We start from the raw sequence: 144179 nt of genomic DNA, 5'->3' as shown, positions 1-144179 counted from the left end.
TCACAAATGCAATGTGGCGTCCAGTCCAGTGGAATGGTGCCAACGAGATGATGACTGACATATAGACATGGGTGATGCTGACCGGGAAAGAAGGGTATCGCGTCGACATCGACCGTAGATGAAAATGTCCAGCCAATCACTGAAATGATTCGCACTAATATCGGGTTTTCCGACGGTGCAGACATTCATGTATTGGTTCACGATCGATTCCGTGCCCAAGGAGAGGATGTTTAGTAAACGTTCCGACCGTTGTTTACAGAGAGTGATTGTATTGACAAATAGTGTGATGCTGGCATTTATCAAATGCTTCAAATGGCTCTGAGCACTATGAGACTTAACATCTGAGGTCATCAGTTCCCTAGACTTAGAACTACTTAAACCTAACTCACCTAAGGACAGCACACACATCCATTCGAACCTGCGACCGTAGCGGCAGTGCGGTTCCGGACTGAAGCGCCTAGAACCGTTCGGCCACAACGGTCGGCTGGCATTTATCACGAAAAGCTCCAAGCGACTGCAAAAATTCGCAGGTGACTTCTGTATAAAAGAAGGGTAATAGAACAGACTCGCAAAATTAGAGACCACAAATAATCAACTTTCGCCATTCCATTACCACAATGCCCTTTGCTACTTGAAGTCACATCGCTTGGCTGCAGAGTTCTTGAATAAATTCTCGAAAAAAAAAAAAAATTCTAACACCGTCCGAACAGGTCCTGAGGGCCCCATGGCACCGACCGGCTGCCGTGTCATCCTCAGACCGTAGGCTTCACCGGATGCAGATACGGAGGGACATGTGGTCAACACATCGCTCTCCTGACCGTTGTCAGTTTTCGTGACCAGTGTCGCTACGTCCCAATCAAGTAGCTCCTCAGTTGGCCTCACAAGGGCTGAGTGCACCTCGCTTGCCAACAGCACTCGGGAGACCCGGACTGTGACCCACACAAGTGCTAACCAAGCTCGACATTGCTCAACTTCGGTGCTGTGACGAGAGCTGGTGTCAGTACTGCTGCAAGGCCGTTGGCTGAATACACTCTCAGTTCGAATATAATAAGAAGGAAAAACTTCACGAACCAGCACGGCTTAAGAAAGCATCACTCATGTTAAACTCAGTATGCCCTTTTCTCACATCATATGTTACGCACTACGGATGAAAGGCAATAGGCAGATTTTATATTCCTAGATTTCCGAAAACCATTTGACACTGTGCACCACTGCAGACCATTAACGAAGGTTGTTGTTGTTGTTGTGCTCTTCAGTCCTGAGACTGGTTTGATGCAGCTCTCCCTGCTACCCTATCCTCTGCAAGCTTCTTCATCTCCCAGTAACTACTGCAACCTACATCCTTCTGAATATGCTTAGTGTATTCATCTCTTGGTCTCCCTCTACGATTTTTACCCTCCACGCTGCCCTCAAATACTAAATTGGTGATCCCTTGATGCCTCAGAACATGTCCTACCAACCGATCCCTTCTTCTGGTCAAGTTGTGCCACAAACGTATCTTCTATTCAATACTTCCTCATTAGTTTTGTGATCAACCCATCTAATCTTCAGCATTCTTCTGTAGCACCACATTTCGAAAGCTTCTATTCTCTTCTTGTCCAAACTATTTATCGTCCATGTTTCACTTCTATACATGACTACACTCCATTTCAGAAATGACTTCCTGACACTTAAATCTATACTCGATGTTAACAAATTTCTCTCCTTCAGAAACGCTTTCCTTGCCATTGCCAGTCTACATTTTATATCCTCTCTACTTCGACCATCATCAGTTATTTTGCTCCCCAAATAGCAAAACTCCTTTACTGCTTTAAGTGTCTCATTTCCTAATCTAATTCCCTCAGCATCACCCGACTTAATTCAACTACATTCCCTTATCCTCGTTTTGCTTTTGTTGATGGTCATCTTATATCCTCTTTTCAAGACACTGTCCATTCCATTCAACTGCTCTTCCAAGTCCTTTGCTGTCTCTGACAGAATTACAATGTCATCGGCGAACCTCAAAGTTTTATTTCTTCTCCACGGATTTTAATACCTACTCCGAATTTTTCTTTTGTTCCCTTTACTGCTTGCTCAATATACAGATTCAATAACATCGGGGAGAGGCTACAACCCTGTTTCACTCCCTTCCCAACCACTGGTTCCCTTTCGTGTCCCTCGACTCTTATAACTGCCATCTGGTTTCTGTACAAATTGTAAATAGCCTTTCGCTCCCTGTATTTTCCCCTGCCACCTTAAGAATTTGAAAGAGAGTATGCCAGTCAACATTATCAAAAGCTTTCTCTAAGTCTACAAATGCTAGAAACGTAGGTTTGTCTTTCCTTAATCTTTCTTCTAAGATAAGTCGTAAGGTCAGTATTGCCTCACGTGTTCCAGTGTTTCTACGGAATCCAAACTGATCTTCCCCGAGGTCGGCTTACACTAGTTTTTCGTCTGTAAAGAATTTTCGTGTTAGTATTTTGCAGCTGTGGCTTATTAAACTGATTGTTCGGTAATTTTCACATCTGTCAACACCTGCTTTCTTTGGGATTGGAATTATTGTATTCTTCTGAGGGTATTTCGCCTGTTTCATACATCTTGCTCACCAGATGGTAGAGTTTTGACAGGACTGGCTCTCCCAAGGCCGTCAGTAGTTCCAATGGAATGTTGTCTACTCCGGGGGCCTTGTTCCGACTCAGGTCTTTCAGTGCTCTGTCAAACTCTTCTCGCAGGATCATATCTCCCATTCCATCTTCATCTACATCCTCTCCCATTTCCATAATATTGTCCTCAAGTACATCGCCCTTGTATAGACCCTCTATATACTCCTTCCACCTTTCTCCTTTCCCTTCTTTGCTTAGAACTGGTTTTCCATTTGAGCTCTTGATGCTCATACAAGTGGTTCTCTTATCTCCAAAGGTCTCTTTAATTTTCCTGTAGCAGTATGTATCTTACCCCTAGTGAGATAAGCCTCTACATCCTTACATTTGTCCTCTAGCCATCCCTGCTTAGCCATTTTGCACTTCCTGTCGATCTCATTTTTGAGACGTTTGTATTCCTTTTTGCCTGCTTCATTTACTGCATTTTTATATTTTATCCTTTCATCAATTAAATTCAATATTTCTTCTGTTACCCAAGGATTTCTACTAGCCCTTATCTTTTTACCTATTTGATCCTCTGCTGCCTTCACTACTTCATCCCATTCTTCTTCTACTGTATTTATTTCCCCCATTCCTGTCAATTGTTCCCTTATGTTCTCCCTGAAACTCTGTACAGCCTCTGGTTCTTTCAGTTTATCCAGGTCCCATCTCCTTAAATTCCCACCTTTTTGCAGTTTCTTCAGTTTTAATCTACAGGTCATAACCAATAGATTGTGGTCAGAGTCCACATCTGCCCCTGGAAATGTCTTACAATTTAAAACCTGGTTCCTAAATCTCTGTCTTACCATTATATAATCTATCTGATACCTTTTAGTATTTCCAGGGTTCTTCCATGTATACAATCTTCTTTCATGATTCTTAAACCAAGTGTTAGCTATGATTATGTTGTGGTCTGTGCAAAATTCTACCAGGCGGCTTTGTCTTTCATTTCTTAGCCCCAATCCATATTCACCTACTACGTTTCCTTCTCTCCCTTTTCCTACACTCGAATTCCAGTCACCCATGACTCTTAAATTTTCGTCTCCCTTCACCATCTAAATAATTTCTTTTATTCCATCATACATTTCATCAATTTCTTCGTCATCTGCAGAGATAGTTGGCACATAAACTTGTACTACTGTAGTAGGTGTGGGCTTCGTATCTGTCTTGGCCACAACAATGCGTTTGCTGTGCTGTTTGTAGTAGCTTACCCGCATTCCTATTTTCCTATTCATTATTAAACCTACTCCTGCGTTACCCCTATTTGATTTTGTGTTTATAAACCTGTAGTCACCTGACCAGAAGTCTTGTTCCTCCTGCCACCGAACTTCACTAATTCCCACTATATCTAACTTTAACCTATCCATTTCCCTTTTTAAATTTTCTAACCTACCTGCCCGATTAAGGGATCCGACATTCCGCGCTCCGATCCGTAGAACGCCAGTTTTCTTTCTCCTGATAACGACATCCTCTTGAGTAGTCCCCGCTCGGAGATCCGAATGGGGGACTATTTTACCTCCGGAATATTTTACCCAAGAGGACGCCATCATCATTTAATCATACAGTAAAGCTGCATGTCCTCGGGAAAAATGACGGCTGTAGTTTCCCCTTGCTTTCAGCCGTTCGCAGTACCAGCACAGCAAGGCCGTTTTGGTTATTGTTACAAGGCCAGATCAGTCAATCATCCAGACTGTTGCCCCTGCAACTACTGAAAAGGCTGCTGCCCCTCTTCAGGAACCACACGTTTGTCTGGCCTCTCAACAGATACCCCTCCGTTGTGGTTGTACCTACGGTACGGCTATCTGTATCGCTGAGGCCCGCAAGTCTCCCCATCAACGGCAAGGCCCATGGTTCATGGGGGGGATTAACGAAGGTATGAGCATATGATTTAAAGAATAGGTTCCTAGATACGTGAGTGGCTCGAACACGGCTTAAGTAACATAACCCTGTACGTTGTCGAGGACAGCGAATGTTCATCCGAAACAAGGGTATCGTCAAAAGTGCCCCCAGGGAAGTGTGATAGGACTGCTATTATTCTCTCTACACATTAATGATCTGAAGGACAAGATGAGCAGTAATCTGCGGCTGTTCACTGATGATGCTGTGTTGTACAGAAGACGTCGTCGGTGAGTGGCTGTAGGAGGATACAAGATGACTTAGACAAAATTTCCACTTAGTGTGATGAATGGCGGTTAGCTCTCAATATAGAAAATTGAAAGTTAACGCAGATAGTAGGAAAAACAAACCCACAAAGTTCAAAGCCAGTCTAAGTAGTGTACTGCTTGACACAAATGTGTGTGTTTCAGTGGTGTCTGCTCTGTCGGACAGACGTAACAAACACCACTGAAACCTACACATTTCTGTAAAGCACGACTGCTCGTTGACTATTATTAGGTGCGAATGCACTAATATCGTCCGAACTCCATATGGGAATCAATAACTTGCGAGTAGGGGTTAATGGACGAGGGGGAAGGTGCATTGTGGCCTAGGATGAGTTGGAAATTTGAGTCGGACAGGGACCGTGTCCGGAAAGCCGAAGCGGTTAAGGGGGGGGGGGGGGAAGGGGGGACGTACGTGAAATTGGAATGCTTTGAAAAAACATTCTGAAGTACGAAGTTTTGAACACAGTGTAACTAAATTAGACAGAGTTGTTAAGAAATTTTATATGCCTACACACATACGTTTTCATGCTTGTTGACGTTACTCGTTTTTAGTTATAAACAACTGAAACTTTGTTAAACATCGTGAGTACAAACGTTCCTTTTTTCTGAAAATTTTATCAGAAATAAATTAAGGCACATTTTACAAAGTCTGACATGCAGGGTGAAGCGAAATTCGCGCACTCGGGCTTCGCAGCAGTGAGTGCATCTGGCAGAAAAAGGACGTTAAAGAGTGGCAATCTGGCAAAACTGTAACGAAATCTATGGTAACTAGCTTCTTCGGCGGATGTTAGTTGTGCTGCACAGTTGGTGCAGAGGATGCAGGAGGTCGAGGGTTCGATCCTGGGTTGGGTGCTTTTTTTTTGCCAATTTCATCCTGATATTTCATACTGTAATATACGCCGTTTCTTACGTCACATGTATCCTAAATTTACAACATTTTGTAGCTCTGAATGTAACCAATACGTGGTTAGACAAATAAGAAATAGACAGTTGAAGAAATGGCCTGTCATAGGACAGAAGAACTACAAAAACAATATCAATTTCGAGATGCTAAGGATGCACCTGTTCCATGTAATACGCATTACCCCTCCGACAGATATTTTTCTACATGATTGATACCGACATCGCTAATTGTGAAATGTTCTGTTTCGAATTACACTATGCCCCTAACGGTAATAGACGTGATGTTTCCACAGTCCCGTCAATAGAATAATAATAATAATAATAATAATAATAATAATAATAATGGATTGAAATACATGCTAAACAGCAAGTGGTTACCAGAATCAGTGTTGAAAGGCATGGGACCATGGTGATAACACATACATATAGTAACCGAGTTTGGACATTATTCACAGAGAAGATCGGTAGTCCTATTGGCAACGTAAGGCCCTAACGAAATATGTGGACCTGAACGAGACAATAATAATAGTTACTACTAATCTCTGGGACCATGGGAAGACGATACAATGAAAACAGGTTTCGAATCTAGTGGATGAGGTAATCATGAAATTCCATGACATGTTTTTTGCATGTTTCAAAGATGACCAATCCTCCATTTCTACGATTGTAGTATGTAAGTGCAAATGTTTTCTAGAAGACCCACTGCAATCGCTGTTGACGATTAAAATGCGAGGTACCGTACCACCTGCACTACATTTACCAAAATTAATGAAAAACGTAGGCCTCAACCCAGGATCGAACCATCGACCTGTTGCATGCAAACCCAAAACTCTAGCCACTGCACTAACTGTACAGCACGGAAACAGTGTGCTGACAGAGGTAGGTACATGTGGTTACAGTGTTGCCAGATTGCCTCTCTTTAACGTCCTTTTTATGCCGGATGTACTCGCCGGACGAAATTTTGTGACAGATATTTTTTTATCGCTGGCATGTGAGGAGTCGCACTGCGAAGCCCGAGTGCGCGAATTTCGCTTCACCCTGTATAATTATTACAAATATATGTGCAACAGAATTTTGATATCTTCTTTAGCTGGATTTCTACAGCTGTTCAGATATCCGTGTCTAAACGCAGCAAATTTTAGGGATTTTTCCTTACATAAATGCTTTACTATAATATTAAATGAAAATTCCTTCCACAGAATGTTTCACTATACTGTTCACTAGCTGCATTTCAAATTCAAGTACTTTAACGTCAGTCGTTTGTGACGTTTCGAAAATTTAGGCTCTGGGAAACCTGAGTCAAGGATTTGACCGTGTTTGCATTAGGCCTTACGCTAACTGAGTGAACAAGTGCAAACCTTACGTACTCTCTCTTCACCCTCGGTCTTTTCCTTACTTGTCTTCTTAGGTTAACGTGATTTGCTGCAGCAGTTCTCCTGTTACCGATTTCCTTCTTTATCGACACGTGAAGGCTCCTGATCAAATCATATCTTCTGTAGAGTTCGTAGTCTGCCAAGATTAGCACAGTTAAAAGCTAAGCGACCATCATACGCTGCAATTGCAATATTTGTGGAAACAAATATTGTCTTGGGACATAGTTTCTTTATCACCGTATCAGAGACTTGTAACTTTCATTAGGATTTTGAGGTTTACGATACACCGGGTTATCCAGAAGTTCTGGATCTGCTAAGCACCTAAATATTCTCAACATCGTGACTGCATAAAACCGGAAGAAAACACTGCGGTAGTAAATACTATAAGTACAGAACAAGAAAGGGGCGTGGCTCTGTGCAAACCTCTGCCAGTTATTGATTTTATCACACTTAGGAGTGGAAATTTGCAGTTTCAATACCGTTTAGTAAACGAAGAGCCAATAAAAAAATTGACAGTTTTGTTCGCATTCAGGTACGTTCCCTCTTAAGGCAGTCAGTTACAATAACATGAAAATCTGGGTTCGATTCCCGGTCCGGCACTAATTATCAAATTTCGCCATTGTATTACCCTTACGTTTCTTGCTTCAGTCTCTATTTCATATACTGCTTGATATAGTCATGTCAGTTAAATATCTAGGCGCGACGTTGTAAAGCGATATGAGAATAAACGATCATGTATGGACTGCATTAGGGAAGGAGAATGGTCGACTTCAATTTATTGCGAGAATTTTAGAAAAGTGAGATTCATCTGTAAAGAGGAGCACATATAGGACACTAGAGAGATCCACTCTTTCGTACTGCTCAAGTGTCTGGGATACGCACCAGTTTGGATTACAGGAAGACATCGAAACAATTCACGGTTGGGCTGCTAGATTTGCTACCGGTAGGATCGAGCAACATGCAAATAATATGGAGGTGCTTCGGAAACTCAAATGGGATTCCCTGGAGATTTTTTTTCCTTTATTGAATTTCAATTCCCCCCCGAAGGGGGCGGGCTGGCAGCAGCTTAGTACGCTGCTCTACAGCCTACAGATTTTTTAAAAACGCAAGAAGAAAAGAAACAAGAAAAACAGGCGATAAAACGGTGGCTTAAAGTGTAAAATGGCGGAAAATTGTGGAAAGCTAAAACAGAAAGCAAAGGGGTTGGCAATGTTAAACACAAACAGGTATCAGACAAGTAACATAGCAGACACACAATTAGAAAACATGGCGACAGTCTGGTTTCTGTTCGCAAGAGATACAAAAATCACACCCAGTAACAGTATGATTGCCGTTCGCAACACTTCCCAAAAGACACACAACACGGAACACTCACTGTAAAACACTCACTGTAAAACAATGCATGAAAATGTCTGCACAAAGATGACACTCCCTAGCCAAGGGCAGATGGGGGGTGGGGGACCTGGAGGAGGGGGAAAACAAGGAGGGAGGAGAGGAGAAAACGAAAAGGGGGGGGAACCAAAGGAGGGAGAGGACTCATAAGGGGGGAGAGGGGCAGGGCAGACGCGAGAGGGAATGGGAAAAGGCAGAGGAGGGAAATGCAAAAGGACTTAGGGGAGTGAAGGGGGGCAGAGAGAAGGGAGGTGGGGAAAAAAAAGGATGGAAGGGGGGAGAGGGAGCCGGGAAAAAGGACAAAGGAAAGGAGGGTGAGTGAGGATCAGAGTTTAGGAGGGATAAATGGAGGGAGAGAGGGCATCATCTGGGAGGGGGAGTTGATGGAAGCCACCTTGGGAAATGAGATGAAGGGTGTAGAGATGGAGGGTAGGGGAGACACAACACTGAAGACGTAGCAGGAGGCGGGGATGGGAGAGGAGAGGAGCAACCAGGGGGTGAGGGGGATCAAGGCGGCGGGAGGTGTAGAGTATGCGGATATGTTTGAGGAATAGGAGCAGATGGGGGAAAGGAATGAGGTCATAGAGGATCCACATGGGGGACGGGAGGCATATACGGAAGGCGAGGTGGAGTGCATGACGCTCAAGGATCTGGAGGGACTTATAGAGTTTGGGGGGGGGGGAGGCAGATATCCAGGCGGGACTGGCATAACAGAGGATGGGACGGATTAAGGATTTGTAGGTGTGGAGGATGGTAGAGGGGTGCAACCCCCATGTCAGGCCAGAGAGGAGTTTGAGGAGTCGGAGGCGGTTGTGGGCTTTGGATTGGAAGGAGCGGAGATGAGGGATCCAGGTGAGGTGGCGGTCAATGGTGAGGCCAAGGTAGGTGAAGGTGGGGGAGAGGCGGACAGGACGGGCGCAGACGGTAAGGTAGAAATCCAGGAGCCGGAAGGAGCGAGTGGTACGACCTATGATGATTGCTTGGGTCTTGGAAGGATTGATTTTCAGGAGCCACTGGTTACACCATGCGGCAAAAAGGTCAAGGTGATTCTGGAGAAAGCGTTTGGACCGTTGGAGGGTAGGAGCGAGGGCGAGGAATGCGGTGTCGTCGGCATATTGCAAGAGGTGTACTGGAGGGGGGTTCCCTGGAGGGAAGGCGACTTTCTTTATGAGAAACACCACTGAGAAAATTTTGAGAAGAGGTATTTAAGCAGAACGCTGCTATTACCAGCGACGTATGATTGCCGTAAGGACCCCGAAGAAATTAGGAGTCATACGGAGGCAGTAGACAATCGTTTTTTCCCTCGCTCTGTTTGCGAGTATAATAGGAAAGAAAATAACTGTTAGTGGTACAGGGTACCCTCTGCCATGCAACTTACGTTGGCTGCGAAGTAAGTATGTAGATGTAGAGAAGTGTAGTGTAGCACGTTCAGAATAGTGTTTAACTTCTTTTTTTTTCCTTCGTATAATTCCGTTAGCGATTTTATGTACTGCTGTCCCTCTTTCTCTACGGGTATTTCTAACTACGCCAAGAAGCGAGCGTTGTAACGTGCTCATGGTATTCTCGTACCAGACTTGTGTGCCTCGGAGACGCTGAACAGAGGAAAGTACGTACGGGAGTAGGTATTTCACGCGGTATGCTGAGCATGCCAGTGTTCCTGGTTTCTCGCTGCATTCCTCGGCCTGAGATGTGGCCTGTTATCCCCGTTCCCAACAACGGGAGAGACTCTCGGGTTTCACTGTGCATTGCCAGCCAGCCAGCCTGCCGGCATTGCCGGCTGCTTGTAATGGCGGCAGGGAACGAGAGCTGCGCGTGCCCTGCTGTTGCTGTCACCAGCGACACGCAGTGGGAAAGCGCGCGGCCAGAGCATTACAGATTCGTCAGGGCACACATCGCGCGCCTCTCGTGGCACAGTTCGAACCCCGTATGACGCAGGCGCAGAGCGATCACGTAACGGCTCTTCCGCACAGTATCCGTTTCCATACTTTTCTTGATAGTTAGTTAGTTAGTTTTATGTTCCACTGATCAATTATCAAGATAAATCGTAATGACATGCAACAAGTCGTTTTACATTCCATTACAGATTAATTTGTGAATGTGGCTAAACGCTGGAATTTGATAAGTACATTCTTTTTTAGTATACAAATGTGAGTCAGTAATTGTTGCCTTTTATGTATTATAATAATAGAAATTCTTCTGCAGAATATGAGTTATGAAGGACAAAGTTTGTTTACTATCTGTCAGACATTTCATGTCCGTGGGTAAATCGTGAAAAATTTTTGTTCCAACATTGTGCACCCATTTTGTGCTAAGTGGAGTAACGACCGTCATTTTTCCTTTAGTACTGTAATTATGTATTGTAATTATCTACATCAATGTTCCCTTTGAACTGCAGTGGATTATTTACAACAAACTTCATGATGGGATAAATGTACTGTGAAGTAGCACTCATAATGCCCAGCCCTTTAAAAAGATTTCTACAGGATGATCGTGGGTGAAAAACACATATTATTGTTATAGCACGTTTTTGAACAACTAAATTTTTTTTTCTTTGCTAACGATGATTTACCCTAGAAGGTTATTCCGTATGACATTACTGAAAGAAGAAAATATGCTAAGTATGTCAGCTTACAGATTTGTCTCAACCAAGATTTGCCATGAATCTGAGTGAAAATATGGCTGAAATAAGTTGTTTTAACAGTTAGTTCTAGGGGACTGATGACACAGCAGTTAAGTCCCATAGTCCTCAGAGCCATTTTTTAAACAGTTCCAATATGTGGTTCTTACAGTTTAAATTCTCACCTGAGACTTTCGAAGTTTCCAACCTTTTCATTATTTTTTCACCAAGCGTTTTAAAGTTTCCGCACCTTTTATTGTTTCTTTACCACGCGTTCTTCACCATGTGTTACTAGATGTGCAGAACAAAAATAATATCTCTTTAAAATTGAGGGTGAAACCATTCGCAGAAAAACAGTCAATGACACTTTTAAGAACACTGTTTACCATTTCTTCTACGTGTACGCCTGCATTCCTGCATTCATTACAATAGTAGTCTCATCTGTAAAAGAACTAATCCTGTCTGTTCAATTTTCCCCCACTGGGGGGGATGGGGGGCCAAAAATTTGGCAGCGATGGTGAGTCAATTGGACTTGCCATGAGCAACAAATTTTTCTGTAATCTATTTAGTTAACTAAGTCTACAGTCACAGAATATATACACTATTGATAAGTGCAGAGCATAATAAAAAATGAAATAGAGTGCACAAGCACTGAGTTCAGATCATGACAAAATGTATACGCAGTGAGTACAAAATATATTATCAAATGACACAAAGTGCACACACATTATAAAAGTCTTTAGCATATTTGGGACAACTAATCATATTAACAAATGGAATGAAGTGCACACGCACTGTATAAGTCTTTAGCATTTTTTTTCTACAAGAACTAAATAAATAAAGTGCACACGCACTGAGTACAAAATATATTAACAAATGACATAAAGTGCACACGCACTGTAAAACTCTTTAGCATATTTGGGACAACTAATCATATTAATAAATGAAATGAAGTGCACACGCACTGTATAAGTCTTTAGCATATTTAGGACAACTGATCTTATTAACAAATGAAATGAAGTGCACACGCACTGTATATGTCTTTATCATTTTACAAAAATTTAAACGCACTGTATAAGTCTTTACCATTTTACAAGAACTAGGAAAGGAATAGGAAGGATTGCATCATGGTTGTAGCACAGTAGGTTGCCCGTAGCTGCACTGAAAGTCCATATCTTTCTACAGAAGCACAACACCAAGTGAGACAATCGGAACTTCTCTTCCCTGAAGTATTAATCAGTGTAGCCAAGACACTGACATGTTGTATTAATATTCAATGTTATCATTTTTGTAGTACATTAGGTACACCAAACAGTAGGACCATAATAACATCTCCATCGTTCAAGGTGGTGGACAGCATGATATGTCAACACCACATTCTTGTAGAATCCATACTCTTTCACCAACGTAGAGTTAGTGCAAAAACCACATATAGTGCTCCATGATCATGAGGATGGACAGGACAAACGGATATTGCAGTAATTTCTGGTAATTAGGTCAGAAGGTGAAGGACATTAAGTCTTATGCTAGTCATAATTGAGAATTACATTAGTGTATCAACCGATTTTAATAATTATTGGCACTCATTGGTTAGTTACTAAACATTTCTGTACTATGTATGGAGTATTACGGAGCAGTATTCATAAGTCATCTTATTACAGTAATTATTACAGAATATTATTCATAAGTCATCTAATTACAGTAAATAGTGGCATTCATTTGCCAGTTACAAACCATTTTTATGCATTATTCAGAAGTCATCATTCAAAGCAAAAGTTAACTAATGGCATAGCATTTATGCATAAGTCATCATATTACAGTAAACACTGGCAGTCATTGGTCAGTTACTAAACATGTAGCAAGTATTGAGTATTACAAAACACTATTCACAACTCATCTGATTGCAGTAATTATTGGCACTCATTGGCGAGTTACAAAGTATCCATATAGTTTTACAAAACGTTATTCAGTATTATTCAGAAGTCATCATTCAAAACAAGAGTTAATTATTGGCATAGCATTTATGCATTATTACAAAACATCATTCAGTATTACTCAGAACTCATCATTCAAGTGACATAGGACATATTTAAAATGTAACATACTGTAACTATTACTCAAGGTCTGTGGTCCAATAATACATAGATCTAATGGATTCAATACATCTGAGAAATTTGCATTATTTTTAGGACTAGAAATACACTCCTGGAAATGGAAAAAAGAACACATTGACACCGGTGTGTCAGACCCACCATACTTGCTCCGGACACTGCGAGAGGGCTGTACAAGCAATGATCACACGCACGGCACAGCGGACACACCAGGAACCGCGGTGTTGGCCGTCGAATGGCACTAGCTGCGCAGCATTTGTGCACCGCCGCCGTCAGTGTCAGCCAGTTTGCCGTGGCATACGGAGCTCCATCGCAGTCTTTAACACTGGTAGCATGCCGCGACAGCGTGGACGTGAACCGTATGTGTAGTTGACGGACTTTGAGCGAGGGCGTATAGTGGGCATGCGGGAGGCCGGGTGGACGTACCGCCGAATTGCTCAACACGTGGGGCGTGAGGTCTCCACAGTACATCGATGTTGTCGCCAGTGGTCGGCGGAAGGTGCACGTGCCCGTCGACCTGGGACCGGACCGCAGCGACGCACGGATGCACGCCAAGACCGTAGGATCCTACGCAGTGCCGTAGGGGACCGCACCGCCACTTCCCAGCAAATTAGGGACACTGTTGCTCCTGGGGTATCGGCGAGGACCATTCGCAACCGTCTCCATGAAGCTGGGATACGGTCCCGCACACCGTTAGGCCGTCTTCCGCTCACGCCCCAACATCGTGCAGCCCGCCTCCAGTGGTGTCGCGACAGGCGTGAATGGAGGGACGAATGGAGACGTGTCGTCTTCAGCGATGAGAGTCGCTTCTGCCTTGGTGCCAATGATGGTCGTATGCGTGTTTGGCGCCGTGCAGGTGAGCGCCACAATCAGGACTGCATACGACCGAGGCACACAGGGCCAACACCCGGCATCATGGTGTGGGGAGCGATCTCCTACACTGGCCGTACACCACTGGTGATCGTCGAGGGGACACTGAATAGTGCACGGTACATCCAAACCGTCATCGAACCCATCGTTCTACCATTCCTAGACCTGCAAGGGAACTTGCTGTTCCAACAGGACAATGCACGTCCGCATGTATCCCGTGCCACCCAACGTGCTCTAGAAGGTGTAAGTCAACTACCCTGGCCAGCAAGATCTCCGGATCTGTCCCCCATTGAGCATGTTTGGGACTGGATGAAGCGTCGTCTCACGCGGTCTGCACGTCCAGCACGAACGCTGGTCCAACTGAGGCGCCAGGTGGAAATGGCATGGCAAGCCGTTCCACAGGACTACATCCAGCATCTCTACGATCGTCTCCATGGGAGAATAGCAGCCTGCATTGCTGCGAAAGGTGGATATACACTGTACTAGTGCCGACATTGTGCTTGCTCTGTTGCCTGTGTCTATGTGCCTGTGGTTCTGTCAGTGTGATCATGTGATGTATCTGACCCCAGGAATGTGTCAATAAAGTTTCCCCTTCCTGGGACAATGAATTCACGGTGTTCTTATTTCAATTTTCAGGAGTGTATATCTTAAACTGGTAGCATTGTTTGGTTGTATACTGGTAATAGTTGGGACTGGTAATACTTTTTTTTTTGTCTTAGCAATGTACTGCGTTGGGATCGATAACTGCTGGGGCATGAAAATATATGCTTTTGACTTATTGCTGGAAATTAGGGTTAATAACGTCATTCATCATGAGTCAGCTGTAGCAAGGTTATGAAACAAGTAGAGTATATGTGATCACATTCATGAATAATACACACAAATTGATAAAAATGCAAGTAATACAACAGGTTTAATGACTAACTGCTTATAGCACATTAATTTCATGAATAGCTTCTGCTGGAAAAAATACAAAATAGATTATTGAGCTGAAAGAAGAAACGCATATTATGCCGAAAAGTAGTTAACTTGGAATTAGCAGGTAATGAAACGTGTACTCAATATGTATGTACTCTAGCTGTCTTTTCCAAAACATTCAGTCATTATACCAAGCGACATAATACATACTGTCAAAAGGAACTGCAACAAATACTTAAATAACTACATAGCATTTCTTAAGTAATAGTAAATATATAAACTTCATCATTACTCTCATCTGCAAAGAAAAACTTCATTATTCGTATTACTATAACTTCTTCACTATCATCACCTACAAAGAAAAACTTCATTACCATATTCTTCATATAACTATTCATCATCATTTATTATCATCTGCAAAAAAGGACACTTCATTATTCATTATTCATATTTCCATTTATTTCATACGTCTATTCATACTATAGAGTTTCTTATTTTTAGCATATTTCATCACTAAAACTAAGATGTGTAGTTCTGTCTGACAGCCTGCGTCAATTGCCTCGTATTCTGAAAGAAAAGTAATTAGTCAAGACTGCTATCATACGATGTGTATAGTATATTCTGGTTAATGCTTGTTAATTCTGATCCATTTACTCTTCATGACAAGATATTGCATTTTCTTTCGTTCATTCCGATGGTAAAATTTGCATTTCAGAGTAAACCACTGTGGTTTGTTTAATTTATTTCTTGTACACGTTATTGCTTTCTGAAAATGATGAATAAGGATTAATATCTTACATTTAAATCACATACCCATTAAATAAAAACTTGTTTCTAGTGATACAACTAAGCATACAGCATAGCATGACAGGAAACGTATTATGTCAAAAATATGGAGAGTGTTCAGGTGCAAAAAATGTACACACAGTCTCCTAATGCAGTAGCAAAAAATGTAGAATAGTCAAGATATTGAGATATAAGGAAAAATGTCAAAGTCGTCTGGTGTTTGTTATATCTTAAAGATTTCGTAATACATACAGACAAAACAGAAAAACAATCATACATACACGAAAAAATGGAAAATGTGCACGGTCTGATATATAACGACGAGAAAAGCGACCTGCTAACCTTACCTTGCCGGGCACTTGCCAGGAAAAAATATGATAATCATCAGTAAGTGTTCATACAAATATAATTGCATCATTGGTCATACAAAAATCAGGAAATGGCATTACAGTGTGATAAATCATAAAGTATATTCATTTAATAAAGGGTTTAATGGAGACAGGGTGATTGCCTTTACTTTTTCTGGTTCTCAAAGTTTCGACGTGTACTACATTGGGGTGAGGAATGCTGCGAATTCGATATGGACCTGCATGTAGAAGCTCAAATTTACTACACCTATTCTTTCCTCTGTTGGATAAATAATGTGTGCGTACTAATATCTTCTCTCCAATGTGAAAGTCACGGCGTGTACAAACCTGTTTTTGCTGTCTTCTCCATCGCTCTGCGGCACGTTTGATGTTGTTCAGCGCAATGTCAATTATTTCATGGTGACGTAGTCGACGAGATGTAGGAAAAGATACTAATTCTTTAATTTTGTTAGGTGGTTCAACATTTTTCAATATAATAGTCGGAGATAGCATAGTGGATTCATTTGCTATGGAGTTAATTACATCCTGGAATGAGAGTATGTGTGCGTCCCAGTCAATATGTTTTTTATGGCAGTATATTCTACATAGTTTGCCAACATCCTTCATCAGTCGTTCACAAGGGTTCGAAGAAGCGTGATACTTGGATATATAGATCGGAGAAATGTTTCTAGCTCGTAACACGCGTGTCCATATCGCAGATCGAAATTGTGGTCCATTGTCAGAAATTACTTTCAATACATGCCCTACATGAAATAAAAAATCTTCTACAAATGCATTCAAAATAGTTTTAGCAGTAGCTTTGCGTAACGGAGTGAAGGTAACAAATTTCAAAGTGAGTTCAACAGAGACAAAGATGTAACAAAAACCTCTATTAGTTTTGGGAATTGGACCAAAAATGTCTACAGTGGCCATGTGTCTCAGTTTAACGGGTACAATGGGATGTAACGGAGTAATATGTGAAGTCGTGCCTGATTTAGCTTTCTGGCAGATTTTACATGACGCTAAAACTCGTCGAATACGTTTCTCCATGTTGGCAAAATAACAGTTCTGTCTCAGTATAAGAAAACATTTTCTGGCTCCGCAATGTGCGTAACTTAAATGAGTAAACCAAATTAATTTGTTAACAGGCTCGTCAGGAATGCATAGTAACCAATTGTTGCTGTCAGGGTGAGAGCGGCGAAACAGAATATTATTGCGTACAGTGTAATGGTTTCTGATGGTAACATTATTCCTATCTTGCCAAAGGTGTTTAATTTCTTTCCACACGTTGTCTTTGCTCTGCTCTTGTACTATGTCTCGTAATGACGATGAAATAAGTTTTCAAATGCGAATTGTTAATTATATACATGACGCTAGAATTTGCTTGGCAGAAGTTGGTTGCGATGTCTTGCTGATTTTTGCTGAGAGAACGGGACAGTGCGTCTGCTACAACATTTTGTGTACCGGGAATGTGAACAATTGTAAAACTAAATTCCTGTAAATAAAGTTTCCATATGCTTAACCTGTCGTGTGTAAATTTAGCTGAAAGTAAAAACTGTATAGCTCTATGATCTGTGTAAACGGTAGTATGTCTTCCATAAAGAAAGTGCCTAAATCTCGTAAATGCCCATACAACACACAATGTTTTAAGTTCTGTAACAGAATAATTGCGTTCAGCAGGTGACAGAATGCGACTTGCAAAGGCGATGTTTTTAATTCCTCTAGTACCGCCTTCTTCAATTTCCTGAAAAATGGGTACGCCTAAAGCTGTGTTAGAACTGTCGGTCGCAATGGAAAAATTTCTAGTAAGATCTGGGTGTGATAAAAGTGGTGCATTCAACAAAGCATGTTTCAGATTAGCAAATACAGACTGTGCTTGGCTATCCCAGGACCAAATAGCGTTTTTGCCCGTCAATTGGCACAATCTAGAGGTGTCTAAAGCAGAGTAATGAATAAATTTACGGAAAAAGGTAATTAAACCCAGAAAGCTGCGTAGTTGTTTCTTCGTCGTTGGAACAGTAATGTCACGTAAAGCTTGAAGTTTTCCGGGTCAGGCGCAATGCCTTCTGCTGAAATTACATGTCCAAGAAATTTTATGGAAGTTTTGGCAAAGTGCGATTTGTTAAGATTAACTGTGAGTCCTTGTGCACGAAAAGTTTGCAACAGTTTTTCCAGAATCAAATTATGTTCAGACCAGTTAGCTTCTGCGATAACGATGTTGTCTACATACGTTGTGATTCTGTCTATCATGCAAAAGTGTGTATCGGATGTCGTCAAAACTAATAAGATTTTCGTCAACAAGATTCTGTGTGTCAAAAGTATGGCTTACGTTGCTGGAAGATGCAACCAGTACTGTATCTAGTCAAATTCTTTCTGACGTGCTATTATTTGCGGGGGGATGCTGTGGCATTTCAACTATTTGTACTGTTCTGTTATTTCTTCCTTACGTATTACGTTCGGGATGATACCAACTGTCTGGTTCATTCATGACAATCTGTTGCGGATGATTCTGCTGCTGGTAAGACCGAATGTTACGCTGAAAACTGTGCTCATTACTTTTACGTCTGTCATAATAGTCATTGCTATACGGCGCGTTGCGATAGGAATTGAAATGATGAGTCGTCTGTACGTAGTGATTTCCTTGTTGCTGTGCGTTACTATTTGGCGGAGCCGACGCTATACGTGTAGGCGGCGAAACATTAATGCTTGGTTGACCTTGCACGTTACATTGTTCGTTAGGTATGCTAACCGACTGGTTTTGTTGTTGTTGTGGGAAAAACCTCTATTGTTACCAAAATTTGTTTCCAGTTGCTGATAATTTTGTTTGTTGTTGTTGTTGTTGTGGTCTTCAGTCCTGAGACTGGTTTGATGCAGCTCTCCATGCTACTCTATCCTGTGCAAGCTTCTTCATCTCCCAGTATCTACTGCAACCTACATCCTTCTGAATCTGCTTAGTGTATTCATCTCTTGGTCTCCCTCTACGATTTTTACCCTCCACACTGTCCTCCAATGCTAAATTTGTGATCCCTTGATGCCTCAAAACATGTCCTACTAACCGATCCCTTCTTCTAGTCAAGTTGTGCCACAAACTTCTCTTCTCCCCAATCCTATTCAATACCTCATCATTAGTTACGTGATCTACCCACCTTATCTTCAGCATTCTTCTGTAGCACCACATTTCGAAAGCTTTTATTCTCTTCTTGTCCAAACAAGTTATCGTCCATGTTTCACTTCCACCTTCACTACTTCATCCCTCAGAGCTACTCCATACAAATACTTTCAGAAACGACTTCCTGACACTTAAGTCTATACTCGATGTTAACAAATTCGTCTTCTTGAGAAACGCTTTCCTTGCCATTGCCAGTCTACATTTTATATCCTCTCTACTTCGACCATCATCAGTTATTTTACTCCCTAAATAGCAAAACACCTTTACTACTTTAAGGGTCTCATTTCCTAATCTAATTCCCTCAGCATCACCCGACTTAATTTGACTACATTCCATTATCCTCGTTTTGCTTTTGTTGATGTTCATCTTATATCCTCCTTTCAAGACACTGCCCATTCCGTTCAACTGCTCTTCCAAGTCCTTTGCTGTCTCTGACAGAATTACAATGTCATCGGCGAACCTCAAAGTTTTTACTTCTTCTCCATGAATTTTAATACCTACTCCGAATTTTTCTTTTGTTTCCTTTACTGCTTGCTCAATATACAGATTGAATAACATCGGGGAGAGGCTACAACCCTGTCTTACTACTTTCCCAACCACTGCTTCCCTTTCATGCCCCTCGACTCTTATAACTGCCATCTGGTTTCTGTACAAACTGTAAATAGCCTTTCACTCCCTGTATTTTACCCCTGCCACCTTCAGAATTTGAAAGAGAGTATTCCAGTTAACATTGTCAAAAGCTTTCTCTAAGTCTACAAATGCTAGAAATGTAGGTTTGCCTTTCCTTAATCTTTCTTCTAAGATAAGTCGTAAGGTCAGTATTGCCTCATGTGTTCCAACATTTCTACGGAATCCAAACTGATCTTCCCCGAGGTCGGCTTCTACCAGTTATTCCATTCGTCTGTAAGGAATTCGCGTTAGTATTTTGCAGCTGTGACTTATTAAACTGATAGTTCGGTAATCTTCACATCTGTCAACACCTGCTTTCTTTGGGATTGGAATTATTATATTCTTCTTGAAGTCTGAGGGTATTTCGCCTGTCTCATACATCGTGCTCACCAGATGGTAGAGTTTTGTCATGACTGGCTCTCCCGAGGCCATCAGTAGTTCAAATGGAATGTTGTCTACTCCCAGGGCCTTGCTTCGACTCAGGTCTTTCAGTGCTCTGTCAAACTCTTCAAGCAGTATCTTATCTCCCATTTCGTCTTGATCTACATCCTCTTCCATTTCCATAATATTGTCCTCAAGTACATCGCCGTTATAGAGACCCTCTATATACTCCTTCCACCTTTCTGCCTTCCTTTCTTTGCTTAGAACTGGGTTGCCATCTGAGCTCTTGATATTCATACAAGTGGTTCTCTTCTCTCCAAAGGTCTCTTTAATTTTCCTGTAGGCAGTATCTATCTTACCCCTAGTGAGACAAGCCTCTACATCCTTACATTTGTCCTCTAGCCATCCCTGCTTAGCCATTTTGCACCTCCTGTCGATCTCATTTTTGAGACGTTTGTATTCCTTTTTGCCTGCTTCATTTACTGCATTTTTATATTTTCTCCTTTCATCAATTAAATTCAATATTTCTTCTGTTACCCAAGGATTTCTATTAGCCCTCGTCTTTTTACCTACTTGATCCTCTGCTGCCTTCACTACTTCATCCCTCAGAGCTACCCATTCTTCTTCTACTGTATTTCTTTCCCCCATTCCTGTCAATTGTTTCCTTATGCTCTCCCTGAAACTCTCTACAACCTCTGGTTCTTTCAGTTTATCCAGGTCCCATCTCCTTAAATTCCCACCTTTTTGCAGTTTCTTCAGTTTCAATCTGCAGTTCATAACCAATAGATTGTGGTCAGAATCCACATCTGCCCCAGGAAATGTCTTACAATTTAAAACCTGGTTCCTAAATCTCTGTCTTACCATTATATAATCTATCTGATACCTTTTAGTATCTCCAGGGTTCTTCCATGTATACAACCTTCTTTCATGATTCTTGAACCAAGTGTTGGCTATGATTAAGTTATGCTCCGTGCAAAATTCTACAAGGCGGCTTCCTCTTTCATTCCTTCCCCCCAATCCATATTCACCTACTATGTTTCGTTCTCTCCCTTTTCCTACTGACGAATTCCAGTCACCCATGACTATTAAATTTTCATCTCCCTTCACTACCTGAATAATTTCTTTTATCTCGTCATACATTTCATCTATTTCTTCATCAACTGCAGAGGTAGTTGGCATATAAACTTGTACTACTGTAGTAGGCATGGGCTTTGTGTCTATCTTGGCCACAATAATGCGTTCACTATGCTGTTTGTAGTAGCTAACCCGCACTCCTATTTTTTTATTCATTATTATACATACTCCTGCATTACCCCTATTTTATTTTGTATTTATAACCCTGTAATCACCTGACCAAAAGTCTTGTTCCTCCTGCCACCGAACTTCACTAATTCCCACTATATCTAACTTTAACCTATCCATTTCCCTTTTTAAATTTTCTAACCTACCTGCCCGATTAAGGGATCTGACATTCCACGCTCCGATCCGTAGAACGCCAGTATTCTTTCTCCTGATAACAACGTCCTCCTGAATAGTCCCCGCCCGGAGATCCGAATGGGGGACTATTTTACCTCCGCAATATTTTACCCAAGAGGACGCCATCATCATTTAATCATACAGTAGAGCTGCATGTCCTCGGGAAAAATTACGGCTGTAGTTTCCCCTTGCTTTCAGCCGTTCGCAGTACCAGCACAGCAAGGCCGTTTTGGTTAATGTTACAAGGCCGGATCAGTCAATCATCGAGACTGTTGCCCCTGCAACTACTGAAAAGGCTGCTGCCCCTCTTCAGGAACCACATGTTTGTCTGGCCTCTCAACAGATACCCCTCCGCTGTGGTTGCACCTATGGTACGGCCATCTGTATCGCTGAGGCACGCAAGCCGCCCCACCAACGGCAAGCTCCATGGTTCATGGGGGGGGGGGGGATAATTTTGTCGATACTAATAATTAAAATTTTGTGTGTTATTAAAGTTCTGGTGGTTGTCATTCCTGGAGCGTATAATGATAACTGTCACTTTCAGGTAAAACTTGTCGTATCAGGTTTCTTTACTAATTCCTAATTATAGATAGATCGATAGTTGAAGAGTTGTTTTGATATATGTAAAGTACGGTAAAAGAGAAGACAGCAGTGCAGAAAACTAAAGATGAAATTCCACTACTACGGCTCGGGGTCCTGTGCACGCTATGGCACATATTCATCGAAGTGTAATGAATCCCCTGAGGTCTCTTACATGCTGCAAATAAATTTAAGTTTCTGCGTTACAGGCAATGCCGGTAAAAATTCAAAAGAAAATTGTTGTATCCAGATCAAGGGGTGTATCTGTGTTCTGTCATTCTTAAATACCTTAAATTTTCTCATGGATAGAAAGTGTTAGTGACCAAAATTGTCGTCTCTGAGGGTCTGGGCACGTTCAGGATTGCATGGGAATCTATTTGTCTGTGTCTGTTCGGAATCTAAGTCACATACTCTCTCTGTAAATTAACTAAATTATACTGGCTGTGTGAGTCTGACAAATGTTCGGAAATTGGCGTATCCTGTGATGTGTTAAAGGCTGAAATATTTTTCATCTCCGTCAATTCGTGCTGTAAAGATGACAATTTTCTACGTAATGAATTATTGGACGAACCTATCTCACTGATCGTCTGCTGTAAAATTTGGAATTCGGGTGTTTGATTAAGCGAAACTGGTGACGTATCGTCTGATTTGGTGTCATTATTATTTTCGGTAACATCAATACGACTGGCCAATTCATCATATTTTTCAATCAGTGCTTTTACCTGATCATCGTTTTCAGTATCACAAAGCATTAATTTGTTTTTGTATTTTACGTGTGGTTTTGTTCAATTTCTTAACGTCTGCTTTGGTGGCATCGGGATCCTGTATTAGTTCCAACTTTTCAAGTCTGTTGGTCATTGTCTGAAAGTCTAATGTGTGTGTGTCTGTTTTTGTTTTAAGATCGGAGATTTCATCATGCAATTCAGTGTTCAACTGTTTGATAGTATTAATTTCGTCTGATACTGTAGCAATATTGTTGTCTACGTATGTTTCTGCTTTCGTAAACAACTTTCGCTTATCTTCCTGTCTCTGTGCAGTAATTGTTTCCATGACTTGTTTCTTTACTTCTGTTCCTGTACAAATTTACGGTAACGCGTTCCACTGTTTTGTAGGTGGTGATTAAAACGTTCGTCAATTTGGCTGTTCTGTTGATCAAATTTCGGTCTACATTCGCATCCAGTGTGCGTGAAAGTTCTGATGACATTAATTTAAACTCGTCGCGTAACTGTGTTGCGTTTTCAGAACATTGTTCAGCGACTGCACTAATTTCATCTCTAAGTAATTTAGTTGTGGCTGCATGCGTATTACTTAATTCTTGTGCCACAGATCTAATTTCTTCACTATTGTTCCTAGCACAAGCCTTAATTGCCTCACGTAATTGTTCTTTAGTATCATGACATTGCGCGGCAACGGCTGTAATCTGTTCACTAAGTTATTTATTCTGCTCATTAAGTTGTTTGGAATTGCTGTCTAGTTTTTCATTAAGTTGTTTATTCGATTCATTAAAGTTATCTTGTTTTTCATTAAGTTGTTTGTTCGATTGATTAATTCGTTTGAAATTGTCGTCTTGTTCTTTTTTGAATTGTAGTAATAATGCTACAACTTGATCCATGCCAAAATTAGCGACTCTATTTTCTATGCTGTGTGTTGGTGTATCTGCATTTGTCGCGTTTTGTATAACCATTTGGTCTTTCTCTAATTCTTGAAAAGGTTTGCCAATCGGACGTGCACTGTTGGTCACAACATCGGAATCAAATAAATCTGACGTATTCTGACTACATTGTTAATCTTCGTGAGAAAAATTTATCTGTTCACAATTCAAATTTTGCAAACCGGGTGTGTCAAACTGGGCAGCGTTCATTGTATCGGAACGTGCCGCGTCATCAGTTGTTAAATTTACTGTGGACATAATTGAATTTGTTTGCCCATCATTATGATTCAACTCAATACTAGTGATCGGCAAACTCTGATTATCTGTAATTAGACGATTATCACTATTACACTGAGTGTCGCAAGTATTATGGGTAAAATTATTCGAGTCGGCTATTTCACTCATTGCACAACGCGATGTACTGTTAACAGTTTTTCGCGGCATTTTTCACAAATCAAAATTAACCACAAAATGAAACAAAGACGAAGCAAAAATGGAACAAACACAATTACAACAAAGAGCAATAAATTGCCGATGATCTGTGAAAGAAAGAGTGACACATTAGTAAATGCGTTGCGCCAGATGCAAACTACATTTAAGTAAATAAGAGCAGATATATAACCGACTACTTCTCAGAAATTCGCAAAGAAAATACGATCCTGACCGGTTGTCGCCACGTGTAACCTCCCCACAAAATTCCTTCACATTTAGTGTAACCTCAAAACAGAAAAAATCCTAAACTTCTCAACAGTAAAAATTATAATTATGTCATTCACATTCATTATAACGTCTCAACAAAAAAATAAATTCTGTAACCTGGTAATAATACGGTGTAACTAACCTCTCAATTAAATTGTCGCTCACTTATAACTTTTCAATAATTGACTGTGAATTTAACCTGGTAAATTTTGGACGTCAGCAGTGCTGCGTCATGGCCCTGAAAGATCATTCTGAATAAAAAAGAAAAATTCTTACCTCAATGAAGTCGCCGGATAACGCATATATATCTGCTCTTACAATAAATTTTTCTGGCACAGCCCTGTGCAATGCTGGCCGATAGATTTCTCATTTATGAAAGGAAACAACTGATTTTTCTTTTGCAATAATCGGGATGATCATGGATTGGAGAAATTAGTAAATTCTTTAAATTGAAACGAATGCTTGTTAAGTTACTTTTTATGACTAAGATTATTATTAGGAGATTTTTAAAACATTTACATGGGACTTGAGATAACAATACTACATATGCGCGAGGATGCTTTTTTACCTTATACAATAATGCTCAGGCTCCGGCATCGCTGCACCACGACCGGCCCAGCCAACGCGATACACCCGACCAGACTAGACCAGACTGCTCGCTAGCAACTACTTACTCCTACAGCTACAAAGTTCCTACTGCAGTCAACACTGCTCTCTGGTCTGAGATTCTCATACACCTTACATATCGCAGGCAGCGCGTGAGCAATACATCGAAATTACATCTGCTAGGACCTCTTACAGTAGAAAAAATGAGCATAGCTAGAAACTTAATAACAAAACTGATGATCATGAAATATACCAAGTTAAGGAACTGTGCTACCTTAGAGGCAAAATAACTCTTGACGAGCGAAGCACGAGAGACATATTAAGCAGACAATTACAGGCGAAGAGGGTATTCCTACCCATCAGAAGTCTGCTAGTATCAAACACAGGCCTTATCTTGAGGAAGACGTTTCTGAGGAGTGCGTTTGGAGCACAGCACTGTATGATAGTCAATCGTGGACAGTAGGAAAACCGGAACAGCAGAGAATCGAAGCGTCTGAGATGTAGTGCCACAGAAGAATGTTGAAAATTAGGTGTACCGCTACGATGCAAGGAATGAGGAGGTTTTCCGCAGAATTGGCGAAGAAAGGGACATGTGGAAAACACTGACAGGAGGAATGACCAGGGTGGTAGGATACGTGTTAAGACTTGCATGGCACCAGAAAGAACAGTAGAGGGGATAAGCTGTAGGGGAAATGAGACTGAAATACCTCCATCAAATAATTGAGGTTGTACGGTGCAAGAGCTTATGTGAGGTGAATACGTTGGGGCAGGAGAGAAACTCGCTGGCCGAATCAAACCAGTTAGAAGAATACAGCTTGACAATTGCGTAATTGCCGAAATTGACCAATAGTGGAAAACAATTGTTACAGGCGACTCTGAATGTGTGGTCATTCCATTTAAAATCTGCACATAAAGAAACGGAATTATTGGAGCCTGTTGGCTCTTGCCACCCTCGACTCCTTCGTTAGACACCACTGTCCAGCTGTTTTATGAATCCAAAGACTGCTATGAAGCCATTACTGCCGAGCATGTGCACGCTCTCTAAACCGACTTACCCGCTGAAAAAAATCTGAAGATTAAGTCAGTTTCTACTCCCACACATGTTATTGTACTCCAAAACTTTTCCAGAGCTTTCCGTCGAGCTGACAGGATCATTCACTCCCGACTGGATACTTCAAATATTACCCCTACCTCACAGGACCCAGTTCTTTCCTCTGGGACCCGCGAGAGAAGTTGTCCGACTATTTTGCAAGTTCACAGCCTGAGACGCAGCAGTGACGTGTTACTTCGCTGTCTATGTTCACTTACGAAGGAAGTCTTATGTAATCCCTTTGCAGGGGTAGGGCAAAATATGCTTGAGCATAAATTCATATTCTATTCAAGCCAGCAGGTTGCGATATTATATTTGATCACGAACGGCACCTGTGCAGTGTCCTCAATAGGTTGCAAGTGTCAGTCGGGGTCAGAACACTGTACTGTGTAATTATGGGCGGATTATGTCGGAGGGAAGTGAACTTTAACGTGGGCATATTGTTGGCGTTAGTATGGTGCAAGCTCCCGTAAACAACCGAGTGTTAGGTGTTTCAAGAGGCACCGATCGAAAATTGATACCGCATACGGGGAAAATGGGAAAACATCATCCGCTAAGTCACAATTCTGATAAAAGAGTGTGCTGAATGATCGTGACAGACGGTCATTGAAGAGGATTGTGACAGAAAGACAATTGCATGAATCACTGCAGAGCTGAATGTCACACTTGCGAACACAAAACAACGCCAAGGGGGTTGCAGGGCGAGTTGGAAATCCAAAACCATTCATTAGTGATACAAACAGCAAAACGTGGTACCGAAGGCATAAAAGCCGGGCTATGTGGAACTGGGAGAAAGTCATTTGATCTTGTAAGTCTTGTTTCACATTTTTTCGATCTTCTGAGAGAGTTTACATCCAAAGAGCGAAATATGGCAGGGTTCAAAATGGCTCTAAGCACTATGGGACTTAACATCGGAGGTCATCAGTCCCGTAGACTTAGAACTACTTAAACCTAACTAACCTAAGGATGTCACACACATCCATGCCTGAGACAGGATTCGAACCTGCAAGCGTAGCAGCAGCGCGGTTCCGGACTGAAGCGCCTAGAACCGCTTGGCCACACCGGCCGGCATATGGCAGAGTTCAAATGGTTCAAATGGCTCTGAGCACTATGGGACTTAACTTCTGATGTCATCAGTCCCCTAGACTTGGAACTACTTGAACATAACTAACCTAGGGACGACACACACATCTATGCCCGAGGCAGGATTGGAACCTGCGACCGTAGAGGTCGCGCGGTTCCAGACTGTAGCACCTAGAACCGCTCGGCCACTCTGGCCGGTGCATATGGCAGGGCTTTGGTGATGACTTGAGCAGCCGTATCCTGGTAGTCCATGGACCACCTGATTACTGTGCAATGTCGCACTAATGCCAAGACTTATGTGACAATTTTGGCTAAATGTAGAATGTTTATTCCGTAATGCTGACGTTGTGTTAGAAGACGACAGGGCCGTGGTTGAGATAGCTCGCATGTCGAGGATTAGTTTCGCGAGCACAACGATGAATTTTCGCATCTGCCATCGCCATCACAGTCAACAAATGTTAATGTCACTGAGCATGCGCGGTCTACTTTGGAGCGGAAGCTGCGTGATCGCTGACCACCTGCATCCCCGTTACCTAAACTAGCGACTATTCTGCAGGAAGAATGGTTCAAGACTTCCTTACGTTACCTACGTCACAAACAATTCTGTAGGAAGAATGGTACAAGATTCCCAGAAAAGCCATACATGACCTGTATTTAGCCATCTCGAGTCGAATGGAAGCTGTTTTGTAAGCCAACTGGTTTTCTACGCTGTATTAGGCATGGTAATTTCTTGTGTCTCCAGAGTTCCCGTATTTTTGTCCACGTCGGGGAGAAGCCTAGCTTATAGTAGAATGGATCGTAAACATGCGGCTGCAATACTGCAATTCATTGTTGACATCAGTAGCGAAATCTGACCTTGGGTTTGTGTGTTATGTGTTTTTTAAGCAAGCGGAGCAGCAGAATTCGGGGAGATGTGCGGCACCCATTTTTGGGCGTTGACACTCAAGGTGATGCGGAACGGTCGCAGCAGACGCGAGGCTGGTAAAGTGGACAGAAACTGGCTCCCAGAGGGGGACAAAATGTTCTACTGTGGTGTCGTAGAAATACTTACGTCAAAACAAAACAGTAAACGCATTTTCAGGGAGAGACACCTCTTGGGAAGAACAGAATTGCGAGCGGTGCTCCTAGTGTGTATACCTGTGGCCACTCGTTGACACTAATGAAAGTAGTTTGATCATTAACAAAACTGGCGTATCTCACGTCACAGGTGAGGGAAACTTTACAGGCAGGGCATATCGTGACAGGGTCTGAATTAGAACTGACGACGTAGCTGGACGCGGCGCAACCTCAGTGGCTCAGTAAGCTTTATTACCGCTACCTCGGAGATGCTCATGCACCCGCTAGAACACCACATTCAGACTCATTTAAATCTTGGTAATCTTCCACTGTAACCAATCTAACAACTGCGCCATACCGCTGTTGTCTTGTATAGGCGTTGCCGAAAGCAACGCTGTATTCTGCCTGTTTACATATCTGTGTATTTGAGTACGCATGCCTGTACCAGTTTCTTTGGCGCTTCAGTGTATGTACCGCATATTATTCGACGCGCCCTTTCCTACGTCTAGTTCACGTGGGTAACGTTCCCACCGTGGGTACAGCTGACGGGGAACGCTCTTCCAAGGGGTTGCTGACAGCAGGACGCCTTGGCGTACCATCCTGCCACCCAATAAGAAAGCTGGATGTCGTCACGTGAGAGACGCTGAGCTGGCCGGCTAGAGGTCTTCAGGACATATGGTCGCTGTCTCGCCTACCAGTTCTCCTCAGAGCTAGAGGTGTTTGCTAGCTGCTCTCCTACGGCACCCTTTCATTGGGTGCGGCAGCCTCCAAATGCCGTCATTCACCTCTCTTGTTGTGTCCCTTTGTAATAGAGCTTGGAGCAATGAACTTCTTACGTGGCCGTGAAGTTCTTGTTATTTTTGACGTCTCCACTGAAGAATTCGGTAATTCGCCGGCCGCTGTAGCCGAGCGGTTCTAGGCGCTTCAGTCCGGAACCGCACTGCTGCTACTGTCGCAGGTTCGAATCGAACGTCGGGCATGGATGTGTGTGATGTCCTTAGGTTAGCTAGGTTTAAGTTGTTCTAAGTCTAGGGGACTGATGACCTCAGATGTTAAGTCTCATAGTGCTTAGAGCCATTTCGAATTCGGTAATTCGCTGTAACTAGACAGCCACCGCAGTTGGTCCAGAAGATATCGTCGTTGTCCAGCAACAATGGTAACTTCCCCGTTATTAGCAAATCCTTGCAACCTTACGAGAAATGTCAGCATAATCTGGTAGCAGAACTGACTCCTGTTTAGAGTGTAGCGAAGGTTTGCCCTCCACAGCTGTCCGTGGCAATTTTATCATTCTGCTCTCCATCAGAAACCATGTGTCTACTGTGTTCTAGACGGGAGCATACTAACGAGTGCACGCTCTCAAATGTGTCGACATATTGCAGCAGAGCCACATCCCGTGAATTCTCGGCAGCAACAACGCTTTGACAGCGGTGACTGGTAGAACATTTTGCGGTGGTCCCCTAGTGAGAACTGACATAGAGGTGCTCCACTTCTCGTTTGGAAGTCGACCAGCAAATAGCCGACCTAATTTCTGGTTGTGCAAACAATCTACTCGGAGAAAGGAATGTGTTGATGCTTCTTAACATCCGCTAACATCCGAAGTTATTTTTTCACAAAATATTGCAGATCTACTGTGTACCGATGGTAAAACTGTCGTCCGATGGAGATGGGAACTGAAAATTAAAGAGAACGCACGTAATCGGCTCCAGGTAAAAAGAGAATGTAGGGCCATTAGTCCCGGTAATATGCAGAGTGTTCATTAAAACTATCAGGAACTCATAGGAAAAAAAGTATTGCTAAACAGCACGACGACAGCTGCAGGATCTCGACCATTTTCGGTTGAAACAATACAGAATTTGTTGTGGGATGTCGTGGAATTTTCCCACTTCAGCCCTTATACAATGAAAAGCCAAATAAACCGGTTCACCTGCCTTGATATCGTGTAGGACCCCCGCGAGCACGCAGTAGTGCGGCAACACGATGTGCCCTGGACACGACTAATGTCTGAAGCGAACTGGCATCATGAATCCTACAGGGTTGTCCATAAAAAAATAAGAGTAAGAGGGGCGGAGATCTATTCTGAACAGTACGTTGCAAGGCATTACAGATATGCTCAATAATGCTCATTTCTGGGGAGTTCGCTCGCCATCGGAAGTGTTTAAACTCAGAAGAGAGCTCCTAGAGACACTCTATAGCAGTTCTGGACATGTGGGGTGTCACATTTTCCTGTTGAAATTGCCCAAGTCCGTCGGAATGCACAGTGGACATGAATGGGTGTAGGTGATCAGACAAGATGCTTACGTACCTGTTACCTTTCAGACTAGACGTATCAGGGATTCCATATCACATCAAATACACCCACTTCGCACCATTACAGAGCCTCCCTGTGACATGTAGTGTCCATGGATTCATGAGGTTGTTTCTATACCCGTACACGTCCATCCACTCGATACAATTTGAAACGAGGCTCGTCCAACCAGGCAACATGTTTCCACTCACCAACAATCCAATGTCGGTACTGACCGGCCCAGACGAGGCGCAAAGCTTTGTGTCATGCGCCGTATTCTGCCTGTTTATGTATCTTTGTATTTGAATACACATACCTATACCAGTTTCTTTGGCTCTTCAGTATAGTTTCATGAAGTTCATATGGGTGGCGGCGCTAATCTTCAAAATAGTGTCTGTAAAGGAGAAGCATTCCAACTAGAGAGCTGCCACTGAGTTTCTTTTGGTGGAAAACCAGAGTGGCGCAGATATACATAGGTGCTTGCAGAATGTCTACAGGAAGGTAGTAGAGAACAAAGACATGGTAAGTCATTAGCTGAGACATCTGTCATCGTCGCAACAAGGTCACGCAAATCTAGGTGATCTGCCAGCTACACACAACTGTGACTCCTGTAATGTTGGAACGTGTGGATGCTCCCATTCGAGGTGATCGACAGGTCACATTCAAACACCTAGCTGCATAATTGGACATAGCTGTGGGTAGTACTGAGGTTACTGATGCTGCAAGACGTTGGCCTCGACGGCGACCAACGAGTTATAGTGGCAACTTCTGCCACCGAAAGTAACAGCAACACCCAATGTAGTGGGAAGAGGTAGAAAACATCATATTAAGACTCAGCCGAGCTTTCCAAGTGATTTATTGTTTCCAACTACAGTGCCGTGTTCCCCTCAGTCTGCGTCACTGGGTCCTGCAATGCTGAGGACACCACTTCACTGTCTGCGACACGGCTTGGTGCAGAATGGCTGCCTCAGCAACCTGTGCACACACTGTGTGTCCGCCTTGGACGCCAGCAGAGTTACGGCATCATCTGGATTCCGGCAGTCAACTCAGTGATCTGAGTCCCTGCTGACTCAGTGCTGCTCGGTGTCAGCTGAAGGTGGCCAGCTGCATGCTTCTCGCTGGCGTGGTTGAGATCGCGGCGACAACAAGTGCCTGCGATCCAGCGTCCGAATCTGCGGCCCTCGCCTCAGGATGCCTCAGACGCTTGTTGGATGCCAGGATGACTGCCTGCAGTAGCGAGCTGTGGAGTGGCACGCCGCTGGCCGGCTATGGACCTCGCATCGGCCTCAGAGGGTCGAACCAGCGACCTGACGTGGACTGGAACACTGGCGCCCCATGTGCTGCTGTGTGTAGCTGGGAGTGTTACACACCCCACCATCCCAGAGATCTGCCACACTTGAATGAATCTCAATAGAAGACCACACCTATTTATATGTGGTTGTGTGCCTCTGCTTTGCCATATGCACCGCCGGCCAGGATAGCCAAGCGGTTCTAGGCAGTATAGTCTGGAACCGCGCGACCGCTATGGTCGCAGGTTCGAATCCTGCCTCGGGCATGGATGTGTGTGATGTCCTTAGATTAGTTATGTTTAAGTAGTTCTACGTTCTAGGGGACTGATGACCTCAGAAGTTAAGTCCTATAGTGCTTAGAGCCATTTGAACCATACACACCACTTCGTATCAAGTACTCATAACACGCTAGGTTGGCGATTGCGTCTCTTCTGCCTGTGATTTGTGACATGCAAAACCACTACATGTACTCTTTCAGCAATTTGACGGCCCTGGGGCCTCTATTCTACTTCGCAACTGTTGGTATGCGTAACTCACTGCAATCCGGCCTGCACCTGGTTGTAACTTGTGCTCAGAATATTGAACAGAACTAACTTCCCCTATCCTAAACGGTGGTGCCGCTACAGAGTGATACCATGCGGGCATACAGGCTGCCCCAGTAAGGTGGCATAGGGCTTTGACATTGTACAGAGAATTATGTTGAAAAATAGGGATTTTTACCCCAAAGACTTAGGAAGAATGTGATGTAATGGAATCCTGGATTAAATTGGAATCCCATATAAAACTAACCTGCTTTCAGGAAAACAAGTGTTGCATTACTTATTGAAAAATCGCTATTTTTATCTTACATGTTTAAAGTGAAATACTTAAAACATCAACTTATTTGTAAAGTAATCAGACGTTCTAGCTGTTGTGAGCGTGGGGTTGATCTGCTATTCTGTTATTCTGTGCAACGGATTAATCTGAGATGTACCCTTTACCCTGTGGCTCCTGCAAGATGCAATTTCCACCCCCACACTACTACAGAAGTCAGACAGACGCTCATAACGTTCTAAAGAGAAATGCCTGAGAAACTTTCAGTAATATATATCTTCTGGAGTCGTCCACTGTAAGGACATGACACAGAAATTCACAAAATTTCTTACGTAACCGGTTGGGATACTTGGGTACTGGAGTAGTGCTAGTTAGTGTAAGAAAAAACATGAAACTAACGAAAATTATTATTTATTCTGCAAAAATTCTGAGAAATCACAATGGCACTTTTAGTTATGAATTGAACAAGTTATATCCTGGTTCTTTTCAGAATGTGAAGTTACCTCTCAAGGATAGGATTCGCTAATGAAATTTCAATACAAAGTTTAAGATTGTTATTGACTTGGCAGAATGGCTGAGAGGTGCGAGTATTCAACTTGAATAATTATCCTTTAGAATGTTGCTAGGTACAGTTGAGGCTGTCGCGTGTGAAATGCAGTGAAGTGTACTGTTGTGGAGGAAATATGGGGCTCGCAATAGCTGTAGCGCACAATACTGTAAGCTGTGATGACTGCTGTCTGCGCCGCTCGCTGCTGACAAATAAGATAACTCTCGTTCTATCTGGATTGACCTTCGCCAATCAAACTCTCCCTACGCCTTCATGAAGTGAAGGATTCCTATTCGCCCCTAGTCTAACTATTGGCATGGTACACCAGTCAGATAACCAGTCCACCGCGATGCCACTCAAAAATTCGCTTGCAGGCGTTTAACTATAACTCTGTCCATTCACACTGCACAATAAGTGTGTCTGACAACACAGTGAACAATGCTTAATCGCAAGGACTCAATATAGAGTCGCACTTCGATTCACTCTCAACAGAGGTGCTCTCCCAGTGAAGTACTGAGGAGAGACTTGTTCCTCACTCCAAGAGCGACAACAGAGTGGCGCCTCTCCACGGCAGATGTGAAGGTCTCTTCCATTACTCTTTCAGCTCAAGGCATCAGAAATATCATCTGCCAATCAGCATTGCTCTTCTAAAACGGGAGAATCACGTTTCGTTTAAGGCGACCAATCCGGAAATCTGTAGTATCGGCGTTTGGCGTTTGCTGTCTCTCTGTGAAAATCTCTGAAACTGTGTAAAGGATGCGTAGGTTGGACACTCCCACAGAATGTAGTGGAATTTACTTTCAAGTCGAACATGGGGTCGTTCCCCCTTTCACTCGGGCACACGCTGTCTGGTCCACGGGAGGCCGAGTTTCACTCGTCCTCTGAAGGGACCGGCCTCCCGGTGTGTGGTCTGCCTCTCTCGAACTAAAAGTTCCTGTGACCGTCGTCTCTGGAGTGTATGTGTGTACGCCAGCCTCGAGTATTCCAATCCCGGGGCGCACTTGTTATTTTCATATCGTTTACATGAAATCATGCAACATTGCTAGTTCTGCAAGGTTCACAGGAGAGCTTCTGTAAAGTTTGGAAGGTAGGAGACAAGGTACTGGCAGAAGTAAAGCTGCGAGGACGGCGCGTGAGTCGTGCTTGGGTAGCTCAGTTGGTAGAGCACTTGCCCGCTAAAGTCAAAGGTCCGCAGTGCGGCTCTCGCAGCCGAGCGAAGCAGACGTGCGGTGTGTGCTTTCCGCTGTCAGAGAGATCCCGCGCGCCTTGTTTACTTTCTTCGGCCGACACTAACGTGACGCCGTAGCGCTACAAGACCATGGCAAACCAATACAGAAGATCAACCTTGAAATTCACATTTCGGAACGACTTTACCCGACCAAAGGCGCTCGAAGTCGAACGCTTTTTAAGAGAGGAAGCCAAGATCCCGGCTGCCGACATTGTCGGCATTCACTTTTCGATCGTCAGTAGCACGGTCTATGTAAAGCTCATAAACGAAACTACATGCGACAAGGTGCTTCGTGAGATGAAACAAGAACTCCGCTTCTGCCACGCAGATGGCAATGTTGGCAACGTCGAGGTCGGCCATGCCGCAATGGGACTGCGGACTATCCGCATATTCGAACTTCCATTTGAACTCCCGGCGGCAGAAGTTGTAGCGGCGCTCCGCCCCTACGGCACGGTACACGAACACGTGGCTGAAAAATGGACCCAGTTTAAGACGTATCCAGTACTCAATGGAGTACGCCAAGTGCGCATATCTTTACTCTTACCCTCCCAGTGCACAAAGGAGGGCTGGGATTGGTCAACGCCAGGGCGAGAGCAGCTGCCCTTTACATGAGCAACATGAGGAAACGATGGAAAAGTCAATATACCTCTCTCACGGGTCATTTACTACAGGTTCTGATGCCAGCCTCTAACGTCCCGCCGGTGTCGGTTGCGCACGTCGCACCACAGCTCTCCCATGTGTCGACCTTCATTCTTGATTACAGCTATGTCAGCTCGAACCTCTCCGCCACACGTCCACCAAAGGCGAAAGATTTTTATACCAACCTTCTGCGGGCTGTTCACCATAACGTGTTGGAAAACAAGTACCCTACGGTTCACTGGCCAAGGGTCTGGAGAACGATACACCACCACTTTCTGTCATCCACGGTGCGTTCGAAGTGGTATCAGATCGCCAACAAAAAATATGCCACACGCCAGTGACTTCACACTATTGGACTGGCAGACTCCCCTTATTGCCCAGATTGTCACCTTTTGGATACCGATGAACATCGTTTTACTTGCGCATCATCGTCCGGAGTTTGGCGACTAACACAGAAGATATTGGCTTGTTACCTCCTGGTCACACCTGATATGATTGACCCGCAGACCCTATTCTGTCCCGATGAAACTTACTTTCCGGCTGCAAAATATCATGCGCTTACATGGTTCAAAGGACTTACCGTCGCCTACATCTTTAGCGACGGAGAGAAAGAGCAGCTTGATTACTGGTGGTTCCTACAAAATGCTCACAATGCCCTCGAACGCACACCGAAATACCGTACGCTCTTCGCAAATTATTTACACAGCGTTTTCGTTAACTCCCCACTCAACTGGGGAGTGCCAGGCTGTGGTTAATGTGCTGTGACGCATCACACTAACGGTTCAACGTTCTGCCTTGTCAGCCATGACCAAAGGAAGAGACACGCTGCTGCAAGGATACTGTTTTCCTTGAGGCACTAGCGAAGCAGAATGCCTCCGTTGCAGATGCCCTTCAAAGGCGATATTGGAGATTTCAGATAACGATGGCGAGGCTCCAAGTGGAACCAGTTACATTATTGAAGAACCTTCTAGTTAGAATTACATCAGTGGTTTATATTTTTATTTTTTGATTACTCTTTTATGCCACCTTTGTTGTTGGAACACTTACTTGTAACACTTAGTTACTAGAATTCTCATTTGTACAAGCTCCCTAAATGTAATCATATATATATAAAAAAAAGTGGCAACGGCTAGCCCTAACCTTGATTTCCCATACTTCCCCTGGTCTATAGGCAGCTCTCTGGGGTGGGTTTACTCAGGAGCCAACGCCTGAAGTGGATCAGATTTTTTTGTTATAGGATGACAAGTGGCGGTGGCACTTAGGTATTTTTTATTATTTTTTTTATTTATTTTTTTAGTTCCATTTTCCTAAGGGGCTTTTTAAGGGAAAAAAGTGGTCCAAAAAGGGGGTAGCGTCTAAAAAAACGGGGTAGCGTCTAAAAAAATAAAAAACAAAAAAGAAAAAAGGGGTAGCGTAAAAAAGAGCTAACGTCTAAAAAATATAAAACAGAAATAAAACAAACATAAAAAATAAAAAAAATAAAAAAAGGTCCCGAGTTCGAGTCTCGGTCCAGCACACAGTTTTAATCTGCCAGGAAGTTTCATATCAGGGCACACTCCGCTGTAGAGTGAAAATTTCATTCTAAAAACATTGACTTTATCTTATCGAGTTCAGGTTCGAAAGAAGCGTCTTGATGTGTGGAATATGATTGTGAGGGCGGAATATGTAAGCAATGAAGGTCAGGAGACCACGACGTCCTACACTATTATACACAATGGAGTTACATAATTTAAAAAAAAGAGGGGGGCTGGGATTTGCTGGTTAGGTCTTAGTTAAAGAACTCGCTGGATTTAGCAATGGATATACTGCAGGTCATAAAACGAGCTATACGGAATGGAGCACCGGTTATGGATTTCTGCTTTGCCACGGTTTCATAGCGCTGAGTGTTGACACTACACAACGCTCTCGAAGCGTGGAGGTGTCTCGGCACGTGATTACGCCTTGTCTTTCCCACTGCGAAATACTGCGACGCCCCTCGTTGTGCTATCTGACAGGCATTTCTCCCGGGGAAAACCCGCCTTTAATTAAGTGTGTGTGAAACGCCGGACGTGAATGACAAGGCGGCGCCCCAAATGGAATAATTTGTTAGGCACTCGCCGCGGCTCTGATTGCGGACGGGCTTCCGCGCCACGGGCAGCGGGTCATTACGTGGGCCGCGCCACAAAGGCGCGCGTCACGCCACAAAGGCGGCCGTCGCGCTCGTGCCGGCATTCACGGCCGCGTCCAGCCGCTAAGCAGAGCGCGGGCGGCCGTGACTGCGCGCTTCTGGAGCCGCGCGCAGGCGCCCCGCGCCTTAATCACGCACAACACACGCGGCTCGCTCATGACACGCGATACTCCACGAACGGCGACCTTCTTCCGTCGCACCTCTAAAGGCTTAAGTAGGTGTTCTACTTGTCCGTATGAAGCAGTCGCTGTTTAACTCAGACTAGGGACCAACGACCTCGTGTGGATTCGCCGACACTGGAACTGTATTTACACAACGTCATTAATGAGGTTTCGATTACTTCAACTTAGACCCTGAAGGTGGTTTCATACGTTCGCGCGAATTAATTTGACACCTCTGCAGAAGGAACAGTCACCTCACAATACTATCTGCTGGTAACTTGCGCACTTCGAGAGTTGTCCTTGCTGTCTCGGCCACTGCGAGCCAAACTTCACGCGAGCCCAATGTGTGGGCTGAGGTTCGGCCTTCCCTTGCTTTCCTCGGTCTTTCTCGGAACTTCTTGGTACAGCGCGATATTTCATTTAGCACTGCAGTGACCTCTTGCCAATTTATTCGACACCTGCACAGTAACGAATTTGCGTCATAAGGGCTGCAGAATTTCATTAAAACTATTTTAAACTGAAGAGCTAAGGAAACGTACACCTGCCTACCATCTGCGTCAATGCACAAGTGCTGCAACATGACGTGGCATGGACTCCACTAACATCTGAAGTAGTGCTGGAGGAGAATGACACCATGAATCCTCCAGGGCTGTCCATAAATATGCAGGAGTACGAGGGGGTCGAGATATCTTCTGAACAGTACGTTGCAAGGCATCCCAGATATGATCAATAATGTTCATGTGTGGAGAGTTTGGTGGCCACCGAAGGTGTTTAAACTCTAAAGCGTGATTCTGGAGCCAGTCTGTGGCACTTCAGGAAGTGTAGGGTGTCGCATTGTCCTACTGGAACTGTCCAAGTTTGTCGGAATGCACAATGGACATGAATGGATACAAGTAATCAGAAAGGATGCTTACGAACGTGTCACCTGTCAGAGTCGTATCTAGACGTATCAGGGGTCCCATATCACTCCAACTGCACACGCCACACACCATTACACAGCCTCCACCAGCTTGAACAGTCCCCTGCCGACATGCAGGTTCCATAGATTCATGAGGTTGTCTCCATACCCGTACACGTCCATCCACTCGATACAATTTGAAACGAGACTCGTCCAACCATGCAGCGTGTTTCCAGTCATCAACAGTCCAATGTTGGTGATGACAGGCACAGGCAAGGCGTCAAGCATCGTGTTGTACAGTCATTAAGGGTACAAGAGTGGGCCTTCGGAGGCATATTGATGATGTTTTGTTGAATGATTTGCATGCTGACACTTGTTGATGGCCCAGCATCGACATCTGCAGCAGTCTGATGAAGGGTTGCGCTTCTGTCACGTTAAATGATTCTCTTCAAGCGTCGTTGGTCCCGTTCTTGCAGGATCTTTTTTGGGGGGCAGCGATGTCGGAGATTTGATGTTTTATCGGATTCCTGATATTGAGGATACACGCTCGTGCGCCGACTATGACATCACGTTCAAACCTACTTAAATCCTGATTACCTGCCACTGTAGCAGCAGTAACCGATCTAATAACTGCGACCAACACTTGTTGTCTTATTTAGGCGTTGCCAACGGCAACGCCGTATTCTGACTGTTTACGTACTCTGTATTTGAATAGAATGTCTATGCCAGTTGTTTCTTTGGCTGCAGGGTCGGCTATGGCGCGCCGAACCAACTTCACGCGAGCCCAATGCAGGGGCTGAGACTCGGCCCATTTCGGCTTTGCTCGGTCCTTCTCGGAAGTACTTGGTAGAGCGCGACATTTCATTCAGCACTGCGGAGGCACGATATTGATCAATTCGGCAGAGTCTAGTGTCAATGCTGTTTAACCTTGTTCGTGATATAAAGAAATTTCACTGATCCAGTGGCTGCTTTCACAAAAAGAGGCCATCTGTCATTGCAAGTATTAAAAATGAATTAGGATGAGAGAATTGAAGGATGAGAATTACCCGCCAGGATAGCCGAGAGCGCTAACCCGCTGCTTCCTGGACTCGGTTAGGCGCGCCGGCCCCGGATCGAATCCGCCCAGCGGATTAACGACGATGGCCGGTTTGCTGGCCAGCCTGGATGTGGTTTTTAGGCGGTTTTCCACATCCTACTTGGTGAATACCGGGCTGGTCCCCACGTCCCGCCTCAGTTACACCACTCGCAGACATTTGAAACACATTCACACTACTTCACGATTTGCACTAGACACAGACAGCTAGGGTACACCAATTCCGTCCTGGGGGGTATGGGGTGGTGGCAGGAAGGGCATCCAGCCACTCCTTAAAATTAACCATGCCAAATCCGTAATTAACCCTGCCAACCCTGCGCACAATGCGAGATACAGGCTGTAGCAAAGAATAGAAGGATGAGAATTATCAATGTGTATTATGAAGTGAAGGTAAATGGATCCAGAGACCAATGTAACGATTCTAACCCAGGTTTCCTGTTCACCAGTAATATGCACTAACCACTACGCCACCCTCTCGCAGTGGCTTTACACAACTACACGGAATACCCTAGCAAGAGTACCTTTTCAGTCAACATTACGCCTTAGCCCAATTTGGTATGCCCCCTTTACTCGAACTTCATTCAGTGCTGAAATTCTATTCCAATATGGCTAGAGAGCCTCTGCTATGCTGTTCGAGTTTAGAAGGAATACCAACTGGGCTGAGGCACGAATGGAAATCTGGACTGAGCAGGGACACATGTTAGTGTAGCTCCATGTAGAGGTGCAAAGCCACTCTCCCAGAGTGGTGTAGTGGTTAGTATATCTGCCTGGTGAGCAAGAGACTAGGTTCGAATCCCAGTCTCCATACAAATTTTCATTCGTGATTCAATCTGCAAGCATAAATCATATATTATGCAGTTGCTAATTGATGAGTACCGTAAATGTCCTACGGAAATACAGCACACCACAATGTAGAAACATTTATTTGAAGATGAAGAAGCAAAAAATTACGTTGACTGACAGACAATATTCATTGTTCTGTATATCAAGGATCAATTTGTACTATATTTGCAGGTATGGAGAACTTTATGAAACTGGTGTTACGGACACTAAATTTTCTGAAGTCGCACATATTATTGCAATATCAGTTGCAACAAAATGGCTCTGAGCACTATGGGACTCAACATCTGAGGTCATCAGTCCCATAGAACTTAGAACTACTTAAACCTAACTAACCTAAGGACATCACACACATCCATGCCCGAAGTAGAATTAGAACCTGCGACCGTAGCAGTCACGTGGTTCCGGACTGTAGTACCTAGAACCGCACGGCCACCGCGGCCGGCTCAGTTGCAACAGTTTTCGATAAAACTGAACGAAGAGTGTGGAGACTTTACTACTGGAACTCACATTGTATGAGCCAAAGTAAGCGTTGGACGATTTTTTGATTTAAAATTCGCTATTGTTTAATTTATGAAGGGAAAAGGGAAGTAGGAACGAAAATGGGACAACATCCGAAATGGATTGCTGACCTCACATTTTAAGTTGGCTTGACTTCAGACTACCCACATTAAGAAGCAAAAAGTTGTGAAATACTTTATCTCTGATTCTATGGCAATGCATTTAAAAAGTTAATAGGCTGATAAAAAACACTGTCCGTTTCCCTAAGTTCCCCGTAAAAGAAAACACGAGTCTTCAAGACTTCATTGCAACCTTGAAAAAATGACAAGCTTAGTTTTGTAAAAATTTTGAGGACACTGCCAATCTTACATCTGTTTCCGAGCAGCTTCCGAGACATATGTGTGTCAAAGACTAGTTTCGATTATGAAACTAACATAAGTTGACTACATGACAACCTGGGTGCGAAAAGCTGTGAAATTGTCTGTGTTTGCTCTGCTGACAGTTTCTAGCAGATAAAAACTATATCACGTTTTCAGCCCACAACAAATAATTAAATAATAATTGTTTGAGATACATGTTGTTGAGAAACACGAAGTATAAAACCAAGTTGTTTGTGGAGCTACTGCATTATCATTTAAATGCGGTGAACTGGCTGTGTCCCCCTCTTCCTTCTCCCCAGACTCTGACAGGATGTTGTGTTGGTGACGAAAGTGTGCAGCTAGGTGAGGGGGCTGTGGCACCCGTGCCAGCACACAAACACAGCTCACATGCCAATATCTTGGCTGCCCCTGTGACACAGCCGTCTTCACACACTGTAGGTGCAGCGATAGTACTTCATAGCCAGACATATGGGATTATATGAAAATTTTTTTAATTTATGCTGGAAGAGGCAAAAACTCGATTAAAAACTGTGCCTAAAAGGTTTACAGGAGCCGATAGCTATTCCTATCACACAATGCATATAATAAAGAAGGGGCCGGAAAACAAATTACAGGTATTTCTCAAGGCTTTACTATTTCTGAAGGATACGAAGGAGAAGAAAATTTCATTGTGAGGTAATATTCGCGACCAAGTTACCAGGGGACTTGCCCATATCATCCACGTGATTCAAGTGCTCTTTTGACATTTCTTTATCTTACGTTGTAAGTGTCGCAGTAGGTGGCTTTGTCCGCTATACTGTCCTTTCAACCATTTCTTGTTTTTCGTGATTTGCTCCTAGCAGTGCGTAGATGGACTTTTTTCTTTGGCTGATCTTTTGTTTATGTGACTTTTTCTTTTTATGTACTCTAGTAACTACTATCGTCTTCGAACGACTACATTTCTCGAATTAATGGTAGTACTAACACAACCTATTATCATTAGCGTTTGCAGACTCGCTAGCTGTAGCTTCCACTTTACGGAGAACATATGTCTGAACATAGACCTCATCTCTCGGAGCACACCTCTCCTATTACCGTCGTCCCCTTCCCTATCAAGCTGTCTGCACAGGAGCTGATCAAGTTAATTTGTCGCAGTTTCCGATAGTGTGATGGCGCGCGTGCCTGTTTGTGTGTGTGTGTGTGTGTGTGTGTGTGTGTGTGTGGATGAGAAGTCTTTTTTTTGGGGGTGGGGGGTGTGGGTTGGGGGGTTGTTAGACTTCTGACTGTTTTGACGTGGGCAGCCACGATTTCCTTTCCCGTGCCAATCTTTTCGTCTCACAGTAGCACTTGCAACCTAAGTCCTCAATTATCTGCTATATGTATTCTAATCTCTGTCTTTCAAATGGCTCTGAGCACTATAGGACTTAACTGCTGAGGTCATCAGTCCCCTAGAACTTAGAACTACTTAAACCTAAGTAACCTAAGGACATCACACACACCAGTGCCCGAGGCAGGATTCGAACCTGCGACCGTAGCGGTCGCGCGGCGGTTCCAGACTGTAGCGCCTAGAACCGCTCGGCCACTCAGGCCGGCAATCTCTGTCTTCTTCTACAGTTTTTGCCCTCTACAGCTCCCTCTAGTACCATGGAAGTCAGTCCCTGATATCTTAACAGATGTCCTATCATACAGTCCCTTCTCCTTGTCAGTGTTTTCCACGTATTCCTTTCCACTCCGATTCCTCGCAGAACGTCCTCATTCCATACGTTAACAGTCCACCTAATTTTCAACATTGGCCTGTAGCACCACATCTCAAATGCTTCGATTCTCTTCTATTTCACTACCATGTTGTGCTCCAAACGTACATTCTCAGAAATTTCTTCCTCAAATTAAGATCTATGTTAGATACTAGTAGACTTCTCTTAGCCAGGTGTGCCCTTTCTGTCAGTGCTAGTCTGCTTTTGATGTTCTCCTTGCTGCGTCCATCATTGGTTATTTTGCTGCTTACGTAGCAGAGTTTCTTAACTTCATCTGCATCGTCACCATCAATCCTGGTGTTAAGTTTCTCACGGTTCTCATTTCTTCTACTTATCATTACTTTCGTCCTTCTTCGATTTACTCACAATTCATATTCTGTACTCATTAGACCATTCCATTCAAGAGGTCATGTAATTCTTTTTCACTTTCATTCAAAACAGCAATAACGTCAGCGAATCGTATTATTGATATCCTTTCTCCTTTAATTTTAATTCCATGGCTGAATCTTTCTTTTATTTTCATCATTGCTTCTTCGATGTACAGACTGAACAGTAGTGGTGAAAGACTAATCCCTGTCTTACATCCTTTTTAATCGGAGCGCTTCGTCCTTGGCCGTCCACTTTTATTATTCCCTTTCGGCTCATGTACATACTATATATTACTCGCATCTCCCTAAAGCTTATCCCTGTTTCTCTCAGAATGTCGAACATCTTACACCATTTTACATAGTCGAACGCTTTTCGCATGTTAACAAATCTTACAAACGTGTCCTGATTTCTCTTTAGCCTTCATTCCATTATCAACCGCAACGTTAGAATTGTCTCTCTGGAGCCTTCACCTTCCCTGAAGTCAAACATCCTCAATTTTCTTTTCCATTCTTCTGTATATTTTTCTTGTCAGCAACTAGGATGCATGAGCTCTTTAGCTGATTGCGTGATAATTCTCGCACTTGTCAGCTTTTGCAGTCTTCGCAATTGTGTGGGTGATATTTTTCCCAAAGTCAGAATGTATGTCACCAGATTAATTCATTCTATAAACCAATGTGAATAGTCGTTTTGTTGTCACTTATCGCAACGATATTAGAATTTTTGATGGAATGTTATCTACCCCTTCTGTCACCAAAGCTCTCTTAAATTCTCATTCTTATACTGGATCTCCTATCTCTTCTAAATCGAGTCCTGTTTCTTCTTCTATCACATCAGATAAATCTTCTCCCTCACAGAGACATTCAGTGTACGCTGTCCTCCTACCCGTTCTCTGCTCTGCATTTAAAAGTGGAATTCCCGTGGCACTCTTTGTATAGTGCTTTGTATAGTATTCTTATTTATGTTTCCAGCGGTTTGTGAGCATTCTTGGCTGACCTAACATATTCCTGTATCTACATCTACATGACTAATTCGCAATTCACACTTAAGTACCTGGCAGAAGATTCTTCGAACCAACTTTAGAGTGCTTCTCTATCGTTCTACACTTTAACAGCATGTAGGAAAAATGAGCACTGAAAACCTTCCGCACGAGCTTCGATTTCTCAGCTTTTATTATTTGTGCTTTCAGAAGAGAAAGCTGGTGACTGAAATTTCGTGAAATGTTCTCCCTGCAACGAAAACGTCTTTTTTAATGTTTGCCACCCCAACTCGCGTATTATATTCGTGACACTCTCTACTCCATTCCGCGATAATACAAAACGAAGTGTATTTCTTTTGATTTTTGGAAAGATATTACAATTGAGATTCGAAAAATTCCGTTTCCTCATAGTATTTTTCAATGTAGTGAAAGGTCTCTGTTGGATTCCTTTCATATTAACTTCTTAAATATGTTGTCATTTACGACATAAATTCCTCTTCTAATTTTACTCTGGTGTTTCTGACTATCTGGGAGGAGACTGAGCAGTGAAACGTGTTACTTTTACACACAAACAAGAACGATCTGTCACAGTACTACACTTTAAAGCACAGTTTATACGTAATTCATGTCACACAGTCTCATACGGAACCTACATCTGCTGTCTTTTATATACTGTATACGATAAGATACTGTCATCCCCCTTTCCTTCTGTGTGAGAGGATGAATGAGCAAATGTATTTCTAGTTGCATGCTTGAGGGTAGCAGACAAGCCTGTCTGCTAGAGAACAGTAGGACCAACGTCGGAACAGGTAGCTACGCTTTCTAAAAGCAGAGAGGTTTCTATTTTTAGTATGGTCCTGTCCGTCCCTTGTCATGTTGGTATAGGAAGCTGCCCCTCTGGACACTTCCGTTTGTATTTGTGAGCCACCCTCAGGAAGGGACCACAGCAGTCTGTCCGTGGCGAGCGTCTGAAGTGGTAAGATCTCCGGCTAAGCGCGTGTCTGCTAAGTCCGTAGGACAATGGATTTCTTAAGTTCAGCCTAACTGAAAATTTAATCACCTTTATTTCAGGTTTAGCTCTAAAATATCTAATGTTATCTTAAATTGCAACGCAGTGTAATTCGAGTGTGAAGTTCAGAATATATTCCGGTAGTTGCTTTGTCACTACTTTATGAGTAAAGTGGAACCACATGTTGATCAGTAACTCTAACTAGCATCATCAATCTTCAATGCGAATGTGCGTGAGATTATAACGTCTCGTCTTGACAATATTTTTCAATATAGCAACTTTTCTTTATGTTCAACCCACGTGGGGTGTACTTTGTGAGACCAGTACCACGTGCTTATACAATAGTTCGACCCATCAGGTTAATAGTAAGACGATAGTAACCAGTTTGAGGTTTTTCTTTTGTAAATTGCTTTTCGATCTAATTTATTTTAATTATCGAAATTTATTGTGGAGTTACACTCTTTGTGTAAACCAAGTTGACCACGTGAAGCATGTGGTGTAATCATCAAAGTAGCCCTCAGCTACTCTTTTCGGGAAGATTTCACAGGGAGTTAGAATGAATTTAGTATACCAGTGTGTGGTAATTACATGACGGACAGAATTGTGCTACGAACGTAATTTCTTTGAGTGAAAATTGAATCTGTTGGTTGTGGTTAATTTCCTCTTGCGTATGTTTCAATGTTCTTCGTGTGTTATTTTATGAATGCAGTGTTGTATACAGTCTCCCAAACTTGGCTCCATATTTGATGTGTTCCGTAAGATTACAAACTCACATTTTCACAGTCCTAAATAAGGCACCAACTTAGTTATGACTCACGTTTAATATGCTGAAATTTCAATGATCAATGTTAAAATAAATTTCCAAATATAAACTGATTTATTTCTTTTTATTTAAATTCTCTTTTTATATATATATCACCGGTTGTCGTATGACTATTAAAAGATTATAATTAATGTTAGTCTGGTTGGGAATTTGGTAAGCTAGACTGGATACCTGGTGAAACAGTTGCACAGTAATGCAAGGTTAACTTCCCCAGACAGCTCACAGCTTTTAACCCGCTTTTATTGTCAATCAGCACCGCTTTCATAGCAAATTAAAGTAACAACGTTACAGTAGTTATAACACCGCACTTTTGCCATGGGTGAGGATATGCGCCACAATGTAGGTAACGATCTGTATTTGTGGACTTTCGGTGTTCTGTGTCGCCCAGGGTATCGTTCTCTATTGTGAAAGCAAGCGAATCCAGAAAACGCAACCTGCCACGTCGTCCATGATGAAGCGAATCTTTGAATTAATCATACTAAGATTGAAAGACGGTAGAGTCTTTATATCATACCATCACTCACTAATTTATCGGCAGTACTGACGTAACCAAATATTGTTTTTTTTTTTTCAGGAATGATATCAGTTCCGCTTACCAGTTGACAGGTAAAATCTTTGTGTCAACAAGCAGTACGAGGTGCATTCAAGTTCTAAGGCCTCCGATTTTTTTTCTAATTAACTACTCACCCGAAATCGATGAAACTGGCGTTATTTCTCGACGTAATCGCCCTGCAGACGTACACATTTTTCACAACGCTGACGCCATGATTCCATGGCAGCGGCGAAGGCTTCTATAGGATTCTGTTTTGACCACTGGAAAATCGCTGAGGCAATAGCAGCACGGCTGGTGAATGTGTGCCCACGGAGAGTGTCTTTCATTGTTGAAAAAAGCCAAAAGTCACTAGGAGCCAGGTCAGGTGAGTAGGGAGCATGAGGAATCACTTCAAAGTTGTTATCACGAAGAAACTGTTGCGTCACGTTAGCTCGATGTGCGGGTGCGTTGTCTTGGTGAAACAGCACACGCGCAGCCCTTCCCGGACGTTTTTGTTGCAGTGCAGGAAGGAATTTGTTCTTCAAAACATTTTCGTAGGATGCACCTGTTACCGTGGTGCCCTTTGGAACGCAGTGGGTAAGGATTACGCCCTCGCTGTCCCAGAACATGGACACCATCATTTTTTCAGCACTGGCGGTTACCCGAAATTTCTTTGGTGGCGGTGAATCTGTGTGCTTCCATTGAGCTGACTGGCGCTTTGTTTCTGGATTGAAAAATGGCATCCACGTCTCATCCATTGTCACAACCGACGAAAAGAAAGTCCCATTCATGCTGTCGTTGCGCGTCAACACTGCTTGGCAACATGCCACACGGGCAGCCATGCGGTCGTCCGTCAGCATTCGTGGCACCCACCTGGATGACACTTTTCGCATTTTCAGGTCGTCATGCAGGATTGTGTGCACAGAACCCACAGAAATGCCAATTCTGGAGGCGATCTGTTCAACAGTCATTCGGCAATCCCCCAAAACAATTCTCTCCACTTTCTCGATCATGTCATCAGACCGGCTTGTGCGAGCCTGAGGTTGTTTCGGTTTGTTGTCACTCAATGTTCTGCCTTCATTAAACTGTCACACCCACGAACGCACTTTCGACACATCCATAACTCCATCACCACATGTCTCCTTCAACTGTCGATGAATTTCAATTGGTTTCACACCACGCAAATTCAGAAAACGAATGATTGCACGCTGTTCAAGTAAGGAAAACGTCGCCATTTTAAGTATTTAAAACAGTTCTCATTCTCGCCGCTGGCGGTAAAATTCCATCTGCCGTACGGTGCTGCCATCTCTGGGACGTATTGACAATGAACGCGGCCCCATTTTAAAACAATGCGCATGTTTCTATCTCTTTCCAGTCCGGAGAAAAAGAAATTGGAGGCCTTAGAACTTGAATGCACCTCATATTATGGAGGCAGTTGTGGAGAAAACCTTTAGATCGAGAACTAGCATAATTTTTATGCATGCTGCAAAGGGTATCCGGCTTATTTCTTAATAAACAGTAGAGCCGAAATGTTAAGATTTCTTGCGACACGAATGTGTATAATCTGCTTTTTCAGGATACAACAAGAAATACGTACAGAATTTGAACTGAATTGGGAAATGTTTTCATGTAAGCAGAAGTATCACAACTCAAAATTATGGAAGGTTCACCAAATGTAAACTCCCTCTCGAGTTTAGCAGGTGCGTTACCTACAAAAGTAAGTCCGAATTATAACCTGTATCGGAATGTTCTCTCATATACAAGGTTAAGGTCGACGAATTTATAAAATAACACTATCTGACCATGATATTAAGGTAATATGACCTAGAACAGGTGAGATTACTTCTCGCATTGTACTGTAATGGGCAAAGCAAATAATTGATTGCTTTACGTGAACTTGAACACTCGAAGGAAACATATCAACTTACCTAGAAAGGTGTAGGCAGTGGTATTTTTATTGCCGCTGTATACAATGGGCATGATGTAACCACACTGTTAGCATAGCTCACAACACATGAAACAGAAGTCACACTTCACGGGGCGAAAGCTGCAGTTCTTCTGGACCTGTCAAACTGTGTCACCTACACTCATTTCTGAAAAAAATAGTAAAACAAAGAATGCCTAAAACAATTACGCATAATAGTATTTACTTAATTGGTGATAGATTTGAGATTAATCGTGGATTTATTTTTAGAAAGTACTACCTTTCCTGATGGCAGGTTAGTGGATCCTGTACCAAGTGATATTGTGTTAACTGCAGCTCGTCGTAAATTTATATAGGGAAGTGATGGCAAGAAGTACAATTAGAAAGTGTTTGACTAGGAGAGTGAATAATTATACCCAACTATCTCTAGTAAGCATCACGATTACACTCGTGGTAGAGAAGGCTTCAACCCGTGAGAACTTGAAACAATACAGAACCCGTATTAGACGAGAAACATTGAACAACTCTCATTGCTAGGGAGTGTGACGAACGTAAAAGCTCTGCCATTTGGATGGATTAACAGCGAACTAATTCTGTACCATACACAGAAGCCAACGCTCTTGACAAAAGCATAAACATAGAATCTACACGCGAGAGACACTCTTTACAGTCATGAAAGATTCATTGTAATTCTCCACTTCTTACCTCACTATTCAGGCCAAGCAGATGAGAAAGCGTATGCGACACTGTATTTTCAAATGATTGATAGAGTCGTACTCCAAATGTGCTGATCCCTTGCACAACCAGACAGCACATTACCAAACTGCAGTGCCCCATACAGCAAACCGCGCCAGCACATCGACCGGCCCATACACCCACACGACTCCCCACACTCTCATGTGTGAACACGCTGCCCACAGAATGCAGCAAGGCGCGCATGAATCTAATTGACTTGGGCAGCCATAGCTCATTGAAAATATTAGTCAATCACAAGCGAAATAATTTCACCACTGAAAGCAGCGAATACGCTACTGGCCATTAAAATTGACATACAAAGAAGAAATGCAGATGATAAACTAGTATTCATTGGACAAATATATTGTACTAGAACTGACAGGTGATTACATTTTCACGCAATTTGGATGCATACATCCTGAGAAATCAGTACCCACAACAACCACCTCTGGCCGTAATGACGGCCTTGATACGCCTGGGCATTGAGTCAAACAGAGCTTGGATGGCGTTTACAGGTACAGCTGCCCATGCAGCTTCAACGCGATACCACAGTTCATCAAGAGTAGTGACTGGCGTATTGTGACGAGCCAGTTGCTCGGCCACCATTGACCAGACGTTTTGAATTGGTGAGAGATCTGGAGAATGTGCTGGCTAGGGCAGCAGTCGAACATTTTTTGTATCCAGAAAGGCCATTACAGGACCTGCAACATGCGGTCGTGCATTATCCTGCTGAAATGTAAGGTTTCACAGAGATCGAATGAAGGGTAGAGCCACGGGTCGTAACACATCTGAAATGTAACGCCCACTGTTCAAATTGCCGTCAATGTGAACAAGAGGTGACCGAGACGTGTAACGAATGGCTCCTCATACCATCACGCCGGGTGATACGCCAGTATGGCGATGACGAATACACACTTCCAGTGTGCGTTCACCCCGATGTCGGCAAACACGGATGCGACCATCATGATGCTGTAAACAGAACCTGGATTCATCCGAAAATATGACATTTTGCCATTTGTGCACCCAGGTTCGTCGTTGAGTACGCCAGTTCATGGTGCTGCATACGTCGTCGAATTGTTCGTGCAGACGGTTGTTGTCTTGCAAACATCCCCATCTGTTGACCCAGGGATCGAGACGTGGCTGCACGATCCGTTACAGCCATGCGGATAAGTTGCCTGTCATCTCGACTGCTCGTGATACGAGGCCGTTGGGATCCAGCATGGCGTTCCGTGTTACCCTCCTGAACCCACCGATTCCATATTCCGCTAACAGTCATTAGATCTCGAGCAGCAGTGTCGCGATACGATAAACTATAATCGCGATAGGCTGCAATCCGACCTTTATCAAAGTCGGAAATGTGATGGTATGCATTTTTCCTCCTTAAACGAGGCATCACAACAACGTTTCACCAGGCAACGCCGGTCAACTGCTGTTTGTGTATGAGAAATCGGTTGGAAAATTTCCTCATGTCAGCACGTTGTAGGTGTCGCCACCGGCGCCAACCTTGTGTAAATTCTCTGAAAACCTAATCGTTTGTATATCACGGCATCTTCTACCTGTCGGTTAAATTTCGCGTCTGTAGCACGTCATCTTCGTGGTGTAGCAATTTTAATGGCCAGTAGTGTATAATGGACAACTTTCACGTGCAAAAAAAAAAAAAAAAAAAAAAATGGCTCTGAGTACTATGGGATTTAACTGCTAAGGTCATCAGTCCCCTAGAACTTAGAACTACTTAAACTTAACTAACCTAAGGACATCACACACATCCATGCCCGAGGCAGGATTCGAACCTGCGACCGTAGCGGTCACTCTTTCACGTGCAATTACTACAGACTTACTCTAGTCCCTTCACGACAAACAGGTGAGGATGTAATGCGGAAGTAGTGTGTGTTCTGTGGACATAGTATCTTGCTTTACCATTTTTATTTTTTGTCATTGTTTGAGTGAATGTAAGCCACAATATGGGAGAATTACACTGAGGTGAGGGAATTCGTGCAATACCTCCTAACATCGAGTCGGACCTCCGTTTGCCCGGCGTAGTGCAGCTGCTAGATGTGGCGTGGACGCAACAAGACTTCGGAAGCTCCCTGCGGAAATACTGAACCATGCTCCCTCTCCAGTCGTCCCTAATCGCGAAAATGTTGCTGGTGCACTAACTCAGGAATTTTCAAATGTGTGTGAATTCCTAAGGGACCAAACTGCTGAGGTTATCGGTCCCTAGACTTACCCACTACTTAAACTAACTTAACGCTAAGGGCAACACTCACATCCATGCCCGAGGGACGACTCGAACCTCCGACGGGAGGGGCCGCACCATTAGTGACATGGCGCCTCTGATCGCGCGGCCATTCCGTGTGGCGGTGCACGAACTGAGCTCTCGATTATACACCATGAATGATTTATGGTATTCAGGTCGGATGCTACGGGTGGCCATATCATTTTCTAAAATCGTCTATTTAGAACAGGGGCGGGCAGGAATTCTGCACGTGTGCGGTGCACATGCACGTGTGCAGTTAACATGTGTTCTGCGTGCACACAGGGGCATGCTGGCCACCCGCTTCTCACCCCTCCCCACCATACCGTCTCTCCGCTTCTTCCTCTGTAATGCGTTTTGTTTCCTGGCCTGCTTTATTAAATGAAGGAATAAGGTTAGTAGGAGTGCTTGACAGAAATCATGGTTTGAAAAACTACCTATTACCTACGATACGTTTTATTTAATTATCACAGGTGGAGTTTACAATACGTCTAATGTCTGGAACAAAATTTCTACATACAGACAAACGCAAACAGTTACGTAAATTTTCATTACTGATGTTTGCTCTTAACCGAGACTTATTAATTTTCATAACAGAAAAAAATCTCTCACAAAAGTATGTCAAGCCCAACATTGACTATCTTCATGGCTTCACGATGGAGACGAGGAAACTCTTGCTGTGGAAAGTCGTGATAAAAAACTATTACACATCTTGCCAAAAGGAACTTGTCTCTCAGACGAGAATTACACTGTAGATCTATTAATTCCATTTGCAAACTGAGATGAATATCATTTACAGAAACCAGCAGCATTAGAAAATTGTAGCGAAATGCAGGAAGATCTGCAGCGGATAGGCACTTGGTGCAGGGAGTGGCAACTGACCCTTAACATAGACAAATGTAATGTATTGCGAATACATAGAAAGAAGGATCCTTTATTGTATGATTGTATGATAGCGGAACAAACACTGGTAGCAGTTACTTCTGTAAAATATCTGGGAGTATGCGTGCGGAACGATTTGAAGTGGAATGATCATATAAAATTAATTGTTGGTAAGGCGGGTACCAGGTTGAGATTCATTGGGAGAGTCCTTAGAAAATGTAGTCCATCAACAAAGGAGGTGGCTTACAAAACACTCGTTCGACCTATACTTGAGTATTGCTCATCAGTGTGGGATCCGTACCAGATCGGGTTGACGGAGGAGATAGAGAAGATCCAAAGAAGAGCGGCGCGTTTCGTCACAGGGTTATTTGGTAACCGTGATAGCGTTACGGAGATGTTTAACAAACTCAAGTGGCAGACTCTGCAAGAGAGGCGCTCTGCATCGCGGTGTAGCTTGCTCGCCAGGTTTCGAGAGGGTGCGTTTCTGGATGAGGTATCGAATATATTGCTTCCCCCTACTTATACCTCCCGAGGAGATCACGAATGTAAAATTAGAGAGATTAGAGCGCGCACGGAGGCTTTCAGACAGTCGTTCTTCCCGCGAACCATACGCGACTGGAACAGGAAAGGGAGGTAATGACAGTGGCACGTAAAGTGCCCTCCGCCACACACCGTTGGGTGGCTTGCGGAGTATAAATGTAGATGTAGATGTAGATTCTCTCGAGAACTATTCAAAACCTTGGGCGTAAGTAAGATATATCCCCAAATCGCTTGAGAAATTCCTCTTTTATTGCACTAAGAACGGCAACATACTGAAATTTAGTATAATGGCGTTCAATATTAAACCTCCGCTCACCAGCGACAATACTGTCACATATTATACATTTCCAATTTTCACGTTTTTCCACAGATAACAAATGATTCTCCCATTCCTTTTTAAAAGATAGCAAATCTCCAATTCTCCGTTTCCTTGATTCACTCTGCATTTTCCGGTTATTGAAATACAACTTTCACTACGTAGTGGTCGCTTCGCTTCAACGTCCGCAGCCTAGCCTGGTACTAGGAGTACACTGCCGCAACCTGCAGGCTGTCGGCACTGTCCCGTTCGATGATTGCACGCGAGCAGCACACGTGCAGCGCTGTGTGCTCATGAGCCGCGTGCAGCGTTTGCCCGCCCCTGGTCTAGAATGTTCTTCGAACCAATCACGAACAGTTGAGGCCCGGTGACATAACGCATTGTCATCCACAAAAATTCTATGGTTTTTTGGGAACACGGTCCATTAATTGCTAAAATGGTTTGCAAGTAGTTGAACTTAGCCATTTCCAGTCAGTGATCCATCTAAACACAACCCACGCCATTGTGGAGCCTCCAGCAGATTGCCCAGTGCCTTGTTGAGATCTTGGTTCCGCTGCCTCGTGGAGTTTGCACCACACTCGAATCCTACCACCAGCTGTTACCAGCTCCAGTCAGCATTTATCTGACCGGCCCAAGGTTTTCCAGTCGTCTAGGGTCCAACCGATAGGGCCTCGAACCCAGGAAACTCGCTGCAGGTGATGTCGTGCTGTTAGCAAAGGAACTCGCGCCGGTCGTCTGCTACCATAGCCCATTAAAGCCAAATTTCGCCACGCTGTCGTTCGTCGTACGTTCCACATTGATTACTGCGATTATTTTACGCAGTGTTGCTTATATGTCAGCACAGACTACGCGAACGCCGCTGCTGTCGGCCGTTAAGTGAAGACTGTCAGCCACTGTGTTGACAGTGATAAGAGGAAATGCTTGAAATGTTGTATTATCGCTACACTCTTGACACCGTAGATCCGGAAATATTGAATTCCATAGCGATTCCCGAAATAGATTTGCCATACATCTAGAAATGGAATGTACCTTGCATCTAGCTGCAAACACCACTCTGCATACATAGTCCGTTAATTCCCTTCGTGCAGCCATAATCACGTAGGAAATCGTTTCACATGAAACACCTGAGTGGAAATGTCAGCTCCGCCAATTCACTGCCGTTTCATACATTGTGTACGCGATACTACCGCAGTCCGTATATGAACTTATCGCTGTACCATGACGTTTGTCACCTCAGTCTGCAGCTTTAGGATTGCGCTTGCTTGGTGATCCCGAGACTTGCATTTGAAGCGTAATATGCATAACAGTTGACTGGTAATTCAATGCATGTTCACGACTATATGGACACAACATTTTTTTCTAGTGTTCTTTCTTTACAATTCCTTACGCCTTCTCTTTCAGTGTGGGTTCCCAGTACTTTTCTTAACTATGCTTAATGTATAATTTTGTGTAATTTGAATCTCGAACACAGGTGATCACATGTATTCACAGTGATGTTTCTTCACTTTAGTATACGTATTCAGCCAATGTGTTTAGAAAATCTGTTACAAACCCGAACATCAAGTTCCGTAACCACACCACAATCGTCCATCCGGTCGCAATCTAACCTTGTAAGAAGCTGAAATCATTGTGTGTACTGCTTGCATAATTAAGCAACATGAATGTATGCTAGAAAGGCAGATTACAGAATATCAGTAGTAAATAAAAAAGGTCAACTGGCACGTCGCTTCAGTTTCAAGGCAGAGTAAACATTTATCAAGCATGTCAAAGTCTTTTGGATGGCATATACTCAGTACACTTAGTTCAAGTCACACAGTCAGTGCATTACATTCACTATTTTATATCAAACATAAAACTTTTAAGCTGTTCACGAAATCGACCCAGTTCATCTTTGCCACGTTTTCAGAACACAAAAAGTATGTCCATGTAACCGAATCAGTTGTGTGGGTTTTTCCCAGCAGTGAACTGAGAGTGAAATACACTCCTGGAAATTGAAATAAGAACACCGTGAATTCATTGTCCCAGGAAAGGGAAACTTTATTGACACATTCCTGGGGTCAGATACATCACATGATCACACTGACAGAACCACAGGCACATAGACACAGGCAACAGAGCATGCACAATGTCGGCACTAGTACAGTGTATATCCACCTTTCGCAGCAATGCAGGCTGCTATTCTCCCATGGAGACGGCCTAACGGTGTGCGGGACCGTAGCCCAGCTTCATGGAGACGGTTGCGAATGGTCCTCGCCGATACCCCAGGAGCAACAGTGTCCCTAATTTGCTGGGAAGTGGCGGTGCGGTCCCCTACGGCACTGCGTAGGATCCTACGGTCTTGGCGTGCATCCGTGCGTCGCTGCGGTCCGGTCCCAGGTCGACGGGCACGTGCACCTTCCGCCGACCACTGGCGACAACACCGATGTACTGTGGAGACCTCACGCCCCACGTGTTGAGCAATTCGGCGGTACGTCCACCCGGCCTCCCGCATGCCCACTATACGCCCTCGCTCAAAGTCCGTCAACTGCACATACGGTTCACGTCCACGCTGTCGCGGCATGCTACCAGTGTTAAAGACTGCGATGGAGCTCCGTATGCCACGGCAAACTGGCTGACACTGACGGCGGCGGTGCACAAATGCTGCGCAGCTAGCGCCATTCGACGGCCAACACCGCGGTTCCTGGTGTGTCCGCTGTGCCGTGCGTGTGATCATTGCTTGTACAGCCCTCTCGCAGTGTCCGGAGCAAGTATGGTGGGTCTGACACACCGGTGTCAATGTGTTCTTTTTTCCATTTCCAGGAGTGTATATGACTTAAAATTCAAGCATCGAAAGAATAGTGTAATAGACATTCTGCAAGCAAGATCGACATCCTGCAGCTAAACGAGAAAACCTGCAGGCAGCATGCATACACCAACTCGAATGCTAAAATTGCAATGCAGTATACCGAGTAGCTTTCCTAAGAGTCGTTACAAGCAATTTTTTTAAAGTGGTGCTTTATCTCTTCGAAATTAGTCTCATGTGAAACTCGGTTTAACGATATGAGCCAGAATAACGCGAATAGTTGAGAGGCACCCACATGCCTTGCTCATACTGAGGCATCAAGCAGTCAGGCCTGCGAGATTAGTGGTCTGCCAAGCGAGTGGATTCATTCTTATTTATCGAGTAACATGAACTCTCGTACTCACAATTAAGTTACAAATTATCCTCCTGTATGAATATTACGCAACGGATAACGCACATCTGACTGTTAGTAATTTACACAACTCTGACTGTTCACTACGCACTGGCAATACCACATTTTCTTTCTCATTCAACGGCTTTGAACAACACGTGGCCATCGCACTGAATATGAATGGCGCACACATTATAAATTCTGGGTATCATGACAACATACAATCCGAAGGAAAAGGCCACCAATCTTTTTCTTTTCACTATCTTATTTATTCCGATAAATTCTATTACCTAAACACACAAATTCTATAACCTACAACAATAACACATGAGAAATTCCGCCCATTGGGCATGGTTTTACATTGGTGATTCTCTATCTTATGGTCTCGTAATTATATAACGCTACAGTGCACTTTCTGGATAGGATGGTGGATCTTTTTCTATATCTCACACTTCGACTCACACACCCATCATTACGAAAATTTCCTCCAGACCGAGCGGTACAAAAAGGAACATGCATAACCCACTGCCTCTGAAACTATCTTGTTACTCAAAATATCCACGGGTATGCTGCCGGTCTATAGTGTCCAACGGGCACAATATTTCGGCGATCAAACATGTCGCCATCATCAGGTGAACTGACGGACTGAGCTCCTGTGAACGTGCCGGCACGGAGATCCGTACGCTATGGCTGCTCAGAGGGAACTGGGTTCGGTCGCGGCGGCGGCCGATTTAAATACCCTCCGCCCGCGGCGCGCTCCCTCCGCCGTCCGCGCCCAGCGCCACGGTCGCGCGGTGGAACAGATTGCGACGCCGTCGGAGATGACGTCGGTGTGATGGCTCTGTCCGCCGTGGTCGTCACAACTATACGTCTGCTCGATTTACTCTTGATTAACCCGATCGCTGGTTCCCAAGCCTTGCTAAGATTATAGCCACAGTCCCGGTTTATGAGGTCGTCATTGGTGCGAATTTCGATGGCCTCTCTAACAACGCTGTCCCAGTATCTGTTGTCTTACCAGCTGACAAAGGCAATGCTACAGTTGTTGTCTCCCATAAGGACTACACTGATAAGATGCAGAGCCTGCTAAATGACGATTCCTACCGGAAGATCAGCGTTGACCCTACAAAGAAGTTGGAGAACAAGACGAGGGCGCTTCTCAAAGACGCAGATTTACCGGAGGGTGACGCTAAGAAATTGTTACCCCAAGGTCCGGTACCGCCTAGACTATATGGACTCCCGAAGGTTCACAAAGAGGGGGTACCATTACGCCCCATTGTCAGCAACATCAGGGCACCTACATATTTGTTGGCCAAATACCTGACGGGAATATTAAGTCCTTATGTGGGTAAATGCCCTCATCACATCCGTAATTCCGTGGATTTTGTTAAACGCCTTGATAGCTTCAGGTTGGATGAGTCAAATATCATGGTGAGTTTTGATGTCGTTTCCTTGTTTACGAGGGTACCCCTGCGAGAGTCACTAGAATTGATTAGTCAGAAGTTTGATGAGAAGACCACTGAACTTTTTAGGCATGTCTTGACTTCCACGTATTTTCTTTTTAATGGAGAATACTACGAGCAAACGGAGGGAGTCGTCATGGGTAGCCCACTCTCACCGGTGGTAGCGAATTTGTACATGGAGAACTTCGAGGAGGAAGCCCTGTCGTCATCCGTATGGAAACCTACTTGCTTTTTCCGTTACGTGGACGACACGTTCGTCATCTGACCACATGGTATGGATAAACTCCTTGACTTCCTTACACATCTAAACTCCATACACCCCAACATCAAATTCACTATGGAGACTGATACGGAGGGTAAATTACCTTTCCTTGACGTCTTGGTCAAGAGAAGGACTGACGGCACCCTAGGTCATGGGGTGTATCGGAAGGCTACGCACACTGATCTGTATTTGCATGCAGACAGCTGCCACCACCCTTCACAGAGGAATGGGGTACTTAAAACTCTAGTACATAGGGCGCGCACTATCTCTGACGCAGAGAGTCTACCCCAGGAATTGGAACATCTGAGAACTGTATTTCGAAAAAATGGGTACTCAGAGTGGCAGATTCAACGTGCTCTCCGCCCAACCACTGCAGCACAACCTGTTGAGATGGATGAAGTCACGAGGGAGGAGGTAGGCACTGCATTTATTCCATACACAGGCGCACTCTCGGGGAAAATCGCCCGCATTCTGAAGAAACACCGGGTCGGAACTGTGTTTTGTCCTCCAAATAAAACTCGTGCACTAGTGGGGAGCGCCAAAGATGACCTCGGTTTGAGGAAGGCCGGCGTGTACCAGATTCCGTGTCAATGTGGCAAGTCGTATATTGGTCAGACGATGCGTACCGTCGAGGATCGATGCCGTGAACACCAGAGGCACACTCGACTGATGTATCCGAGCAAGTCGGCGGTCGCTGAACATTGTTTGTCGGAAAATCACGCCATGGAGTATGACCGCACGAGGATTCTGGTACAGACGTCGAGATACTGGGACAGCGTTGTTAGAGAGGCCATCGAAATTCGCACCAATGACGACCTCATAAACCGGGACTGTGGCTATAATCTTAGCAAGGCTTGGGAACCAGCGATCGGGTTAATCAAGAGTAAATCGAGCAGACGTATAGTTGTGACGACCACGGCGGACAGAGCCATCACACCGACGTCATCTCCGACGGCGTCGCAATCTGTTCCACCGCGCGACCGTGGCGCTGGGCGCGGACGGCGGAGGGAGCGCGCCGCGGGCGGAGGGTATTTAAATCGGCCGCCGCCGCGACCGAGCCCAGTTCCCTCTGAGCAGCCATAGCGTACGGATCTCCGTGCCGGCACGTTCACAGGAGCTCAGTCCGTCAGTTCACCTGATGATGGCGACATGTTTGATCGCCGAAATATTGTGCCCGTTGGACACTATAGACCGGCAGCATACCCGTGGATATTTTGATTATCAAATACGCCGGGAGAAACTCAAGAATCACATCATACACCTTTACGGGGAGGAGATGTATCGCAGCATGAAGAAATTTGAAAAGTTGCGCCACCGTAGATGTCGTTTGCTAAGTACTCTTGCCTTTCTAAAGAGATGTCGTTCCGAGAATGTTGTTCCAAATTTTGCTAAGGTTATGCATCACATCGATTCTGCAGCAGCTAAAAGAATCAAGAAACGAGCCAGCCTCGCATTGGTACGTGAGAGAGTGCAATTCACCCGCCGGAGCCTTGAGTTTATCTCACAGGAATTACTCAAACTACATTTGCAACTGGCTAGTAAGTTCACTTCTTGTTTCTGGGATTGGATTGATGGTGTCACCTGGGTGTCAGCTGATTCCGCCCATAAGAAGGCTACAGGACGTCAAACAGCTAAGTTCTCACGTCTCCTTGACAAACCACCCCTGCAGGTTCCGTGCAAGACTGTCATCAATTTGAGTGGCATGGTGTTGAGTGATGATGCGGTCTCGGTTTTGCAGAGAGGTCTCAACTTCGCTCCCACCACCAAGTTCACTCCGGTCGCAGAAATAGTTAGTGCTGTTGAACAGGTTGCAGCTCGACTTCCGCCAGAATCAGCCGAGGAAATACGTCGTGAAACTTGTCGTGCGTTGACGAAATCCAAGCCGATGAAGTCAAATATCAGCAGTAAAGAGAGGGCGGCCATTCGTGATCTGAGGGAGCGCACTGAAATTGTTGTCTTACCAGCTGACAAAGGCAATGCTACAGTTGTTGTCTCCCATAAGGACTACACTGATAAGATGCAGAGCCTGCTAAATGACGATTCCTACCGGAAGATCAGCGTTGACCCTACAAAGAAGTTGGAGAACAAGACGAGGGCGCTTCTCAAAGACGCAGATTTACCGGAGGGTGACGCTAAGAAATTGTTACCCCAAGGTCCGGTACCGCCTAGACTATATGGACTCCCGAAGGTTCACAAAGAGGGGGTACCATTACGCCCCATTGTCAGCAACATCAGGGCACCTACATATTTGTTGGCCAAATACCTGACGGGAATATTAAGTCCTTATGTGGGTAAATGCCCTCATCACATCCGTAATTCCGTGGATTTTGTTAAACGCCTTGATAGCTTCAGGTTGGATGAGTCAGATATCATGGTGAGTTTTGATGTCGTTTCCTTGTTTACGAGGGTACCCCTGCGAGAGTCACTAGAATTGATTAGTCAGAAGTTTGATGAGAAGACCACTGAACTTTTTAGGCATGTCTTGACTTCCACGTATTTTCTTTTTAATGGAGAATACTACGAGCAAACGGAGGGAGTCGCCATGGGTAGCCCACTCTCACCGGTGGTAGCGAATTTGTACATGGAGAACTTCGAGGAGGAAGCCCTGTCGTCATCCGTATGGAAACCTACTTGCTTTTTCCGTTACGTGGACGACACGTTCGTCATCTGGCCACATGGTATGGATAAACTCCTTGACTTCCTTACACATCTAAACTCCATACACCCCAACATCAAATTCACTATGGAGACTGATACGGAGGGTAAATTACCTTTCCTTGACGTCTTGGTCAAGAGAAGGGCTGACGGCACCCTAGGTCATGGGGTGTATCGGAAGGCTACGCACACTGATCTGTATTTGCATGCAGACAGCTGCCACCACCCTTCACAGAGGAATGGGGTACTTAAAACTCTAGTACATAGGGCGCGCACTATCTCTGACGCAGAGAGTCTACCCCAGGAATTGGAACATCTGAGAACTGTATTTCGAAAAAATGGGTACTCAGAGTGGCAGATTCAACGTGCTCTCCGCCCAACCACTGCAGCACAACCTGTTGAGATGGATGAAGTCACGAGGGAGGAGGTAGGCACTGCATTTATTCCATACACAGGCGCACTCTCGGGGAAAATCGCCCGCATTCTGAAGAAACACCGGGTCGGAACTGTGTTTTGTCCTCCAAATAAAACTCGTGCACTAGTGGGGAGCGCCAAAGATGACCTCGGTTTGAGGAAGGCCGGCGTGTACCAGATTCCGTGTCAATGTGGCAAGTCGTATATTGGTCAGACGATGCGTACCGTCGAGGATCGATGCCGTGAACACCAGAGGCACACTCGACTGATGTATCCGAGCAAGTCGGCGGTCGCTGAACATTGTTTGTCGGAAAATCACGCCATGGAGTATGACCGCACGAGGATTCTGGTACAGACGTCGAGATACTGGGACAGCGTTGTTAGAGAGGCCATCGAAATTCGCACCAATGACGACCTCATAAACCGGGACTGTGGCTATAATCTTAGCAAGGCTTGGGAACCAGCGATCGGGTTAATCAAGAGTAAATCGAGCAGACGTATAGTTGTGACGACCACGGCGGACAGAGCCATCACACCGACGTCATCTCCGACGGCGTCGCAATCTGTTCCACCGCGCGACCGTGGCGCTGGGCGCGGACGGCGGAGGGAGCGCGCCGCGGGCGGAGGGTATTTAAATCGGCCGCCGCCGCGACCGAACCCAGTTCCCTCTGAGCAGCCATAGCGTACGGATCTCCGTGCCGGCACGTTCACAGGAGCTCAGTCCGTCAGTTCACCTGATGATGGCGACATGTTTGATCGCCGAAATATTGTGCCCGTTGGACACTATAGACCGGCAGCATACCCGTGGATATTTTGATTATCAAATACGCCGGGAGAAACTCAAGAATCATATCTTGTTACTCTCCCATGCCAACCACACATACTTAAATTTCATGAAATACATCACACTGGCAAGATACAATACAAAGAATAGTCACAACGTTATAATCACATCACTTTCAGCTTTCCCACATCAATTAGTATTTATCCCAGTTTCACACGACACTGCCCCACTTCGTAATTTTTCTTTCCTACTATGAACTCTCGAGGATATATGCACGTCTTCCTGTGCAATGCAAGCCAAGTGGCGTTGCTGGATAGACAGCTGACTCACCTTGCTTCTCTCTCAGAGTATTATAGTTTGAATCAAGCGTCACACGGAAGCATAACACGCAAAGTAATATTAAGAACATATTCATCACACACGCAAGTCCTCAACTGATACCATGGACGAGTACTTGTCTTTATCCTTTGTCTCACACACAAATTGAGACTCACACAGTACTCACCACGTGGAAGTACTCATCTCTAATTTCAAGTCCTGCACACGCCATTTCTTAAATATTTCCAACTTATAGTACACACGCTAGTAATTCAGCTTAACTTAAGCACTCGGAACTTATTGCTACACGTGGTTTCATTGTGACCGTTGGTCACTTCCGAAGATTACTGCGATCCCCTTAATATTACCTGCCTGACATTTAATTCTCCCCACAAAAGTTCCTGAAATAGAGAAATTATTATTCTAAACTACTCTTAAGTATTTCACATGCATACCATGTCTCCACTCTTTTGTCTTTACGGAGCACACCTAACACAGGTCTTACCAACACTAGATCCAGCAGCAGAGTGCTGAAACATGGCCGTTCTTCAGGTCCTCTCGCACCTCTGCCGAAGTGGGGGAGCACCTTGCTACCGTATTGGTCCGCAACATTTCAGGCGCTCAAAGCTCCGGTAAATTTCATCTCTTTGGTTCTACCAAAGGTGACCAAAGGGTCGTCTCAAAGGTGATCATATATTCACATTCACTATCTGCAGTTAGCAGACGACCATACATTCATTCATTTCACAGATCTCACCAAACTGGATGTAGGGATTTATTTTGTGGGAGTGCACATGTGATCAATTAAATAAATAAATTGTCATTCTCTCCCACACTGGTATCCGGCTTCGCTGTATTAATTGAAACTGAGTTATTATTAGAAAAAATATGTTGTACTGACAAGAATAATGAAGTATGTTGTACCTATTTTCAGTGTCGGGCGGTACTGTACCCTTTCATAGTAACCGATACTCCAGCCGCGATTGAGTAGCGCTGCTATGTGGTGGTAGCAGGCGGACAAGACGGGACAATTCGGGCAAGAAAAACAAACCTGGAGGTGGCAAATTTTTAGTCCGAATGTGTAATCGCCTTAAAAGATGGTACCGAAATTGTGATGCCGAGAGCAAGAGATGTGGGGGAAATTGCCTGATTACGGACAATATATTTACAAACAGCCACGGCAACAAATAAAAGGAAGTGAGATAGGCAAGAAATCGACAAAACTACAGCCAGTTGCGTGCTTTCCTTACGTAAAAAAATGTCACTTACTAGGTCGGCGAACTCCTCCGTCAGGTTGGTGTCCAGCCTGTCTACCACAGCAACCGCAAGATTCAGGATTTGCTAGGCTCCCCAAAGGACAAGATAGATGTTTTACTCGGTGCAGGTATGTCAATGTGGAGAAGTCTACATTGGTGAGACCAATAGGCCGATAGCAAAGCAAGTACCAGAACATAACCGATGCATCCGTCTGGAGTAGCACAGCAAGTCTGCAGTACAGAACACCGACAAAACTGCTGCAAGGAAATCAAAATTAACGAACCGGCGTGCTGGCTATACAGCCGGCTTTGACGAAACGCAAGATCAGAGATGCGACATAAATAATAAAACACCCTAACAAGATGAATAGAGAGGACGGATACAACGTTGCCCCATCCTGTTTGCCAGCCCTCAGAGTCCAATGGGCCGCACCAGCAACATGTGAAGCGAGCGCTACCGGTGTGCAACGGCTGGAGTCCAGAAGGAGGAGAACAGGAGCCCACGTCTCATTTGCCGATGAACAGTGCAAGAAGTAACATACAACAGCTCACCCCCACTTCCTCCATCGTAGCAACCTATTATAACGAAGTTCTCGCACTTTCTCTCTCAAATGTGTTATCAAAACTACGACATTATTAAAATTATGACGTAACGTCATGCTCAGTAATCGGCAATGACAAAATACAAGCGACTCAAGACAGCTAAAGCAGATCAGTAGATTCAGAAGAAGGCCGAAACGTCGGTTTCTCCAGTACAGCTTTTTGCATTATGACGCGGTAAGATACTCGGAAACCCCTTTGTCAACTGACTCTGGCCGCGGAAGCCTACGCAATGGTATTTTTCAATAATACACAATGTATTTATTATCACTAGATGTTACAAAAGATAATTAAAATAGTTATGCTTGCCGATCTCGTTTTTCTCAAAATTTATAGTTCAACTTCCAAATACATCAAAATATGTAATCATGATCGCAAATTTCATTTAACAATAATGAACTGTGACACGAAAACTATTTTGAAAATCAGAAATTTGTTTTGCAGGATTTAAAACAGACAATCATGTCACTGCCTTAAAGGTGACGACTTGCCTCTGTGCCGGCCGTGGTGGCCGAGCGGTTCTAGGAGCTACTGTCTGGAAATTTTCTGGCAAAGCCCAGTGCAATGCTGGCCGCTAGATTTGTCATGTATAAAAAGAAACAACTGATTTTTCTTTACGGTAATCGGGATTACTATGGATAGGAGAAATTAGTAAAATCTTTAAATTCAGATGAATGATCGTCAAAAGTTAATTTTATAAGAGAGATTATTATTAAAAGATTTTTCTTAAAAACATTTACAAGGGACTTGATATAACAATAGTACAAAATCAGTTGTTACAAATTACATATGCACTTGGCTTTGAATATTAATTCATCGTTTTACCTTATACTACATCGCTCCGGCACCGCCATCACTCTCCACGACCGACCCAACCGCCTGACTGCGAGCTACTACTACTATTACTACTGCCGACACTGCTCTCTGGTCTCTGATTCTATTGTAGCGTACATATCGCAGGCAGAAGTTACATCTGTTGAGTGCGCTAGGAATGAATTCCTTAGTCATGGACCTCTTACAAGTTCTGTGTATTCTTTCAAGGCGGTGGAGGGAATTTAAAACTAAATGTTTACTCGGCACTGGTATTTTCAATGTCCAACCTCCAGTTGGTTAGGGTGGCTATATTATATTTTACTGTACAGTAGTTGCAATATTCACTGTCACGTATGAAAACGACACTGAGGTGACAAAAGTCATGGGACAGTGTACGCATACATACAGATGGAAATGATAACGCGAACATAAGATATAAAGGGACAGCGCATTGGCATTTCATTGCCATTTGTACTCACGTGATTCACGTGATAAGGTTTTGACGTGATTAGGGTCACACGACGGGAATTAACAGACTTTAAAGACATTGTACTTTCCATTTCGGAAACCGTTCGGGAATTCAATATTCCGAGGTCCACACAGTCGAGAGAGTGCTGAGAATACCAAATTTCAGGCGTCACCTCTGACCACGGACAACCCAGTGGTCGACGTTCTTCACTTGACGACCGAGAGCAGCGGCGTTTGGGTAGACTTGCCAGTGCTAACACACAACCAACACTGCGTGAAACAACAGCAAAAATCGATGTGGGACGTACGACGAACGTGTCCGTGAAGACAGCGGGTCCTCTGGTCCAACTGAACCGACCGTTGACTGGACACCGCTATGTTCGGCGTCTTGGAGACCATTTGCGTGCGCCATGTCACCGGGTCACAACTGTTCGCGGTTGGTTTGAAGAACTTTCTGGACAAATCGAGCGATTGAATCCCATCGATCAGAATATCCTTGATATGTGTATGGTAAGACGGCAATGTGATTCACTCTGGTGTCCCGGTTTTCTGAGAATAGCAGCGCCACTTCCTTCTGCATAGGTTGCAAGAATTAAAGACAACGCACCAGTGTTGAATCTCCTGGTTAACTAAATATGGGCGATATATGCGTACTGGGAAACAGCTGCATCATACTGGTCAAATGTTCAAATGTGTGTGAAATCTTAAGGGACTTAACTGCTAAGGTCATCAGTACCTAAGCTTACACACTACTCAACCTAAATTACCTTAAGGACAGACACACACACACACACGCCCATGCTCGACGGAGGACTCGAACCTCCACCGGGACCAGTCGCACAGCCCATGACTGACTGCGTCATACTACTGCAGTCATTAAAGAAGATCATTGTAAGTAGCCAGACAATTCCAGCGTATCAAAACAAATACATCACTGTTCAGTTTTTCCCATCCAGTTAAAAATGGAGTGCTGGATCCACAAATGAAAACCTCAAATATGCAGAATTTTTTATTTTATTTTGCGACAGCTACTTAATTCACTATTTTCTTACAATGCCACCGTTTCGAAATATATAATTTTCTTGATCGCTAAATGAAAGAATTGCGTCAGCATACCCAACGGTTGAACCAAACTGCACAAGCGTGAATTATTGGCCTCGGTCACCGAGGCGGATACCTTATTAACGAAAAAATGAAAGCACTAATACAAAAGATGCGTTAGGAAAGTGAGAAAGGAACAGGAGCAACAAACGGAAGAATAAGCATTATGAAATTTAAACAGATTCAAAGAAGCAGAAAAGATAAGCTGTTCGAAACTGCAAGTCTTTGCACGTTTGTGGAACCAAAACTCTCTGTTGGAAATCTTTCATTACATTATTTCTACATCTACATCTACATCTACATTTATACTCCGCAAGCCACCCAACGGTGTGTGGCGGAGGGCACTTTACGTGCCACTGTCATTACCTCCCTTTCCTGTTCCAATCGCGTATGGTTCGCGGGAAAAACGACTGTCTGAAAGCCTCCGTGCGCGCTCTAATCTCTCTAGTTTTACATTCGTGATCTCCTCTGGAGGTATAAGTAGGGGGAAGCAATATATTCGATACTTCATCCAGAAACGCACCCTCTCGAAACCTGGCGAGCAAGCTACACCGCGATGCAGAGCGCCTCTCTTGCAGAGTCTGCCACTTAAGTTTGTTAAACATCTCCGTAACGCTATCACGGTTACCAAATAACCCTGTGACGAAACGCGCCGCTCTTCTTTGGATCTTCTCTATCTCCTCCGTCAACCCCATCTGGTACGGATCCCACACTGATGAGCACTACTCAAGTATAGGTCGAACGAGTGTTCTGTAAGCCACCTCCTTTGTTGATGGACTACATTTTCTAAGGTCTCTCCCAATGAATCTCAACCTGGTACCCGCCTTACCAACAATTAATTTTATATGATCATTCCACTTCAAATCGTTCCGCACGCATACTTCCAGATATTTTACAGCAGTAACTGCTACCAGTGTTTGTTCCGCTATCATATAATCATACAATAAAGTATCCTTCTTTCCATGTAGTCGCAATACATTACATTTGTCTATGTTAAGGGTCAGTTGCCACTCCCTGCACCAAATGCCTATCCGCTGCAGATCTTCCTGCATTTCGCTACAATTTTCTAATGCTGCAACTTCTCTGTATATTACAGCATCACCCGCGAAAAGCCGCATGGAACTTCCGACACTATCTACTAGGTCATTTATATATATTGTGAAAATCAATGGTCCCATAACACTCCCCTGTGGCACGCCAGAGGTTACTTTAACGTCTGTAGATGTCTCTCCATTGATAACAACATGCTGTGTTCTGTTTGCTAAAAACTCTTCAATCCAGCCACACAGCTGGTCTGATATTCCGTAGGCTCTTACTTTGTTTATCAGGCGGCAGTGCGGAACTGTATCGAACGCCTTCCGGAAGTCAAGAAAAATAGCATCTACCTGGGAGCCTGTATCTAATATTTTCTGGGTCTCATGAACAAATAAAGCGAGTTGGGTCTCACACGATCGCTGTTTCCGGAATCCATGTTGATTCCTACATAGTAGATTCTGGGTTTCCAAAAACGACATGATACTCGAGCAAAAAACATGTTCTAAAATTCTACAACAGATCGACGTCAGAGATATAGGTCTATAGTTTAGCGCATCTGCTCGACGACCCTTCTTGAAGACTGGGACTACCTGTGCTCTTTCCCAATCATTTGGAACTTTCCGTTCCTCTAGAGACTTGCGGTACACGGCTGTTAGAAGGGGGGCAAGTTCTTTCGCGTACTCTGTGTAGAATCGAACTGGTATCCCGTCAGGTCCAGTGGACTTTCCTCTGTTGAGTGATTCCAGTTGCTTTTCTATTCCTTGGACACTTATTTCGATGTCAGCTATTTTTTCGTTTGTGCGAGGATTTAGAGAAGGAACTGCAGTGCGGTCTTCCTCTGTGAAACAGCTTTGGAAAAAGGTGTTTAATATTTCAGCTTTACGCGTGTCATCCTCTGTTTCAATGCCTTCATCATCCCGGAGTGTCTGGATATGCTGTTTCGATCCACTTACTGATTTAACGTAAGACCAGAACTTCCTAGGATTTTCTGTCAAGTCGGTACATAGAATTTTACTTTCGAATTCACTGAACGCTTCACGCATAGCCCTCCTTACTCTAACTTTGACATCGTTTAGCTTCTGTTTCTCTGAGAGGCTTTGGCTGCGTTTAAACTTGGAGTGAAGCTCTCTTTGCTTTCGCAGTAGTTTCCTAACTTTGTTGTTGTACCACGGTGGGTTTTTCCCGTCCCTCACAGTTTTACTCGGCACGTACCTGTCTAAAACGCATTTTACGATTGCCTTGAACTTTTTCCATAAACACTCAACATTGTCAGTGTCGGAACAGAAATTTTCGTTTTGATCTGTTAGGTAGTCTGAAATCTGCCTTCTATTACTCTTGCTAAACAGATAAACCTTCCTCCCTTTTTTTATATTCCTATTAAATTCCATATTCAGGTATGCTGCAACGGCCTTATGATCACTGATTCCCTGTTCTGCACATACAGAGTCGAAAAGTTCGGGTCTGTTTGTTATCAGTAGGTCCAAGATGTTATCTCCACGAGTCGGTTCTCTGTTTAATTGCTCGAGATAATTTTCGAATAGTGCACTCAGTATAATGTCACTCGATGCTCTGTCCCTACCACCTGTCCTAAACATCTGAGTGTCCCATTCTATACCCGGGTTCCCGGGTTCGATTCCCGGCGGGGTCAGGGATTTTCTCTGCCTCGTGATGGCTGGGTGTTGTGTGCTGTCCTTAGGTTAGTTAGGTTTAAGTAGTTCTAAGTTCTAGGGGACTGATGACCATAGCTGTTAAGTCCCATAGTGCTCAGAACCTCAGAACCCATTCTATATCTGGTAAATTGAAATCTCCACCTAAGACTATAACATGCTGAGAAAATTTATGTGAAATGTATTCCAAATTTTCTCTCAGTTGTTCTGCCACTAATGCTGCTGAGTCGGGAGGTCGGTAAAAGGAGACAATTATTAACCTAGCTCGGTTGTTGAGTGTAACCTCCACCCATAATAATTCACAGGAACTATCCACTTCTACTTCACTACAGGATAAACTACTACTAACAGCGACGAACACTCCACCACCGGTTGCATGCAATCTATCCTTTCTAAACACCGTCTGCGCCTTTGTAAAAATTTCAGCAGAATTTATCTCTGGCTTCAGCCAGCTTTCTGTTCCTATAACGATTTCAGTTTCGGTGCTTTCTATCAGCGCTTGAAGTTCCGGTACTTTACCAACGCAGCTTCGACAGTTTACAATTACAATACCGATTGCTGCTTGGTCCCCGCATGTCCTGACTTTGCCCCGCACCCGTTGAGGCTGTTGCCCTTTCTGTACTTGCCCAAGGCCATCTAACCTAAAAAGCCGCCCAGCCCACGCCACACAACCCCTGCTACCCGTGTAGCCGCTTGTTGCTTGTAGTGGACTCCTGACCTATCCAGCGGCACCCAAAACCCCACCACCCTATGGCGCAAGTCGAAGAATCTGCAGCCCACACGGTCGCAGAACCGTCTCAGCCTCTGATTCAGACCCTCCACTCGGCTCTGTACCAAAGGTCCGCAGTCAGTCCTGTCGACGGTGCTGCAGATGGTGAGCTCTGCTTTCATCCCGCTAGCGAGACTGGCAGTCTTCACCAAATCAGATAGCCGCCGGAAGCCAGAGAGGATTTCCTCCGATCCATAGCGACACACATCATTGGTGCCGACATGAGCGACCACCTGCAGATGGGTGCACCCTGTACCCTTCATGGCATCCGGAAGGACCCTTTCCACATCTGGAATGACTCCCCCTGGTATGCACACGGAGTGCACATTGGTTTTCTTCCCCTCTCTTGCTGCCATATCCCTAAGAGGCCCCATTACGCGCCTGACGTTGGAGCTCCCAACTACCAGTAAGCCCACCCTCTGCGACTGCCCGGATCTTGCAGACTGAGGGGCAACCTCTGGAACAGGACAAGCAGCCATGTCAGGCCGAAGATCAGTATCAGCCTGAGACAGAGCCTGAAACTGGTTTGTCAGACAAACTGGAGAGGCCTTCCGTTCAGCCCTCCGGAATGTCTTTCGCCCCCTGCCACACCTTGAGACGACCTCCCACTCTACCACAGGTGAGGGTTCAGCCTCAATGCGAGCAGTATCCTGGGCAACCACAGTCGTAGTCCGATCGGGGGATGCGTGGGACGAGCTGGCCGTCCCCGACAAACCCCCATCCGGACCCCCACAGTGATGCCCATTGGCAACAGCCTCAAGCTATGTGACCGAAGCCAACACTGCCTGAAGCTGGGAGCGAAGGGATGCCAACTCAGCCTGCATCCGAACACAGCAGTTGCAGTCCCTATCCATGCTAAAAACTGTTGTGCAAAGAACGTCGGAACTAATCTACAGAGAGCGCAAACAAATCGACACAAAATTTAAACGGTTATTAAAATACAAGATTGCCTAGTAAATGCAGTAATGCTGCTACTTGCGCACTGCTGACACACTGCTCGGCGGCGGAAGGAGACTACGCGATTTTACGCTATCCAGGTACTAAAACGCAATGCTACAACTCTCAAACACTATAATACGCCCGAAATTTATGAATTAAACAATGCAAGTACCAAAAACACGCAAAGAAATTAAGAATTAAACTATGTAACAAATGAGTGAGCTAGGAGTATACGACTTGCTGCTGCAGCTGCTTATCCAACGGCGGCAGGGAGCACACTCTATAACTTGTGCAATGTTAACATGCTACCATTCTCCTACGAAAGCTGTTGACAATGTAGGGAAGCCGCAGCATTTGTAGCGTGTCCCATCATTTGACTGATGATCTCTTGAGGCCATCACCGGCCGCTGTGGCCGAGCGGCTTTAGGCGCTTCAGTCGGCAACCGCACTGCTGCTACGGCCTCAGGTTCGAATCCTGCGTCGGGCATGGATGTGTGTGATGTTCTTAGGTTAGTTCGGTTTAAGTAGTTCTAAGTCTAGGGGACCGATGACCTCAGATGTTAAGTCACATAGTCCTTAGAGCCATTTGAACCAATTGAGGCCATCCAGTGGGTGAAAAAACAGTTACTATGACGGCGCTCTGCAAGCTTCGTCGGATCCTAAGCATACACAAACTCTGAGAGATAGGTGTTTGCCTCAGTCGCAGCCTCGAAGTTGTTGTCGACAATGTATCGTTTGGATGGAAATTGAGGGAACCTGTTAGAAACTGATGGTGTCACTGAAGTTGATGGGTATTCTTGTTAAGGGGTACCAACGTGATGCAAGAATATAGGTTCAAATTTGATAAAAAATTTATAGCAGACGTAATAGGAAGTCCACAATATCTACTCGATATGTGATGCAGGTGTGTTGCTGCTCTTATAACGATCAGAACGTCACCCCTTACGCTGTTTGCAGAAATACGCACAATTACCATGAGCTCTACTTACGGGTAGAACGCCACATTGCAATGGAGTGCAGCATGTCAGTTGAAAGTTCAACATCCATCATTCCAAGATGGACAATCGTGACCAATGATCGTATCCACAGCATCACGTTACACGAAAAAGGCTTGGCAACCAGGGAAGTTTGCTCGACATGTGCACCGGATCGAAGCGATGAGGTGCTAACATGAAATCGTTTCCGATTGACATGTAGTGTTGAGGAGTTACATCACACTTGATGACTGATATCCACTACCTTTGAGTCAAAGGAACCACGGGAATAGTGGTCCAGACCTGAATTCAGCATTCTAAGAGACAAGAGATGATCATGTATCGCATTAAAATGATAGGAAACGATTGTATGATGCGAATCCCCATTCCTGAAGATCATGGCGTGGACCACATCGTACACCAGAAGGACTCTGTTATAGACGGACAAAAGATCATAGAAAATGGACTCCCTAGAATTGGCGTCGGGGTTGTTTACAGACGAAACTCGTAGCTACTTTTACCATGATAATTGAAGGCAATGTGTTTGTAAGCAATTCAGTAATATTGACTGCCTCCAACACTGTGTCGCACATGTGCCAAAAGGTGGTGATGGTGATAGGCTATGGGATGGCATTACATGGGGCCACCGTGCACCTCTCGTAGTTGTTGAGGGCAGTCTCATTTCCCTACAGACTAAATTCTGCAACAAATAGTTGGATCGTATCGTCAACATTGTGGTGACAATTTCGTTTTGATCGATAACAGCTCGCCTCTTCATGGAGCTGTTCTCGTGAACACACTCCTTTGGCACGCAAAGATCACCAGAATGGAGTAACTGTCCGTTCCCCAGCCGTGAACCCAAGCGAGCATGACTGGGGTCGATTGAAGCGAGCTGTGTGTTACTCTGCACGACATGCACATCAACAGAAAAATAAGACGGCTAGCTTGCTGATCTCATCAGTGGTATGACACGAAGGACTCAAGCCTCCATCCGAGGAAGAGGACGATCCACCACATATGTTTTTGCTCAGGAGAGCTGCGAAATCTCCCCTCCTCCACCTAAGGGAAACACATTATTTTGTCGTTAAGAAGTGTAGATTTTTATTTAGTTATCTGGACTCGCTGCAGATTAACATAAACGCTAGCCTCAGACCAAATTTTAGATTCGTGTGCTATGAATTTCGAAATATAGGTAAAAGGGTGATGCAAAACGTCTGTAACTCACGAGGTGTGGTCTCTCAGGTCGCGACAGAATTTTCCAAGTCGCTCTTGTAGGTCAATTATGGCGGAACGTTTTTGTACACCACCTACCCTCTTTTAATCACCAACCCTACAAAATATTATTGTCAGTTGCGTTATCGCCTTATTTGATTGTTGTGGACATGTGTTGTTGACATGTGATGGGGTCTCCTGGATCGCGCCTCTTGAACTACGCACCTGCTTTCGTCAGTTCCGTACAAAATGTGTTAGTGTGAATGTGACATTTTTACACAGTCTTAGTCAGTGGATGGAGAATGGTGCCAATGATATAGAATAAAAAGTAGACGAAGAAGACAACGATTTTTCAATAGCCAGTGATCACAATTCTGCTAGCGAACAAGAGGACTATTCAAAGGAAGAACTTCAGGACAATAGTGATGAGGACCTTTCTGTTTCTCCAACAAAATACTTAGTGTTGGTTAAAATTAAATGTGTCCTGACTGGTGGTAAAGAAAGATGTTGATCACAGTACTGAATATTAATTTTGCAGCTTTTATTTTTCTGGCTATCGAGTTCAGATTTTATATGCAAGTTTAAACCCCGGAAATTAGTTTCATGCGAAAATTTGCTTTCTACAGAGATGCCATAATTTTTCAGAATGTAAAATTCAGTTCTCTAACAGTTCGTTTTGAGTATTATTGAAAAAGCTTCACAAACGTGTCTGATTTTTGCTTGATACAAAAATAAAATACTGTTGGCTTAATTTATTGCAATAAAATCAGCAAGAAGTATTTAAACAACACTTATATAGTTGTAAACGTAAAGGCTATATAACATAAATGAAATGTACAAATGATTCACAGCTTACATCTTGGTTTAAAGACAGGGGTCTCAGAGACCACACCTCGTAGTATACGTTACAGAAAAGTCACGGCCGGCCGCTGTAGCCGAGCGCTTCTAGGCCCTCAGTCCGGAACCGCGCTGCTGCTAAAATCGCAGGTTCGAATCCTGCCTCGGGCATGGGTGTGTGTGATGTCCTTAGGTTAGTTAGGTTCAAGTAGTTCTAAGTTCTAGGGGACTGATGACCTCAGATGTTAAGTCTCATACTGCTTAGAGCCATTTTAACCATTTGAAGAAAAGTGTGTGAGTTAAGGATTAATGTGTGTAACTCTCCTAAAGGCGTCCTACAATCTTTATCTAACAATTATTATTGCCTACTTTAGCCCAAATAAACAAATACTCGTCAGAGTTCAGCTTCTCCTTTCTTCTAGTTGACAAAGAAAACAACTTGTCTGGAGCAAAGGTTCCATACGGAATCTTCGCTAGTAGTCATATACTCTCTGCTATACTCCAAGTCTTCCAAGCCAAAATATTTGCATCAAGGAGAAGAACTGTTTTAGTGCAGTGTTAACTCAGTAGTCCTCGAAAAAAATTTCGTGGTGTTACAATTGTTGGTTGCACGTCTGTTTTCCTATAGACGTATTCGTCGTCAGTCAATCGAAATTGTCCTTGGCTTTAGGTTTACGTCATCGCATGTGAAGACAGTAGATCTGCAACATGCAAGATGGATTCTCAGTAGACTGAATAAACGTACCACGACAACAATTATTATGAACTGAAACTGCTGCTTAGTGCCTAAAATGGCAAAAACAACTTATCATTCAGTCGATGTTGGAACAAAGCTAGATTTCTCATTAGATTAGTTTGCTAGGACAAACATTCTTTTGAACTACTTAAGGTCTTTGAATCTCACCCCTTTCAAGTATGGGTCGAGTATCTCGGCTACAAGACCACAACTTGTGATCAACCATATGAAGCCAATATTTAAATTCAACCAACATAGAGCAACCAACAATTGTGTCAATTTTCTAAGAGAACACCTTTGATTACGAGTGACTTTTTGAGAGCCGTTGATGTCTCAAATCTGTCGTTAGGCTACTCGTCTTGAAAACCGGGCTGCCGGAAGAGGATGTTTCCAGCCCCGAGTCTATTACCGGTCAGAGATGCGCGATTGGCTTTGTTTCCAGGGATTTAGTTCGCCTGCGATAAATGGTACTTTCACCAGAGGGAGATCCGGTCTGCACGCGGTTCAGGTGGTAATTAATTAAAAATATACGACCAGACTGGCACGTCCAGTTTGATGGCCTGGATTCTGCTCCGGCCGAGATTTTAATTATCTCTCTTTTATACCAAAATAATCACGTGTTCGATTTATTGGGCTGCGCCCCGGATTATGTTTGAAGGATGAACCTGCAAATGGCTTTTTAATCAATTGCAACGGCCCCGAATCTCTTATGCACATGATTAAAAGTCAACGTGCGGGAGTTGCGAAAACCTGTTTATGACAGGACGGTGATTTGTGCTGTAACATCAGTTGTTCATTAACGTCTTACAGTTTCTTCTTTTTCCTGGGAATTACGCCTACTTAAAGTCGCTCAACCCATTTGACGCGGTTCTTCATCTCACAGCTAGAGCCGCATGAAGTCTATCACTTCACAAACCATATGCGGAATTAATTCGTCACTAAATTGTACGTCAAGAGAAAAACGAAAATTATTTCAATGTATCCTGCTTATTATAGTATATAAATGGGCTGCAAACTTTTCATGTAGCACATGCCATTACACAACGTATTCTAAAAAAAAAAAAATGGTTCTAATGGCTCCGAGCACTATGGGACTTAACATCTGAGGTCATCAATCCCCTAGAACTTAGAACTACTTAAACCTAACTAACCTAAGGACATCACACACATCCATGCCCGACGCAGGATTCGAACCTGCGACCGTAGCAGTCGCACGGTTCCGGACTGAAGCGCTTAGAACCGCTCGGCCACCGTGCAACGTATTCTCAAGAATACAAACTGTTGGAGATTAGGTTAGGCTTTAATTTAATCATAAAGTTACCGAGAGCGTATATTATTTGAAATTGGTGATATTTTCCCTTCGTGATTGACAGACAATGTTCAATTGTTTTGATTATTCTGATCTTCAATCGTCTGAGGCATTCTCGTCATCAAGACTTCAATCAGTCCTTGAAGAGTAGGAGTTTTGTCCCAACTGGGCTCCTGGCATTATATCTTCTACGCTACACAGTTAAAAACTACTTCAGAAATATTTTTAATGGTTTTTTATCTGTAGTAGCTTGATATTACCATTCTCATCCTTAAAATCAAGTCCAATAATAATTGTATAAATACGGAATGAAGTTGCTTGGCAGATTTGCAGGTCCGCTAACATTATAAACTTAAAACATGACGCCGTCTCGCTTAAATCATTTTAATCTTGGTTGTAACCTGTATCTATCTATGATATCGAATGTATTTCAATATTTGCTTCCTTCTGAAAAGTAAACTGAAATTCTAAATTGTACAATTGTATACACTCATGGTATAGTAGCCATTTTTTCCTCACAAGAAGATCATACTTCAACAAAAAATATTTTATTTCCTATACATGCAGCACAATTTAAATCTGCATCTACGTAGATACTCCGTAATCCACTGTACAGTGTCATTTCCTTTCCAGCTCCACTCGCAAACAGATAAAGGGAAAAACTATTGTCTACATACCTCCGTATGAGCCCCAGTTTCTCGTATCTTACCTTCGTGATCCTTAACGCTCTACTTATGTTGGTGGAAGTGGAATCATTCGGCTGACAACTTAAAATGCTGGTTTTACAAATTTTCTCAACAGTTATTTTCGAAAAGAACGTTACCTTCCCTCCACGGATTCCCATTTGAGTTCCTGAAGCACCTCCGTACCCCTTACGTGTTGTTCGAACCAACCGGAAACAAATCTAGCAGCCCACCTCTGAAATGTTCCGACGTCCTCCTCCAACCCGATCTGGTGCGAATCCCAAACACTCGAGCTTTATTCGAGAGTAGGACGTACCGGAGTCCTATATCGGTCTCCTTTACAGATGAACCACGCTTTCCTATTAAACGGAAGTCGAGCATTCTCCTTCCCTACCCCAGTCCTTACATGCTAGTTCCATTTCATAGCGCTTTGCAACGATACGCTCAGATATTTATACGACGTGACGGTGTCAAGCAGTACACTATTAATGGTGTATCGCAACAGTAAAGGTTTGTTTTCCCTACACATCTGCATTAACTTACATTTTTTACAGTTAGAGCTAGCTGTCACTCATCACACCAACTAAAAATCTTGTCTAAGTCATCTTGTATCCTCCAACAGTCACTCAGCTTTGATACCTTACCGTACACCGCAGCGTCATCAGCAAACAATCCCAGATTGCTGCCCATTCCGTCCGCTAAATCATGTATCTGTTTAGAGAACAACGGTCCTATCACACTCACCTCGGGCACTTTTGATGATACCCCTGTCTCTGATGAACACTCGCCGTCGAGGACAACATACTCGCTTCTGTTGCTTAAGAAGTCTTCGAGCCTCTCACATATTTGCGAACGTATTCCACATGCCCGTACCTCCGCTAACAGACTGCAATGGGGTAACGTGTCAAATGCTTTCCGGAATTTGCCTGCTGTCTTTCACCCATAGTTCGCAGTATATTGTGTGAGAAAAGGCAAGCTGACTTTCGCACGAGCGATTCGTGTCTCAAGAAGAATTATATATTCGAACTGAGTATATGTTCAAGGATTCTGTAGCAAACCGAAGTTAAGAATATTGACCTGTAATTATGCTGTTTGTTCTGTGACCCTTCTAATATACAGGAGTCACTTGCGCTTGGGACTTTGTGCTGGACGAGAGGTCTCCGATAAATGCAAGCTAGGTAAACGCTCAATGCTGTAGAGTAGTCTTTGTAAAACGGAACTGGGATTCCATCTGTTTGTTTTCAAATCTTTCAGTTGTTTCTCTACGCCAGGGATGCTTATTACTTTTTCGTCCATACGGAATTCTGTCCGACGGTCAAGTGACGGTACGTGTGTACGATTCTGCCGTTTGAACGATTTCTTAAACCGAAATTTAAAACATCGGCTTTCGTTTTGCTATCTTCAATTGCCACACCAGACTGGTCAACAAGGGACTGAATGGAAGAATTTAGTGCTGTTACACATGACCAGAATTTTGTCGGGTTCTCTGGCAGATCATTTGCTAAGGTATGACGGTGGTACTTGTTTCATGCTTCGATCATAGATCTCTTCACAGACGCACGAATCTCTACTAACCTTTGCTTGTCGTCATCTGTGCGTTCTCATTTGAACCGAAAGTGTAACAGATTCCTCTTCCGAATTTCGTTATTAAACCACGGCGGGTCTTTTCCATTCTTTATCCGCTTACTAGGCAGATAACCGTCCGGACCACAATGCTCTCACACTCATCATAAAACCAAGCCACTACAGTAAATGCTAATCTCGAACACTTTGTTCTGCACAAACAACATAGTAACACATACTGCAGTGACATTAACGTACAGAAGGGTCACGCAGAATGAGTCTTATAAAACGAACACGTTTACAAGTTGGATACCTGTGTGGTAACTCAGACGCATTTGGATATAATATTCACTTAATGTGTCGGATAGCAGCTTTCTGGAAAGTGAATAAATACAAGGCAAAATTGTGGTGCTGTAAAGGGTGGAAGTGGAAAGTGGCTGGGGAACTGTAAGTACTTAACAAGTTTTAAATGTATTTGTTAGCAACAGAATTCAATAAATGAGAATACATGACTAAACTTAAAACACGAGAAGAATGACCAGAAAGCAGTCCAAAAATACGCATTAACTTAGTATCCAACATAAGATGCTAAACGGTAAAATTATTGCCCTTCAAATCAATTTTAGCATTACGCTAGCAAGGGCTAGGCAACCGTACCACTTATTACGACACAAGTTGGAAGGAAAGACAAGAGTCTCGTCCACGAGACTCAGAGGGCCATAGACACGGGTTCACAGGTAGATGCCGTGTTTCTTGATTTCCGCAAGGCGTTCGATACAGTTCCCCACAGTCGGTTAATGAACAAAGTAAGAGCATATGGACTATCAGACCAATTGTGTGATTGGATTGAGGAGTTCCTAGATAACAGGACGCAGCATGTCATTCTCAATGGAGAGAAGTCTTCCGAAGTAAGAGTGATTTCAGGTGTGCCGCAGGGGAGTGTCATAGGACTGTTGCTATTCACAATATACATAAATGACCTGGTGGATGACATCGGAAGTTCACTGAGGCTTTTTGCAGATGATGCTGTGGTGTATCGAGAGGTTGTAACAATGGAGAATTGTACTGAAATGCAGGAGGATCTGCAGCGAATTGACGCATGGTGCAGGGAATGGCAATTGAATCTCAATGTAGACAAGTGTAATGTGCTGCGAATACACAGAAAGATAGATCCTTTATCATTTAGCTACAAAATAGCAGGTCAGCAACTGGAAGCAGTTAATACCATAAATTATCTGGGAGTACGCATTAGGAGTGATTTAAAATGGAATGATCATATAATGTTGATCGTCGGTAAAGCAGATGCCAGACTGAGATTCATTGGAAGAATCCTAAGGAAATGCAATCCGAAAACAAAGGAAGTAGGTTACAGTACGCTTGTTCGCCCACTGCTTGAATACTGCTCAGCACTGTGGGATCCGTACCAGATAGGGTTGATAGAAGATATAGAGAAGATCCAACGGAGAGCAGCGCGCTTCGTTACAGGATTATTTAGTAATCGCGAAAGCGTTACGGAGATGATAGATAAACTCCAGTGGAAGACTCTGCAGGATAGACGCTCAGTAGCTCGGCACGGGCTTTTGTCAAAGTTTCGAGAACATACCTTCACCGAAGAGTCAAGCAGTATATTGCTCCCTCCTACGTATATCTCGCGAAGAGACCATGAGGATAAAATCAGAGAGATTAGAGCCCACACAGAGGCATACCGACAATCCTTCTTTCCAAGAACAATAAGAGACTGGAATAGAAGAGAGAACCGATAGAGGTACTCAAGGTACCCTCCGCCACACACCGTCAGGTGGCTTGCGCAGTATGGATGTAGATGTAGATGAAGATTTTAAAATAAAATAGCAAGTTTCAAACTCAGTAGACAATATCCCGATCTAAACGTACTAGAGCCGGCTTCCCAAGCCCCAAAACCAGTACAAATACAATAAATGAACAACAGAAATAGTAAACAGACAATTAAGGCACATTGCATTAGGTTACATACTGATGGCCACAGGAAAAAACCAGTTAAGACCACTAATTCAACAAACTCCAGCAGCCTCGAAGTATGGAAGGTAAAACATTTAAGCGTAATTGACAATTTTGAAGGCTACACACTTAGAGTTAATTCACGCAAAATCTACTCCTACTAAGAGTTACAACACTATACCTTGCAGCGGTCCTGAGGCTATGGCTGTGTATGGTCACTAGCACAGCTTAAGCTGAAACTCAGACAGACACAGGCTTGTCCAACTGATACCCGTCGCAATAGCTCGCTTGTTGTTGTGCTTCCTGGTTGGCTCTCCATATGACTAGTCACGTCTCCACTGAGGCACAGGATACAGAATATACAGAGTGGAAGCTCGGCTGCAATCCAGACGTTAAAATTTAGCACACATGCTTGAAGTCTGTCATATTGAAACCGAATAAACAGCTGTGTATGAAGCCAAAGGAGGAGAGATACTTTTCTTTAAAAAATTGCGCGATTTAGCTGCTGCGCTTACCTCCAAGTAAATAATTGTTTAATGTACTGATAAAGTTACAAATATATATTCAGCAGCAGTAACGAGCAGTTCCCACAAGGCGACTCATAGCACTACGTAATAAAAATGAGTCTCGCGATTTCCTTGCTGTAACCAAGAGAAGCTTATTAAAGCTGCAAAACATATTGCATGTACATTAAGTAAAGTGACATCAATCCTAGAATTAGTTCTTTGGTAGAAATTCTCCTTTTCCTTTTGTTGTTGTTGTTGTCGTTGTTGTGGTCTTCAGTCCAGAGACTGGTTTGATGCAGTTTTCCATGCTACCCTATCCTGAGCAAGCTTCTTCATCTCCCAGTACTTACTGCAACCTACATCCTTCTGAATCTGCTTAGTGTATTCATCTCTTGGTTTCCCTCTACGATTTTTACCCTCCACGCTGCCCTCCAATGCTAAATTTGTGATCCCCTGATGCCTCAGAACATGTCCTACCAACCGGTCCCTTCTCCTTGTCAAGTTGGGCCACGAACTCCTCTTCTGCCCAATTCCAATCAATACCTCCTCATTAGTTCTGTGATCTACCCATCTAATCTTCAGCATTCTTCTGTAGCACCACATTTCGAAAGCTTCTATTCTCTTCTTGTCCAAATTATTTATCGTCTATGTTTCACTTCCATACATGGCTACACTCCATACAAATACTTTCAGAAACGACTTCCTGACACTTAAATCTATACTCGATGTTAACAAATTTCTCTTCTTCAGAAACGCTTTCCTTGCCATTGCCAGTCTATATTTTATATCGTCTCTACTTCGACCATCATCAGTTAATTTACTCCCCAAATAGCAAAACTCCTTTACTACTTTAAGTATCTCATTTCCTAATCTAATTCCCTCAGCATTACCCGACTTAATTCGACTACATTCCATTATCCTCGTTTTGCTTTTGTTGATGTTCATCTTACATCCTCCTTTCAAGACACTGTCCATTCCATTCAACTGCTCTTCCAAGTCCTTTGCTGTCTCTGACAGAATTACAATGTCATCGGCGAACATCAAAGTTTTTATTTCTTCTCGATGGATTTTAATACCTACTCCGAATTTTTCTTTTGTTTCCTTCACTGCTTGCTCAATATACAGATTGAATAACATCGGGAGAGGCTACAAACCTGTCTCAGTCCCTTCCCAACCACTGCTTCCCTTTCGTGCTCCTCGACTCTTATAGCTGCCATCTGATTTCTGTACAAATTGTAAATAGCCTTTCGCTCCCTGAATTTTTACCCCTGCCACCTTTAGAATTTGAAACACTGTCAAAAGATTTCTCTAAGTCCTCAAATGCTAGAACCATAGGTTTGCCATTCCTTAATCTTTCTTCTAAGGTAAGTCGTAAGGTCAGCATTGCCTCACGTGTTTCAACATTTCTACGGAATCCAAACTGATCTTCCCCGAGGTCGGCTTCTACCAGTTTTTCCATTCGTTTGTAAAGAATTCGCGTTAGTATTTTGCATCTGTGACTTATTAAATTGATAGTTCGGTAATTTTCACATCTGTCAGCACCTGCTTTCTTTGGGATTGGAATTCTTATATCCTTCTTGAAGTCTGAGGGTATTTCGCCTGTCTCATACATCTCACTCACCATTGGTAGAGTTTTGTCATGCCTGGTTCTCCCTCGGCCGTCAGTAGTTCTAATTGAATATTGTCTACTCCCGGGGCCTTGTTTCGACTCAGGTCTTTCAGTGCTCTGTCAAACTCTTCACGCATTATCGTATCCCCCATTTCATGTTCATTCACATCCTCTTCCGTTTCCGTAATATTGTCCTCGAGTACATCGCCATTGTAGAGACCCTCTATATACTCCATTCACCTTTCTGTTTTCCCTTCTTTGCTTAGAACTGGGTTTCCATCTGAGCTATTGATATTCATACAAGTGGCTCTCTTTTCTCCAAAGGTCTGCCTCCTGTAGGCAGTATCTATCTTGTCCCTAGTCGATCTCATTTTTTGAGACGTTTGTATTCCCTTTTGCCTGCTTCATTTACTGCATTTTTATATTTTCTCCTTTCATCAATTAAATTCAATATTTCTTCTGTTACCCAAGGAATTCTACTAGCCCTCGTCTTTTTACCTACTTGATCCTCTGCTGTCTTCACTACTTCTTCCCTCAGAGCGACCCATTCTTCTTCTACCGTATTTATTTCCCCTATTCCTGTCAATTGCTCCCGTATGCTCTCCCTGAAACCCTGTACAAGCTCTGGTTTAGTCAGTTTATCCAGGTCCCATCTCCTAAAATTCCCACCTTTTTGCAGTTTCTTCAGTTTTAATCTACAGTTCATAACCAATAGATTGTGGTCAGAGTCCACATCTGACCCTGGAAACGTCTTACAATTTAAAACCTGCTTCCTAAATCTCTGTCTTACCATTATATAATCTATCTGAAACCTGTTAGTATCTCCAGGCTTCTTCCGTGTATACAACCTTCTTTTATTATTCTTGAACCAAGTGTTAGCTATGATTAAGTTATGCTCTGTGCAAAATTCTACCAAACGGCTTCCTCTTTCATTTCTTACCCCCAATCCGTATTCACCTACTATGTTTCCTTCTCTCCCTCTTCCTACTCTCGAATTCCAGTCACCCATGACTATTGAATTTTCGTCTCCCTTCACTGCCTGAATAATATCTTTTATCTCATCTGCCCCTGGAAATGTCTTACATTTTAAAAACTGGTTCCTAAATCTGTCTTTTCCTTTTAAAAAATTTAAAAAGGCTCGTTTCGCATTTGCGCATTTTCTTCGCTACATTAGATTTTGAGTAAACTAATAGGCGCATGAAATTGAATTTTTTTCGTATCTTGTAATTCTGATACTTCATTTCCTAATGCTCTGCAGCAAAAAATTTGAAGGGTTTTCTGTGAAAAATGTGGCACGCTGACTGATGACGCAGCGTGCAAGTAGCGTGCAGCTCAGTCATGAACAGTTCGTGCAAACAGATGTAGGCCTACACTTAGCCATTGCTGTTTATTCTTGTACTTATTGCTGCAAGAAATTGATGAACAAGAAGACATTCTACACCAACATTTAGATGAAGGAAAAGCTGAAACACATCTCATTTTTAGGGGAAAGCTTGACAAAAATTTGTTTGGCATACGTTTCAGTCGTCATATTACTAAAAGAATATGATTCATATTACATAATATGTTAGAGGTAACTTATAGGTATGTGTCTGATTCAAAACATATGGGCCGGCCACCAGGGCCGTGCGGTTCTGTGTGCTTCAGTCGCAGGTTCGAGTCCTACCTCGGGCATGGATGTGTGTGATGCCCTTAGCTTAGTTAGGTTTAAGTAGTTCTAAGTTCTAGGGAACTGATGACCTCAGATGTTAAGTCCCATATTGCTCAGAGCCATTTGAACCATTTTTGAAAGCATTTGCGTAAATTAAATTTCAATGCAGCATGCACTCTTCGTTTAAACTAATACTTATGTTAATTCGAAATAAATTGGCTGACTGCGAATATCTTGCCACCAGGCATGTTAGTTATAGATATACGACCTATTAATGACATGTGAAAATCTGGGCCGCACCGGTACTCGAACCCTGATTTCCAGCCGATCCCGAGAAGTCACCTTAACCACTTAGGCTAACCATGCGCTCCAGTTTATTTCGAATTAATTTTGGACGGCTGCCAATTTTCGTTAATGACTGTTCATCCACACCTGTGAGTAAATAATATCTACGTGTTACTTTCAGGTTTAAAATATGAATGAAAATTCCAGCATTGATACAAACACTGCTGCTTCTGCAGAATGTCCATTAACAGCTGTTTCTGCTTGGAAGCGAACTTGTTTTATCAGTTCAAGGTCCCCGAACAGAAAAATTAAGAAGTAGAACAAAATTGCTCCTATGAAAACATCGATATTTACAAAACAAAATAGCTTCACTGTCATTTGAATCTCGAAGTATCGGTAGTTCATATTCCAGACAAGTGAACGGTAAGGAATTGAAACGCTTATGTGATAAGATTCTGATTAAGATTTATCGCAACTTGTCTGATTAGCGTTTCCTTTCGTAAAAGTTTTCATCTAGCCGGTTACATTGCTTCGGCTTTGTAAGAATGTCAATTTTGAGCCGTAAGAGTAAGCAGCTATCCTTTTATTTATTCGGTTTCAATATGGCGTCGAGCGCAATGCTTGACTTGATACAAATCAAAGGAACCGCCTTCTGCATTCCTTTCTGTATACCCTCTGTTCTGCAGCTGAGGTTCCTCGTAGCTCTCGCGTGGCGGCGTTCGCGATCTAGCACCACATTTCAGGCGAACTCCGGGTGACTCTGGTCACCATGTCCCTCCTTCGCTTTAACCATGGACTGTTACCACCTCATCCGTCGGCTACACCTGATTGCTTAACCCCTGTGTGATTGTGGCGTGGGGTAGCATAACGACCACATTGCCTTCGGCTGTTCACCGCGGCGCAGCGGGACGACCATTTACGTGCAGTGTTCAGTGCTTCATGTGCAACAGCTTCTGTGAATAGCGACGCCTATCACTACGCTTGATGGTTCAAATCGCTCTGAGCACTAAGGGACTTAACATCTAAGGTCATCAGTCCCACAGAATTACTTAAACCTAACTAACCTAAGGACATCACACACATCCATGCCCGAGGCAGGATTCGAAACTGCGACCATAGCGGTCGCGCGGTTCCAGACTGCACCGCCTAGAACCGCTTGGCCACACCGTCCGTCACGCCTGATGTGTCACTGTACAAACATATATATAAATTTTTAGCGGCAAAGGATATCAGTGCATGATTAGCTATGTTTACAACACATGTCAGTATTCAACGTCGTTCATGAGTGTATTTGTACGTGTGACTCCATATGTCAGGTAACTGGTTACATTTCATGTATCAAAGGCTGGCTGAGAGACTCATGCTCGAAGGGCATACATGTGAATAAAAATTTTGGGTGACCAGCTGACAAGTCAATGTTGAGAAATAACACTGTGCAACAGAATTAACGGATCAATTTTTCGAAATCACGTAATTGTCTCCCATTCAGACTCACAAGTTAGAAATTCAATCCAAAGGTGACTACAACCTTCAACTGGAACGGTTCAAAGGCCAGTGACTTTTCACTCTCGGTCTCGACGAAGCTTCAAACTGAAAGGTGTCACATATATGAAGAAAGGCCAGAGCTCAGAAGTTCATGTGACATGTAAAATGGGTTAATGATTTCACATTGGCACCAAATTTCACCACAACTATGCGCCCAACGCCACCGTGGACATGTCGCACAGTGGATAGGTTATCACTGACCCTATTACCTTCATGTCACCCCTTCTTCTGACGCCTCTACGATGGAAGTCAGAACTGCGACACCCAGTACTAAAATCACGAGGTTTTCTTAAGGTTGGCCCCCTTTCCTCGGGGGTGTTGATTTCCACACATTTTGCTGTTGAAAACGACAGTCCGCAATTCGATGAGTAACATGAACACTTTCTTGACAAACTCTGGCGCTGTTGGCACCTCCAGGGAGACTCAGCCCTTCTCGGTGGACATTACAGGACTGCAACTACTCTGAAAGTGATCTCACGTCTTTGGTGTGCAGTGCCACCACAATGTTTGTTCTGGCGTGTAGCGTGAAACCATAAGGGACGGTCCTAGTCCATTAGACGAAATTTGAACGTGATCCGAGGCAGCAAAGTGTTCTTATGCTTTTTCAGTGCTGCTGGTTCATGCCCTCACGTGTTGTGAACGCAGAGGGATGCGAAATTGTCACAAGCGCTAATTATCACTTAAGGCAAATGCCAGGATGCTCCCTTCGAATGGGCATGGCTGCTTTCCTTCTACATCCTTCTGTAATCCCAGCTTGTGTTCTGTCTCTAACGACCTCGTTGTCGACATGATGTTAAACACTAACCTCCTAATCCTCCTCTCCTTACAGAGAAAACTTACGAAATAATCCTAATCTCCTGCAGGCAGGCAACTGGCATTAGAGATGTGTCAAGTGGATGGTTACCTGCAGGCGCTTGAGACTACATCACAGGTATCCTTTGTAAAGGTATATTTATAAAACTCTCAGTAAATGTCGGTGGGTACTACGGAGGGCTTACCGACCTGTGGAGTCCTATAAAGACGCCATAGTATTCAAGCATATGTCAATTTGCACATATCCATGATCAAGCCACAGGAGGGTGTGTAATAGGAGCTCCAAAAAATTATCAGGACGCTTTGCTGCTTCACATCACGTTCAAATTTCGTCGAACTTCTTTGAAGTGTCTCTAGTGGTTCAGTCCTTCACACCTCAGCAAAAATTGCTGTCATACTTCACTCTAAAGTGTTGAGATAGCGTTCAATGGGGTTGTAACCCCGCGGTGTCTATCGACAAGTGTTGAATCGCCTAGGAGGTGCCGAAAAAGCAAAAAGGTTTTCAAGAACGTCTTCCTCTTGCTCGTCGCACTGCGGACTGTCGTTTTCGACCACGAAATGTGTGCGAATCGGCGTCCTAAGGGAACTCGTGGTTTTACTGACACCCTTTACGCGCCACGCGATTTGTGGCATCATGTCACGGACTGACGGCCCCTCCCGTCGGAGGTTCGAGTCCTCCCTCGGACATGGTTGTCTGTGTGTGTTGTTCTTAGCATAAGTTAGGAATTCACACACATTTGAACAATTGAACCCTTTAGGCTACGCCCCCCTCCCCGAGGTCTTCTTTAATCTGAGTGGCGGTGTGTCTGAAATCTTCTCCTCGGCTACCCATAAGGCCATCGCGTGATTTCAACTCTGGGCTTTGCATTGCAGACCTCCGTCGCAGAGGCCTCAAAAGAAGGGATCACACGTAGCTAAGAGGGGCTGTGACGACCCTCCCACCGTGTGACACGTCCATGGTGGCGTAGGGAATGCTTTGATGAAGCTGAATGTACTCGTACATCCATTATGTACATTTCTGTACAGGGGAGACATTTTACTCGAAAGTCACTTGCCCGGTGTCTGCGGATAAATACGATACTGCAGAGCCTGTGTTACTCCGAATTACGTTGTAATGATCCTTCGGATATGCATGCATGTCCAAAGGACGCGGTGACTACAGCCGTCATGAAATACAGCAAATGTATTCCCTGACGACAGTGAAAATTTATGCCGAACCTGGAACCGAACCCGGATTTACCGCTTATCGCGAGCAGTTGCCTTACCATTAGGCTATCCGAGCACGACTCGCAGACTCAAACTTCAGTGTTTCTGAGGGATCATTATATCGTAAATCGGAATAATACAGGCACGGCAGTGTGGTGTCGTACTGACACTTGGTCTAACGACTAAGAAACAACGTTAACTGCTTCCAAAGATATAAATAAGGGTGATTGCCATCACCCTCCGTCCCATTCCATTATAGGTCAATTTATCTATAAGATGGGACACGACGAAAGGACATGTCAGAGAATAACTCCGACATTATTAGAGGGCAAAAGTTAGAGGAGAAGGCAAATATTGAAATATACAGAGCGATTCACAATTCTTATTACAGGCTTCTAGGGGTTATACAGATTGCTCAGAAATTCCGGTTACAAACTTCTAGAACTTGGTAGATGGAAGTGAGGACACAATATTTTGAATAGAATCCCCCGTGCGGAAATGTAATGTTTCCGTTCTACGACGCTTTCAATTCAGATGTTTAAGTCATCCACTTCTGCTTGAGGAACTGAATTACGCATGGCGTATTACAATTATTAGATAAAAATTCGAATGGAAACATTACAAAACATCCATTTATCACTTAAGCAAATACGTATGTTTGTGTTAATACTTAAACATTACGTTTTTACATTATTCCAAAACAAAAAAAAGAACCCTGCATAATGTACGTACAGAACAGTGCTCATGCATTATAACAGCGGCTCGATGTGGCAACAACAGACGTTGCTACAGACACTGGACGAAGCATGTTTTGCTCCACACTCTTCATCGCGTCTGGATTTTCTTCAGTTTCTAGTACAGCAGCCAAAACTCGTGCCAGCTGATCTTCCTCTGTCTCCACAGGAATCTCGTAAATTAAACTTTGCATACATTGAGTCACATCAGGTGATGACTGTCTGATGTAGTACACGTCATCTGGTCTACCCTTTCACATACCAGGACAAGCAGCCCTGAGACTTTTCTCTTTCCCTTAGCAGACGTGGACGCGTTACACATCTGAATTGAATTCGTCGTAGAACGGAAACGGTATGACTGTTTCTTGTGTACGCATAATCATATTTTGGCTTACACCATGTTAGCGGGCCACTTGCCTGGAGGTTATACTAGGGTTCGTCTCAATGCCCTGTAGACCCCGGTTCTCCGTATCTGGTGTACGCACAGTCCACCGTCTGCCTCCGCTTCCCTCTGTCTGAAAGTGGTCATGATCACACAAACGTCCAAAAAGGGCTCACTACCCTCTGCAAGTCCTAGGAGTTTGTAACGGAAATTTCCGAATACCATGTAGACAGAACTTTTAAGACAATGTTTTGATGAGGAACTCATGTCCGGAGATGCAACGTTTGGCTATAAGATATCATTACTCTCAAATCTACCACTTCACGGTACCCAAGCTAACTGAGAAGAGGGTACCGTCGTATGACACCTGCTACAATGGCTGCGACAAACTGGTACGCTCGCTTTTATTATGGATGGCATTGGTGCTGACGGACGAACCGCAATGTGTACTTTGAAGAGGACGTCCCTTATGACATAGACGAGAACCTGACGGCGAGTCTTCAAAACATTGCCTATCCCACGGACTCCTGTAGAGCATGTAGATGAGACCTCATTGACTTCGCTGTGTGCGTACTTCAACAAATTTTATAAACTTACAAAATATTAATATTTCATTACACAGGGCGCCCACAATTAAAGTAATAATTTCAAAACGCTGTAGAAAGAAAATCGCTGCTCAGAACGACGTCACATTGAACAGGATATTACTGACGTAAGGGGTAAACGTCACAGGGAAAAAAACCCATAATTTTACAATAGACGGCGCTGTAAGCGTCTTAACGTAAATGGGGTCTGAAACAAGTGATACATGAATCGCAGTACTCCGACTATGGCTTGAGTCGCACATTACACCATCTGTACCTATCAGTGTCCATGATTGCTCAAGTTCGGCAGTTGTGACACTGTCAGTTGGGTAAGGCTATCCACCACGGTTAGGTCGTTCCATATCGGATGCGGAAAATCTATTCTTAATTGTTCTGAGGAGAAAAACCGCATAAAAAGCAAAATGACACCTGTTTCTAATCATCGTGAAACTGGCACAGGACATGTTCAGTATGTTGTCCATCGTTTTCTGCCTCAAGTTGAACAGCATATCGGAGTGTGTCGGGCTTCGCGTCCAGAATGAGATGCGCAATGCGTGCCGTCAGTTCAGCGACATTCGTAATTGGAGCATTAAAGACAACATCTTTCAAATAAGTCCGCAGCCAGAAATAAAACGGATTAAGATCGGGTGATCTGGATGGCCAGGCTGTAAGGAAATAGCAACTGGTAATTCTAGCATTTCGGAAATGCCTCTGCAGCAGCCGCTTCTCTGGCTGTGCAAGGTGCGGAGGAGCGCCATCTTGCTTAAAAATGATCCTACCCACACATCCACGCTGTTGCAAAACTCTCATAACGTTTACCAGCGACGGTACAGGGAACAGGGGTCGCAGGACTCATCTCCTCGACAAAATACGGCCCTGCGATAAGCGATCCCGTCAACCCGCCCCACACAATCACCTTTGCAGAAATCTGCAATTTTGCGTACTGATATATCCTTGCAGATGGAAATGGGCTACATCTGTCCACAGAACGTTCAATAGGCATCCATTGTCCACTTCCATGCATGGCAGAAACAGCAGAATGAACGTCTGGCAGATTAGCGGGAAGCACCTACTGAGCATATTGCAGGATTTTCGTGGGATTGTATGCGCCGTGCTCGCAGGCATGTCCGACTGCTGAATGATTCAAATGGTTCTGAGCACTATGGGACTTGACATCTGAGGACATCAGTGCCCTAGAACTTAGAACTAGTTAAACCTACCTAACCTAAGGACTACACACACATCCATGCGATAGGCAGAATTCGAACCTGCGATCGTAGCGGTCGCGCGGCTCCAGACTGAAGCGCCGAGAACCGCTCGGCCACTCCGGCCGGCCATGTCCGACGTGTGAGCAGTTCTCCGTGCACTGCATCTTTGCACCCCACCGGTCAACCCATCCTGTAATGCTGTGGCCACATTTTCGAGAGACATTGGTTCAACTGCTTACCTCGCTAAGCCACATCGCTACTCGAAAGAACCTGTCTTTTCAAATTTTATAATCGTCTTCTCTAGACCCTTCGCAGACATTGGCTCAATGCCTTTTTCATGTCCTTGAGTGCCCCGAACTTCTGCATGGCTGGTGGCATACAGCCATCTTTCCTGTAAAAGAGCCCCACCAGCAGAGCGCGATTCTTCATGAACACAGTCATGTTAGGCGCCTCCGACGCAAACTTACGAATAACCATATGTCACCAGTGTATTCGTGTGCATATTCTGACGCTTATACGGTCATCTGTTGGTCAAAATTTCCTTTTTTATTCATTTTTTCTTGCACGATATTTCTTCCTGCGTCAATAATTTCCTGCTCGAGTAACATCCTTTAGATTAGTGGTTCTCTTTCTACAGCATTTTGAAACTAGAATTTTAATAAGTTTCCTTTAATTTACGTCTATGGTCACAATCTTTTCTGTTTAACAGATTACCGGCTTCGGTCTTTAATGACCATCATCAGATCTGCAGATCTGATGATGGTTATTAAATTTGCTGCAGATCTGATGATGGTCATTAAAGACCGAAACTGGTAATCTGTTAAACAGACAAGATTGTGACCACAGACGAAAATTAAAGGAAACTTATTACATATATGGGTTACTGTGTTTTTCGAAAAAAATAGAATTTTAATAATGGACAACCTCTATATAAAAGTAATTGAAATATTTTTGTTTCTAAAGTAAAGCAAAACAAATTTTTACGTTAATAACACCTCAAATTTGTCGGATCCAAACTACCCAGCCTCATTCACCTTGATCTCCTCGTTTTAAGGGCCACCTTTCTGGTCTCTGGAAAGTGCATGTACGTCTTTTTATAGTGAGAGTGCCAGTTTGATTTTCTCTTTATTTTTTCCTCGCCCTTTATCGTCTTCCTCTTCATTTTAGTAACTTCCTATGACAGTGTTTCATCTTTGAGAACAAAATAAAAGTACAGCAGGAACTACGAACGAAAAGAATAATACCTTGTCGACTGCGAGTTTACAAGTATATGAAATGGAACGATCGACCGTATCAAATATGGTAAGTAAAAGAAAACATGGTTTTGAGGAGCTAAAATAAGAGATGAGATTTGATGAGACTGGTGTCTGGGACCTGTTAACGCTATTTTGATTCCATCACAGAAGGAAATTTGTAAAGAAATGAACGATTGGTCGAAAACTGCTTCTGACATATGTCGGTCGTTACGGGAATGAAATATACCTTGTGTGGTCGTTGATACACAATAGAGCTTTACTGTCCAGCTTTCTTATGTACTAGGCCACATTTAACTATTATGACGTTTCAATACCTGTGATATTCCAAATTACGAAGCATTGTTCCTTCGGACATACATGCATGTGAATTTGTCAGGCTAGATCCGCATCTATACTTGACGATGCTGACAGATGAAAATACGACCATGAAAAGATACGTTGTGCCAAGAGAAGAATAAGTTTTCAGTGCAACACTAATGGTCATGGGATGTTTATACCTGTTCCCCAGAGTCCAGAAATTGCTTAAAGCCGCAATACAAGATTTTAAAGATACGTCTTTTTTACAAGTTATAACTTGCATTTCTAGTTCCTCAAGATTACAATTTCCGAAGAGCTCACATATTCTACTCCAAGTTCAATAATGTGAACTGAAACGAATGGTTTACTGATAAACATAATCAAACATAATCACTGGTTCAGGTGCTGGAATGTTGGTAAATCTATTACGAAGTCCTGTGACTATGATTTTGGGAAGCTTTTCAAAAGGATGATAATCATATTTACCGTGACTGAATTCAAACGCGGGAAGTGTCACAGGAAATTTATTTTTAAATGTGTAACCTATAATTTTAATTTTCTCTGAAAAGAATTTACTGAACTTCTCATGGCTGAAATTTTGCCTTTTTACCTTGCCACTGGGGGCTTAGCTCATTTAATTTTGAGGTGATATTTCCCAAGAAATCTAAATCTAGGAACTATGGTATCTCAACAAATTACTGATAATATCGCCCAGAAAATGAATTCAGAAAATCTCATACCTCGTCCAGAAGACTGCAGAACCCTTCCAGAATTATTCATTTACAAAGCCACGTGACATCTATATGAAGAATTATGTCACCACGCTCATAATCTGACATATTCAAAAGATTTCTGAACAACTGGTGACGTTTAGAAGATGATCGCATTTAATTTAATACACAAGTTACAACTTATGATCAAACTTCAAAACATTTGCACATAAAGCTTTCTGATGGATAATACAGCAATAAGAAAGAAATTTTGAAAATAAACCATCTTTAACATGAAGATCAAGAAACCTATTATTGCTTCTAGTCACTAAAGGCTCCCCTGATGCTATAGCAAGTTTTGACTGTGAAAAATTGTCACCTTTCGCAAATTTCAGCAATGCATTAAACATGTCATCTCCCCCAGTACGTTTATGAAGTGGCGGTACTTTTACAAGCTCCTCGTTGTTGTGAGTTGGCAGGAGAGCCAACACCATGGTATTAGAGGAAGCCGAAAGGCACGCGTTTTAGCTCACGCAGGCTGGCGTGAGGTTGGAACAGGTCAAGGAAATTAGACTTTAGCAAAAAACGGACGTAGCTGGTGGAATACTTAACTTTAATCCATAAATGATGAGCGTCGCTCTTGACGGTACATGATTACAGTATCAATAGTAACTGGTAATGGCGCCTTGCTAGGTCGTAGTAAATGGCGTAGCTGAAGGCTATGCTACCTATCGTCTCCGCAACTGAGAGCGTATTTTGTCAGTGAACCATCGCTAGCAAAGTCGGTTGTACAACTGGGGCGAGTGCTAGGTAGTCTCTCTAGACCTGCCGTGTGACGGCGCTCGGTCTGCAATCACTGATAGTGGCGACACGCGGGTCCGACGTATACTAACGGACCGGGGCCGATTTAAAGGCTACCACCTAGCAAGTGTGGTGTCTGGCGGTGACATCACATTCCCCCCCGCAAATCGGCGTACGGTTGTGGCATAAGGCTTCCGCCCGCCGTGGGGAGGACCCAGTTGACGTATACGACGAGGTGGGGAGCCTAACAACAGGCGAGGCTGTGCCACCCGCACCCTGCCATTCGGACCGCGGGGAGCTAGGAAACGCCTGAAACCCGCTCCAGGGTGCACGCCAACATGCGGTGTATGCGCCCGCAGAGAGACAGGAGGCGCCGAAGGGTCGACCTCCATCGGGCCGTGGCACCCGACGGGCGAAGACGACATAGGGTTCGGAGCTGGCAAGAGTTCCTTGTCGGAGGACAACTGGTCACGGGAAGCGATCGGCGGCGCGTGACCCAGGGAGGCGCCCGGCGGTTGCAGCGACGCGTCCACTGCGGGCGTCGCCGGCGGGAGAACAGGCGGCGGCGGCGTCGGCGGCGGCGGCGCGTCGCCATGGGGCAAAATGGAAGGCAGCGTCGGTAACACCTGGGGCTGAGGCGAGCCAGTAGATGGGTCCCCAGGGCGCTGACCGGACGGCTCCGTCGCTGAAAGCAGACGGGGAGCGGCAGATCCCGTGCGACGACAGAGGCGCAGGTGATTGAGATGCCGACGCACCTCACCAGAGGCTGTAACGCCGGAAATGCATATCCTCCTATTTCCATCTATTGTACTATAATTCTTTTTCCTTGTTTTGTTACCTCAAGATATGACATTTCTATGTCTTCATATATTGTAATTGTTTTACTATTTGTATATATATATATATTTATGCATTTATGTCGATGTATAATTGGTTGTTTTGTAAATATTATTTGTATTTTTACGCTGGGTCTTGCCTAGGGAAAACTATGCTATCGAACGAATACATCGATAGGTCGTGTGGAGAACAAAAGTGTTTAGGATCTTTGGTAGTGTTAACTCTGTCGCGTGAAGCGCAGGAAGGGAGGGAGTCTAGCTGGGGTGGTGCAGTGGAGCAGGTGTGTTGTGTGACGCTTCCGCGAGTTGCCGCGCTTTCGGGGTTGGGCAGCATGTAATTGCGCTCGACTTGCTATGATAGTTTCTGACACGGTATCGCGGACGGGAAGCATTAGCTGGCGCACATCAAGAGCCCGTTTCGCCTGGTGACCGTGTCGAGAAGAAGACGCGCCAACATCCAGCTTCTGCAACAGCGACGGCCGACAATGAGTGACTGTCGCCACCTCCTCGATCGACGGCTTCAAACCTTGAATCAAGCAACAAGGAAGACTGGAAGCACGTAAAGTTTTAGAACTGTATGGCAGACCTCAGCTTTTCAAACTGATCCATTTTCATAACCAAATGACAGCAACGTAGCATGAACCTTTGTTGCTCATCGTCCAAATTGCATTACCAAGCAGGGTCCCTTCCTTTTCCAGAATGAACCCGAGTGTCGTTGAAATTCAAACGCCAGCATCATTCGATTTCACTGCTTTAATTTCAAAGTTCAGTTAAAGTATTCATGGCTGGCTACAATATTTAGATTACACAGTCACAAATTAAGAGTGTGAGTTTTGTTACCGTATTTTAGCTTACCTGTGACTGCAGCTCAGCTCGGTACATACTAAATTTTACTATTGTTAATTGTTCAGAATCATTTAATTCAAGATCAAAGTTAAATCTCTTATTTCTAAATTGCGTAGATTCAAGTAGCTTTTGAAATGATTCTTGAGGTAGTCCAAGACTAACCGTATTTTAATGAATTTCGATGTGCTTCAGAAAGAAAGCTCACTATTAACTTCAGTCACTAAATTAACTTTCAATTTTCCGGTTTTATTAATTCTTTTGCTAAATTAAGCCAGAGTGTATCGAAATTTATTACTTCTGACAAACTTCCAGTTTTCACACTAAACGTGTCAACCTTCAGTTGCCACGCTTCTAGTGCTAATTATATGTGTAATAACCTTTCTTTTTCAGTTACTATTGTAATTGTCCATAGGACTGGCGACCGTAATTTCCCCCAAATCTCAAATATCTAATTACCGCTAGTTAATTGTTAACGTAATGGCCGCACATATACTTTCTTTATTAACTTTACCCCTTTTCAAAATTAATTTCCACTAGTTTCATTTGCATTTTTCCTTTCATTTAGATGTAACCCTTTCCTCCCTCTTTACTGACAGATTAACTTCGGTCACGATTGATTGTCCCAAATTTCCATTAGGTACACGCAGTTTAATTTTTTACTGTCATCAAGGTCGATAAGTGAGGGGGAGGTTACAAGGCCCCCAAAACCAGATACATAGCGCGGCCGAGGCAGCGAAGAATGCACCCTTCGAGCCAACGCCGTGAACCTCGATAGTTGCGGTAGTAGACAACGCCGTCTGGGGCAAAAGCAGGTGTCTGCCGCTGCACAGGAACCTGATGCGGCGGATGTAGCAAAGACATCAAGGTTCGAAGAGGGTGACCGTGGAGCAACTCAGCCGGCGAGCGACCGTCTCGGGGCTGAGAGCGATACGAGGACAAAAAGGGCAATAACGCGTCCTCCCGAGAATGCGACTCTTTCAACTTCAACATCTGTGACTTGAAAGTCCTGACCAATCGTTCAGCGGCACCGTTTGACTGTGGCGAAAACGGCGCGGACATCGGATGCTGAATACCATTGGCCTTGCAGAATGACTGAAATTCTGCGGACATGAATTGTGGGCCATTGTCGGAAACAATAGGCTGTGGAAGACCTTCAATGCAAAAGATAGCGGATAACGCTTGGATGGTGGCAAATGACGTCGTGGAAGACATCCGGACAACAAAAGGAAAATTACTGAATGAATCTACCACAACCAACCATCGAGCATTCCAGAATGGACCAGCAAAATCGATGTGTAAGCGTTGCCAAGGGGAAGTGGCTTTTGGCCATGCAAAGAATTTCCGCGTTGGTGCTGATTGTTGTTCGGCACACACCATGCAAGAAGAGCACATATTCGTAATCGCGGCATCGATTCCAAACCAAGTACAGTGCTGACGAGAAAGTTGTTTCGTTCTCACTATACCCCAATGTCCTTGGTGGAGAAGCTGTAAGACAGAGGACTGTAACGAACGTGGGACCACGACCCTGGACTGATCATTATCAGAACGCAACAGCAAAACACCACGTTGTACAAAAAGTCTCTCCTTGTGAGCAAAAAATCGGCGAACCTACTGATCCCCGATCTGTGACTTTGATAAGGGCCATTGAGTAGCAACGAAACACAGAACGGTAGCAAGGACAGGGTCGGCAGCTGTGGCTGTAGCTATACGACGAAAATCAATCGGAAACGATTCGACCACGTCATCGGTTTCCGAATCAATGAACATGCAAGCAAGTTCGGAGGAATCGAATGCTCTATCCTCAGCAACAGGCAAACGGGACAACGCATCGGCGTTTCCGTGCTTAGCAGTGGACCGATACAAGATCTCATAGCGGTACTGCGAGAGGAAAATAGATCAGCGAATGAATTTCTGCGCTGTACGTGTAGGTACAGGCTTGGCCGGATGAAAAAGCGATGTCAAAGGTTTGTGGTCTGTGATGATGGTAAAGTGACGACCACACAAGAAATCATGAAACATTGTAACACCAAATACGAGAGCCAATGTTTCTTTCTCGATCTGTGAATAATTTCGTTGCGCAGACGAGAGCAATTTGGACGCGAAGGCAATAGGGCGATCGTGCGAACCATCTTTGTGCGCAAGCACAGCACCGATCCCGAAATCCGATGCATCCACCATCAACAAAAGGGGCTTCCGGGGATCGAGTGGCGTAAGGCAAGTATTGGAAAGCAACGTCGAGTTCAACTGGCGAAAGGCGCGTTCGCATTCCGTCGTCCAGAGGAACGGAACACCTTTACGGCGTAAGCGATGAAGCGGAGCTGAAATGGAAGAGGCGTGTGGGATATATTTGTTATAGTAATTTATTTTTCCCAGCACACTCTGTAGCTGCTTCAAATTTTGCGGCGAATGCAAGTCTTGTATGGCACGGAGTTGCTCTGGACTGGGATGTATGCCTTGCGCATTGAGTACATGTCCCAGGCAGGGTAAGTCACGAGCAAAAAACACACATTTGTCCTTCCGCAAGCGAAGACCATTTTGTCGCAAGACCTGAAATAATGTTCTGAGATCGACTAAACGTTCTTCTTCCGTCTTTCCGGAGATCACAATATCGTCCAGAGAGTTTGCTGCAGTAGGGACCGACGCACAAACAGATTGTAGACTTTGCTGAAACAATGCAGGGGCGGATGCACACCCGAATGGCAGTCGTTTGAATCGATACAAACCAAAATGCGTGTTAACCACCAAAACGCGCTGGGATTCTTTGTCCACTGGTATTTGCAAGTACGCATCTGCTAGGTCCAACTTCGAAAAATATGTACCCGGGCACAGTTTGTCAAAAAGATCTTCCGGGTGGGGTAAAGGAAAAGTTGCAGTCACTAGTTGTGGATTCACTGTTGCCTAGAAGTCCACACAAAGTCTCAATTTTCCCGAAGGTTTTGGCAAAATTACCAAGGGTGATGCCCAGAGAGAAGCCTGCACACGTTCAATTACACCTTGTGATTCCAAATCGTGTAATGTTTTTGCGACCTTATCACGCAATGCGTGGGGAACATTGCACGCTCTGAAAAATTTTGGTTGCACGTTTACTTTCAGTTCCAAATGTGCTTTATAATTCTTAGCGCAACCGAGGCCCGGTGCAAAAATGTCTGCAAATTCGTCACATAGACGAGAAACACGGTATGAAGGCACAGTCTGGTTCACTGATAGGACCTGATTTACTATAGGCAAGTTAAACAACTGAAATAAATCGAAACCAAACAAGTTCACTGCAGAAGAAGAACGAAGGACGCAAAATGACACAAGTTTTGTTTGTCCCTTGTATGTTGCAAGAAGGCTGCACTGTCCTAACACAGGGATCTTGTGAGCCCAATAGCTAGTTAACGTAACAGTTGCGGCATGCAACGGAGGTGTTCCCAGCAGTTTGTAAGTGTCTTGATTGTTCAGTGAAACTGCAGGCCCGGTATCGAGCTGGAATGGTACCACTTTGCCGTTAATGTCCATGTCCACAAAAAGTTTATTGGCCTGCTGACAAGAGTGATTGTCTCGTGCAACGTGAACTGACACTGGTACAAAATCACTTGCGAGTTGACGGGAGTTCCGGCGATGTTGATGCACACTATTTGTGGGACGAATACAATCACTGCTAGAGAGAGTGGCACTGGATGGAGTGGCACGAACTATGTGAATTTCCATGGGTGAAGTGTCGCGATCTGATCCTTGGTTCGATTCCGATTCTGGCGCGAAGCAAAGGGCCTGAAATGGTTTTGAGCTTCCGTTCTGAGCTTTTTCTGACAAACACTTTGAACATGTCCTTTTTTATTACAGTAAAATCAAATAGCCTGGCGTGACGGGCAGTTCTCACGTGAATGTCTAGTAGCACACTGTGGGCATGATTTTAGCACTGCATTTGATTGCCGGCGCAGTACACGTGGCTGAGAGCCTGGCGGCAGTGGCGCTGTCAGGCGTGAGGACTGTTTACTGTTCCGTGCAGCTCGCCCGGCGGGCTGGTTAACCTGACACACAGGTGGCGAAGTTTCAAATGATTCCTGAGCAAAGTCAAGTGTGTCCTGCTGATCCAATATGTCCATCACTTGTTGAAGGGAGGGATTGACTAGTTCCAAAATCTGTTCCCATGTACGAACATCAGAAACGTTCTGTGCAATTGCATTACGTGCCATAGTATCAGAATAAGGGAGTCCACATTGACACTCAAAAGCACAATCCCTAGTAAGGCCTTGCAAGGTTGCAACCCACTCCCGATTAGTCTGACCTGCCGTACGTTTTGTACGAAAGAAGATATACCGTTTGGCAACGACATTGACTGATTCTTTGAAATATGCATCTAATGCAGAAAAAATTTCGTTGGAGGACAGAGTTGCTACGTCGCGTCAGGGAAATAATTTGACTATCACACAGTACGTGGTCACCCCGACGGAAGATAATAAAATAGGCTGCCGCTCATTACCTTGAATTCTGTAGGCGGCGAGATGGAATCCAAATTGGCGTGACCACTCCGTCCAGCTTTCCAGTGCAGCATCAAAAGGATGAAAAGGTGGTGCAACTGCGTTTTGTGGCTGGGTTAGCGTTGGAGCGGCGGCTGCCGCATCGTTTTGCATTGCACATTGACCCTGGACAAGCTGTCCAAGGGCATCCAGTAAGGCCTGCGTCTGCTGATTCTGTAAGCGATAAAATTGGGACAGTACATCTGGAGATGGTGGCGAAGCCATTACACAAGTAAATCAGGGTAGTATAGTTACGAACGCGGTGTTGCCTCGTCGCCAATGTTGTGGGTTGGCAGGAGAGCCAACACCGTGATATTAGAGGAAGCTGAAAGGCACTCGTTTTAGCTCACGCAGGCTGGCGTGAGGTCTGGAACAGGACAAGGGAATTAGACTTTAGCAAAAAACAGACGTAGCTGGTGGAATACTTAACGTTAATCCATAAATGATGAGCGTCGCTCTTGACGGTACATGATTACACTATCAATAGTAACTGGTAATGGTGCCTTGCTAGGTCGTAGCAAATGACGTAGCTGAAGGCTATGCTAACTATCGTCTCCGCAAATGAGAGCGTATTTTGTCAGTGAACCATCGCTAGCAAAGTCGGTTGTACAACTGGGGCGAGTGCTAGGAAGTCTCTCTAGACCTGCCGTGTGGCAGCGCTCGGTCTGCAATCACTGATAGTGGCGACACGCGGGTCCGACGTATACTAACGGACCACGGCCGATTTAAAGGCTACCACCTAGCAAGTGTGGTGTCTGGCGGTGACACCACAGTCGTTAACCGCAAAATTATGAAAGACCATTGCAATAAATAAACACATCTCTCCAATACCGAAAATATCAGTGCTTTCATCAAAGTTAAGCGAAAAATATCCACGCAATTGCAGGTCCCGGTATAATAGAGCTCCTAAATTTTCAGGAATCTGTCAACATTCTAGCAACAGTTTGTTGAGTTTATAGACGACATTAAGAGTGGTACGGATTCACGTAGCGTGACTGCCTCTGTACATCTTCGTAGATCATAAACCACTTGCAGCCGAAGATATTCATCAGTGTAAACAGGTTCTCGGTGCTTACCAGTTTAGTTGTGGGCAGTAAATAGTACGTGGGACTCAGAAAGATAAATCAGTCTCCAATTTCAGTTCAAGCGATGTCTTAATAATACTGTTTTTCCTTGTTGCCATCGCTACCAGCTAACACTGTTTAACTTCCATTCGCAACAAAAGTTAATACCCTTTCGTATCTTGAGTTAATATCAAATTATTTGTAGATGCAACTGAAGACGTAACTCAATTCCTCTTTTAATTTGTAGCCACTAACGTGAATTTGAATCCTGACATCTATATGCAATGTTTTAACATCGGTTTAGGAGTAAATTAACGTAACAAGACTTCCCCACAGTTGATCGGTAACCACAGCGGTAAAAAAAGAGGTCGGTAATTGATTGCGGTTGCATCTCTGAGTCACAACGTAGAGCCTCAGACAGTATATTAAAATCTGTTCCAAAGATTAATTATTCCCCTGATGATAGTTAAATAAATGCACAATTCCAGCTTAGTTTGCAAAAGCGTTTAAGGATTAGACACTTCCTATTCGTCCAAGTTAATTGACATAAAATCAATTTCCCTTATCATATTTTTTTTCTAAAACCAGAAGGCTTGCGTTGTCGTGAATCTTATACTTGAGAGAACTTCTGTTAAAAACTGATTGAAATTACACTTGACTTTTCGATCAGATATCCAAGCCTGAAGTTAATTATGTTCTTTAAGAAAATTCAAATAGGTATTGAATCTGCATACTTCCAAAAAATACAACTCAGAATCTTCAGATAAAAGTTAAAAACCCTTTATATTATTTTATTTGGGTCTACCTGTACAAAATAATAGGCAGATTCAACGTAACATCATATAGCGTATATGGGACCCGACTGTACACTTCCACCTTTTGATACAGACTCAACCAGAATGATTCCGTAGGAAGAAAATGTACAATTCGTTATTTAAATTTTTATTTCTCAAAAATCGTCGATGCGAGAATTTTACGTTCCCGGCAATTTTTTTGTCACTTCGGCCGTCGACCACGAGTAGCTGCCATGGCTGACTGGGAGGCGGAAGACTATCGTTGTCGCCCACTCCCTTCTGCATCGCTCATGAAACAGGAAAATAAAACATCGATTGTAGTTCATTTTTTCTCTTTTTGAGAAAAGAATCTTCCGATTGGTTTTATGCTGCCCACCACGATTTCTTCTCCTGTGTCAACCTTTTCGTCTTAGAGCAGCTATTGCGACCTACATTCTCGATTATTTGCTGGATGTATTCAAATCTCCGTCTTCCTCTGTAGTTTTTACCCTCTACGGCTCACTCTAGTACCGTGGACTCCCTGATGTCTTAATACACTACTGGCCATTAAAACTGCTACACCAAGAAGAAATGCAGATTATAAACGGGTATTCATTGGACAAATATATTATACTAGAACTGACACGTGGTTACATTTTCACGCAATTTGGGTGCATAGGTCCTGAGAAACCGGTACCCAGAACAACCACCTCTGGCCGTAATAACGGCCTTGATACGCCTGGGCATTGAGTCAAACAGAGCTTGGATGGCGTGTACAGGTACAGCTGCCAATGCAACTTCAATACTATACCACAGTTCATCAAGAGTAGTGACTAGCTTATTGTGACGAGCCAGTTGCTCGACCACCATTGACCAGACGTTTTCATTTGGTGAGACATCTGGAGAATGTGCTGGCCAGGGCAGCAGTCGAACATTTTCTGTATCCAGAAAGGCTCGTACAGGACCAGCAACGTGCGGTCGTGCATTATCCAGCTGAAATGCAGGGTTTCGCAGGGATCGAATGAAGGGTAGAGCCACGGGTAGTAACACATCTGAAATGTAACGTCCACTGTTCAAAGTGCCGTCAATGCGAACAAGAGGTGACCGAGACGTGTAGCCAATGGCACCCCATAACATCACGCCGGGTGATGCGCCAGTATGGCGATGACGAATACACGCTTCCAATGTGCGTTCACGGCGATGTCACCAAACACGGATGTGACCACCATGGTGCTGTAAACAGAACCAGGATTCATCCGGAAATGACGTTTTGCCATTGGTGCACCCAGGTTCGTCGTTGAGTACACCATCGCAGGCGCTCCTGTCGGTGATGCAGCGCCAAGGGTAACCGCAGCCATGGTCTCCGAGCTGATAGTCCATGCTGCCGCAAACGTCGTCGAACTGTTCGTGCAAACGTCCTCATCAGTTGACTCAGGGATCGAGACGCGGCTGCACGATCCGTTACATCCATACGGATAAGATGCCTGTCATCGCGACTGCTAGTGATACGAGGCCGTTGGGATCCAGCACGGTGTTCCGTATTACCCTCCTGAACCCACCGATTCCATATTCTGCTAACAGTCATTGGATCTCGACCAACGCGAGCAACAATGTCACGATACGATAAACCGCAATCGCAATAGGCTGCAATCCGACCTTTATCAAAGTCGGAAACGTGATGGTACGCAATCCTCCTTACACGAGGCATCACAACAACGTTTCACCAGGCAACGCCGGTCAACTGCTGTTTGTGTAAGAGAAATCGGTTGGAAACTTTCCTCATGTCAGCAAGTTGTAGGTGTCGCCACGGGCGCCAACCTTGTGTGAATGCTCTGAAAAGCTAATCATTTGCATATCACAGCATCTTCTTCCTCTCGGTAAAATTTCCCGTCTGTAGCTCGTCATTTTCGTGGTGTAGCAATTTTAATGGCCAGTAGTGTAGATGTCCTATCATCATATCCCTTCTTCATGTCAGTATTTTCCAAATATCTCTTTCTGCCGATTATGTGGAGAACTACTTCATTCCTTACCTTAGCAGTCCATTTAATTTTCAGCATTCGTCTGTATCACCACATCTCAAATGTTTCGGTTCTCTTCTGTTCCGGTTCCCGCTGTCCATGTTCCACTACCACACAATGCTGTGTTCCAAACGTACATTGGTAAAAAATACATTAAATAACAACAAAACGTTTTAGTTAACACATTCTTTGCGAACCATATATCGTTGTCGCTGGCCATGAATGTGATCACCTCACGAAACCTGTTTGTCCCATTTGAAGATTCCGCGGCACTTGTCATTGGTTCCTTAACTACCTCCCCATCACGGAAAGGTTGTTTCCTTTCCACTGAAACATAATACACTTTGTAACAGGTCACTGTCACCTTAATATTTTTATGAGATAGCTTTGTAAACACGATTTACTGTAATGTTAATGCAGATTTTAAGCCTGTAGCTTTATGCTTCGGTTATTAATAGTTACAAGAAAATTCACTGTTAAAAGTTGTTAAAGGTTGGGTGATTCGTCAAAAAATGACGTTCTACATCATTTTCCTTGGGATCACAAACCCTGATGATACACAGCAAATACAGTGGTGTTTCTCTGAATTGGACAAAACAATGCTGACCGTACCAATCTCTGTTAAAATCTGTCAGTTTTTTGTCTTTTAACCATATTGTATTAAGAATAATCGATCGCACAAAGGAGATGTAACTGAGCCTACACTCAAAAGTTCTCAAGTTATACTGGATAGCGCCAAAAACATTGCGAACAAGCTATCGCTACAAACAACAATGTTCAAAAAGAGTCAACTTATTGTTTGCGGCAAAGCTTTGTTGAGATTAAAATGACTCTGTATCCAGTTCCCCACAATTGAGGTCTAACATTTGTTTAGGGTAGTAATGAGTACAGCTTTGAATACACAAAAAACAGTTGCGTTCTGAAATTTCTTTTAATATTGTGTGCAGTCGGCATAGAAATGAAAGGCGTCAGGGAATTATATCATGGAACCATACCGCCAGGGTGCGCCGCTTTAGACAGCCCTGCAGTAGACATATTGTAGCTCTGGAACTTACCGGAGTACTAAGTGGCTGGCAGCTGTGTTGGCGGATCTTCTTACGCAAATAATTCACTTTATTAATACATTCGAAACGGCGGCTGAGTCTCATTCGTGCAGTGGCTTAGCTCTCTCGAAAGGGTTAACATTATGACACAACAACTAATCCACATGAACAAAATCACCTTCATCGTTGTTGTAAGAGTCATTTGAAAACACTGCCACCTTACGGTCCGCTACGAGTCTAATGATGTCACTATCCCTAAATCGTCCTCAGAACTTCAAAAAAATTTATTCACAGCCATCCGGATCTTCATTCTCATTAGGAAAATCTGAACAATCAACATCACAAACATATGAAAGTATCTGAGAATCGTACATTTCCTTCCGTTTTCTCCATAGGGCCATCTTTAAAAGTAGGCAGAACTCGTAATATCAAAATAAAATCAAGACGATAAATAGCCAAAAGTGCATGAAGGCATTTAAGTCTGATACAATATGTGATCAAAAGTATCCGGACACCTGGCTGAAAATGACTTACAAGTTCCTGGCGCGTGCCATCGGTAATGCTGGACTTCAATATGGTGCTGGCCCACCCTTAGCCTTGATGACAGTTTCCACTCTCGCAGACATACGTTCAATCAGGTGCTGGAATGTTTCTTGGGGAAAGGCAGCCCATTCTTCACGGAGTGCCCCACTGAGGAGAGGTACCGATGTCGGTCCGTGAGGTCTGGCACGAAGTCGGCGCTGCCAAACATCCCAAAGGTCCAAAGGTGTTCTATATGATTCAGGTCAGGAGTCTATGCAGGCCAGTCCAGTACAAGGATGTTATTGTCTTGTAACGACGCCGCCACATGCCGTGCATTATGAACAGGTGCTCGATCGTGTTGAAAGATGCAATCGCCATCCCCGAATTACTCTTCAATAGTGGGAAGCAAGAAGTTGCTTAAAACATCATTGTCGGCCTATGATGTGATAGTGCCACGCAAAACAGCAAGGGGTGTAAGCCCCCTCCATGAAAAACACGATCACACCATAATACCACCGCTTCCGAATTTTACTGTTGGCACTACAAACGCGGGCAGATAACGTTCACCGGGCATTCGCCATACCCACAACCTGCCATCGTATCGCCACATTCTGAACCGTGATTCGTCACTCCACATAACGTTTTTCCACTGTTCAGTCGTCCAGTGTTTACATTCCTTACACCAATCGAGTCGTCGTTTGGCATTTACCGGCGTGATATGCAGCTTATGAGCAGCCGCTCGACCATGAAATCCAAGTTTTCTCACCTCCCGCCTAACTGTTACAGTACTTGCAGTGGATCCTAAGGCAGTTGGGAATTACTATGTGATGTTCTGGATAGATGTCTACCTATTCCACATTACGATCCTCTTCAACTGTCGGCGGTCTCTGTCAGACGAGGTCGACCTTTACGCTTTTGTGCTGTACGTGTACCTTCACGCTTCCCCTTCACTATCACATTGGGATCAGTGGATCTAGGGATGTTTAGGAGTGTGGAAATCTCGCGTACAGACGTATGACACAACTGACACCCAATCACCTGACCATGTTCGAAGTCCGTGAGTTCCGCGGAGCGTCCCATTCTACTCTCTCACAATGTCTAATGACTACTGAGGTCGCTGATATGGAGTACGTGGCAGCACAACGCACGTAATATGAAAATCGTATGTTTTTGGGGTGTCCGGATCCTTTTGATCACATAGTGTATATTGGTGACTGGTAATTAAAATATGTCACATCAGATGGCATCTACAGGCAGCGTGTAGGAAACACGAGTCATTTCGAGATCTGTCCGCAACGGATGGCGCGCGAAATACGAGTAAATTCTGGATTCGTCTGCAATGTAGTAATAGGTGTGCGGGTATAAACTGCGCAACAGAACTAAAGGAGCGTTAGTTTGAAACCACGGAGCTATCTTCCATTACAACAGAGTTTGCAATTTGTCTCGATTGTGCCTCCAACCTGCCTCTATAATGGTACAAAAGCATGGCACTCTGTGACGTCATAGTCGGACTCGACGACCCTTCAAACAGCAAGGTATCGACACTTGCGAAAAAAAGACGAGAGCTCAGAAGTACGTGTGACGTGTCAAGTGGGTAAATGAAGTCACATTGTCACCAGATTTCCCCAGAGTTCTGCCTAGCGCCACCGTCATCGTATCGCTTGATTGGAAGCTTATCATACCTCCTCTCCTTTAGATGCCTCTGGAATGGCTGTCTCAACGGTGACACCCAGCGTAAAAATCGGTTCTTTTTATGGGAGGCGGAGTAAAATATTTCAGGAACACCTCCTCTCAGAATCAACACGAGAAGGCCTCAACAGGTGACATAAACGGCGTCAGTGTTACCATCCCTTGTTTGGATTGTTGCTTCCCGCACATCACGAGGTCGAAAACAACGGTTCTCGCTGCGGTGAGCAGATGAGCAACAGGACGACGTTCTTGGCAACTTTTGACGCTGCTGACATTCTCGAACGTCTCAACCTCTCTCTAAGGACAATTTGGGGCTGCATCATCATTGAAAGTGATCACACCCGTTTGGAGTCCAGTGCATCCAAGACGATTTGCCCTTGCGTAAAGATTTGAAACTCTAGGGACCTTTCAAAACTGCTCAACTAAGTTTGAACGTGACGTGCAGCAGAAAACAGTGTTTATGCTTTTTCAACTCCCCGCTTCGTGGCCTCCTGTGAGTCATTTTCGATTGGTTCGACGATTGGTCGCCATCTGCGATTTTTACTCAAAAATGGCTCTGAGCACTATGGGACTTAACATCTGAGGTCATCAGTTCCCTAGAACTTAGAAATACTTAAACCTAACTAACCTAAGGACATCACACATATCCATGCCCCAGGATTTTTACTCCTACACTTCCCTTCAGTACTGGACTATTGATCACTTGATGTTTGAGAATGTGCCCTATCAACCAATCTCTTCTTCCAGTCTGGTTGCACCATAAATTTCTTTTTTCCCAAATTCTATTCAGAGCCTCCTCATTAGTTACGTGATCTACCCGTCTAATCTCTAGCGTTCCTCTGTAATAACCCATTTCAAAAGCTTCTATTCTCTTCTTGCCTGAACTGGTTATCGTCCAAGTCTCACATCGATTGAAGCCTATGCTCCACACAAGTATTTTTAAGAAAGACTTCCTAACATTTGGTTCTATATTCGATGTTAACAGATTTGCTTTCTTCAGAAAGGCCTTTCTAGCCATTCCCAGTCCACATTTTATATCCTCTCTACTTCGGCCATTATCAGTTATTTTACTGCTCAAACAGCAAACCTCATCTACTGTCTCATTTCCTTATCGAATTCCCTCATGATTACCTGATGTGATTCGACTACATTCAGTTATCCTTGGTATTCCATTGTTGATGTTCATTTTTCGTCATGCACGTTTCATGAAAAGGCTAAATTACTAATAAAACGTATTAAAATACAGTAAAATGAAAATTAAATTACAGTAGAGCGTCGATTATCCGAAGTAAATGGGGGGGATGGGTGTTCGGAAAACTGGTTTGTTCGGATAATCGAACTGTACTTGTTTATTTGCCACAAAGAAGTACTGTACAGTAAATTTATTCATAAAAACAGGCATCTCATGTAGTATTACAAAGTAACATACAAAGGCAACTTCAGTAGGAATATATAGTATGTGGCACAGATTATTAAACAAAAATATATACATATTACATACGCATTTTGCATGAACAATACACACAGTATACAAAATTAACGTTTAAAAAAATTCTTTATTTTGGTCTGTCTAAGCAAGCCTACACGCTTACGAGCTTGTTGATCCATCAGTAGAATCAAGCATAGCTATAAAATTTGCTATGCTCGTCTTTTTTTTTATATCCGTAATTGTCGACTTCCCCACCTTGTACTCATTGGATAAAGTGGTTGAATATTCACCTTCTTCTAACCTTTTAATAATCTCGTACTTGTCCCTCATAGAAAGGACAACACGTTTACGTTTAAGCATTTTGTATCGTCAAGTTCACTTCTTCATGCACCAGCACACAAGTGGTCGTAACAGAGAACAGAAGGTGACTGTTTGCACCGTGAGAAGCTCTTCTTAGGGGCGCGCAATCCTTCAAACTGTGCGGAGCGGCACGTCTCAACTCTTAAGCTGGCGCAGCTGTTGCTGTGAACAGCTTTGATACTGCCGCTACTTCTACTGCCAGTGCCAAGCCGACAGAAGTGTGCTGATTGTTGAAACACAGCGACTGGCGTCTTGGCCGGTCAGCAGCGCCTTGTGAAGGCCCCATTAGAAGCAATGTTCCGCCAGTGGTGGCCCAGTGCGGCGACTACTGTGGGAAGCTTGGATTGGAAGTGAGGGGGACGATGGTTGGTAGGGTGGGAGAGTAACAGGCGCGAGCGAATACACAGTTCGGTTAAGGCCGGTATTACACTATCAAATTTCTTTGTCCAATATTTGATCAAAGATGTGATCCAATATTCCGTCCAATATATTGGACAAAGATCTTTGACGTAGCGCTAGAAGGGGTATTACACTATCATCAAAGTTTTCGTCAAAGTTCAAGATGGCTGACAAAAACAAATTGTTGTTATTAACTGCAGCAGCTGCTGCTTGTGCCACAATTGCTGTGAGTGCACAATCACATGCGATACAGAAGCGGGTGAAAAAAAGGAAACGTACCTGGGTGAAGCCGTGGGTTTCACGACGAGACGAAAAAAGCATTCAGCAAAACTTGTTACGTGAGCTAATAGTGGAAGACGTAAAGTCATACATCAATTTTTTGCGAATGGATGAGCATACATTTCAGTATGTTCTCAGTGAAGTGATTCCTCATATCTCAAAACACAATACGCACCTAAGAACTGCTATATCTGCAGAAGACAGGCTCACTGTAACACTACGATTTTCCTTGCTACAGGAGAAAGTTACTCTAGCTTACAGTACAGCACTCGAATTCCACAATGCACATTAAGTAAAATAATACCTGAAACTTGTGAAGCAATTTATAAAGCACTAAAGGACCATTGTCTGAAGGTAAATAAATGTTCGATACACTTTATGTTCATGAAGATAAATTGTTGTTACTTTATTTATGTAACTTTATTTACATGGCAAAATACAATTGATGTGTGATACCACAAAATTAATAGAGATGTATGAAGCGGATGAGACACTTTACAATGTGAGGCACCCTGATTATAAAAATAGATTAAGAAGATTGGAGAGATACAAAAATAATACACACATATATATTTATATTTATAACATCGAGTCTTCATCCTCTATTCCAGCCTGCTGCAAGGCAGCCTGGATATAACCTGAGGTAGACGGTTGTGCTTGTTGTGCCCGGGCTGTCGCATGCAGCAAATCCCACCTGTCCATTAATGTCCGCTGCAGACTGTGCGCAGTGACAGTGGTGTATTCCCTGCCGCCCACCTTCTCCATTTCACGCAGTTCTGCTGCGATGTGGGCGCCAAGGGTGCCGTAGCGGTCTTCTTGGACAGGCATGGATCTGGCAGCATCAGCCACAGCCTGAAGTGTCTTGGTGGCCTCCACCATTACATTTGTGGCCACGTCAGGCGTGGCTCTCCTCCTTTTCGTGGGAGGCCGCTCTTGACGCAGGGGCTGTGGCTGAGCCTCGCTACATGCGACAGGCTCTTGTACCGCATGCTATGAAATAAAAGAAAAAAGCTATTAGTTACGTACCTCTTTGCTTGTTACGTACTTCCTTGCACATACATAAATCTTATTTATTTACAGGTACCCACAAGCAGAGGAGAGTGGGAGCAAATTGCAGAGGATTTCGAGAAGAAGTGGAACTGTTATAATACAATAGGAGCAATGGACGGAAAGCACATTCGTATTAAATGTCCACAAGCTAGTGGATCTCACTTTTTCAATTATAAATCCTTCAACAGTATCATTTTATTTGCCATGGTAGATGCTTCCTACAAATTTTTGTATGTAGATGTAGGAACTAATGGGCGTGTTGGTGATGCTGGAGTGTTTTCAAAAAGCAAACTACGCGAGTGTCTTATTGACCGATCTATGCTCAACATTCCTGATGGCAGGAAGCTTGGGAACACAAACATTACAACTCCAATGGTAGTACTGGCAGATGACGCTTTTCCACTGAGTTATAACATTATGAAGCCATACCCCTTAAAAGGAATCACAAAAGAAGAAAAGGTTTTCAATTACCGACTGTCACGAGGGAGAAGATTAGTGGAGAGCAGCTTTGGCATTCTTGCAAGTCGTTTCAGGATTTTTCTTACTACTATTAATCTGCCTCCTGAAAAAGTTACCACAATAACACTGGCTGCCTGCACATTGCACAACTTGTTAACTGAGAGAAGAAAACACTTGTACACTCGTCAGGAAACAGTGTCTGCCGTAGTAGGAGACTGCACTTATCTTGAGACACAAAGCATTGAGGACCTACAGCAAATGGAACCAATTGCTTGCCAAGCTGCTTCTGGACGTACAGTACACGGGAGAGCAGTTAGGGAATACTTTAAGACATTTTACAATGGCGCTGGGAAAGTGCCCTGGCAAGATAATCACATTTAGTAACGTAAAATGTAAACAAATGTACATACCGCACTCATCTCCTCATATGTCGGAGTGGCACGTTCACTTCCCGTTTCACTTTCAGGGCTCTCCAGGTTGCACAAACTATCGTCGGCCTCAGTAGACTGGTCGAGGAATTTAAGCATCTGGAACCAGTACACTTGTGGTGTGTACGCCGCCTGCGCACTGGCTCCACTTTTGCTTTTATGCATCTGCAATATTAATAATGAAAGTAATTTAAACTACTTGTAGGTTACGTAAACATTATTGTATGCTTCAAGTCACTGCAGTGAACAAATTAATGCTAATGCTAATCATTTGTATGACATGTAAACTTTACTTGCATAAATAAATATAAATGAATATGTCAATACGTACTTTTGCTTTCTCGCACGCGTAGCTAGTACGGAGGCCATTGATCTTCCTCTTAATATCTTCTACCGTACAGCCAGGCCGTATGTCACGGCTAATGACCTCCGCTATATTTTTATAGCTCTCCAATCTTCTCAATCTATTTTTGTAATCAGGGTGCCTCACATTATAAAGTGCCTCATCCGCTTCATACATCTCTATTAATTTTGTGGTAGACGCCACACACCAATTGTATTTAGCAGCCATGTTTATAAACACAAAAGATGACAGAACGCTCCAGCGATGCTGGCGCTCCGCGTGGTAACAAGTCGCATTGCAGTGAACAGAAGACAAGCGATTTCTTTGATCAAATGTACGGCCTCGTCCTACATTTGATCAAATATTGGACGACATTTGTCAAAGATCCCTATTACACTATCAAAAATCTTTGACAAAGATATTGGACAAAGATATTGGACAAAGAAATTTGATAGTGTAATACCGGCCTAAGCGATCGTTCGGTTGACCGACGCTCGGATAATCGACGCTCTACTGTACCTTCCTTTTCATAATACGGTACTTTTTTGAGGAACCCCACTTTATAATATAAAGCAAATTAGCCTAATCAGATGATAGTAAAAGGATCCTGACATCATAACAGTAAGCTGAAACATAATACAAAACATATAAGTTTGTGACGTGGCTGTCATTGTGTCATGTGTATGGATGTGGGTTGATCTCTTCTTCATGGATGGCATATTAGAAGTGTAATAGTTGTTTGCTTCCGGAAGTTAGGCTGAAGTTGACTAAATTGTGGTTCTTCGGCGGTGTTTCGTTTAATTATTTTTACGCTGAGGCTTATGCACTCCCGGTAGACGAGTTCGCTATCAACGTGGTGCCCGCAGCTAGACGGAGCGTCTGTGGCGGCGTCGGCAAAGTAGTTGCCTGGGAACTGCCGGGCGCTCGCCAGCTCAGGGATTTACGAAAGCCCACTGCGCGAGGCTCCCTCGCTGGTTTGTGGAACACTGCTCGCCTCACGAAGTAATTAACTTTCGACATCCGCATAACGCAGCTGTCGGCGGGGGTTTCGCGGCCACGCGTCCCAGTAGACGTCCGCGTTATTAGAGTCTCAGCAATTTTCGCAGCACGGCAGTAGACTGAGACGCCGTGACCTGCATTTAGTAAACAACCGTGTAACTATCTACGATGATCTGGCCGGTCGAGGTGAACGTTAGGCGCGCCAGTTCTGGAGGACTATGAATATATGCAACGTCTCTGGACGACGCTAACCTATTAAGGCCTGTCAGATAACGTCTGCGTCTAAATTGTAGAGAGAAAGCAATTAAGTACCTCGAAACACTGTTGCAGAACTTATTCTTATCATTTGGTGTCTTACGAAACACAGTCGGAAATGTTTATTTCTTCATTCACAAATTTAATTTCTTCTACATTTCTTCTTTTTGAAGAACCACTTCAGAAAAATGCAAAGAAGAAGACACTTTACTTTGACAACAAAGTCTACATCTACTTCTATATCTGTAGGTTCTTCTGAAACTAATGATTCAAATTAATACAGAAGGTAGAGAACATCAAAACAGTTATATGTAGTTATGGTACATAAGGTACCTGATGGTAGTTTGTGATTCTAGAGACGATTTACACAGTAAGTAGATCAGCATTCTAATTACATCAGTACCATTCACAGGAGTTGCTCGAATGTGTGATTATTGACGAGTGTGTACGCAGTGCATCGTCAGACCATTGACCGTTGTTTCCGTTCGATGATTCGTGGCTCCTCCGCAATGATACCAGCAGCGACAGCTATTTCTGGCGAAGAAATCTTTTTCCATAAAATTACCAAATATGCAGCAACCAGTCGCCAAATGATGTTTTATTTATTCACTTTTGCATATCGATTTCAACTGATTAACAGCCACATCGGCGCTTCCAACCAATACGTGCCCTGAGTAGTTGATTACTACTCAGGGCACATATTCGTTGAAAGCACCAATGATGGCTGTTAAGCAGTTGAAATAGATTTGCTAAAGTAAGTAAATAAAACATGACTTTGCGACTGGTTGCTGCATATTTTGTAATTTTATGGTTTACGGTCGCTGCATGACTTGGGAACCACATGGAGCCCACCTTTCATAAATTTTTTTCTGTTTCCACAAGGGCTTCACATACCAGCTACTTCATATGCCACCGGAGGAAGAAATCCAGACAACTGAGATCATGTGAGCTGGATGTCCCGGCTGCAGGACCACCTCGGGCGATCTATCGATTCTCGAAGGTGGCCCTCAAAGGCTTCTTCCCAGCAATGCTGAAATGAACTGGCGCCCCATCGTACTGGAAGTACATCCCTGTCCAACATTCAGAGGTATATCCTCCAGCAGTTCTGGAAACACACGTTTCACGACGATGCGATATTTCCGACTGTTGATGTGGGATGGAAGAGCGTATGGTTCAGTCAGACTATCACCGAGAATGCCAGCCCACACATTAACACCAAATCGCTGTTGATTGGCACGAAGTCGAGCACCTCGTAGATTCACACGTGCCCAAATATGCGAACTGTCGATGTTTGATGTCAGTACACATTCCCATTCAGTGACATCGTCACGACAGCTCACGTCAGCACCATTAACAAAACGTTCCCTAACATTACATGCCGGCTTCAGATACCACATTTTCCGTATCGAAACACATTTGTATTGATATTCGCTACCTTCTTTATTAACCTGAACGAATAGTTTCAGAACACTCCGTATATTCCGCAAACGAGTTTAAGGTGTGTGTCGAAGAGTATCTTGTGTACCGCTGTCATTTCCTCCCATTCCTGTTCCTAAATGGTTCACAGGAAGAAAGATTATTGCTAGGCCTCGGTGTTTCATTTCGCGAAATATTTGATAAAGGATGTAGTATATTGTTTGAGGTTTCTAATAAATAAACCGCCCCTTGCTGCACAATACTCCTGTGCAGTTGGATGAGCATATCCGTGATGCTTTCGCGTTTGCTGCACCGAATCACGCTGTTCTCCTTCCGATAGTTTTCATTTCCTCTATGAATTACTTCTGGCAAGGCTCCCAGACTGACGAGGACTATTCAGGTACTAGGCGAACGACGTACCTTTGTAATTGTACTATTTCAAATGGCTCAAATGGCTCTAAGCACTATGGGACTTAACATCTGAGGTCATCAGTCCCTTACAACTTAGAACTACTTAAACCTAACTAACCTAAGGACATCACACACATCCATGCCTGAGGCAGGATTCGAACCTGCGACTGTAGCAGCAGCGCGGTTCCGAACTGAAGCGCCTAGAACCGCTCGGTCATAGCAGTTGTACTACCCTTCGTAAGAATTCTTTTAATAAATCTCAGTCTGACATCTGCTATTCAAACGACTACTGTTACGCGCTCGTTCCCTTTAAATCGGTCCGTATTATAGAATTACGATAATGTATTTTGCTCCTAGTAGATATAATCCCAGAGACATTTTTTATTATTACAATTTTTTGACAGGTAAGACTTACGATGAATAATCCAGCGTAACACTCAGTGTAATCCAGTAAGAAAAAATTCTTCAATGTGTATAAAATATCGTTGTCACGTGGTTGGAATCATGATCGATAATGAAAACATGAGATACATTTAAGTGTAATAACATAAATAAAACTGTCGAATCCAAACCATATCCTAGATACAAACACGTGGCTTGTGAAAATGGGCAAAATTCGAAACTAGTCAGCCATTAAATAAATTTGAAAATCAGTTTTGGTGTTAAATATTCAAAAATCTCTTTTCTTCAATTTCCGTCATCACTTCTTCAACGTATAGAATGAAGAGAGGAGGTGAAAGACTCCCCCCCCCCCCCTAATCTTACAATTTTTTTTGTAATCCAAGTACTCCGTTCTTCATCTTCTGTTCTTATTGTACCGTCTTGGTTCTTGTTCGTAGTGTCTGTTACCAGACTCTCTCCACATCTTATTCCTATATTCCCGATAATCTCGAACATCTTGAATTGTTGTATGTCAGGTGCTTTTCTAGGCCGATAAATCATATGAACGTGTCTTGATTCTTCTTAAGTCTTGTTTCCTGTATCAAATGCAGCGACACAACCACCTATCTGCCTCCTTTACCTCTCTGAAAGGAAAAATGATCGTCACCTAATAGAGTCACGATTTTCCGTTTTTCTGTTCTTCTGTGTGTTATTTTTGACAGTAACTTGGAGGCATGAGGTGTTGAATTGATAAAGCGGTAGTCGTCACACTTATTTTCCCCTGCTCTCTTCGTGACAGTGTTGATTATATTAATCCCAAAGTCTGATGGTATGTCTCGAGTCTTCTAGGATCTAATCACCGTTTTCAGTAGCTATTTGGTTGCCACATTCCCTAACAGTTTCATAAATAGCGAAGAAAATTTGTCTACTCAGTCTGTCTTATTCGACCACAGGCCTTCCGAAGCTGTGATAATCTGTGATACTGGATCCCGTATGTCTTCCACATCGACTTCCATTACTTCTTCTGTAAGTCCTCCCCCCCGTAGAGGCCTTCAGTGTACTCTTTCCACCTATCGGCTAGTCGTCTGTGTTTAACAGCTCTGTGTGTAACAGTGGAATTCCTAACCACTCTTAATGTTGACACCCGTGTTTTTAATTTCACCGAAGGCCGTTTCGACTTTTCTGTACACCGAATCAATCACTCAGCCGACCATTTCCTTTTCGATAACTTCACATATTTCCTGTTACCATTTTGCTTTGGGTTCCCAACATTTCCCATCTACTTCTTTTATAAATGACATATTGCTGTAGTCATGTCTATCCCTAAAAAAATTTTAGTAGTTCCTTATATTGTCAGTCAAAGTATTTCTTTTGTTACCCAAGGTTTCTTTACACTTGTCTTTCTTGTTTCTGCATGTGTCTGCCTAACTTCAGTGATCGCCCATTTTAGAGATGTCCAATCCCCTTCAACTGAATTGCCTTTTGTATTCACTATCGCAGTATTCAACCCTCGGAATGTCATAATTTTTGTTTTATATGTTGATATTCTCATTCCGTATTTACCGCCAACTTGATTCAACTTACATTCTACAATTCGAACCTTTTCTCCAACTTTACACATTATGAGCTGATCATCAGCAGATAGTAGCATCATGAAATTAAAACTATGACTCCATAAGACTCTAGGTATGACGCAATATCACCGAGTAGGTTCAAATGGCTATGAGCACTATGGGACTTAACTGCTGAGGTCATCAGTCCCTTAGAACTTAGAACTAATTAAACGTAACTGACCTAAGGACATCACACACATCCATGCCCGAGGCAGGATTCCAACCTGCGACCGTAGCAGTCGCGCGGTTCCAGACTGTAGCGCCTAGAACCGCTCGTCCACTCCGGCCGGCGCCGAGTAGGGATTTGACAAAGAGTAGAACCGATTCGATAATTACGAATGATGTCGTACAGCGGATCCTCTCCTCGACGACATAAATACTCCGCCCCACTAGCTTAGAGCGCTCGATGAATAAGATCGATGTGGTGTTCTTTGGTTATGGTATGGTAACATCTTGTGTGTGAAGTTATTCTAGTATTGCTACCTTACGAGAAGATCAGCATCCAGCACTGAAGTCGGCACAACAGTCAGCACTGATGAGTAGTCCAGCACTCTACCAACACGCCTCCAGTCCGTGGCAGGAGCTGCCCTGAAACTCCAGCGTTGTCCGAGTCTGGCGGGAAAGATCTTGTGGGAAACACTCAGCCCGACATCAAGGCATCCGGAATCGCGTCCTCCTAATTTCAAAACGCGGGCAGAGATCTGGGAGGGATTGAGTAGTGCCCAAAACGACGTATGAATCACGTTGCGGTCACCACCCTCTCCGAGCAGGACTACATACGTGTCTCGTCTACACCGCCGGCGGGAGGCAAACTGCAGCAACAGGGTGTCATCGGCTTCCACTGCACGCTGATGTATCATACCCGGCAACCTTGAGTCCACTGTTGGATTGAGCGGGTTAGATCGTCACTAACGTTCGCAGAAAAAGCGGCAACGACTTGTGTCCTGAGTAACAAATAATATCAGCTAGAATGCTGTTTTATTGCATCTAACGACCCCACAAGATACTTCCGTCTTCATCTTGACAAAACAATAGGGAATTAAAAATTTTATAAAGTATTCTGTAATTGGAGCAAAGCAGTGACATGCTTACTTCTACGGATCTCGTTCCGTCTGCCGCCACCAGCAGCCATAGTGGTGGGAAAAGGCCTGAAGGTGGTCTGAGGAAAAGGCCGAAACAGGTTGCTAACGAATAAAAATCTGAAAATGTGACTGAGACTGTTATTATTTGATTTTTAGTATTTTTAAAACAGTAGGGGTTTCAGCCTGGCAGTGGGTGACCCCTACATTACATACCCAATATCAAAGAGAAACGTTGGACTTCCCATAAAAAAATGACGTGAACAATTGAGAGGCAGCACATCAAAAGGCCTCATTCGTGAAGACAATGCTGCTGCTGCTGACGTTGATGATAATCGCAGTATCTACACACTGTTCGTATAGTACAACGCACAGAACGGTAATTTGGGAGACAGGGAGATGGGGCCAGGTCGAGATCAAATCTCCCCGGGGGATTATCGATTGTGGATTGGTATACCGGTTAACTTGAGTGTGGTTTTTATGCGGTTTTCCACACTCGTTCAGGCAAAAGCTGGGCTTTTCCCTATACTACGCAGAAAAGAATACGACAGGCAAACATTCAAAATACAATAACATGCTAATTGAATTTTACTGGACTCACGAACAATTGGTGGACACGACTTGCCTCTCTTAGGTTACCTTGGCGACTGTGGTGTCAAAAAAGGCCACCGAAATACAAAGATAAATAACAAAACAAATTTTTTACATCACGAGAAAGCCTAACCTGTATCAAATGGGATAAACGCTGAAGAAAAGACGCAGCATCTACAAAACTAGAAAACTTCAACCGCCTCTCATCATTCCTCAGCACTTCAGTATCACACTTCTTTCCACTTTGATTCAAATGGTTCAAAAGGCTCTAGGCACTATGGGACTTAACATCTGAGGTCATCAGTCCCCTAGACTTAGAAACTACTTAAACCTAACTAACCTAAGGACATCACACACATCCATGCCCGAGGCAGGATTCGAACCTGCGACCCTAGCAGCAGCGCGGTTCCGGACTGAAGTGCCTAGAACCGCTCGGCCACAGCGGCCAGCCTCTTTGATTCGTCTAGAGACAATTCTCTTAAACTCCAGTCTATTATCACCATTATTAAAGTGTGACCCCAGACCCTATCTGTGTCTGGGTACGCCCAATAATCCGATTTCTGATTTCGGAATAACTGTCTGACCCTGATGTAACACGACTTGGAATTTTCTAGTTTGCAGGCCGTTTGCAAGTATACCGCTGCTCTTGAGATTCATTAATTGGGTTTCACTATTACTACGTGAAATTTATTGCAGAACTAAATCAATGTTTCACCTCTTTCATTCCTACTAATGAACCAACATTCCCGCTTAACGCTAGCTTCTATTCCTTCCCTCATCACCACCATCTGGTTCCCAATTATCGGATTGTCACCTCACTTTACATGCTGAATTATCTGCTCAGTACCGTCATATACTTTCTCCATCTCTTCATCTTCTTCTTATGACACCGTCATGTATACCTGAACTGTTGCTGTTGGCGCTGGTTTGATGTGGATTCTGATAAAATAATCCTATTAATGAACTGCTCGAAGTAGGGCACTATCTGGATTAGCTTCCTATTCATAACTGATCCTATTCCCTTTACATCAGCCGGCTGCGGTGGTCTCGCGGTTCTAGGCGCGCAGTCCGGAACCGTGCGACTGCTACGATCGCAGGTTCGAATCCTGCCTCGGGCATGGATGTGTGTGATGTCCTTAGGTTAGTTAGGTTTAAGTTGTTCTAAGTTCTAGGGGACTGATGACCACAGCTGTTGGGTCCCATGGTGCTCAGAGCCAGCCCTTTACATCATTTTATGCTGTTGTTGATTTTGTCCTATATTCGTCTGATCACACCACATCTCGACTGAACCATTGCATTTTCTCGCGTCCTTACCACGTTGACATTACCATCCGAGGGATCCGTATAATGGACTAATCCGGAATCTTCCACCCCCCCCCCCCCCCCCCCCGCTCCCAGTGGACAGACCATCACGACAGCACATAATGTGTCTATAATGCAGCGGTTTCCATTTCATTCTGCATCCTCATGCCGTTAATCATTCCTGATTCTTTGGCCTTTTAGTGGCTGTTTCCCTCTCCAAGAGCAAAAGATTGCCCTGGAACTCTGTAAGCTTCTCCACAATCATGGACAAGGCCGCTGGCAGAACGAGGCTGACTGCGTATACCGGATGTCTTGGACCGCCCTTACAATTTTTTTTTTTTTCGAAATTTAAGTAGTTGCTGGCCAAAGACGCTACCCCAAGTTCATATGCTTATGCTAGCGAAAAATGAATAAGCAAATTTGAAAGAAAAAGAAACGTGTGATCCTACACACAGAGCCGGGATTAGGGGAGACCGGGGGAATACCAACATGCCAGGCAATACCGACACCAAAGTTTTTTCAGCTGAGAAGCGCTGTGGTCGGTGGGAGGCAGTGCTGCAGAATAACGGGAGATGCTAGAAAGGTGCCGAGGGGACGAGGTCTTGTGAATGACAGTCTTATTGTTTCACTAAAAATGGATTTTTATTGAATTCTGATGTTATTTTTAGGTTTATGCTTGAATTAAAATAAGTGTTTCAATCCTTTTTAAGGGTTGGGTTGGGTCGTTTTGGGGAGGAGACCAGACAGCGAAGTCATCGGTCTCATCGAATTAGGGAAGGAAGTCGGCTGTACCCTTTCTAAGGAACCATCCCGGCATTTGCCTGGAGCGATTTAGGGAAATCACGGAAAACCTAAATCAGGATGGCCGGACGCGGGATTGAACCGTCGTCCTCCCGAAAGCGAGTCCAGTGTGCTAGCCACTGCGCCACCTCGCTCGGTCCTTTTTAAGGGTGTTAGCTATAATGTAGGTGGATAGTACATTTTCTAGTAGATCTTTTAGAAAGGGATTTGTAAATTTTCTAGCGTTAGTAAAGCCATTTCAGTTTCGTCTACTCCATGATTTATAAGTGGGGTAACATCGACAGACGAATATGTGTCAATATCGACAGATTGTCTGTATTTCCCCATGCTATAAACTTAAGAAAAAAAGTTTTTTACGCTTATGTGAGGTCTTACACATAATTTTAGATGGCGAGAACAACAAAAAGAGAATCAAGGAGGGCCAAATGGACCGAAGGAATCTTGAAAAAGGCATTAAGTTCAGTGAAATCAGGGAGATCGCCGAACAGCGTATCAAAGGAGCTTAACATACTAAAATTTACACTTTACAATCGATTAAATCAAATTGAGACAAGAAAGCTTGTTTCTATCGTTACTATTGAACAGAAACAGGAATTAATGAGCCATGTGACTACATTGGCACAATTGTCCCATGGAATTTACCCGGTTACTTGCAGCGAATTGCTTATGACCTTACCCACAAATTAGGCGTTATGCATAATATCATAAAATCTCCGAAAGGGCTTGAAAAGACTGGGTTTCCGGTTTCGAAAAGAGAAATGCTGAAGTAAGCTTAAGGAAAACATCAAACCAATATGGACAGAAATCTAGGTTTCAATAAAGCTGAAGTTTATTTATTTATTTTTTTCTAACTTGAATACGTTTTTCGAAAAACATGCTGTGTATGTATTTCGATATACAATCAGGTGACCGCCGGGGAGGCCGAGCGGTTCTAAGCGCTACAGTCTGGAGCCGCGCGATCGCTACGGTCGCAGATTCGAATCCTGCCTCGGGCATGGATGTGTGTGATGTCCTTAGGTTAGGTTTAAGTAGTTCTAAGTTCTGGGGGCTCAGTGCCATTTGAACCATTTTACAATCAGGTGACAAGAGTCATGTGATAGAGATATGCACATAGACAGATTCCGGCAGTATCGCATACACAAGGTATAAAATGGCGGTGCATTGGCGGACCTGTCATTTGTACTCAGGTGATTAACAGTCATTGAAGGCGGAATTGCAGCTGAAGCTAATCGCATAAGACATTCCATTTCGGAAATCGTTAGGGAATTCAGTATCCCGAGACCCAAACCAAAACAAAACAAAAAAATATCTCTTAAGGTGTCGGTATTCCCGCGGTCTCCCGTACTCTGAACAGACGACAAAAGACCTAGTACTACTCTTGCCCAGTGTTAGTGGGCTCACCTCTGTCGGCGCCTACCTAATGTACACTCCTGGAAATGGAAAAAAGAACACATTGACACCAGTGTGTCAGACCCACCATACTTGCTCCGGACACTGCGAGAGGGCTGTACAAGCAATGATCACACGCACGGCACAGCGGACACACCAGGAACCGCGGTGTTGGCCGTCGAATGGCGCTAGCTGCGCAGCATTTGTGCACCGCCGCCGTCAGTGTCAGCCAGTTTGCCGTGGCATACGGAGCTCCATCGCAGTCTTTAACACTGGTAGCATGCCGCGACAGCATGGACGTGAACCGTATGTGCAGCTGACGGACTTTGAGCGAGGGCGTATAGTGGGCATGCGGGAGGCCGGGTGGACGTACCGCCGAATTGCTCAACACGTGGGGCGTGACGTCTCCACAGTACATCGATGTCGTCGCCAGTGGTCGGCGGAAGGTGCACGTGCCCGTCGACCTGGGACCGGACCGCAGCGACGCACGGATGCACGCCAAGACCGTAGGATCCTACGCAGTGCCGTAGGGGACCGCACCGCCACTTCCCAGCAAATTAGGGACACTGTTGCTCCTGGGGTATCGGCGAGGACCATTCGCAACCGTCTCCATGAAGCTGGGCTACGGTCCCGCACACCGTTAGGCCGTCTTCCGTTCACGCCCCAACATCGTGCAGCCCGCCTCCAGTGGTGTCGCGACAGGCGTGAATGGAGGGACGAATGGAGACGTGTCGTCTTCAGCGATGAGAGACGCTTCTGCCTTGGTGCCAATGATGGTCGTATGCGTGTTTGGCGCCGTGCAGGTGAGCGCCACAATCAGGACTGCATACGACCGAGGCACACAGGGCCAACACCCGGCATCATGCTGTGGGGAGCGATCTCCTACACTGGCCGTACACCACTGGTGATCGTCGAGGGGACACTGAATAGTGCACGGTACATCCAAACCGTCATCGAACCCATCGTTCTACCATTCCTAGACCGGCAAGGGAACTTGCTGTTCCAACAGGACAATGCACGTCCGCATGTATCCCGTGCCACCCAACGTGCTCTAGAAGGTGTAAGTCAACTACCCTGGCCAGCAAGATCTCCGGATCTGTCCCCCATTGAGCATGTTTCGGACTGGATGAAGCGTCGTCTCACGCGGTCTGCACATCCAGCACGAACGCTGGTCCAACTGAGGCGCCAGGTGGAAATGTCATGGCAAGCCGTTCCACAGGACTACATCCAGCATCTCTACGATCGTCTCCATGGGAGAATAGCAGCCTGCATTGCTGCGAAAGGTGGATATACACTGTACTAGTGCCGACATTGTGCATGCTCTGTTGCCTGTGTCTATGTGCCTGTGGTTCTGTCAGTGTGATCATGTGATGTATCTGACCCCAGGAATGTGTCAATAAAGTTTCCCCTTCCTGGGACAATGAATTCACGGTGTTCTTATTTCAATTTCCAGGAGTGTATATGAATTTCCAACCTAATGCGTATCTATACTCTCAACGTAACCGACCTGACAGTTGGTGGTGGTCCAGCGTCTGTAACCCCCCCTCACTTATCGACCTTAATGTCAGTAAAAATTAAACCGCGTGAACCTAATGGAAATTTTGGAAAAGCAATCGTCACCGAAGTTAATCTGTCGGTAAAGAGGGAGAAAAGGGTTACAACTAAATGAAAGGAAAAAAGGAAATTAAATTGGTGGAAATTAATTTTGAGAAAAGGGTAAAATTAGTAAATGAAGTAAAAGTGCGGTCTTTACGTTAACAATTAATTGGCGCTAATTAGTTATTTGAGATTTGGGGAAAATTACAGTCGCCAGTCCTATGGACAACTACTATAATAACTGAAAAAGAAAGGTTATTGCTCATATAATTAGCACTAAAAACGTGGCAACTGAAGGTTGACACGTGTTGTGTGAAAACTGAATGTTTGTCAGAAGTAATAAATTTCGCTATACTCTGACTTAATTTAGCAAAAGAATTAATAAAACCGGAAAATTGAAAATTAATTTAGTGACTGAAATTAATAGTGAACTTTGTTTCTGACGCACTACGAAATTGAATAAAATAAGGTTAGTCTTGGGCTACCTCAACAATCATTTCAAAAGCTACTTGAATCTACGCAATTTAGAAATAAGAGATTTAACTTTGGACTTGAATTAAATGATTCTGAACAATTAACAATAGTAAAATTTAGTACGTACCAAGCTGAGCTGCAGTCACAGGTAAGCTAAAATATGGTAACAAAACTCGCACTCTTAATTTGTGCTTGTGTGATCTAAATATTGTAGCCAGCTATGAATACCTTCAAAAATGGTTCAAATGGCTCTGAGCACTATGGGACTTAACATCTGTGGTCATCAGTCCCCTAGAACTTAGAACTACTTAAACCTAACTAACCGAAGGGCATCAAACACATCCATGCCCGACGCAGGATTCGAACCTGCGACCGTAGCAGTCGCGCGGTTCCGGACTGCGCGCCTAGAACCGCTAGACCACCGTGGCCGGATTATGAGTACCTTAACTGAACTTTGAAATTAAAGCAGTGAAATCGAATGATATTAGTTTAAAGCTGGCGTTTGAATTTCAACGACACTCGGGTTCATTCCGGAAAAGGAAGGGACCCTGCTTGGTAATGCAATTGGGACAATGAGCAACAAAGGTTCATGCTAAGTTGCTGTATTTTAGTGATGCTAGTGGAATAGTTTGAAAAGCTGAGGTCTGCCATACAGTTCTAAAACTTTACGCGCTTCCAGTCTTCCTTGTTGGTTGATTGAAGGTTTGAAGTCGTCGTTCAAGGAGGTGGCGACAATCACTCATTGTCGACCATAGCTGTTGCAGAAGCTGGATGTTGGCGCGCCTTCTTCTCGACACAGTCACCAGGCGAAACTATCATAGCAAGTCGAGCGCAATTACATGCTGCCAAACCCCGGAAGTGCTGCAACTCGCGTCACTCAACACACCTGCTCCACCGCCCTACTCCAGTCAGCCCCCGCTCTGTTCGCGCTCCACGCGGCAGAGTTAACACTACCAAAGATCCTAAACACTTTGGTTCTCAACACGACCTATCGATGTAATCGTTCGATAGCATAGCTTTCCCTAGGCAAGACACAGCGTAAAAATACAAATAATATTTACAAAACAAACCAATTATACATCGACATAAATGCATAAATATATATACACAAATTGTAAAACAATTACAATATATAAAGATACAGAAATGTCATATCTTCAGGTAACAAAATAAGGAAAAAATTTATAGTACAATAGATGGAAATAGGAGGATATGCGTTTTCGGCGTTACACGCCTTCGCACTGTCCGTCTTGATACTTTCCTTGCTGTGGACAAGCCCTTTTCCTGAGTCAAGGTTCGTGACGTGGCTGAACTATAAAGCAGGAAAAAAAACTAGTACACCTGGAAGGGCGACGTCGATTTCGATCTGATCAAGGAATATGCCATCTGGTGGATGGTAAATGTACTGATAATGATTTCAACCGCCAGCATATAGCGTAGTGGCACAGCTAGTAGAGGCCAGAATGCTCAGTGTGGTCAAATCTTTGACTCAAGCAGACAACCATGCCGCAGACACGCTCTCGTGCTTCCTATAGCCCAGAGGTTCCCAAACTTTTGTTTGTCACGCCCCCCTTCTGCCGAAAACAAATCTGTGCCCCCCCCCCTCCCAAAAAAATACAGAGGTTTTTATTTATTATGAAGAAACTATTGAAAAATTTGTGATGGTGACGTCATGTAACATGGTGGGCTGTTGATGTATAGTCGCAGTTATTACGTCATCAGTCTAGTCTAGTGATTATAAGCCACTCCTAAAGCAAAGAAAGTCCTGGTAAACAAGGAAAAATAGTTGCGACCTTTGCGGATTAGTGGATGCGGGCCATTATTTTAAGTAGAGTGTAGCTTATTACTTTCACTCATTATCAAAAATAGTCACTCAGTCACGGTGTTAAGGAACATCACTGATTTGTACGCCTATAGCGCTCCCCATTGTCATTGCGCATAGGTTGGCATTTATGTCAACGACGACAGTTACCGAACAGTGACAAAGGCCCAATTCCCATAACCAGACACAAAATTAAAAAAATAAGTTTCACGAAATAATTTTGCAGACCACACAGAACTTTAAAAAATATGAATAAAACAACTTCCTTACCTTGATTACATTCCCTTGCTGCACACCATTTCTTCACTAGTATACGATTTTAGGACTACTCTTCGCTTGCCATATCTAGGATAAACTTTCGCTATGTCTTCATCGTGAAGAAATACTATTATTAGTTGCAATGACATACCACACGTAACATCAGAATCCATAAGGATCACACGCAGTATTTATATTTAAATCAGATTCACTATGTTTATTTTATATTGTTTCTTGAAAACAGTTTTTTGTAATTTTACAGTATTACCTACATGTAAGGATAGTTAGGAGGAAAATAACAAGTTCTCTTATAACGTGACGTATTTATTATAAAAATATTATTTCCACACACATATGGCAAGAAACAAACAAATAAATCAATGTGAAGGATCAGCTTGCATATTTTTTACAAGATTTTGAATTCTTGGCTGAATAGTAGAAACTGCGCAACGTAAATCATTGGCAATACTGAGTTTGCTATTAAGCTTATTTTTTATCGCCCCTACCGCTGAAAATGCTCTATCGCACAAATAAGTAAATACAGTTTCAATGCTTGTTCTGCTGTGCTGGGATACACCGTGAGATATTTCACCCAAAATAAAGGCTTATCTATCTTCTCAAAGTCATACTTCGCTGAAGAATCATTTTTAATTTCTAAGACTTCCTCTTGTAGTCTGTCTGGCAACACACCCACGTCAACGTGAAATGGGTCCGTCGCTAACCTGTAATAAATTTTATCATCACAACTGTTACGGAAGTATCGTTCGAATTCATCAATGAGGTGCTGCAAATGGGTCGATATTTTACTCTTAGTATCAGTATCCTTAAAATCGTTTTGAAATCGGGCTTCTTCCAGGATTCCAAACAATCTGGGAAAGCAGGAATAAATGCAGGCTAAAATTTTACGATTCCATAGTTGCAACTTATCAGTAAATGCTTTGATGGCATCCTGATGAAAAATTATGTTTCACTCTCCACCTTTTAATTTAAAATTCAATGTGTTTAAAGATTCGAAAATATCTGACAGATCAGCCAATGCAACATGAACACCGGGCTTTCTAAATTCCATATACAATTCAGTTTGTTTCTAATTTTCCAAAAACTGCATCACTTGTCTCGAAGTTCAAATAATCTTCCTAGCATATTTCCTTTTGAGATCCAGCGTACTTCTGTATGAAATAAAAGTGTTTTATACTCTGCTCCCAAATCTTCACAAACAGCTCTTTTTAATAAGATTCACCTTGAGTTCCTTTGGAAGTGTCTTAGTTGCCAATGCTTGACGGTGTATTACACAGTGGATAGCAGTAACTCTAGGGTTTTTTTCTCTGACCATCTGCACGAATCCTGAGCGACATCTAAGCATTGATAGGGCGCCGTCTGTGCATACGCCTATCAGTTTCTGCCATGATAACTCATTTTTACAAAATAATTCAGAGACGGCTGCCATTATATGAATTGCTTTTGAAGTTGACTTTAACTCCGTAGAAAACATCAACTCTTCTTTAATTGCTTCATTTTCTATACAGCGAACGAAAGCTAGCAGTTGGCAACAATTCACAATTCGCAACATCGGTACTCTCGTCTAATTGTATTGCGAAAAACTGCGATTGTTTGACGGCCGTAACTAATTGATTTTGTATGTCTTCGGCCACATCATCAATCCGACGTTTCACAGTATTGTCAGAAAGCGGTATCTGTGAAAGTTTTTGTTTACTTTCTGACCCAAGAACAATATCAGCAACTTTCAACAAACAGGATTTGACTAGTGTCTCTCTGATAATATGACTTTTCTTGGTCCTTGAAATAAGTAGCAATAACTCATACGAGGCTTCCAGTACCTTTTCTGATGTCTGAGTGAAGGATCCAGCAGTGTCCAACTTCATTCGTTTCAAATTATCACATTTTGCAGCAAAAAATTCCTTCAAATTCTCTTTCAATCCACCATGCTTTGCCCACAAATGGCGTTCCAGACGAGGTGATCTCGTGGAATCTTTTCTCAATACCTCATAGCAAATAACACATTGCGACAGGTCAACACCATATTTTTGTATAGAAGCAAAACCGCATTTGATGTAATCATCATTATATTTACGTTTTTTCATGACACTCATGGTGAAGTAAAAAGGGTACAAGAAGTTAACGGTGTAATTTCGCACTAACACTGATTTTACTGAGGCACAACTGTGAAAGATTCAATACGATTTCAGCAAAATCCAATACATCAGATGTGTCAACAACTGCAAGCAACCAACTGAAATAAAGGAAAGCTACTGTCGTCTGTTGGCACCTCAGATGACTGTCAGTGAGGAGTGGGGCGAAGAACGGGGAAGCCCAGCCGCAGCGCAGGTAGTCAGTGCACTGTCTCCCTGCGACCTGGTGGCCGAGCAGGGCTCTTGCTGGGAGAAACGGGCTTATCCCGGATTAGGGCGGAAACAGCCCACAGGCACCCTAAGAATTTGCTACCTGTTCTTTGGTGCTGTTCTGAGTAGTGCAGCCTGAGGTTTTATGCGAAAATCGTTTTCGTGCCCCCTATCTTTCGTTACTTATAAATGAAACGTTATAATTTATGAGATAACATCAATGAATTGGTTGTCAAATTTCACAGTAATTAAGTAAGGTCATGGATACACCTCATACATCGCTGGAAACTGTGCACAGTGCCAAGCAGTTATCTCCGTACTCGTGCCAAAAGAAGCCAATATCGCAGCAAAGAACGTACACTAATTTCAAACGAAATTATGCCGTATTTCGAAAAGGCAGAAGAAAAATAACTGTTTTGTCAGATAAGTAATCCGAATGAAAGAGCTGTAGTAAAATAAAAAAAAGCCTCATTAATGGACTTCATTGTCTACCTAGCTGGGTTATGTTTCATTGTTAGCAGTCACGCCAATGTATCCAGGACAGCGTGAAGTACTCTGCTCAGAACGAACATTTGTACTAGTTTCGCATTCACGTCGTGCACATTTTTCTGGTGACAGAGGGCATAACCCTGGCGTAAAAATTACAAACCCGCCAGTTCATTTGAAGCGTATACAGTCTATTAAAGTCACTGTAATCGCGTCACACGGGGATCCGCAGGTTGACAGGGTAATAAAACGGCATTTTTGCAGTTATGCAGTATAAGTGATTATTACACTGATGAACATAGCCTACTACGGCTAAAAGTAATAGCATGATTACGTTCAGTTCATGTGTACAAATGTACGGAATAGTTAATACCTGACTTTTCTGTTTTCCAGTTGTCAGAAGTAAGTTGTTTACAAATCTGATATATTAGAATTAACGCATATCGCCTTCGTAACTTTGAGAGTTTCTGTGTGTGACATTCTAAACGTGACATTCTAAACGTGACATTCTAAACGTGATCTTCAAAAGCTATATGTTCTAGGATAGGTTATTGAGATAGGATTGTAGGAAGTGGGACGCCAAACGATTGCATTTAGCACCATAATCTATCATTAATACCCACACATTCATTTTTATTAAAATATCGATATTAAAAAGAAATATTAGGTTTATACCGCTAACTCCACCCGCGCCCCCCTTGCAACATCATCACGCACCCCCCCCCCCCCCCAGGGGGCGCTCCCCCCAATTTGGGAACCCATGCTATAGCCGTCGGAGTGTGTTTAAAACGGGTGAAATCGTGGCCTTCCGAGGTGGAGGATGTACTTTCGTTGAATTGCTACAAAAGTTGGACGTGCTGCGTTAATTGTTGCAATGATGCTGGTATCAATGGTCACGTGAACATTTTCATAACACTAGTCGCGGGGCCAGCCGGGGTGGCCGAGCGGTTCTAGGCGCTACAGTCCGGAACCATGCGACCGCTAGGGTCGCAGGTTCGAATCGTACCTCGGGCATGTATGTGTGTGATGTCCTTCGGTTAGTTAGGTTTACGTAGTTCTAAGTTCTAGGGGAGTGATGACCTCAGAAGTTAAGCCCATAGTGCTCAGAGCCATTTGGACCAACTAGACGCGGCACAAATAAGCGATCGTCGTATTGCAAGGGCAGCAGTGGCAGATCGTACAGCTATCACAGCACAGATAACAGATCTTGTGAGCCCAGACATGTCAAGAAGAGTTGTTGGAAACAGTTCATTACCCATGGGACCACGGGTACGCACACCTGTGCCCTGTCTTCCATTCAGCCACAGTATCGACGTGCACATCTTGACTGGTGCCATTCGAGGATCACTTGGAAGATGGAACGGCAGGCCGTGGCCTGGAGTGATGAAAGCTGATTCTGCCTGCGTGCAAGTGATGGTTGTTTGTGCATTCGACGTATATCTGGAGAGTGCTGTCTCTTAGAGTGCGTTCGTCCAAAACACACTGGCCTTACGGTCTGAGGTTCGATAAGCTACAACTCTCGTTCACTTTTGGTGTATCTCAGGGCTTAACAACTAGCCGGTTCTGAGCGCGAGCACTCGCGTCTGCTCAGGCACGTGCTCGCGAGCAGGTGCAAGGTCGCGGAGTAGGGAGGGAGGGGAGGGAGGGGAAATGCGCGCGCACGTTTGAATGTGATCTCGCGTTCTTAGCAGATTTAACTAGCCATCTGAATGCTTTGAACATTTCACTACAAGGTAAAGATCTGCTAATTATTCATTTCATAGATCGAATACGAGCTTTTAAAATGAAATTGGCACTTTGGATGAGTCAGCTGGAAACAGGAAACCTAGCTCATTTTCCTAAATTATCATCCATGCAAAATGTTCACAAAGACAGTAAACGTTATTCACATAGTTTAGTTGATCAGCGCTTTCAAGATCTGACAGCACTAGACAGTGATTTTGATCTGTTCTCTCCATATTCAGCGAATATTGAAGAGATTCCTCCTGAGCTGCAACAAGAAATTATTGACCTGCAGTGTGACAGAGAATACAGAGACAAATTTCAGAATAAGAAAAACATTTTGGAATTCTACAGACACTTCCCTCAGGATAGATTTCCTCGTTTGCACAAACTGGCGGCTACAATAATATCAATGTTCGGTTCCACGTATGTTTGTGAACAACTGTTCTCTGCAATGAAATGTAACAAGACGCGCTTGAGAAACGCATTGTCTGATCGAAATTTAAACTGCACGCTGCGCCTAAAATGCACAAGAACAATTACTCCGAACATAGACGCAATTGTAAAGCGCAAAAAGTACAAGATAACCGAGAATCCCACACTTCAGTGACACCTTTTATTGTGTAACAGTTCACAAATTAATACGAATGTAGAGGTATACACTAAGCTAATAAAATTAGGTGGCATGTGTACATTCTCCTTTATTTGTTTCATTTGTCGCAGTAATAATTCGTGAGTGATAACCGTGCAGGTGGCCGCGGACTTACATTGACTGGCGGCAGCTGTTGTGTGCCCCACGTGACTTTCCCCACTCTCCGCTCTGGTCCGGTAGTGGGGGTAGCGTGCTCGCGCTGCTCTGTGCTCGCGCCTTGCTGCTCACAGCTTGCTCCGCGAGCACATATGTTGTGAAGCCCTGGTGTATCTGGAAGGGGCGCTGTTGTTAGACCCGTTCATTTGCCGTTCCTGCAACAGGAAGTTGGTGTACTGTTCCAATAGGATAACGCTCGCCAACACTCCGCCCGTGAACCTCCATGTACTCTACAAGACGTGCAGCAACTTCCCTGGCCGGTACGATCTCCATACTTGTCTTCAATCGAGCACTGTGCGATGTGATGGGACGAGAAGTGACCTATGTGACTAGTCAACCAACTACCCTCACAGAATTACGTGGCTGGTCGACCAGGCGAGGCATAGTATATCCCAGGACACTTTTCGCCGTCTGAACGATCAATTGGATGACCATGTCAGTGCCTCAATTGCAGCCCGTGGAGGCTATGCCATGTACTAAGATATGAAGATGGTATCTTCTTTTGGACATGTCCGAAAGAACAGATACCATCTTCATATAGTTAAGGCTAACCGGCCATTGACATTCTTCTGTGCGGATGCACACGCATTGCCCCAACTCTTACGGGACTCGATAAGATTGTCTGCCGCCAGTAATGAGTGTAGCGGGCAGGGGCACAACGAATGTAGTGTGTGGACATTAAGTTGGGAATGTGGGCAGCACGGTGAGAGTGCAAGGGATAAATCCCTGCAGTCGCAATATCCTCTGTACCGTCGGTGGCTCAGATGGATAGAGCGTCTGCCTTGTAAGGAGGAGATCCCGGGTTCGAGTTCCGGTCGGGGCACACATTTTCAACTGTCCCTGTTGATGTATATCAACGACTGTCGACAGCTTAGGGTCTTGATTTAATTATCATTTCATGCACTAATATGGATGTTTCAGTACAATTTGATACCTGTATCTCAGAAGCGCTTGTGCTATTGTTCTGTAAATGTAATCATTTCATGAACTCCATATATACTGTTGCAACAATAAATCTAAAGTAAATTCGAAACCTCTCAAAGTGTGTAGTTCTTCTTTTTGGTAGTGTATATTGCACGGCCGGTTGAACAATAAACATCTGCCCTCTTTGGAGCTAGCCGCGCAGGGCCCTGACGTCGGTCCTCCTTAATCCACCGAATCCTTGTCGGCACGGAAGTCGTGGTATTCTGACTCGCTCGAGCACCAGTGTCGCGGTACGACAAAGCGCAGCCTCATTAGACCACGGTTGTACCGTTGCTGGCAGATATTTTTCGTTCTTATACGATACAAATATTATATTCATACAACTCATTGATTACTGTAACATGTTTTTTAAATTCCGTCTACATAGGGGAAAGCAGGATAAAGTGGTCATCCTAAGGAAAATGATGTTTTTCTCTGACCTCATTCGATATTCAAGCATATGAATTATATTTGCATATACTGTCCACATCCTGTAACTATAAAACCGATATATTAAAATCTATTCAAATCCTGCCTATGCACTAGAAAACTGAGTTTACTTGAAAGGGTGCAAGATGGTGTTTGGCCCCACACGTGGGGTAAAGTGGCCAGAGACAGAGAAAAAGAAAAGGGCGCTGCGAATTAGAAGAGATCGTTAAATGAAGGAGATACACATCTATAGAGTAAAATGTATTTAAATTTAGGAAAAAATATGAATATAAAATAATTTTCCAGATAATACAAAATGTTAATAGATGTTCAATTTCCAAGTTACACAGGAAGGCTTGTATATGTTAAAAGTCAAAATAAGTTAAAAAGTTAAATATTAATAGAATATTCTCATATAAACGTGTTTTCGTACTCGCACAACCAGCAATTCCTTCATGCGCCCACAGCTTGCAATAAAAGCAGCTAATTTAACTTTCATTGTCCTTGGAGTTAGCGGAAGGTTTGGTAAAATAAAAATAAACAGTGTCCTTTTCTTCACTGCATTCTCCACAAAAAAAAAAGAAACGTTTATTCCACTTTCCTTTGCCCTTTCGTCGACTCGTCATTGTGCAATTCAAGAAATCAACAAAACATTTTATGAAAACAATCATCTGCATCCACGCACTGAGGTGACAGGCAAATGAGGCAAATGAAGTTCTTGTGGGAGCACTATCTTGTAGTTCAATTTCCATTCCGTCTGTGAAAAATATTAGAAGACGAGGATTAGATGCCCCTCCTGTCGACAAACGTATAGCGACTGTTGAAAGGAAACCTATTCCTGCTGGTGTAATTGCATCAAAGGCGCGTTTCTACTTCCGCGAGAAAAATTTTAAGTTTTTCCATTGAATAGTTGCTAGATCCGTTTTAACATTGTGGATTCTATGAACAGAATGAAAGGATTTTTCTGGCATTTCTATGTTTATTAAAGCACTGTGCTCTAACAACTCAAGTGGATTTTGTTTTCCTACGGTTTATGTTTCGATGTCTCTTTTATAAATTGGACACAGTCATAGACTGCCATCTACATTTTTTTAAATGTGTGTGGTAGACTATTACGCCGAGCAAATTAAAGCTGAAATCCCAGCTGCCGTGAATCAGTTACTGATAAGGTATAATATCTTCCATGTCAAAAATTTGGATAAGGAGTTTTCCTCTCGCTCTTGATTGAATACGCGCATGACATTCCCATGAATCTTCTTGTCTTCAGTAGCACAACTTTCTTTCCCAATATTTTGTAGCGATTTTCTTAAATACTTTGACGGCGTTTCAACATACAATTCTAAACAGACAACATAGCTTTTCAACAACTTACTAATACTCTAATGCCTTAGTATACTTTTTTATGAAGTTTATTAGTAGTCTTGAAACAAGGTAAATACACTACATAAGTATGTTTGGGCGAAGTGGCCTCTTGCCCTGTCAGACGATTGTCCACTGTTCCTGAGTGTCCCAGAAAGTCCTAAAATACATGTTTTTGAAGCTTAAAATATATCGTTTTACAAGCACTGTAGCAATTAACTGTGACAATATAAATTATTGTGATATATGTTTTTGATTTTGCCACTTACGTTACATTAGGTGTAAGGAAAACAAGATAGTTCGTCGTAGACAAGTGCACGCCATTATCGCCACGAAACGCTGATAACACCAAAAAAGGCAGTTTCAATAGTCGTAAGTGTTCACCAGTAGGCTGTGTCAGTCTCCAAGGGAATAAAACGAATCGGCCACTCTATCCCGCCTTATGGCAGCTTGCATCAGTGATTAAATGTCGAAAATATTAAATAAAATTAAAATGGCTAACGAAAAGGCCTTGATACAACATGGAAAACAAACGATGGATCAGTGTCGCACTTTTTTTTATTTTTAATGTTTTAATTGCCTGGCGTATCGATTTGAGAACAGTACCGTGGTTATTCGAGCACGTTTTTCAAATCGTCATAAATTATCATCTCCGGTTATACTCTCCCATGAGTAAAAGAGTATCATCTTGTATTTTGTTTGTAAAACATACATTTCTTAAAACACTTTGTAGAGTCAATATTAACACTAGAACGCTTCTAAGATTATCAGCAAGGAGAAACATGTAATAACACATCAAACACTGCAACTAATGATAAGTACTGCCGCTAACGAATGGGGTTTTGCATTGGTAACCAGCCTGGCGGACTTTAAATAAAACTTCCTTCTGGCGCAGTGGCTAGTAGCTGTTTTCTTTTTATCGGTCATTACAGTAGAGTCACGCAGTTATGCTGCTATTTACGATGGACTTTTTGCATTCATTACTATAATGACATTATTTTACTACCATACCACTAGTTGTATCTGTCCGCCACGGGCACTCGTGTCAGTGCAAATTCTTGTAACTCACTTTCGTGAAAACACTGATAATTTTATTACTCTTAGACCAGGAAACATATCTCTGTACGAAGCTTTTCTTGCTATAGAAGACTGATTGCTCTGTGGTAAATGTAATAAAATGCAAACAGTTTGTGATTCTTGAAATTTTCTCGGCGTAAAGAATATTCCATGAAGTTTCGAATTGCAGCCGGATGACGCCGATATCTTGCCAAGATACTTCCACTGACAACCGTTCAGCCATCTTCAGGTAAGTATTCTGCACTGAATGGTTGTCAGCCGAAATATAGTGGCGAGACGTAAACGTCGTCCGGTTACAACCCCGAAACTTCATGGAATAAGCAGTTTGATATTTTACTGGAGGAAACATCAGTTGTCATTACTCGTATTTAAAAACAGTCGTAACTCAGCCAATCTTTATGCAACATACTGCGTGCACCAGTTGCGCAGATGCTGCGACTTGACGTTACAACACCAAGTGCCACGATCTCAGATTCCCACAGCCGTTTAACTATATAACAGCTCGGATCTCTTTATAGCGCTGACCACCCATTATTCAGACGATGATTGTATTCTTATTAAAAGATAAATGTGATTTTCATTATGTGATATCTGATTGGCGAGAAAACCGTATTGAAATTCCGTAACTATTACTCGTCATAAAGTCAAACATGAGTCTGTATTTTTCATTACACAGAATCTAATCTTTCTGTTGCGTCTAATCTTTCTGTTGCGCTTAGATGAACAGAAATGCAGCATTCCCAGGAAGCGATGCTAAGATCTTCTAGCACACACAAAGACAACAGGCGTGAAGACACACGTTTTAAATTTCGAAAAGTTTGGCTCGAGCCCCCACGTGCTATGGTACGAAAATATATGTTTGTTACACTCAGCTTAATTGAGTGGCCCAGAGATGTGGCTGGTCTCACTGTTTGGCTAATTTTATCGTTATAGGGTGCCAGCTCACACCTGTCTCAAACTCAATTTTTAAGCTGAAATAAAATATAGAAAACCAATACAAGCTGCTGCTGCGGTGAAATTTCAAATATTGAGTCACTCACGTTGATTTATAATGTGAACAAGTAGATTATTTCAGTTTTTCCACGAATAGTCTTCAATTTATTGGCTAAGCACTTTAAATGCAATCTGAGAGGCTTTTACGTAAGGGCGGCCGTTAATAACTGACACTACAACAGTTCACTATAAAATCCATATGTCGTGATCACGACACTCGACAGTCTGTTCACAGTTCACAAAATACGCTGTTGTCTGCTGTCCTACAAATCCACCACATTGCGCTCAACGTGATCGTTTTCGAACCTCGCTATATACATACTTCTCCCCAAACGCGGTTACCAACCCAGTACTACCCCCAAAAGGGCAGCACGTCCGGCTCTTTGCCTTGCTCAAACTCAACAGTCCCGTCATCAAAGATTGTCTGCTACTGATGTGCGGATTAGCCGCGACAGCAGCTAAAACACCTACTTGGCATCATCATTTGTTGCAGGTCGTGGTTGACGTTTCACATGTGGCTGATCACTTCCTGTTTCCTTAAATAACGTAACTATCCGGCGAACGGTCCGGACACTTGGATGATGTCGTCCACGATACCGAGCAGCATACATAGCACACGCCCGTTGGGCATTTTGATCACAATAGCCATACATCAACACGATATAGACCTTTTCCACAATTGGTAAACGGTCCATTTTAACATGGGTAATGTATCACGAAGCAAATTTTGTCCGCATTGGCGGAATGTTACGTGATACCACGTACTTATACGTTTGTGACTATTATAGCGCCATCTATCACAAAGCGAAAAAAGTGGTCCAACTAAAACATTCATATTTCCTTACGTACTACACGAATAAGTAATAAAAATGGGAGTTCCTATTTAAAAAAAAAACGCAGTTGACATCCAACTGACCTATGGCAGCGGCATCTAGCGGGCCAACCATAGCACCATCTGGTTTCCCCCTTTCAAGCTAGACAAGTTTCGTTCGTTGTAGTTTTTTCTTTTTGACACTTATTTCGCGAGATATTAGGCCCGGTCACGATCAATGGACCACTATATATATTGGGTGGCTTGTGGAGTATAAATGTAAATGTAGATGTATCACACACACACACACACACACACACACACACATATATATATATATATATATATATATATATATATATATATATATATATATATATATATGTGTGTGTGGGGGGGGGGGGGGGTACCTCACTTCCTGTTCCAGTCGCGTATGGTTCGCGGGAAGAACGACTGCCGGATAGCCTCCGTGCGCGCTCGAATCTCTCTAATTTTACATTCGTGATCTCCTCAGGAGGTATAAGTAGGAGGAAACAATATATTCGATACCTCATCCAGAAACGCACCCTCTAGAAACCTGGACAACAAGCTACACCGCAATGCAGAGCACCTCTCTTGCAGAGTCTGCCACTTGAGTTTGCTAAACATCTCCGTAACGCTATCACGCTTACCATAATAACCCTGTGACGAAACGCGCCACTCTTCATTGGATCTTCTCTATCTCCTCTGTGTGTATACCCATGGTGAACTAAACTTGAAATAGAGATCTACTCCGTACAATTTAGTAACTTTCTTATGGCTTAAGGCCTTCCTATTTGCTCAATTTGAAGGCTTGATTGCGGGAACAAGCATAAGAACTTAGTGACCGACGACCCGCAACCGCAACTCGGCAAGGAACAGGGGTCCCAAGGAGGTACCCTAGTACCGACCTCTGCCCAGAACAGCGGCTGCCTCCGATCCCGTCATCACGTCGGCACACTGGAACAACTTGCTGGCCGGTCGGACAACCAGGAGGTGGAACTTCCTGGCAGATTAAAACTGTGTGCTGGACCGAGACTCGAACTCGGGACTTTTGCCTTTCGCGGGCAAATGCTCTACCAACTGAGCTACCCAAGCACGATTCACGCCCGGTACTCACAGCTATGCTTCTGCCAGTACCTCGTCTCCTACCTTCCAAACTTTACAGAAGCTCTCCTGCGAACCTTGCAGAACTAGCACTCCGGAAAGAAAGGATATTGCGGAGACATGGCTTAGCCAGAGCCTGGGGGATGTTCCCAGAATGAGATTTTCACTCTGCAGCTGAATGTGCAAAGAGCTTGCAGAAGAAGATATTTGCTTCATAGTATCGAAGATGAAAAATTGCTCGTAGCTCTTAAGGTATGCATTTTCGACCCTATGTTTACTGAGACATTTTTGCTTCTAATGTCGTGTAGTTTCAACTATATATGTAAACAAGAGGATAATATTTAGAAATAATATATTAACCCAAGATCATTACAAAAATTTGATTTCAAAAATCCAGTACTCGGGTACTCAGCAGTGTTAAGATTGACAGCTCATTCAAAAGTTTCACTAGATATGAATACTGCACCTTTCCAATAGAAGTCATTCATCAACAGTCCACAGTCTCCACAATATGACAGCCGTCTCCCTGTGCGGCTAGGGGTAACGGACACCCCCTTGGATGGCCAATGCAATTCTAAAACACAAAGAAAAATAGTTTAACAACTCAACGCAATAAAAGCCCTGTCTATCCCAGTAAGACTCCTATTAGTTGGACCCCTTCACAGATCCACCAAAAACCTACCAAAAGCAACTTAAATAACACTCAAACCAGTCACTGTGCAGAAACAGGGACTAACTGCAAGTAATCAGGGGCACACAGAAATCAGAAGCTGCCAAAAGACCCAATATACGTCGTCCACTGAGACGACCGACCGACTGACCAGCGCTCAACCCCGATGAAATCATAGGCAAAGGAAAACGTTGCAAGTGAATCGCCAAGTGATAGCTTGTTACCAAGAGGTCACATGGCGGATGGCAACACAGTAGGTGGCGGTGACAACACACTTTCGATGGAAAACCAGCAGCCATATTCCCCTCGCGGAACGGAGCCTTTGGTCAATTCCCGTACAATCAGTCTCCCGTTGTCCCGACCTCTTCAGCTCGGAGCCTCAACTTCCTGCCACCGCTGTCCGAATGAAACTCGCAAGCCGCAAAAATTCGGCGCACAGGGCGCTGCGCGGCGCAGCGCCACCGGACAGGCCGAGGAGAAACCAAGCAGAGGAAGTCGCCCGGAAGAGAAATCGATACGAGCCGACCTGGCTCAGCAACCTCTGAAATTACTAAGGGAAATGGCAAGAAAACGTCTGTTCAGATTGATATGTAAAATCATTCAGAGAGGCGACATACCATCAAACTTTCTGAAAAATACGATGAACACAATTCCGATGGTAGCACGAGCAGGTAAGTGAGTGAACTATCGCGCAAACAGCTTAACAGTATATGCACCAGAGTTGCTGACGAGAGTAATATGCAGAGGAATGAAAAAGAAAATTGAGGAACTGTTATATTACGATCAGTTTGGCTTTAGGAAATGTGAAGGTACCAGAGAGGCAGTCCTGACCTTGTGCTGGATAATGGAAACAAGACTCAAGAAAAATGAAGATTTGTCGACTTAGGAAAATCATTCGGCAATGTAAAACAGTGGAAGCTGTTCGAAATTCTGAGAAAAACGTGGGTAAGCCACAGAGAAAGATGGGTAATAAACAATATTTACAAGAACCAAGTAAGGACAATAAGTATGGAAGACCAAGAAGGAAGTCCTCGGTTAAAATATGGTGTAATATAAGGATGTAATCTTTCGCTTTTACTGTCCAGTCTGTACATAGAAGAAGCATTACGGGCAAAAAAAGAAAGGTTAAATAGTGGGATTAAAATTCGGGATGAAAGAATATCAACGATAGGAACCTCTGATGACACTGCTGACCTCAGTGAAGGTGAAGCAGAATTACAAGACCTGTTGAATGGAATGAATAGTCAAATGAGCACAGATTGTGCATAAAAAGAAGAAAAACGAAAGTACTGACAAGTAGCAGAAATGAGAATAGTGAGAAGCTTAACACAAAAAATGATGATCACGAAGTATATGAAGTTACGGGATTCTGCTACCTTCGAAGCAATATAACCTATGATGGACTAGGCAAGGACCACATGAAAAGCTGACTAGCATAGTCAGAGAGGTCGTGCCTGGACGAAAGAAGTCTAGTAGTGTCAAATATAAGCTTTAAATTCAGGAAAAACTTTCTGTGAATGTGCCTAGGAGGCACAGCACTGTATGGGACTGGTGGACAGTGGGAACTCCGGAACAGAAGAGGCTCGAAGCGTTTGAGATGTGGTGTTACAGAAGATTATTGAAAAGCAGTCGGACTGATAAGGAATGGAAAGAGGAGTTTCTCCAACGAATAGGCAAAGAAAGGAACATACGGATAATACAAACAGAAGGAATGGACACAATGATAGGATATCTGTTAAGACATCAGAGAATAACTTTTGAGCCGGGCGCGGTGGTCTCGCGGTTCTAGGCGCGCAGTCCGGAACCGCGCGACTGCTACGGTCGCAGGTTCGAATCCTGCCTCGGGCATGGATCTGTGTGATGTCCTTAGGTTAGTTAGGTTTAAGTAGTTCTAAGTTCTAGGGGACTGATGACCACAGCTGTTAAGTCCCATAGTGCTCAGAGCCATTTGAACCATTTTTGAATAACTTTCGTGGTAGTAGGAAGAGTTTTAGAGGGTAAAATACATAGAGGAACACAGAGATAGGAATACACCCAAGAAATAATTGAGAGCGTTTGGCGCAACAGCTAATTGAGATGAAGTGGCTGGCACAGGAGAGCAGCCTGCATTATACCTGTCAGACGACTGAGGAAGAAAAAATAGTCAGGGTTTCAAAAGTTACATTGTGATATTTACTCCTGGTACTATAAAGTGCTAATGTTGTAAAATGGTAATACTATATGCTAACAAAATGTAGCACTACGTTTAAGAAATCTAAGCAGGTCAATCTTTGATGGTCATTTAGTTGAAAGTGAATCTATAGACACTCAAAACCAACATAGAAGTATTTTACAAATGTCCGATAAAGTAGAAATGGGAACTTGTTAGAAATAATTGCAATCTACACACAGAAAATGCAGCCAGAAGCTCTACACAGAGTGGAGAAAATCGCGTTAAGGAACTAAGACTTTATTTGACAACTTTCATAAGTTTTCACTTACAAGGAATGAAATAATATCTATGCTTAATCACGTAATAATGCAGAGACACAAATTTGTCATCTTAATTCCAGTCCACCAATATTTACATACTCTACATTTCTAGCTGATTTCAGTATGTATATTTGTTAAGAAGATATTCGACAAGCGTTGACTAAACTAAAAATAATATTATTTGTGTATCAAATTATGTGAGTATCAAAAAGCTGTACATAGTTCATATCTATCTTCTAAAATATTTCGTACCAAAAATTTGATTCTTTGAATTGTGACAGTTACAGAATTCTACTTTAAATAAACTATTTCATTAATATCTCAGATTTATTTGTATACTCTAATAAAAGGTAAATCTCCAACGTTTATTAACTGTCAAAGAATGAACATCCAAAACAAATGCAATCCATCAATAAATTCTACACACACCTTTAATGTCTGACTGACTGTCAGCTACTAACTTTTAGAGATGTAATCTCACATGATACACTCATAATAACGGTGTTTGCAACGTATTATCTCGCACATTTAGAAGCCACAATTACGAAAACAAAAAATGCATGAGGACTGAGAGCAAATTTAAGACATCTTTATCGATGTAATAAAACTAAATGATCATAATTAATATAAAGAGTAAACATCCAAGACTTTTAATCGATACAAAAAGAACTGTTGATCTAAAAGAGAATGGGTGCGGCATAGTGGTGTAGCTATGGACATTTTGGTATACTTTTCGATGAGTACATACACTGAAACGCCAAAGACACTGGCATGGGGATGCGTATTCAAACACAAACAAATGTAAACAGGCAGAATATGGCACTGCGTTCGGCAACGCCTACATAAGACAGTAAGTGTGTGGCGCAGTTGTTAGAACGGTTACTGCTCCTACAGTGGCAGGTTATCAAGATTTAAGTGAGCTTGAATGTGATGTTATAGTCTGCGCACGAGCGATGGGACACAACACGTCCGAGGTAGCGATGAAGAGGGTATTTCCCAGTACGCCCATTTCACGATTGTACCCTGAATATCAGCAATCCGGTAAAACGTCAACTCTCCGATATCGCTGCAGCTGGAAAAAGATCCTGCAGGAACGGGACCAACGATGACTGAAGAGAATCGTTCAACGTGACAAGTGCAACCGTTCAGAAAATTGTTGCAGATTTCAATGGTAGGCCATCGAGAAGTGTCAGCGTGCGAGCCATTCAACGAAACATCATCGATATGCGCCAACAGCCTTGCCGCAGTGGTTCCCGGCAGAACACCGAAGTTAAGCGTGTCGGGCTGGGCTAACGCTTGGATGGGGTGATAATCCGGTCTCCCGAGCGCTGTTGGCAAGGGGGGTGCACCCAGCCCTTGTGAGGCAAACTGAGGAGCTACTTGTTGAGAAGTAGTGCCTCCGGCCTTGGAAACTGACATATGACTGGGAGAGCTGTGTGCTGACCACATGCCCCTCCATATCGGCATCCGGTAGTGCCTGTGGGATGAGGATGAGACGGCGGCCGGCCGGTACCGTTGGGCCTTCATGGTCTGTTCGGGAGAAGTTTAGTATCAACGGTATGGGCTTTCGGAGCCGAAGGCCAACAAACGTACCCTTGATGACAGCACGACACAAAGCTTTACGCCGTTCGCCTCAGCCCAATAACACCGACATTGGACTGTTGATGACTGGAAACATGTTACCTAGTTGGACGAGTCTCGTTTGTATTGAGCGGATGGAGAAAACTTCATGAATCTGTGGACCTGCGTGGGACTGTTCAAGCTGGTGGAGGCTTTGTAATGGCGTAGGGCATGTGAAGTTGAAGTGACATGGGATTCCTGATACGTCTAGACACGACTGACAGGTGACATGTACGTAAGCATCCTGCCTGATCACCGGCATCCATTCATGCCCGTTGTGCATTCTGAAGGACTTTGTCAATTCCAGCAGGACAATGCGAGATCTCACACATCCAGAATTCCTACAGAGTGGCTCTAGGAACCCTCTTCTGAGTTTAAACACTTCCCCTAGCCACCAACTCCCCAGATGGTTCAAATGGTTCAAATGGCTCAGAGCACTATGGGACTTAACATTTGAGGTCATCAGTCACCTACACTTAGAACTGCTTAAACCTAACTAACCTAAGAACATCACACACATCCATGCCCTAGGCAGGATTCGGACCTGTGGTCGTAGCAGCAGCGCAGTTCTGGACTGAAGCGCCTAGAACCGCTCGGCCACATGGCCAGCAGCTCCCCAGCTCCCCAGAGTGAGCATATCTCAGACACCTTGCAACATACTTTTCAGAAGAGATGTCCACCCCCTCGTACCATTACAGATTTATAGACTGCCCATCAGGCTTCATGATGTCAATTCCCTCCAGCACTACTTTAAACATTAGTTGAGTCCATGCCAA

The 144179-nt window shown here is 43.7% G+C and overlaps 1 protein-coding gene across 1 annotated transcript; it reads right to left on the bottom strand.

Moving 5' to 3' along the window:
- Nucleotides 1-37500: 37500 nt before the first annotated feature.
- LOC126122157 (uncharacterized) lies at nt 37501-112433 on the bottom strand. Its single transcript, XM_049915088.1, has 3 exons — nt 111761-112433; nt 110536-110831; nt 37501-37648 (listed from the first exon to the last, which is right to left on the bottom strand). Exons 1-3 carry the CDS (start codon nt 111941-111943, stop codon nt 37501-37503), a joined length of 627 nt encoding a protein of 208 aa, XP_049771045.1. The 5' UTR covers nt 111944-112433.
- Between the last annotated feature and the right edge of the window lie 31746 nt (nt 112434-144179).

This window comes from Schistocerca cancellata, chromosome 1 (genome assembly GCF_023864275.1).
Source record: "Schistocerca cancellata isolate TAMUIC-IGC-003103 chromosome 1, iqSchCanc2.1, whole genome shotgun sequence".
Lineage (NCBI taxonomy): Eukaryota > Metazoa > Arthropoda > Insecta > Orthoptera > Acrididae > Schistocerca > Schistocerca cancellata.
The sequence above is the reverse complement of the archived record's forward strand: the minus strand, read 5'-3'. Positions and strand labels throughout refer to the sequence as shown.

What these genes read in the sequence shown, in the direction of transcription:
- LOC126122157 (XM_049915088.1), bottom strand. Translation starts at nt 111,943, where the DNA reads ATGCATAAAAGCAAAAGTGGAGCCAGTGCGCAGGCGGCGTACACACCA. An exon ending in CATATGAGGAGATGAGTGCG is followed by an intron (nt 110,832 to 111,760) that starts GTATGTACATTT and finishes TTTATTTCATAG; the next exon opens with CATGCGGTACAAGAGCCTGT. An exon ending in CAGCGGACATTAATGGACAG is followed by an intron (nt 37,649 to 110,535) that starts GTGGGATTTGCT and finishes TGCGTGATTAAG; the next exon opens with GCGCGGGGCGCCTGCGCGCG.